This window comes from Rhinolophus sinicus, chromosome 5 (genome assembly GCF_057876585.1).
Source record: "Rhinolophus sinicus isolate RSI-liver-muscle chromosome 5, RSI-T2T, whole genome shotgun sequence".
Classification (NCBI taxonomy): domain Eukaryota; kingdom Metazoa; phylum Chordata; class Mammalia; order Chiroptera; family Rhinolophidae; genus Rhinolophus; species Rhinolophus sinicus.
Genome location: NC_142505.1, coordinates 98,108,843 through 98,253,021, shown reverse-complemented (window position 1 = coordinate 98,253,021; position 144,179 = coordinate 98,108,843). Strand labels below are relative to the sequence as shown.

The following is a 144,179-nucleotide window of genomic DNA, read 5'->3' as shown; positions in this document are numbered from 1 at the left end:
GCCACTCAATTTATGGTATTTTTTTGTAGCAGCTCTAGCTCAGACAGCGTTCTTCATAGTATTCCTTCATTACATTTTAATATCTGTAGAGGTTATAGAGCTATTCCCTCTATCATTCCTGATATTAGAACTTTATGCTTACTTGTTTTATTAGTCAGACTGGCTAGAGTTTTATCAATTTTATTAGTGTTTATAAAGAACCAGCTTTGGATTTTATTTATTTTCTCTATTGTTTTGGTTTCAATTTCTTTGATATCTGCTCACATCTTTATTTCCTTTTTATGCATGCTTTGGGTTTCCGTTGCTCTTCTTTTTCTAGATCTTTAAGGTATGAGCTTATATTAACGATTGGAGACCTTTACTCTTTTTTCAAATATATGCATTTAATGCTATAAATTTCTGTAACTTCTGGCTTCAGTGCATTCCACAAATTTTGATATACTTCATTTTCATTCAGTTCAAAATATATTTGAATTTATCTGGAGACTTCCTCTTTGGCCCAGTTATTATTTAGAACTGTGTTGTTTAATTTTCAAGCATATAGGGGTTTTCTAGATATCTTTCTGTTTTTGATTTTGAGTTAAATTCCTTTATGGTGACAAGATAAAGTTGGCATAATTTCATTTTTGGGTTAATTTGTAAATGTATCTTCTGTGGCCTATGATATATTCTATATTGGTGAATATTTCATATGCATATGGAAAGAATATGTAGTCTCATGTTGTTAGGTTGAGAGTTCTGTGTATGTCAGTTAGGTCAAAGTCATTGAAGGTTAAAGGTCCTAACTCTGATCCCAATTCTGATCACCAGCTAAAAGGTTCTGGAACCAATTCCAGGATTTATGGGGGTCAGGTTTTTCCTCACGCCCAGCAATTCTCCAGACACCAGCAGGATGTCCTGCTATTAAACTCAATTCTGACACTGTCTACCTGGAGGTAGCATCAGATCTGGGACGTTAAGGTCAGTTTTCAAAGTGTTTGGTTTTGGAATCATTTCTACAGATGCACAGCTGGTGTTTCATCTGTAGCTGTTCTTCTTCAACTTCTTATAAAACTTTCTCTTCTCCATAATTTCCTCATTTCAAAGCCTACCCTTCTTTTTCTCTGTCCAAAGGCAGGTTTTTAAATTCCTCATACTACTGTAAGTGTGTAAACATAGTCTTCTCCAGAGCAAATAAGTAAACCTGGTTGCTGCCACCAATGGAGCTTGGGGACTGTGTTCTGCCCCCAGGGCAGGCAGAATTGGAGAGAAAAGAGAGAACACCTAGCACTTTCTCTGTAGAAGAGCTTTCCTGTCCCAGACCTCTGCACAGAAAGAGATGGTGCTGACTGCACACTCCTTATACAGTCTCTGAAGCAGACTGCTCTGAGTCCAAGAAGGTAGATAGGAGAGTAAGAAGGAGAAAGGAAGCCACCGCTGTGTCAGTCTTTCTTCAAACCGGCAGCCATTATTTACTTTTCAGAGTCCTTGGATAATTGTTTTATGTACTTCATTTAGAGTTTTAAATTGTTATAAATGGAAGAGATAGGATGTTTATTCCATCTTAACCACACAAGACTCCCGCTGTATTGACACTTGAAAATATATTTTAAAAAGCAATCTTCTTCTCCTTGAAACTTGGAGAATTAATTCTACTAGAGAGATAAGCAGTGGCAGAGAATTCTTACCTCAGTTACCACATCTGTATGAAAACAAACAGACTTAATTCATCTCAAGGATCTTTTGATTCTTACATTATATTTCATATGAATGCTAACTGAAATGAAGGCTCACCACAGTTAGTTGTAAATACAAAATTAATTAAGGTGCCCCACATGGATTTCAAAGATACCCTTTTCGTTCACCACCTGCGTAGCCTTACCTCCCTAAACAGTTTGTCTTCGATATAACACGAATTGGACAGTTCGGTGTTCAATTCTGAAAAAGAGCGCCCAGTTCCATTATTTTCCAAATAAGAATGCCTATTTTCCTGTCAGAGAAACTACTTAACTCTGTTTTTCCCTCCGCTGTTGGGTCTTCCAGATGAGATTTTGTGGGGGATTGCCGGTTTTCAACACAGAAAACACCCCCTAGTAGTTTTTACATTGAAGGGAGCTGCGGGAGATTGGTGTCAATCTAGCATTTTATTAAGGAGACAGCGTATGTGAGTTGCTATGTAGCAGATGGGTATATTTGTAAGGCTCAATTCAATAGAACATTTTACAGTTTCCTTCAAGTGGTGAAAAAGTGCATTAAAAAAAAGCAAAAAACCGAACAATTGTTAAACCTAGTCTCTAAAAATAGCAAACCAGTTTGTCCTCCAAAAGCTTCCAGATGTTTTAATTGGAAAATCTTACTGAAAAATATTTTTTAGACAGCTTTTCTCCCTTGGAGTGTGATCTGCCCAATTGTTGTAAACTGGCACCTTCATGATTCTAAAAAGGAGATTAAGTTAAAACCGCAAGGAATAGAATACATTTTTTTAAGGAGAGTATGCTTTTTTTTTATAAAAGACTTTATTTTTTAAGAGTTTTAAGTTCACAGCAAAATTGAGTAAAAGGTCCATAGATTCCCCATATATGTGCTGCCCCCGCCCTCTTATGTTATCAACATCCCCATCAGAAGGCTACTTTTGTCACAATGGATGTCCTCATAGAGTTATCTCATAGATTTATCACCCAAAGTCTATAGTTGACATGAGGATTCACTCTTAGTGTTGTACATTCTATGGGTTTGGACAAATGCATAACAATATAGATCCTTCAGTACAGTGTCATACTGAGTATTTCCACTGTCCTAAAAATCTGTGCTCTGCCTAACCATCTCTCTCTCTCTCTATCCCCAATCCTTGGCAACCACTGATCTTTTTTACTGTGTCTATGGTTATGCCTTTTACAGAATACCGTATCGTTGGAATCAAATACTATGTAGGCTTTTCAGACTGGCTTCTTTTATTTAATAATATTCATGTCAGTTGCCTTCAAGTCTTTTCATGACTTGATAACTCATTTCCTTTTAGTGCTGAATAATATCCCATGGTCTGATGTGCCACAGTTTATTATCCATTCACCTACTGATGGACATCTTGGTGGCTTCCAGGTTTTGCAGTTATGAATAGAGCTGCTGTAAACATGTGTGTATAGGTTTTTTGTGGACATATGATGACATATGATGTGGGGCATTTTCTCATGAGCTTATATGCCTCTGCATGTTTTCTTTGGTGAGGTGTTTATTATTATCTTTGGTTACTTTTTCAATCGGATTGTTCATTTTCTTATTGTTGAGTGTTAAGAGTGTTTTGTATATTTTGGATGACAGTCCTTGATCAGCTATGTCTTTTGCAAATATTTTCTCCCAGTATCTGGCTTGTCTTCTCATTCTCTTGATGCCACACTGTTCTGATACTGTTGTGGTAAGTTTGCAATGAGGAATTTTGAGTCCTCCAACTTTATTTTCCTTTTTCAAACTGATGTAATGTGTGTGTGTGTGTGTGTGTGTGTGTGTGTGTGTGTGTGTTTAGAAGAGGGTGATTTCTTAAGGTGAAAATTGCAATTTTAATTATTTTAAAGTTACCACTAAAATATTGACTATTAAAAATGACTCGTTCAATTTTGAGTAGAGAAGGAGGCTTTCACATAAGGTAGAAAATAGGTAGGATAAGATATAGCATAAATTAAAATTAAAATTAAGATATTTGCCTGCTGAAGCTATTTACTTTGTTCTATATTTCTGCTAATATTATTGAAGTATTTATAAGATAATGTTAGCATGATAAAATAAAGCACTACTTAATATAACCTATGGAATTATTGATACTTGAGCTAATGTGTCTAATAAAATGCAGGTTGAAAACTGAAGTGAGAGGTGATTTTCTGTAAGAATTTACAAATAGAGTATTTTCTGAAATTCATCAGAAGCAAGTGAGAAAATAGGATAAAAAGAAGCAGATATCACATAACCTAGTTATTGTTTGGGGAACATTGTTTTTGTCTTGAAAAGCGTTTCTTTTAAGAATCATGCAAACCATTTATGAAATACATCTGCGTAATCATTGTTTTACAGGAAGTGCATGTCCTTTTTTTGTTTGTTTTTTGTTGTTCTTGTTGTTTTTGGAGGGACTTTTTCTACAACTCTTGGGAGCAAAGGAAGGGCTCATGTTTTAGGCTCAAAACTCAGCTCCACCCTGTGGCTGCAAACATGGGTAGAAAAGGGTCCAAGGATAAAGTGTCAGAAAAGCAAAAGATGCCAAATCAAAGAGAACCACCACTAGAAGTTTGAAAAACAGTTTAAGTCTAGCACTCTGCAAACCAGGATTGCAAAAAAAGTTCAATGTGGGTTTGAGGGAATGAACAATGGAGCTTGCAGATACTAAGGAGTACTCACATCTACATTTTAGAACTTCCCCCAGCCCCCAACCAGAGGGCTTTTTGCTTGTGAGTAGAAACTGAACCAATTCAGGCAATCATCCTAGAAGTAAGGCATCACTTTTAAATGTTACAGTTAATCAACCGAGCAATCTGTCATTCTGTATTAGAATACAATAATACAACACCCATATAAGTGTTCTACAACTTACCTCTGATTTTAAATCTTTAGCTCTCAGTTAACTCAGCTATAAAATGAGATCTTAAGAGTAGACTAACCTTATGTTTTAAGAAAAGTAAATAATATATCTCCGAAGATTTTAGTTTTTCATCTGAAATATAGGAAGCACTTGATAAATATTAGCTTTTATTTGTAGTCATACCACGTGCGTAGCTGTGTTCCAAGCAGAAGTGCTAGAATTAGGGGTAAGGGAGGAAATGCAAATGTATTTATTGATTCGTGAACCAATTAACTTAATTTCTGAGCAAGTTCTTACTCTCTTTTAGCCTGTGAAGATACACAACTAACTAAAATAAAGTTTCTACTAGCTGGAGGGTCCCAAGGTTTAGTTGGAGACAGGACAATATGAAGTAGAAAAGGGATAACCTTGCTGTCAGGGTGGAAAGCCTAACACCTGCCCTATAACATAGTCAATATTCAATAAAGCATTTAGCAGATGAATAAGCAAAGTAACATTTAATGAAGAATGCTAGACTAACACACCACACACACACACACACACACACACACACACTCTCACACACTTACACACACATGTCCAATAGCCCAAAAGGTATAGATAAGCAACAAAGGGATAACAGTAACAAGGTTTATCATGTTGAGTTAGGAGGTAATAAAAATGGGTCATTCAAGGTATGTGACTTGAATTATGTGTGAGGTGTTATGAAAATTATAAGAGATTACTGTGATCCTACAATCTCTCCCAAACTCTGCTAGCTATGAGGGGTATGAAGGTAAGTTAGACTGCAATCTCTGTCCTTAAGGTGCCTAGAGAGACAGATAGAAAAACAACAATTGGAAATACAGTGGGTCAGCCTGGTAATCCACGTGTCCATTTCTGTTTATCGCTTGTACTTATTCAATGCCTGGTCCACTGTACATGTTCAATAATCTTTGATGCATGAATACAGGAATGATGGTTTTATTGAAATCAAACAAACAACCACCAAAAAAAACCCCAAAAAACACACAAAGTGAGACATGTCTAACCCTGCCTGACAGAGTTAGGAAAGAACTCACAAAGGAGGTGACGTTTGGGTCTTAGTGGATCAGCAATGGCTCACTTACTTGGGACACAGAATGTGGAGTGGCGCTTGGTCAGCTTTGTGCTGGTTTGGGTTTTTTTTATTTTTTGTTTTTCTCTCAAACTGGGGGCTGAGTATGATAGGCCACTAAAGATTCTGGCCCCTGCATATCTTACTGAAGACAGGTTTCCACTTGTGTTCATTCTCCTTTGAGCTCCATCCTTGTGAAATCGTAGCATTGAAGACCTCTAGAATAATCACCTTCTTTACTGCTTATATTAAAGATCCGTTTATTGATTGTCTTGGTGCAGGACAGCGAGTCGCCTTTGTTTTCTTCTGTGACAGTCTTTCTCCCCGGTTAACCATAATTGAAGTTGTAAATTGTCATTTTGCCACCAGGAATAGGAGTTTAATCTCAGAGTTTATTAGGAATCAGCTCCTTGAGGCCTCAGGATGCATTGAACAGTAGGCAGGGAATCAATTATTCAGCCGCCATAGACCTGTGCTTCATAACTTGTCATCCAGCTGAGGCGTTATGGTTAGGAAGATTTGTGCTCAGGGATGATTCCAAATGCAGCCTTTTTCCTCAAGAAGATGACTTCAAAAGCTGCCCCTTTCTCAAAGAATATCTTCCTGGTTTAGATGTTTAATCCACCGTTCAGTTGTCCCTGATTGATTTTCTCTGATGGTCATAATTGTTGACATGTTCAAACTCTAATTTCCTCATACTCTTACTGAGAAGCATGCACCGTAATTACAGAAGAAAGCTTGGGCACACAATATGCTTTCATTAACTGTGGTCACAAAAACTTTCTCTTCTCTGAACTATTAACAGGAGTACTCAAACAACTAATTAATTGTACTAGCATTAGACGCATATCAGGCTGTGCAATACCAGGTGTTCATGGTCTTTCTCCCCGTTGAGAAGAGTGGGGTGAAGTTGCTAGCTCAGAGGCACATAAGAACCCATATCTTGAAGACCTTTCACTGAACCCCAAAATAACTACCACACCAGGCTCACACCCCGTGCTGCACTCTCCAAATTTACACAACTTAGTTTTCATAGTTGCACAGATCTGGGCTGATTTTGTGTTTCTTGTTCTGTCTCTCTATGCTTAGCTTTTCTAGCCTTTGCATTTAGTTAGAAAATCCTCATGCATCCAGAGAACTCGTGTTACTGATTTCGACCAAGGAAGATAAACTGGGTCCTGCATAATCTTGATATGTCTGGGAGCATCTGAATATCCTGCCTATTTCTAAAATCCTAAAACTATTGGTTGGCAGTTGCCTATAAGGTGAGTTAATTGGTAGTGACTTTTTAACTGTGGGAGAAATAGTGAGAGTGATTGCCCAAGACAAGTGGCAAAAAAGGGTTTAGAGGAGGCAGAGTATCCAAACGAAGGAAAACCTTTTCATTTAATGAAATTAAAAAAAAAAAAATTTATCTGTAATTTGTATTTTTAATCAAATTTTAATTATTTTAGGAATATAAAGTGCTTTGGGCCGGTAATTGAGAGTACTTTAAGATGATGGTAATGATGATCCAAACAGTAAAATCTCTGGTTTGATTTAACGTTTCTTATTTCCTTCCTTCTTCCCCTCCTTCCTTCTTTCCTTTCTCTTTTCCTTTCTTTCTTGTTTCTTTCCTTCCTCTCTTCCTTCCTTCCTTCCTTTTTAAATCCTGGAGGTGTACGATATTTCAAACACTGTATGGAAAAGTGGAGAAAAATAGAATCTTAAAAATTTTCCGCTCAGGGGTAAAACAACCCTGAATATCTTAAAAGTTCTTCATGGTAAAACTACTACTATGTGTAATATCATTGTTGATGTATCTGCTGATAATTTGTTCCTTTAGAAACACGGATTACATTCATCATTTCTTTAATTTTCTTAACTAAACTTCCCCCCTCCCTTTACTTATATAGTACAAGCAATTTATTTGTGTCTTCTCAGTATATGTTTCTGAGCTTCTAACTTATTTGTTTCGTATCCAATGGCAAATCTAAAAAATACCTGGAATATATATTGTGCTAAGAATAATTGAAAACTTACATTTATATTTTTTTTTTAGCATGGAGTAAGAAATTAAGGAGACTCCTCAATTATCTTAGAAACTCCATTTGCAGCTAGATAAGATCAGTTAATTTGGTATACCCTTATGTGGAGTTATCTTCTTTATAGGAAAATTATCCAAAATTTGAAAACAAAAACATTGATTATGTGACTTCAGTGCGATGCTATATTGTTTTCTAATAAGCCCATCTGAGTGATACCCGATGCTCTCAGAAAGTGTAATTTTGGCTAATGATTAGAGCTTGGATGTCTACAGCCTTCCTAAGGTAGCCATTAACTTGTAGAAACTGGCATCAAATGATGTTTTTATCCTGTCCAATAGAGATGATAGTCCAAAGATTGTGGTTTATTGTTTATAGGATAGCAGTCATTTTCTAATACAACAGTCTTATTTTAGCACTCCTTTTCCATATGTATATATGGCTTATATATACACATATATACAGAGGGTGCCAAAAAATTGTATACACATTTTCAGAGAGGAAGAAGCTGTATTAAAATTGTAATACTCAATATATACCGATGACAAAAGATGAATACAAGTCATGTGTATACATTTTTTTGGCACCTCCATTATACACATAATATATATGTCATTTTCTCAAATCCTTTCCACAAAAATCTTTTATAGTCTGCCAATTCTCTCATTCAAGACTCAAATGCATCTTTGGTGCATGCTTACTCTCTATTTGTACGAAAGTTGTGTTTAACCACTTGAAAATCATCCTTTCCTATTTAATTCTTCAAACATTCTTGTTGAGTACACAAATATTTTTTCCGAAGAATATAACCAGTGCATGTAAGACAATATCTGCATGTTTATAATCTCCCATCTACTTGGAGAAGCTATGATAGAGGGGTTAAGTATGATTTTTTAAAAAAGTATCTTTGGATATGAGTTTAGTATATTGAGGAGTCTGTTCATTCAGAACTTTGGTCTTATTTACGTAATTTAGATCAAAATTCTCCTGCTTCTAGATCACCTAGAGCCAGACAACAGTATTATTACATATTTATACCAGGCACCTGTGTATAGTAGATATTTTGCAAACATTTGTTTTTGTGTTGTTTTGTTTTAATTATGAGGTAGTGGTAAAAGTAACTACAACATTCCTTTTCTGTGATCTCTCAAAAGAAACTTTGTTTTAATTGAGTGAACAGTTTCTTTCCCTGTTAAAATCTGCCATGTTACAAATTAGAAACAAATTACTGAATGCTCCCCTAATTGGAAGGGCAGGTAAGGCCCAGGCCTATGGGACTGGCTGAGTCTAAGGTGTTGGGGACACACAAATCACTTCTTTGTTTTGTCTCCCTGTAACTACCAAAGCCACCTTGTTAAGTCAGTTGAATTATGAGGAAAGCGAGCTCATTTATCATCATTACATTTTCTGTGGAGAGGATCTGTTGATAGGCCCTTTCCTGTCTAAGCTAACTCAATCTCTGTTGTAAACACAGGGTCCCTATTTACAGATCCTATATTGTGAGGGTGGGGCATCAACTAAACAAACACAAGCAAGCCATAGCAGCATAGTCAAGGACAGGAAAATTATGAAGCGAAGTGAATAGTTGAGAGAAAAATATTGCCACTTCCAGTTATTTGAGGAGTGGAGGGTTTTAACTTCCATACCTGTGCTTCTGTTCGTTTTCAGCATTTTCTTTACTCATTACTTGGGAGTCTTTTAATTTTAAGTTGCAATCATCTACCTCAAAGCAGTTTAAACTGAAGAAAGGGAATCTGTGTGCCCATTGAACAGACAGTCCAAAAGGAAATTCACTAGACACACCTACATTACTGAATTCAGTATCAACAGAGTTCTCTCTTTGTCTCTTAGCTCTGCTTTTTCTGTTCTTATTTCTCTTCAAGGACATTCTTTTCATATGTAATTAATGTGACTACAGATCGCCACAAGCCTCCATCATCCTTATAGTTCTTGATCTGAAAAAGATACCGTCTTTACTGATAGCTGTGGCAAAAATTTCAGAAAACTCTACTTGATCCAGTATGAGACATACAGCCATCCTATAAACTAGAATTGTGTCCAGAGGGCTGGAGTTCATTGGTAATAGAAATGTGCACCTCACCCAAACCATGCCTATGGAGGATAAAGTGCTAGAAAGCAGTTCATGCAGACTGTGGTGAATGCCATCAAAGAGCTTCCAATAGGAATTTAAATTTCAGAGGCTATAATACTAAATCTGGCTAAGGCAACTTTCAAAGGTATTTTAGAAGAGATGGCATTTCCTTGTTTAAAATATATAAATATTTATCTGTAGGTCTATATGTCTGTGTGGTACACACACACACACACACACACACACACGGTCAGACAATTAAGTTCGCGAACTTGTTGCAACAATGTTGCTAAGCCTTTTTGATATCAGAGGGATTATTCATTATGAATTTGTACCAACTGGACAAACAGTTAACCAAGTTTACTATTTGGAAGTGCTGAAAAGCCTGCGTGAAAAAACACAACCTGAACTTTTCGCCAACAATTCATGGCTCTTGCATCACAACAATGTACCAGCTCACAGGGCACTGTCTGTGAGGGAGTTTTTAGCCAGTAAACAAATAACTGTATTGGAACACCCTCCCTACTCACCTGACCTGGCCCCCAGTGACTTCTTTCTTTACCCGAAGATAAAGGAAATATTGAAAGGAAGACATTTTGATGACATTCAGGACATCAAGGAGAATACAATGACAGCTCTGATGGCCATTCCAGAAAGAGTTCCAAAATTGATTTGAAGCGTGGACTAGGCGCTGGCGTCAGTGCATAGCTTCCCAAGGAGAGTACTTTGACAGTGACCGTAGTGATATTCAGCAATGAGGTAGATAGCACTTTATCTAGGATGAGTTCGCAAACTTAATTGTCAGACCTCTTGTGTTTATATATATATATATTTGCTCCGAAAAATCTGTAAGACTTTCACCACATTCTGTGGAGACTAGAGATGTACTTGTGCCTTTCTAGGAAGAGTTCAAGGCATGAGGCAAGGTTCCAAGGGAAATCTAAGGGGTTGAAGAAAAGAAAGGACGACCAGAGAAGAAACTCAATCATGTCCATCTGAACAGGCCCTACATGGACGGAAATGATAGAAACAGCTGTTGTTTACACTCTTGGACTCTGCATACAGGGCTTCCTCTCACATATGCAATACCTGTGTGGGATTTCAAAAAGGCATTTATCTGTCTCCTCGGTACATATGGATTAGAAAAAGGCACCTCCTCTTGGTTCATACAGGTCCATGAAATACAGGTTGGCCAGGAGTGTGGGACCTGAATTTCATCCCTCATTCAAAACTTTTGCCATGCAAGTGACAAATCTGTACAAGTTTGTGTGAGTGTGTCTGGTAAATAAACTACTGTCTTTTTGTGCTAATGATCTAACCCTGTTTACCCTCCTAGATGTCACAGGCATAACTGAAGGGTTTTGTGTAGTAGAGTTTAATCGTAATTACCCAGGTAGAGATCTGGCCTTTGCTCTAGGTAACTGGGATGTAACCAAAGACCTCCTTGGCTTCCATTTCTCTGTGGTTGTTTTTCGTTTCTGCATACCCTACATTCTTTCAATTCTTCGTCTCAGGTGCCACCTGCTCTCCTGAAAATGAAATGTGGCATTTACCATTTATATTTGCTGTGCTCAGCAGTGTCCTGGAAAACAAATAAACAATGACAGCTCCACTCCACACTATCTCTGGGTTTCACACTTCTGTTTCCCTTTGCAAATTGGGAGAAAATTCAGAATTCTGTTGAGAAAAGTTGTTGATGGACAGTGCTGCTTCCATTTTCTGACTTTTAGAAGACTCTTGAAGTACCTCTCTCTTGAGCAACAACAAAAGAATTCCAAATGCAAAGTAAGGCAACCACACAGTTCCCTAGAGAGAAAAGGGAATATTATTATGCCTACTCTATCATCATTATCATCACCAAATAGTGTTTGCTAAACTTCCGGGAGCAGGAGGCAAGAAGGTGGCTAAATTGGCATATTTTCCTCCTCCCAAGAGCTTGCAGTTTAAATAAAAACAGCATCAAACACAAACGTATACAAGGTCAGGCTGAGACCAACACTAATACTTGAACATACTCATTAAAATAGAATAATGAGTACTCTTTAAAACTGAATAAGAAACGGAGGCAGCAAGATGTAATATAAAAATGTGCTAAACTCAGAGTCGGGCTTTGCAACATTCTGGGTGTATGGCTTTGGGCAAGTCACCTCCCCACCCCTCAGGTGACATGTTTGGAAAGATTTGAGGAAGGTAATTTGGGAAGGGGAACCAAACACAGACTGTGGAGTCAGAAAACCAGCCAATTTCTGTAAACATGACAAAGTGATTTAATCACTCTGGATTAATGTGTCCTCCTTTTAGAAAGAAAGACTCGGTTTCTCAAAATGAGGAAACAGAGGCTTAGGAAAGGCAGTTGGTTGTTCAGGCATCCTTTGATTGGAAGGAACAGAAGCCAAACAAATCTAAGGACATAAGGAAATCTTAAGGCGTAGAATTACAAAAAGTTAAGGGGAAACAGCAGTCAGCAGACTGCTCTTCCCGTGTCTTCTTCCCTGTGGCTGTATAATCATCTGGCTCATGCTTTTAAAAACCACTTTTATACACATTCAGCACAAAATGCTTATTGGAGCACCTACTATGTTCTGGGCAAAGTTACGTGTACTTGGGATCCCATGGTGTACATGAGTGTAGTGGAAGCCCTGACAGTTGGGATTTCTCTTTTTTGTAAAGCAAATGCCTGACTTAAGCTTTGATTGTATCCTCTTCAAAGGGGCATCCACTTAAAGTTGGCTATCTTGAACAAACACATTGCCAGCCATAAACCACCACCACCACCACCCCCCCCCCGTTTGTTTTTAAAGAGCCAGGCCATATACCACCACCCCCCGTTTGTTTTTAAGGCTTCCATTACTGAGCATTTGAGCCACTTGTTTTAGCTCTTCCAAAGCTTTAAATTCCCACGCTTACATTTTAAATTCACCATTAAAGAGTGAGCCCATGAACTCCTACGCCCCCACCCTTGACCCCAATAAAGGCAAAATCCCAGGCCTACATACTCATTTGTGCTTTCCCAGCCCCCACTCCCTCGCTGTCTGGCCCCAGGTGTGCCATGTAATTTCCAAGACCTGTAAGGAATAAAAAAAAAATAACTTTTTCTTCCAAAGTTTCATGATGGATTTTGCTGAAAGATGTCTTGCAGTCGTAATAAGAACCATGAACCCATGGGCTGGTCCAGCCACAACATTCGTTATCTACAGGCTGAGACAGGCACGAAAACAAGGAGCTATAAGGCTCCTCTTTTCATGGAGCTGCCATTCTAGGAAATGGGGAGAGATGGATGATAAATAAATAAACACAAAGAAAATATCAGATAAAACGGAGTGTCAAGCTGAGAATTGAAATGGGGTTATATTATAATAATGAGTTATTAGATTACTTCTTATATTCAAGAGGCAGAGACAATCCCTTTGCACATTTAATATTTAGGATAAGAGCTAAATATAGAAAGGGAGAAGTTAAAGATGCAGAACTAGAAAAGTCAATTGGAAATAAAATCCCTGCAATGAAGCAGAGTTCCTCCTTTCCACAAAGCAATAGCCTAGATGGCTCGTAGTTTTTCTGTCCCAGTTTTTTTTTTCCTTTCTTAAAATGTGTATACATTTTTTAGCACCCTCTGTATATATATGTTTATATATCAAATAATGTTTTATGTATATCAAATTTGAGATATATGTATCTCAAATTATATATATATGTGTGTGTGTATGTATATATACACACATTGTGTGTGTGTATGTGTGTTAGCACAGCTGCAACAACAGATACAATTTTCATGATGAATGTGGAAAGTCAATTCATTTAAATTCACACCTAGTACTTTTCAGGATGATCCAGTTCCAACTCATGTTCATGGTGCTGACAATAAGGCTTGCGGAGGTATTTAATCAGCAAAGACAGTATTAGATTCCTTAGAAGTATTTCATTATGATAAGACTATATGGTTTATGAAGATTTTCAATCATAATTATTTAAAGAAAGACACTTAGTTATCTCTTCAATACTCTTATAATCCAATTCCCACACTCCATTTATAAACCCTTCTAGAAAATTAAAATCTTACTGTAGATAATTTGAATGATGTGTTTACAAGTCTTTCCTCTTCCCTCAAATAAATGGTTCTGTGGTCTATGGATACACACACATATATGAATGTATAAATAAAGTGTGTCAGTAATCATTAACAGCATCAACTCTAGAGACCATCATATCTCAGCATAAATCCCAGCTCTATCATTTCCCTGCTATGTAAATCTGGGGAAATTACTTAAACTCTCTAAGCCTCACTGTCCTAAAACTGTTAAGAGTTGCTGGGAAAATCAAATAAAATACCTACATACAAGGCCCTAAGTGTCGTGCCTGACTCATGATAAGTAAACCCTGAATAGTTGTTGTTTTTATATATACTTTCCCTCTGGAAACACAGCTTGCTCACCTTGTCCATCTTATTCGTCTTATAAGAAGCCGGAAAGGAGTAATGAGGTTTCTGAAGCTTTTTTTTTTTTTTTCCAATATCATTTGTGGTGGTATCACTCTTCATTTTCTTCCTTCTTTATCATTTGAATCGTCTTCATCTCTCTGCCTGTAGTGCTAACAACTTTGGGTATTGGGCATAAAGAAAAAAAGTATGTGTGCGTGTGTTAACCATGTCTTTTACCTTCGGTATTCTGATGCGTTGACACCAAGGGCTTTGCTGACCCCGGAGAGAATGCCCCTTTCCAGGGTGAGCCAATTCTGAGAGATCGTACACAGCTCACTGAAGAGCTAGCTTTGGAAATGTCCACCAACTATCCGAAGCCCACGCCCTCAACCACATTTTCTAGGAGGCTCTCCCACTTTGTGCCGCTATCCATCTGCCTTAGCCACCCCAGCGCCAGGTACCAGGCGACTAAGGACAGTCCTTATGCCCTAGAGTCCCCTGAAGCTATTCAAACTAGCCAATGCCAAGCGTATTTACTCTGTCTGCCTCTTCCATGCCTTCCCATGGAAGCCAGTGTGCAGAGTCTTGCCCACATTTACCCCTTTTGCCTCTGCCTCCTGACCTGTGTGGCCAGGGTTTCCCTATGTGGTCCCCTGGGGTATGGCATCCCCATTCTCCTGGGATCTGTGAGTATAACAAACGCTATAATTTTAATAGCAGTCATCTCACCGTACCTAAATAACACTACACCCTATATTTTAAAACAATGAGTAATTCCAGTTAAGTAACAACTATAGCTGTCTCCTCCATTTCACTATAGGGAACCTTGAGATTAGGGACCATGCCTGCACCAGCCCATTAATGATCAGTAAATATTTATTAGATGAATACATTTATTGTACATCTAAAATGTACTGATGTATTTTTTATTTGGAGGACATCTTTGTATTTTTAAAGTTGAATGAATATACTTGTGTTGTGTGTAGGTCTCCTCACTTGTTTTCTAACAAGGATTTGTTTGGTTATTTAAATGTATAGAAACATGCTAATTGGATATACCAACGGGGGAAATATGTCCCAGAGTAAAAAGATCAGCCCTGAGACTCCAGAACTCTGCTAAAGTAGGCTCAAGAAAGGGTTCAAGGTTAGGTGTCCTTAACTTTTTGATTCAGGACAGAAAGTACATAATATTCTATCAGCTGCCTAATGCTGCCAGCAAACTTCCTAAGGCTTCTTTCTACTAAAGTGTATTTTTTCCCCAACAATTTGCATGCTATTAGAACACCTCTTTGGCAAGAGAGAGGGATTCCAGATGAATCCTTGGCTCAAGGAATGCAAAGAACTTAAGGAGAGGGTATAGATCGTGTGTCTTGGGAGGAGCAAACAGTATGGAAATAGCCTTCATACTAGTTTGGAGGAATAACCACAACAGGGGACCCTTTGGAATATTAGAGACTGCATCCACTATATCTTTCTATCTAGCATCTGCTCTGATAAGCTGAAAAATAATATAAAATGAACTCATTTTGCCCAGGTTGACTCTATTGCTTCTTTGAAGTGCTTTATTTAAAAATGTATACCCGATAAACATATGTTTATTACATGAATCTGTCTTTGGATGGGAGGGGGCCCAGAGTTTGCCATCCCCAAAATATACCTCTTTTAGATATTGATTATTTTAAGCTGGTTATTTCTAAGGAACAAAAGACTCAGGAAAAACCTTTGACCTTTCCCCTCACTGTCTAAAAGAATTAGACAGAGACCTGCCTCAGAAAGACAGCTATTATCATAGATAACTATACAGTGGTACCTCGGTTTTCTAACGTAATCCACAAGTTCTGAAATGTTCAGAAACAGCCGACAGCAAAGCCTCAGGGTATGGCGGAAGCCATGTGACATGTTCAACGTATGAGTCGTGTTCGAAAACCGAAGCATTTACTTCCGGCTTTACGGCATTCATAAACCAAAATGTTCATCAACGGAGACGTTCGAAAACCGAGGTACCACTGTACTTGAATGTAAACTAGGTGTGATAGACAGGGAGGACCCTAGCAAGGCTGGGATCAAAGTCCTTTCTGTGTCCCATTGTTAAAGATGGCCCAGCAAACATTTGTGTACCAAACACTTGCTTTCCCACCGCCATGAGAATTACCCCCCACGCTTTATAGTAGCAAACCCCTGTCCCCTGCCCCTCCTCCTTAGCTCCAGGTGGCTACTAAGCCTCAACTGCCCAATTGGTCCTCAGACCTCATGTTCGTATGGAACCACAGTATATACATATGTAATAAAATGTGGTATTTTCTCTTGTTAATCTTTCTCATACCAATTTGATTAGCTCAGCCAGAACTATGAGGGAAAAAAGAGGGAATTTTCCCCTCCCTCTCAGATGCATTTTTTTCTAGTAAAGGCAACTATAATACCTGATCCAGTCATCTTTTCTTGTTATGATATTGAAATGTTTCTGAAGAAGCCAAACGTATATTAAATATATATATGTATTAAATATGTATGTTTATTTATATACTTATATTAAATATGTATGATATATACTAAACATATAGTAAATGTATATTTTATATATATATATATTAAATATAAATATAAATACCAAAGATGCCAAAAAAAAAAGGTATACACATTTTAAGAGATGTTATCTATGCTCAAGCAGTAGTTCGCTGTAATCAAAAGTGTCTGGACACTGATGGTAACCACTCTGAGCACCTCTTGTAATTGCAGGAGTCAAACGTGACTTGTATTCATCCTTTGTTATAGGTATATATTGAGTATTACAATTTTAATACAGTTTTCCTTTCTTGAAATGTGTTTACAAGTCTTTCCTCTTGTAAACATTCCTCGTGTATACATTTTTTTGGCACACTGTGTGTGTGTGTGTGTGTGTGTGTGTGTGTGTGTGTTACATGAAGACATTTTTATAAAATGATATGCTTCATTTAAAATAAGATTCTTATATGGGGAAATATTGTGAAAGTCTCCGAATAGACCAACAAGATTTCTGAGTGTCCTATTATTCCTCTCCAGGTTAAATCTGCTTTTCATTTTTAAACTACTTTACAGGTCTGTCGGTTGTAGGAAACTGATAATTATGCAAAGACTTTTGTCCATTGCAATGTCAATTTTTTCCAAACTCAGTTGATGGAATCCCTATCAAGAATGACCAGTTTTGTCAATTCTGCATCAATTTAAGCCCATTTATTTCAGCATTCCTGATGGGCCAATAGAGTCGCCTTCCATTCACATTTTTCTTTGATAATCTAAGTAATATATTACCGGTTCTCTCCTTAATTAATTAGCTAAATACGAGCTTTGACATGTGTTTTTATATATCTATATGATTATACTCTTTTTTTGGAAAGTATATCTTTTTAACGCAAGTACTATAAAAAGGAAAACAAAACACACTTCCTAGGGAGGAGCTCAGGTAATTAACAAAAGTATGCAGGGTAGTACTCCTGTCTGTCTAAATGACTAAAGTGATGGAGCCACTCAGGAGTATTTCCTAGTACTAGATAGTGAAGCTTTTTCATTCTTCCAAGGGAAGTTAATTACTTCCTCAACAGTTTCTTTCTAAATGACTCCCTGGAGCTAATCCCCTACAGCTCACTTACAAGGCTGCAGCAGTTTCCTTGGTGCCCCTTGAATCACTTCCTTCCAACCATTTGAACAACTTCTACAATTACCTTGCATTTAGAGGATCCAATCTAAAAAGAGAATATACTGTAATGCATTGCTTTGTGCACAGCACCTTTATACTTCAGCAGGTAAGGCAGCAATTACCAAATCAATTCCCCCAGCATATTAGTTTTAGAGATACAACACAGTAGCTTTTGTCTCTACTTTTTTTATGGTGTTTTAAACTGCTGTTGTATTCCGCTCAATTGTGCTCATGAATTCCCTTGACGGTCATTAATGCTTTATGAAGTAGTGCATTATTTGTTCAATGAAATTCAAAATCTATCCTAAATAACTTCAAATCAGAGGTATCTGACTGCCTGGAATACTGACAAATATCCCTGTCATTAGCTGGTAAATGGGCAATTACCTAGATAGACACCTCTGAGCGGGATAAACTGTATTTCCCTAAAATAAAATGTGCTTTTTCCTTAAATGGACTCAAATAATTGAAAAAAAAAAATTAAAACTGATGAGGCTAAGAGGGAGAGGTAACGATGGCTGCTGGAATGCTATCCCAAATAATTCAATATATTTACTATATTCTGGTTGGAAGGTAGTGGGCTTTGACATTGGATAATCTTAGATTTAGTTGACGAATCCTCTACAAACTAGCTGATAAAAAAACTAGTGAGATAAAAACAAGTTTGTAATCAGTTTAAGCATTAGATTCTTCATCTGTAATGTTAACAATATTAAATTCATGAAGCTTTATGAGACTAAAGCTATATAAAGCATGAAAATGCTAGTGTTGACATATACTAAATGTACAATAAACACTGGCTCTTTTTATTTGATGTTTTAATTAAAAATTCACATCTTGTATTGAAGTCTGTGATTAGGTATCTCCACTGATTTCCAATGTCCAGTGTGATGCCTTGTACATAGTAGTAGAAAATTAATAGTATTTCTTGGCTGAATGAATGGCTTACTCTATTCTAGAATGTAGAATATACTTTTATTCCTGAGTATAAGAGGTCAAGCAGTGATGGTAAATGTCATTTAAAAAAAAGAAAAAGAGAGAAAATGATGTTACGGATACCAGGACCGGAAAGAACCCAGCGGCACTCAGAGTTAGGAGAGTCAGCTTTATTACACCGCAGGCTCAGCGGGATCCTTCCCAAAAGATTGAGCATGTTTTTATGGGTTGGGGACTTCCATGAGTTGGGGAAGGGGTAGGTGTCGTCTGGTGATTGGCTTGGGGTGTGGCTTGGAGGGGGCTATTCGGAAGTGGGCTGGGGCTTAGGCTGCGGACTTCTCTCTCTCTGCTCTGGCCACCGTTTTAGGTCAGTTCCACGTGGCAGGGCACCATTTTAGGTCAGTTTCTCCATCAATGAGACAAAGTACAGTAAGTTCTTACTTGATGTTGCAGATAGATTCTGTGACTTTGAGCAAAATAACATATAACAAAACCAAGTTTCCCATAAGCTAATTGATATAGATAAGAATTAAGTTCTTATGGCATCTCATTAACTTTATAACAAAACAACTTGAACAAAACATTATTTGAGGACCTGTACCAGTGTGAAAAGCAAACCAGTAGGTTCCTATTAGGGCTTAGGGTTGATTTTTCCAAATCATCATCTTAGGGTAATTTCATGTCAGAAAGAATTCTTTCAGAGAAAAGATACAAATGTGAGTAAGAAGTGGGCCAAAGAGAAAGGAAGAAGTGCAATACACAGCATTTCTATTTGGGGGGTGAAGCACTGAAATAGGAAATTACCAATTAAATAAATTATTATAGACTATAATTGGGGCAACCCTCATAAATACGAACTTACAAATAAGTTCGTTGGATAATTGAGTTCTACACATTAGAGCGGATGGAGTTCACAGTTACCTGAAAATCCTTCTTCTGCCTAATGAGTTTATCTAGTGGTTATCTTATGTTCCTATCCTGATCAGAACACATAAATAGGACTTTAAGTAGAGTGTTAACAAGTTAAATGGCAAAAAACACCAAACAAAAACAAAACAAAACAAAAAAAGCAAAGGGCTTTGATACAGAGGAATCAGAACTTTGTATCGTGGCAAAAAGTTAATAGAATAGCATAATAGAATAGCTTAAAGAAGAAAAGTCCCAGAATGATATGAGTATCTCTAAATGCTTGAGGTTCTTAATGAGTAAAATTGATTATATTTATTCAGTGAGACTCCTGAGAGGTAATGGAGAACTCTGGACACAATTTATGAACAAACAAATTAATTTCTAAGAGTGAACACTATTTCAGCACTGTAAGAATCTACCTGGGCTGAATGGGTTTATTCCCATCAGAGAGATTCCAGCAGAAGCTGGACCATCATATCTCAGGGATATTATAGTGTTGGAATGGATAACTTCTGAAGGTCCTTTCGACTCCAAACTTCTGTGTTCTGCAATTGCTCAGTTCCAGCCAGTGTTTTCAAATTTTCAGACTTCAGGTGGGTTCTGTATGCATCAGAAAATTCTGATAAATCATTACAGCCCAGAATTTCTTCTGCTTATTCAATGAAATAACTGAATATGTATTCCTGACATAAATTCCTCTCACTTGCTTAATTTTTCATGACCAAAATCAAATTAGGAGGAAGTTATTTGCCTATTACACTGTCTGGAACCTTGTTGAGAAATTCTCATCCTCCTGGGGTCCTTTCTGAATAGGGAAAATCTTACTCTAACATGAAAAAATGACTTTTCCTTTCTCATTCCACCCAGACCACAATGGTACTGTTCCTGTAATTATTATTGGTTATCCCAGAGAGATTCACTCAGCACATTTCCAAGCAGCATTTTCCCTTTTCCCCACATATGGAATTACTCCGTTTTTTATTTAGACACATTCCAGGCTACGTCCTAGAAACTACATAATTTCTGAGCTCTACCGTGTTTCCAAAAAAAAAATAAGACCGGGTCTTATACTATATTTCCTGAAAATAAGACTGGGTATGATACTAATTTTTGCTCCAAAAGACACTTTAGAGTTGATGGTCCAGCTACATCTTATTTTTGGGGAAACACAGTGTAAGAGAGAGCCCAGAGCCTAGCTATTTGAGGAAAATTAGTGTTAGACTCTTCAATTTTTTAAACTTTAGCTTCTTTCTCTGTAACATGGGATTAATTATCTTTGCCCTGCTTTCCTTAATGAACAGTTTCAATGCTTAAATAAGCCAGTGTATTTGAAAACTTCCTGTAAAGTATCAAGTATTGCTGAAATATAAAGGATGCCAAAGATGGTGATTGTTCAGACTATCAAATCAGTTCATGAATGGATTCTGTAGAGTATACATACAATAATACATCAAAGTTAAATAAGGTTATCATTCTTCTTACTTCTTTGGAGTTGGGCTTGTTAGGGGATTTACATTAGGAGAATACACTCAAATCCTAATTCTTATTCTCTATGATGTTGGGCAGATGCCTTCACCATTCTGAGCCTTAGTTTTCTTAACTGTAGTAAGAAGAGATTTGGTGTTTTCTTATAGAATTTTTGTAACAGTTAAGAAAGTCAGTAAGGTGAAAGCCGTTAGCACAGTGCCTAGAATATAATAAGCACTCAGAAAATAATTGTTAAACTTGAATCTGAGGTTTTAGCAGCAGTAGAGATAATTTGTAGCAGTAGTGGGCGTCAGTCCTTTAAAAACGCAATTTGTTCACTCTGTTAGCGATGAGAAAAGGCTTTTCTTCCCAGAGATCACTACGGTGCTCATGTTTCTGCTGGGGGTATTTTGTTTAGCTGATGAACGGTAAGGTGACTTCCTAGAAGCACAGTTAGCTCAGGGGGTACTTTGTTGTGTTAGCAGTTTCCAGAAAACGGGGGAGCTGTCTCTTCCACCTGGCTGCTTGAAGACAGAATACCATGAACTTATAAAGTGATAAGTCTCTTTTGTCCTTTACCTACTTGTAACCTTTTAATATACTTTGATTTCAGGGTGGCAGTGGGGTGCGAGGGGCGCAGCCTGGCAGCATCAGGCTCTGGAATGCAATGAGAAAGGGCCACTATAGCAATGAGAATCCTGGCGGGAAGTAAAACTACATCCTGTTCTAAGGGTGGAATGGGTGGCTGACCTCTGCTCTCTGCTTTGGAGTTTTGAAGAATATCACGGCCGAGCAGGGAGAGAATTTTCGGTGCTAATAATGTTGGCATTGTTATACCTTTGAGATGTGTTGGTCCTTTGGATTTCTTCTCTTTCTTTCATGGGGCAGGTAGCCAAACAAAGCAGCCTACTTGGTTCTCAGTTATATTTCCATTGCCCATGTCCAGGCCCTAGTAGAAATGGAATTTTTATTGAATGAATGAATAAATAAAATGGCAGTGGTTTGTCTCAAAGCAGATGCTGCAACAAGCACAAAACCTGTTTCAGATGGGCTCCAATAGCTACTGTTCACAGTTCAGTTCAGTATTACTGAGGAGAACTTCCTGTCAGATCTACTACAGAAGAAAAGCATGGAGTGTATGCAAAATATTTATTACAACCCACGGAAAGAGAAAAACCCTGAAGTATCAGAAGAAAAGATTTTTGTACAAAAACAAAAGGGGATTATAAACGATGTCTAATCTTTAAAATTACAGCAAGTGGATGTGAAATAGGGGAAATCTAAAATTAGAAAAACACATTTGAGGACTAGCACAATTACTAACTCACAAACGAACATAAAGTCAAGCAAGTATAGAATTAAAATATGTAAGATCCACAAGATAAGATAGTTGAAAAACATTAATAGATACAGGAGCTCCAGTTTTTATGTGTGAGGAGTACTTGATTTGGGGTGGGGGCAGTGTTGGAAAGAATGCACAGAGGAGAAGAAATACACAATGAAATAATAATATTAATAATAATTAATATTACCCTGAGAGGAAAATTTGACTATGCAGAGCAAAAATTTTACTGAGAAAAATTCAGATCTAGATATGTTATTTTAATTTTATTATAAGTTCAAGAATAAAGAAAATGTAACCTTTATATATCAACAAAGAAAAAAAGATATATATATAGTTTAAGAGCTCTCTCAAACTTTTCCTCTGTAGCATGAAACACCAGAAGGCTACGCAATGATGTTGGCAGATTTGAGGGAAAAGTTGTAACTCAAGAAGTCTCTACTAATTTAAGTTGTCATCTATATACAATTGTGTGTGTGTGTGTGTGTGTGTGTGTGTGTGTGTAAAGCCTGTGTGTGTTTATTTGAAGAAATCTTAGGGATAAACAAATAAACAAAAAAAAAAAACCTGTATCTGTTACACATCCTTTATGATGGAAATCACACGTGCATACACAGCTGTCTGAAAAATGAATGTAAAAATTCAAGATTAAATAAATGACAGTATAAAATAATTGATAATGCTCAGTGAAGCCAATTATTCAAAGTGTAATGTTATAAATCTGAGTCTTCTTCGGATAAAACAGTTTTAAATTCATGAGGGGAACGGAGGAAGCCTCATTTCAACTTCACGCTCAAGCCACCGTCTCCAACATTCAGAATCCCTGTGTTTAGTGGGTTAGAGAGTACTATTCTAAATCAATCAAGCAAAACTCGAATTCCTATTTGGGTATTCATCCTTGAATATCTCCTCTCCTAATTTAACAATCCTAGAAGGATTGTTACAGCAGAAGGATTGAGTGGTGGTCCCTTTCACCACAAGCTTTCAATTGATATGGGTGGGACTGTTCTCTTAGGGTCATCAGTAGTACACGGTGACTATTGAATCAAACCCCTCTCCATTTCATTTCCAATGTTAAGAAAGAATCACCAACTTGAAAACAATAGAGTTTTAAACTATGCATTTAAAAAATGTAACCTTCTCAGTTTCCCTACAACTCTGGGGGTCTTGCCATGAGAAAGGGCTCTTTTGGGGGACAGGAGACATTGAAAATGCTGTATTGACCCTGCTCTGGGAGCTCCCGGAAAAGAGACTTAGCCACAAGGGTACTATAGAGAAAACAGCTTTATGCTTTCATTTAAAAAGTAAGTGACTATGAAAAGGGTTTGTTCATTACATACTCCGTAACCAGGACCTTTGTTACAAAATTGAGCCCAACAATTTTTCCAAATCTTTTGCATTTGTGGTAACAGGATACCAGGCTACAGAGGGGAAGATTTCAGACTTCTTTTGTTGTGTAAAGAAATCCTGATTACTTTCAAAGAGCTTAGTAAATAGGGAGGGGTATACTAATTTCAGAATCCTGAGAAAGCAATTACTGCAAAGCTTTTAACAGAATTGCTTTTTTTGGGGAGAAGAGAGGGAAATGGTGAGGGAAAGGCAGAGAAAGAGGGAAAAGGAGGAGGAAGGTGTTGAGCAAATAATGACAAGTCCTGTTGGTAAAGATATATACATGTATATCGTTAATTTACTACCAGGCTATGCTTGGTCAAAATCCAAAGGAACATTTTAAAACTGGGTTTTATTTAACATTATGACAATCACAATTTACTATAACAGAATACACTAAAAAAAAAAAAAAAAAAAAAAAAGGGAATGGAGGATAATTGTACTTCATTTCATATAATTAATCTTGTTAGTTTTAAAGGCGATCCTGAGAATCTTCATAAGTCTTCTCATAAACAACGTTACAGCTTTCCAATATTTTTTCTAAGCATCTGCAAGATTTAATTACAGTTGAGCAATGCTACACTTATTAGCAAATAATGTTGATGCATCATGTGATATATTGAATAATTATGTTGATCTTCAACCTTTGAAATCCATAACGGCTTTTTGTGAGTTAATAAGGTGACTTTTGAAAAGCACCTAAGGATGGAATCTGGTTACCAGAACTACCTATGTGATTAGGGGGTGGAAATGTTTAGTTCTACCCCCTGACCTTCAAAGAGGAGAGAAGGTGGAGATTTGAGTTCAATCACCAATGGCTAGTGATTTAATCAGCCATGGCTTAGTAATGAAGCTCCATAATATCCCAAAAGGGCAGGGTTGGGAAAGCTTTTGGGTTGGTGAACACATGGAGATTGCACCTGGAGAAAGTATGCAAGTCCCCACCCTTTCCCCATACCTTACCCTATGCATATCTTCCATCTGGCTGTTCCTGAATCGCACACTTTTATAACAAAAAGGTATTCCATTAAGTAGTATGTTTCTCTGAGTTCTGCGAGTTGCTCTAGCAAATTAATTGAATTCCAGGAGAGGGTAGTGGGAACATCTGAGTTATAGCTGATTGGTCAGAAGTACAGGTAACAGCCTGGACTTGCACCTGGCATCTGAACTGGGGATCAGGAGAGGGGGGATACAGTCTTGTAAGATGGACCCTTTAATCTATGGAATCTGATGCTCTCTCTGGGTACATAGTGTCTAAATTGAGTATATCTCTCAGGCACTTAGCTGGCATCCAAAAATTGCTTGGTTGTGTGTGTGGGGGGAAATCTCCCTCCCACATTGGAATTTAGTGATCAAGACCTCAAAAGACTCCCCAAGAAAATAAAGAGAATACCTCTGCTCTAAGATAAGCTTTACTTGTTTTATCATGATAGAAAGAAGACAAGATATGGTAAAGATATAAGAACAGTAGTAGAACAGGATATGTAAAGAGAGGGGGCAAAATAAAAATCTGCTCTATAATAACAATAATTAAATTTTATTTTGTTTTTATTATACATCAGAGATAGTACACTGAACTCAGCTTATGGCCAGGACAGGAACTAATTACTCAGTGTGGGCAATGGGAAATGTTGGCCACTTTCTATTACAATAGCCACAATACCCATTGAAAGTCAGGTCCTATGGTTAGTATCTCCTAGAACCAAAGGGAGAGCATCTGACCTGTTTGTTGAAATCTGTAATTGGCCATTTAATGTGGGACTGGCACTATGTACCTTGAAATTGAACTAGGAACCAATGGATGAAGATCAAATTTAGAATCTCAGAGTTACCCACTAGAAAATTATTTCTGGCTGTAGTGCTAGTGCTTTTCTTGGCACCTATTGTTCAACCATTGGATGTCTGCATTTAAAATTGCCTGAATTTAGTCCTCAAACATAGGTTGTGAATATATAATATCTAGCAACAATACCAGCTGTGCTAGATCAGTTTTATAGAGCTATAAAACATTTCCTGGTGGTTAATTTTATTGGTTGGCGAGGTCAACAGTTTTTTTGCTCTGACATGATAATTCTACAGAAGAGGAGATTAAAATTGACTCAGTTCATCCAGTGACGTCCCTGGTAGTGATGAACAGGTCAGCTAAGATGCCTGTAATGTAGACTCAGGAGGATTAGAAAGGCATAATAGAACCCCCCTCACCACACACAAGCACACACATACACACGTGTGTGCACACACGCATAATTATTCAATAATTGCAATTCCTTCATAAAACTTTTTGTAAAGGATTTCGTAAGCAGTGTAGTACGGAAGGGTAGGAAATAATGACGTGGATGCATGTGAGTAGGTCCCCTTTTTGATGCGTGAACTTCACTGTGCTAGATAGCTTTGTTATGCCCTGCGTGCACATCATCTTTCCCTGTGGGCCCGCTCTCTGCCTCCCAAAGGCTGACTTTTGTGGATCCCTTGCTCTCTTCCATTGGCTTGACAACTAGAAAGAGAGAGAGAGAATCTATTCTCCTGGCTCTGTGGTTTCTCCTTGGCCTGGCTTCATCCTTTAACCAAAGGTCCAATCTCCAGGGGGCCATCTCCGCATGACTCTCTTTAAGAATATCTATACATGCTCTGTCCACTCACCCATCAGGGGTGGACATAGCCCTGGTGTTGACCTGGCCACATCTTGGTAAATAGTCCCTTTATTAAACTCCCTTGAGTTATCCTAATTGGAATGTGCCATCTGTTTCTTGATGGCACCCTGACTAATATGCACATGACCAGATCTCAAAAATTAGTAACACTATGCAGCTTCTGATGATTGAACAGCTTTGTTTGAATAATTCGGAAACTAATTGCTTGAAGTTCCTTCTATTTAATAAGTCACAGCTAGTACAGCAAGGCTATGCTGGAACTACTGGATTGCTTTCCCAGTGAGATGCAATGGGGATTATAAAACACCCCAACTCTCTATGAAATAATCTCTCAGATGCCCCATGACTTGTATAATTATCAAGTATTAAACATGCCTATGTTTAATGTGATGCCTATGTGTTGAGGGTTCAAGGCCAGTATCGTGAATATAGTCCATTGAGCTATTGTTGAAGTAAGAGCAAAAGTATAAAGGTTGAATGATTTATATCTATCTATCTATCTATATCTATATATCTATATCTATTTCTATATCTATATCTATATCTATATCATCTATATCTATATCTATATCTATATCTATATCTATATCTATATATATATTTTTTTATATATATATATAATTCGGTTACTGTTCCAAAAACTATACCAGGCTCCTAGATTTTTTCCTACATTAATATTTCACTGGGGACATATTTTATTTGCCAATCTCTACACAATGTATTAAAATGTATTTAATCCTTAGTGGAAGTTCTTTCAGCAGCTCAACAGTGCATTCTGGCATGCACTTGTAAAATCTCTTCCTATTATTTAATTCACTTCAGGTGACAGCAAAAAAGCATGTGTTCTAAGAACAATAATATTTTATCTTTAGATAATTTGTTTGAAGAAACAGCTTATTATTTGGACCTTGAAATCATGTCATGACATAGGTAAGTTCTTATGTACCTAAGGAATACTTTAAAAACACATTACTATATGAGTGCAATGAGAGAAAACATGAACATTGTGTAATACAACTGTGTAATACATTGATGAATGAATTATGAATTAAGATTATGGATGAAATATTTGAAGCAGCAGCTTCATAGCATCATGTAATTGGTCAGGTCACATAGGAACAGAGTGGGTGAATGAAATACCCTCTTCCATGAATGTTAGATGCCTCTTGAGTCTTCTACACTATAAACTGTGATAATTCCATGCCTCCTAAAAGTTTCCAGCTTTAAAAAAACTCCCTAGAAAAGACTTGCAATGTAAGTAGTGTTCTCTAAGACAATAGAATATAGTAATGCTATATTCATATTTACAAACATTTATTAAAGCCAAAGTAGGTATTGTATGATACCCATATAAAAAGATACTCCTGCTCTTAAAGTTAAATAATCATACCTGACTAGTCACAGCATTTTTATAAAAACTTTGTGAATGAATGAATAAAAATGCAAAGAAAGATCATCAATAACTAAAATGTAATAATCGAAGTATGGGCCTAGCATTACACATGTTTGTTTCATTTTTTTCCTTAGAACTTTAAGTAGGTAGTTTTATTTCAGTTTCACCAATAAGGAAGCTGGAATTAAAGAGGTTAATAACTCGATTCACGGCATAAAAATTGGGAGCCATAGTACCACGTTTTGAACTTGGAGCATTTGAGCTCAAAGCCTATGCATTTGACATGATCTTAACTGCCTCCAGAGTGCTAGAAAGGGACCTCATACAACTGAGAGGTCCTAATACCTATGCAAGCAATATAGACACATAATTGTTACCCAAAAGACAGATGCCCTGCTATTTAACGGTTTAGTCTAATAAGAGGTCAGGACTCAGAGATGTAAAAGCAAGAATAATGATGAAAACTAGCTAATTGCTTCTCACTATTTGACTATCTCCAGGATATTAGGTTCTCTGATGAGAATTCAGCTTAATCACAGTCATAAAAATAGAACTAATGACGATGATCAATGCTACCCCTGCCCCTCCAGCTAAGTGTAGCGTAGGAAATTGAGGTTTAAGGGAAGAAAGCTGACATTAATTTTAATGTGTCTTCACTTATCTTAGCAGAAATGTCTCTTCCTTTCATAATACAGAGTATGCAAGAAGCCGTCCTTGTGGGTGGTGCCCCAGTGCAATTAGAGTGGCAGTAGGATGGGAGATGAGTAGCAGTCAGCAAGAAAGTTTCTCTGCAGGGACCCAAGATGACACTACATAGCTGGAAAATCTGCAGCAGGGGTTGTGTTAAACTTTTTTTTTTCCGTCTTGTTTTGGTAAAATAGAATCATTTTAAATTAAATTTACTGTGGTAACATTGGTTAATAACATATATGTTTAAGATATACAATTCTATAATACATCTGTATACTACATTGTGTACTCACCACCCAAAGTCTACTTTCCTTCCATCACCATATATTTGACCCCTTTTACCCTCTTCATCCTCCCCCAGTCCTCCGTCCCCTCTGGTCTCCGCCATACTGTTGTCTGTGCATGAGTTTATTTGTTTGGTTGGTTTGTTGCTTTCTGTTTTAAATCCAGCATATGAGTGAAATCGTATGGTTCTTGTCCTTTTCCATCTGACTTATTTCCCTTATATGATACTCTCAACATCCATCCATGTTGTCACAAATGGCAGTATTTCATCTTTTTGTGGCTGCGTAGTATTCCATTGTACGAGTATATATGTACCACATCTTTATCCAATCATCCGTAGAAAGACACTTAGGTTGTCTTGGCTATTACGAATAATGCTGCAATGAACATAGGGGTGCATATATCTTTATGGATAAACATTTTGCTGAAAGCAAATGAGAAAATGAGCCCAAATGCCCTAAATATCCATGATGTCTGAGGCAGTCATGGGTACAACTGGCTAAGAAATGATTTAGAAATCTTTGGTTGGTTGCCCAGCAGCAGTTAAGGAACTGGAAATTATTGCTGAATTAGAAGAACGTTTGGTAGCTGCTGAAAAAAAAATTAGCACTAATAAGAACCGGCAATAAAAGCTAAATATATTTAGGAGGCATGCCTGCTGTCTGGGACTTACTCTTGCAATAAATATAAACATAGGATAGAGGAGATGTGGCAAAGAAATTGTAGAGAGGAAAACTGGGTCAGTAGTGTGGTTGATATAACTCGGTAATGATGACAGTAATATAAATGCTGATTTATTTTTATTAGAAACTTCTTTTTAAGTGCCAAATAAATACGTATTGATTATAATTTAAGTTAGTTGTTGCCATTAAATTTATCTGTTGAAAAAGTGTTAAGGTCAGTAATAACTAGATGTAAAGATACCCTCCTTCTTCCTGAAAAATAGCACAATAAATGATTTGTAGTTTTTTTAATGAATTTTTTTCAGGAGAATTAATTTAATAAATTTCCTGGAATCTGTCATCCTGTGAACTCTGCAAGGGACACGATAATTTTTCATTGGTCTCTCCTCAAAGCCTGATGCAATGTTCAGCACATAGTGCTGACAATGTTTATTTAATTATGAAGCATATGATTAAAATATCTGAGATATTACAAAACCAAGGATGGGTTGGGTAATTGTTTTTTTGACTTTTAGTGAACATGATTGCTTATGTCGTTAAGGACCCATCCATTAGCAGTGTCATAATATTCACGAATGGAATATGTTTCTTTCCCCCCACCTGTCACTCATAAATGGCTTACAAGGCGTTTAATTCTTCTGGATTCTGTTCTCAGATGGGTGTAGCTATTTCTCCTCTTCTTCCTCTTCCTCCTCCTCTATCTCCATCTCCTTTACATTAATTAAACCCCTACTGTTAACCGTGTTGTGCATTCTATTAATCTCTTTATTTCCATTACCCCCTTTTATTTTCAAACAACCACCCAAGCTAGAGTATATTGTATCTAAACATGTGATCAGGCAATCCATGTTTAGGAAAGTTAAGTACTAGTCTGTGGTAACAGCACTCACAAGTGGCAGATTAGACTGAAAACCTAATCTTTTAAAAAATTATTTAGTTATTATTTTTAGTTGATATTCAATATTATTTTATATTAGTTTCAGGTGTGCAGCATATTGGTTAGACATTTATATAATTTTTGTATGCAATGATCCCCTCAATTACTCCAGTCCCCAACTGGCACCATACAAAGCGGTTGCAATATTATTGACTATATTCTCCGCGCTGTACTTTACATCCTCATGACTACTTTGTAAGTACCAATTTGTACTTCTTAATTCCTTCACCTTTTCCACCCTTCTCCCAACACCCCTCCCCTCTGACAACCATCAGCTTGTTCTCTGTATCTATGAAGTCTGTTTCTGTTTTGTTTGCTCATTTATTTTGTTCTTTAGATTCTACATATATATGAGATCATATGATACTTGTCTTTTTCTGTCTAACATTTGTTAGTTAGCATGAGGCTCTGGGTCCATCCATGTTTTAGCAAATGGTAAGATTTCATTTTATTTTATGGCCGAGTAATATTCCATGTGTATACGTACCACATCTTCATCTATTCATCTATCGATGGGCACTTAAGTTGCTTCCATATCTTGGCTATTGTAAATAGTCCTGCGGTGAACATAAGGGTGCATATATCTTTTTGAATTAGTGCTTTGGATTTATGTGGATAAATACCCAAAAGTGGGATTATTGAGTCATAAGGTAGTTTTGTTTTTAATTTTTTGAAGAGCCTCCAAACTGTTTTCCATAGTGGCTTCAACAATTTGCAATCCTACCAACAGTGCATGAGGGTTCCCTTTTCTCCACATCCTTACCAATATTTGCTGTTTGTTGATTTATTGATGATGAGCATTCTGACAGGCATGAGGTGGTATCCCATTGTGGTTTTAATTTGCATTTCTCTGATGATTGGTGATGCTGAGCATCTTTTCAGATGTCTATTGGCCATCTGTATATCCTCTTTGGAGAAATATGTATGCAGGTCCTCTGCCCATTTTTTAATTGTATTGTATTGTTTGTTTGTTTGTTTGTTTTGAGTTGTATGAGTTCTTTATAAATTTTGGATATTAACCCCTATCAAATGTATCATTGGCAAATATCTTGTCCCATTCAGTAAACTGTCTTTCTGCTTTGTTTATGGTTTCCTTTGCTGTGAAAAACTTTTTAGTTTGATATAGTCCCATTTGTTTATGTTATAATGTTTATAATGTTTATTAAATCAGAAAAAAATATTGCTAAGAGCAATGTCACAGAGTTTACTGCCTGTGTTCTCTCCCAGGATTTTTATGGTTTCGGGTCTTACATTTAAGTTTTTAATCCATTTTGAGTTTATTCTTATACCTGGTGTAAGAAGATGGTCCAGTTTTATTTTTTTGCATGTATCTGTCCAATTTTCCCAGCACGATTTATTGACTAGACTACCTTTACCCCACTGTACATTATTTCTTCCTTTGTCATAGATTAAATGACCAACAGGCATGGGTTTATTTCTGGGTCCTCTGTGCTCTTGCACTGATCTATGTGTCTGTTTTTATGCCAGTACCATGCTGTTTTGATTATGACAGCCTTATCATATAGTTTGATATCAGGTAGCATGATACCTCCAACTTTGTTCTTCTTTCTCAAGATTGCTATGGCTATTTGGGGTCTTTTGTGGTTCCATGTAAATTTTAAGATTATTTGTTCTAGTTCTGTGAAAAATGCCATTGGTATTGTGAAAACTTAATCTTTGGTGATCAGCTCCATCATAGTCCATCATCACATTATTTATGCTATACTGCTTACTCTGTAGGTCTCCTTCACACAGTAATAGGCTTGGCTTTGGTTTCTCTCAAACTTCATTTGTTTGTATAAAAACTTCATAATTTGTGTATGTATTATTAATACTGCAACGCATCAACACTAATATTTACACAGTACCTACCATATTCTGAGCATTTATTTGTATTAACAATTTTAATCCTCCAATAACCCTATAGGTAGTTATTATCCTTATTTTATACATAAATATCATTATCCTTATTTTATATTATTATCCTCATTTTATCCAAAAATGTGTTCTGTATTCTTTTAAGTGATAGTCCTATGCCCAAAGAAGTTAAGTGGCAGAGCCAGAGTTAATACTAGAGTCTGACCCCAGAGTTTAAGTTCTTAAAAATTATATAATACTGCTCAATATTATCAAATTACTAAGTACTTCTCTTAAATAAATCATTATGCACACATTTATTTTTTTGAGTTTTATTCACTGTTATTTTAAATACTAGTTATATATTTCTCTAAAACTTCTTAAAGTAAAATATTTGTATTTGTTGATGAACATTTTTAAAAATGAGTATACTATCTAAAAATCAGCTCATGTAGAACTATTGGAACATGTACCACATTTTGGAGTCACTTGCTTAGTAGAAAACACTGGCTTTTGAATCACAAGACCTTTGTATTCTGGACCAAAAGCACTAGGGTATGTATTGTCCGCCTCCAATGATGCCTTTGGCAGATATCATCTAATTCTTTACTCATCTCTTTTCCGCTGAGTCCAGATCAAACAGGTGAGTTTTTCATAATTCATGATTCTGGGAATTTACCAGACATAGAAAATTGGTATAAAAGATGAAACATAAAACCATCCACATTTTAGATCCAACTCTGCTCTCAGTCACTGTGTTACTTTAGACTAGATTTCAAATTCTTATATGTGTCAGATTCTCCTGCTGTACAATGGTGTGTTTGGTCAGTTATTGTCATTTTGGGTCCAGAAAGGTCTTCTGTGTTCTTTTAAGTGATAGTCCTATGTGGCCACCGGAGAGGATGCAGGAAAGGCTCAGGAAAACAAAGTTTGTTGTACTAACAGGTCATAAAGAGATAGAATCACTGCATGCCAAGAGGTGGGTCACACAGGAGGGGAGAGAAGGGAGCCAGCTCAACCAATCAGGTGGAGAGCAGAGATCAAGGACCTGTGAGTAGCAAAGTGCCTTTATTAAGTTCGGAGTGGAGTACACAAGAAAAGGCACGAGGAGATTTCATTGGTATGTTTAGATGTTACGAAGTCAAGACGAAGAGAGGACAGGAAGAGAAACTTATGGCAGGGACCGACTCTATTGCACTTGTACACCTGATAACCTGGGCAGAGTGCTCACATCCTGCTTGTGGGATGTTGAGGCAGCAAAAAAAGAAAAGAAAAGAAATAATAACTTTAAAAATTTTATAAGATAAAGTTCATAATCCTACAACTTTGTTTCTCTGGCCCCTCACATATGCTTGTTTCCAAGTCTTGCCACAAATTCAGAGAAGAAACAGGAGGCCATATAAAATTATATCTGCACTCTACAATATTAAAAGTAGACTTCAGTACCCCACTTTCAATAGAAAGCAGAAGATTAATAGGAGACAGAAGATTTAAACAACATGATAGACAAAATAGGATCCAGCAGAAGATTAATAGGAGACAGAAGATTTAAACAACATGATAGACAAAATAGGCCTAACAGATGTATGCAGAACCCTTTAACAATAGCAGAATAAAAACTTTTTTGCGTGAACATGGAATATTCTCTGGTATAGACCACATGTTAGGCCATAAAATAAATCTTAACAAGTTTTAAAAGATTAAAATTATACAGAGTATCTTTCGGATCTTAATGGAATGAAAATGGAAATCAATAGCAGAAGAAAAACTGGAAAATCCGCAAATAATGAAAATTAAACAATATACACTTATAAAACCGTTGGGTCAAATAATAAATTACAAGGTAAATTAGAAAATATCTTGGGATAAACAAAAACAAAAATACCACTGCAACAGATGCAGTGGCAAATCGAAAATTTGTAGCTATAAATGCTACATTTAAAAAAAAATGTAGTAACTTTACATCTTGAAAGGGACTAAAAAGAATTGAACCCAAAGCTAGCAGAAAGAAGAAAACAAAGATTAGAGCAGAAATAAATAAAATAGAATGAAAAAGCAATAGAGGAAAATCAACAAACCCCGAGTTGGATATTTGCAAAGATCACAAAAATTGACAAACCTTTGCCTAGAGGAACTAAGAAAGAGAGAGAGAGAGAGAATTAACATAACTAAAATCAGAAATGAAAGAGGGGTGATTACTATTGATTTTACAGATATAAATGTTTATTATAAGAGAGTACTATGAAAAATTATATACCAACAAATTGGGCAACCTAGATGAAATGGACAAATTCCTACAAACACACAGACTACTAAGGCTAAATCATGAAGAAATAGAAAATCTAAACAGATCTATAACCAGTAAGTTGAATGAACCAGAAATCAAAAACCTCCCAACAAAGAAAAGTCCAGATGGCTTTGCAAGTAAATTCTACCAAACATTGAAAAAACTAATAACATCAATCCTCCTCAAACTCTTTCAAAAATTGGAAGGGGAAGGAACACTTCCAAACTCAGTTTATGAAGACAGCATTACCCTAAAACCAAAACCAGACCAGAAAGACACCCCCAGAAAACTATAGCTCAATATCCTCTATGAATGTGGATGCAAAAATCCTCAATAAAGTACTAGTGAAAAAAAAAATTAACAATATGCAGTATAGAAATACAACTGATTTTTGTGTGTTGTTTGTATCCTGCAGCTTTGTGGAATTCACTTAATAGTTCTTTTTTGTGGAATCTTTAGGGTTCCCCTCATGAACAATGGTGTTTCTGCAAACAGATATTTTACTTCTTCCTTTCCAATTTGAATGCCTTTTATTTCTTTTTCTTGTCTGATTTTTCCAGCTACGACTTCCAGTATTGTATTGAATATACGTGTATAATACACCATGACCAAGTGGAAGTTATTCCTGAAATGCAAGAATGTTTCAATATATGAAAATCAATCAAGATAAAACACCACATTAACAGATTGAAAAGAAAAAACACACGATTATCTCAATTGGTGCAGAAAAAGCATATGAAATAATTTGACACACTTTTATGATAAAAAGCACTCAACAAACTAGGAATAGAAGAAAACTCTTTCCACATAAAAAGACCATATATGAAAAGCCCACAGCTGGCATCATACTCAATGGCAAAAGATTTAAAGTTTTTTCTCTAAGCTCCAAAAAAGACAGGGCTGCCCCCTTTCACCACTTACATTTGACAGTATATATATATATATATATATATATATATATATATATATATATATATATATATAACATTTTTTTAAAAGTGTGACTTTTTGTTGACTCTACAGAAGCCAGGGTAGAGGGTGGGATGTGCTTTTCAAAATAAAAACAAACAAAACAGACTGAGAAAGTCTTGAACAGCCTGGGTGATTTTGAGCAGGAATGGAGATGCTCAGTTCTTCACTCCAACTCACCACGGTCAGGGATAAATTGTGTGTGAGTAGAGAGACCTGGAGCCTCCCAAGTTTTAACCCTTCTCTCTCACGCTGGCAAATACAAGCCACTCAGAAATGATTAAGGAAAGGAGAGTTGAAGAAGGACGGGTCAGAATACCTTGTGGATGGGGCATTTTAGAAGAGCTTTTAGACATACTCAGGTGAGAAGGCAGAGCGAAGTCATCTCTGGCTAACTCTTGTTAAGTTTTCAGGTATTGGTTACAATATTGACTACAACTCTAGGACACATGAACAATAAACTTACTTGCGTATGCCACTGAAGCTTTGTGACTGTTTGATATGTAGCCTGTAAAAGGAGATATACGTAGTGTGGACCTAGTCGTTCATCATGGACCCTTGGGTTTCTGATACTGTACATGAACCAGGCCTGCCTCTGAAAGTCATAAACATCGTTGATGTAATCCCATATATTACCCTTTCATAACAGCCTGAATTTTCTTTCAGAAAGCTTCCATAATTTATAATTACATATTTACTTGTCTGATTATAACTTCAGTGTCCATCTTTCCCCACTTGATTGTATGCTTGTTGAAGGTAGGAACCAGGCCTTGCAGACCTAGTACAATGGCAGGAAATACATTGAGCATTGATTCAAACATAGTTGTTAGTCACTAAATAGGGACTAAATCACCAGATTTCTGGCCTCAGTCCACTGATTGGGATAGAGAAATCATTTGGATTATTGGTGGTGTCTTTGCATTGTTGGCAATATTTATTTGCCTCTTAACCATCTAAATCAGTGGTTCCCATTTTGGAGCAATTTTGCCTCTCCCTACGAGGACTATTTTGCAATATTTGGGGACATTTTTGCTCTCACAAGTCAGGGCTGAGAGTGGCTCAACACCTGACAGAATCTCCCTGTGTATGTGCACATACACACTTGCACACATACACACCCTGCAATCCATACTGAATATACAGAACAGTCCAAAATGCAGAATGTGGAAAACAGTGGTTGTCACCTTTAGAAGTCACAGTGAGTATTACAAAATACAGATGAAAGAACTGCACAGTTGAAAGAACTGTACAGATGAAAGAACTGCACAGTTGTTTGCCCACCATATCAGTCCAGTGGTTGCCCTTATGTGGACACAGCCTCCCAGTGAGGGAAGGCTTTAAGTATACTTCAAGACGAAGCATTTAACACTATTTACCAAGTGTACAGTTAGTATGTAAATGCTATAAAGTCTAGTCATTTAGTTATAGGATGTATAGTAGTCATTTCAGCAGTTGTCATAGATCTCTGCTTGTTTACCCCGATAATCCCAGGGTAGTTATTACTGGTGCCTCTTTCCCTCTCCAAAGTGTCCGAATTTAGATAAAATGAGAGGTCATCCTAAGGAGGGCCAGTATGAAGGCACCAGAGGGCAAGGCACAGACACGTATAGAGAGGCAGTGTCGGTGGCCAAAGCCAGAAGAGAACTCAAGGAGTAGAGAAACTAGCAGAACAGACCATGGGACGGTCCGCCCTTCAGATCTCGGACCAACAACTTCCCCAAATTATGGGCCCCGCCCCCCAGCCCTTGAGTCAGCCTGGCGCGTGGTTCCTTCCTCACCATCATGTGATGTTTTATAGGACTCTTCGGCTGATGCTGATGCTTTGTCAGTTTTGAGAATCAGTGGGATAAATTCACAGACTGATTTGGACAAAATGCTTCTAACTAATTTGTTTTTAATATTTTGTAATGCTTTTGACTGTGGTCAAAAAGGACTCATTTCCCAGAAAATAGAGAAGTTCCAAGAAGAATGCCGGTTTTAAGGCTCAAAATTTTCCACAGTGCTATGACTCACCACACCTAAAAAATCTTCCCAGTTTCTTCCTCTTATTTAAAATAGGAGCTTTGTAGTCATTTTGAGAGTCAGCTGTGTGGCTTCGGAAGCCTGGGTTCTGGTGCGGACTCCATCAGGTACCTGCTATGAAGTGGTGGTTTCAATCTCTCTCTCTCTCTCTCCCCCCCCCCCCTCTGCTAACCTATTCTAAAATATCTTTAAGTTGTCTTTAAATGACTTTTGTTCACACCAAACATCCATGTGTTTCCATTTATATATACAATGGAAAGATTAATACTAGTTTTCCTCTCCCTTGGTTTTTCATGAAACCGAAATAACACCACATATGCAAAGTTGTTTATAAACTGTGAAGTGCTATGCAATCATAACATGGGAGGAGTAGTAGTGTGAGTCTTAGCTAGACTTTTCTTTAAATCCCAGAAAGTACAATTTTGCTTGATCAATCCATGTGTAATATTTGTGAGGAGACTTCAATGAAATAATACTTTCTATTTTGAATGTTTTCACATAACAGAGACAGAGAGAAAAACATATTGGAAAAAAAGGGGATATTCTTTTCTTATTTAATAAATTTAGTTTCCCCTCTGTAAAAACAGGAGCTAAAGCTTTTAACAAGTATTTAATCAGGGAAAAATGTCTGGTTTGTTTCTTCCTGGGTACAATATCAGTTTCCTTTCAAAACACCACTTGGGAAAGGCTATAATGAACAAATAAAGGACTGGAAATCCATCAAATCATATTTTTGGATTGCATGAATGTTAGTGAAACCATCCAAGAAAATGAAAACCGGTCTCTGTGGACTCTTAAATCCATCTCAGTTCCCACCAGGGACTTCATAGAGACACACTTAGCCACTGGGTATTGGGACATATACTTCAACAATACTAACTGAGGCAGAATAGAACCGTTCCTGGACCTGGCCAGGGGAAGATTAAGGAACAGTGAGTTACTGCCGGAGGCAAAGCTCTGATCCTGACTCCCCGCCCTCCCAGAAGTCAGCCCATCTATGATCATGTAAAAAAAATATGTTATCTAATTCCTCTAGCTTGCCATGTAGTTTTGGAAACCATAGCATCATTTCACCCACAGCGGATCAAACAACAAGTCCAGCTGAACGTGACCATGGCAGAAAGACCACACCATGGGAATCTGTGAAAAGTGTAGCTTCTGGAAAAATAGGCTTTTCATTTCCAAAGTGGGGTCGACAGAAAGTATGAAGCAGAAAAACTTTGACTTTTTTAAGGTTTTCTTGACAAAAAAGCTATTTCAGAAATCATCTCAACGCTGCTTTCTCAGGCATTCATCCACACCAGGCCGAAAATCTGTCAGAACTTGTCACTTTTATTTAAGCAAGACCCTGACGTACAGCAACTTTATTCTAATCATGCTCACATTCACGGTGACAGTTTCAGAATATCTTGTACGTCCCTTGTACGTGCTCAGATAGATAATTTATCATCAAATATTTCTCTTTTGGCAACTCTGATAGATTCTCCCCTTCTTTTAGCCCAACTTCTGGGGAGCAGAAAAAGCCTTTATTAAAAATATCACAGTTTTCCAGTTCTCTGTGGATATTGTGAGAAGACATATTATAGAAACAAACACAATTTATTTGTTACAGAGGGTAGAGGTGTGTTGAGTTGAAAAGCCAATGGAAAGTAGCATAAAGAGATGTAATACTCATAGGGAATCAAATACTGAACTTTTAAAATTTCTCTTTGAATCTAATTTTCTCAAGGGAATAGGTTACATTCACCCAGTTGGCTATGTTGGAGTTTACAAAACACCTTAAAGTGCAACTTCAAATGTTATATTAATAATGATATTTAAACTGACTCTTCTAACCATATTTAACACTCAACCTTAAAAAGACTAAAGGCCAGAGAAGCACATTACTGAATAATTTACTTAATTGATATTGAAAAACATTGTCACAATAACACTATTAGCATTTCTCATTTCTTGACTGTGTATTAGGGTTCAAGTCTTCTATTTGCTTTATATACATTATTTCATATAATCCTTGCATCCACCCTAGGTGACATTATTGTTTCTCTTTGCAGAGGAGTAGAATGAACCACAAAGCAGTCAAACATCTCATACAAGGTCATTTTAAAGAAAGGTCATTTCAGCAACATGGTCATCTATGAATTTTCTATGTAGACAATTGGATAGCTCCATAACTATTTTTGGAGTTGGGGGGCACAGACATGTACCTTGCTATGGGCTATAGGACTGATTGGGCAAGTGTTACAAATGGGCTTTGACTAGCAGCCCATTCACAAAGTCTCAATCTCAATTGACACTTTCAATAGTAGGGGAAGCTAAAATAGGTGATTCTCCACAAATGGCAACACCCTCTTTGCAGAGATGGTTGAAATCAGTCTTCTGGCTACATGTGTCCCTGGACTCTCTGCAGAGGTAAATTTAATTTGGTCACATAAGTGTCTAAAGAAAATAGTAAGCAGAGATGATTTGTTTTCACAAAATATCCATGCCCTCTCTTAATTTGTTAATAGGATACGGTCATGTAATGAGTTCTGATCAATCACTCTGAGAAGTGACTGGTGTGAATTTCAAGCCAAGCCAAATATAGAACTGGACATTGTTGAACAAACTGATGGAATTCTAATCAGGCCTGCAGTTTAGTTAGTAATATTCTACCAATGTGATTTTTATTTCAAATTTAAAACCGTGTATGCCTAATAATGTTAGAGTTTGTATCAGTAGCATTGGTGGTAGCAAAATGAGTATTTACCAAGTTCCATACATTGTGCCTAGTACAACATGAAAATTACATGTTTAAATTCTAACATTAATCTTATGAGGTAAGAACCTACTCAAACCTCTAGAAAAACCACCATTAGATTTGACTGATGTTCTCTGAGTTAATACAAACAGTGGAGTTACATAGTTTCTTCTGCTTTTATGCTTTCTAGAACTTTCTGGTTTAGATAAGATTCTGTTTCACTTTTCTCAGTTGTCAGAGAGTTAGATGACACAAATGTATAAATTTCCCTTTACTAAGTTCTATAAGATTAATAATAATTAGATTAATAATCCATAAATAATGACTTTTTTTTCTGTTTATGAGTGTGTACGAGACTTGGATTGATGGCTACAATCCTTTCTGTATAAGAAGACTGAGCTATAACTAAGACAGTGACATTTGGTTAAAGTTTGAAATGTGGGTTGACCATAACAATGAATAATAGCATAACAACATACTCTGCCATCTAAAAATGTACCTATGGAAGCTGAAGTTCCATGAAGATTTGTCCAGTTGTCTCAGTCATAATAAAGTGGGGGGAAAAAAAAAGATAAAAAAATTAGTTTTGTGACTTAGAATTATGTCCTGCTACATAGTCTTCACTTTTCGTCGGCATGTGGCCACTTTGAATTTGATGGCCTTATGAGTAAGGTCTCAGGAAGAGATAAGAAAAGGATCCTGAATATCCCCAGCATGCTTGCAAATGCAAGTTTCTCTGCCATGTTAATTGATTATTTTTAGACTTTTTAACCTTAGAAGTAACACACACTCAGCAAAGTATCATGGCATTCTCCATGTATATCGTGTTCTGCCAAATGTATAGATTGTGTTTTTGTGATAAAGAACCTAACTCTATTTTTGATGTGTGACTGCTGAGAGGTTTTGAACAGCTTTGGTTTCTGCCCCACATTTGGGAAATCTTGGGTGTTCTCTCTTTAGAGGCAGGGAGAGTTCTTCAAATCACACAATCCGTGGCCTGTGCCTGGTAACTCACATACTGTGGCCTCATCACCTAGTCACGATTAAGCCAATCTTTTCCTGCTTTCACTTTGGACCTATCCGTCCTCTCCTCAGAACTATTATGTGAGTAATGAAACTTTTCATGCCATCTTGGTGCAGGTGTCGCATTATCAGCCGCAATACCCAAACCAAATTTTTTTTTGGGGGGTGGTCCATCTTATCTCTGTGGAATAACAAGAACATCTTGTAGATTTCCTCCTATAAAATGGGGATAATAAAACCTCTTTTGAGACGTTATTAAGAAGTTGAGATAGGAAATCAGAAGAGACTAATGCATTGGCTGAAAGTCTCATTTCTTACTGCAAAGTGGCATGGACAAATTCAAAATCCCTTATAAAAGCATTTCAGATGATGCTTTCATAAAAATAAATTATAAAGATATCAGCGAAGAAAATTAAATATTTATAAAAAGATTAACATGAGAAAATTAACAGCAGTACATAGCAGGACTCAACAATTATAGAATATTCTTTGTTCTACTTTAATGCCGTAGAATAGAAGCATGGCAAGAATAACAGGTAAGTCTCCAAATTAGGTCTGCCTATCCATCACTGGGGAAGCATTAACATCAAACTAATTTTCAAAGTCTAGTGATTAATTTTGAACTTTTATTAAATGGAAATTATGTACGTAGTTTTCTGTTTTTCTAATAATTGAGTTAAGAATCTACATGAAAAACTCTCTTGATAAGAAAGGCACTATAATGAACTGAAGGAAAAATAATAGAACCAGATTCCACACAGCTGGAAAATTCAATCTGTATACCTCTTTCTTAACACCTTTGGGAAAATTGTCACTAGCAGCTAAAGTATGCAATATCTTTTAACAGTCATTTCTTTGGAAATCATGTACCAATGGTGCAAGATAGTTGAGTAAGTGAAGAAACTCACAACAATCCATTAAAAAAGTGGGCAGTGTAAACTGGGATTTTACAAGGAGAAATTTGTTAATTCCTACAAATTTAACCCAGTGGATTACCCTTTTACTGTGTAGTTTATAATGCTAGGCAATATAGTTCATTCATTATAGCTTGAAAAGCTAGGAAAACAGATGGTTAAGCCAGGAAACTATTAGAAAAATAGCAATATTCTAAGGTTTATTTCTCTAATTCAGTTAATATACTCTGGTTTAATTGTAACAGATATGTAAAATTATTGGATATATGGTTAAATTAAAAATAAAGAACATATATAATTTTACATAGCCTTTAAAACTTGTGTGGACATTATGTTATGTTACAATAGGCCAATAAATAAATTGATTGGAATAGAGACTTCTGGAAAATGACAGATAGATAGATAGATAGATAGATAGATAGATAGATAGATAGATAGATAAACTTATATGACAGAAGTAGTGTATACTTCAGTATGGTAAATAACTGATTAGTGAATAATTTTTGTTGGGTTAAGTCGTCAAACATATGAAATAAATTAGATCCTACCATAATCATATAAAAGTAAATTCAAACTGGAATAATTACATTAATATAAAAACAATTAAAATTACACAAATATTACAATAAAATATATAAATATAATTGTTAATCACTATTTAGCGAAGACTTTCTGACGGATAAGTACATAAACAACTACAGTGAATTAAAAAACTGTATGCCTTAGCAATCATAAAGTTTAAAAAACATTGGGTAGACTGAAAGATACAACATTAACACTCCGTTAACAAAGGCTAAATATGCAAACAACAAAATAAACAACTAAACATGAATAAGACTGAAAAATAAAAATTAAAAAAAAGAAGAAGAAAGGAAAGATGGGAAGAAAAATATACAGAAGATATGAATAGTCAATTCACAAAAGAAATTTGAATGTTTACAAACAAAAAATTTTGAACCTCATGAATGTAATGGAAAATGCAATTGAAAACAAAACAGCACAATTTCGCATCCAACACAGTAGAAAAAGTATTAAATGTTTCAAAGTAGTATGTATCAGCAGGAATATGAAAAACATTGTTCTCTCATATTCGTACTGATGGAGTCTAAATTGATGCAGCTACTTTGGAGAGAAATGTCAGTAAAAGAAAACTGCAAATAGGATGAAACTGACCACACAGCATTTCTTTCAAACTAAATACACTGCAGGTTCTCCTTTAATATTTTGAGTTGAAAAAAAAAATGTGTATATGTTCAGAGGATTTACAGAATCTCTGCAATCCATCCACTAACATTCTAGGGAGTCCATAAACTTCTGCACAAATGACCTGTGGTGTATAATTTCCCTGTCTGAAAACTAACAACATCAGGTAATGCATATCCTAGCAGAGCGCTTATAGGATACCGAGAACAATTTAGACATCCCCAAGACACGTACTTGTAGTGCAACAAATGTCGCTTTCTCTGTTACAATTTCACCCTTGGTAGAATTCTAGCTGAGAGGCAGATGACTGACTGCTCTAGACTGGTGTTTGTGTACCCTCAAAATTAATACTGTGTTGAAACCTAATCCTCAATGTGATAGTATTAGGAGATGGGACATTGAGGAGGTGACTAGGTCAGGAGGATGGAGCCCGCGTGAATGGGATGAATGCCTTTATAATGGCAGTTTCAGGGAGTATCCTAGCCCCTTCTGCCATGAGAGGATACAGTGAAAAGATGGCCAGCTATGAATCAGGAAGAAGGTCCTCAACAGACAATTCTGGCACCTTGGTCTTGGATTTCCCAGCCTCTAACACTATGAGAAATAAATTTTGGTATTTTATAAGACACCTAGTCTATGGTGTTTTGTTATAGCATCCCAACAGACTATAGTATTAACAGTATTGGTATTGATTTGGGTTGGCAAATTTGTTGATTGAAAGCATTCTAAAATGTTAATTAAAAATAAAAGCTAATCTGCGATATATATATATGATATATATATCATATATATATCATATATATATATCATATATATATATATACACACACACACACATATGTGTATATTCATACATATATATTTAATTCTGAAAATCATCCTAGGCAATTATCCCTTGCTAAACTCTATAAAACAAAAATAAACAAAAACACTTATTTCAGAAGCATAACTCTTTACCTCTATCCATTGGTGACATTTACAGATCTTCCTATTGCTCCCCATCATTTACTGGAAAGCTAAGCCTCTGACTTACAGCCCTGCTCCCTACCCTAAGTCCTAAAGAAGTTCCCAGTTTCATCAGCATCTATATGGATCACTCATAGCCTCAGTCCTTTGAACATTCACATTCTATCTTCACATCTTATCACATCTGCACCATTTTTTTTTACTCCTTCTTGAGTTATGATATTAACTCACCTACACACAGGACCCCCTTGCAATCAGTCTCCTTAAGAGTCTGGATCATTAGTGATACAGCTTATTTTCTTTATCTTCAACCTTTGCTTCTCTAGGACTCTTTCCCAACAGTACTTCAACCTGTGAAATTCTCTCCCATTGTTAAAAGATAAAAATTTTCCTTCACTTCTTTTAGAACCTGGAGTTATTGTTTTATCTCTCTTCTTTCCTTCAATGCCAACTGTCTAGAAGGAGTTATCCACAATTGCTGTCTCCTTTTTTTTTTTTTTAACCTTCCGTTTGTGCTTCAGACAACTGCAGTCTGACTTCTGCCACCTCCACTAAGCTGAAATTGTTATAGATAAAATCACCATTGACTTCTTTACTACTAAATTCAGTGGAGACTTCTCAATCCTAGTTTTAGTTACTCTTTGTGCAGAGTTTGATCTGTTCATTAACTTCTCCTTGCATTGCACTCTATTTTAGAGGAAATGGGGCGCTGCTGTGACACCACACCCTTCTGCTATGTCCTTCATAGCCTCCTTATTGGAATTTCCTTTTGTTTTCCTCAGTTACGTTTTCTCTCTCTCTCTCTCTGTCTCTCTCTCTCTCTCTGTCTCTCTCTCTCTCTGTCTCTCTCTCTCTCTGTCTCTCTCTCTCTCTCTCTCTCTCTCTCTCTCTCTCTCTCTCTCTCTCTCTCTCCCCCCTGCTCCCTCTTTCATTCTAAACACTTCCCCTTTGTCATCTTATCCATCTTCATGGATATTTTACATACTAATAATTGTGGATGAAAAAGAAAGCCCTGTCCATCATTTCTGAGCATCTGGGTTTACATGCCTTTGAAATAAACTAACCATCCTCAAGGGAACACATAATCTTGTTAACTATCCTTTAATCCAACCCCCACCTTGCTTTCTCCCACCTTCATGCAATCTTCCTTAAATCCCCTTCGTAATTCCAAATGCATAAATGAAACTGCAAAAAACGTTATTCTTGCGAGCATTTGAGATCTTGCTTCCCTGTACTTATTGTCAGTTGGCTCAAATAAAATCCTATAAAAATTCTTTATAGGCTTGGGCATTTCTTACATCAACATAATTTAGATTATATTTTCAGTCTGTCTCTCTCTCTTTGGTCCCAATCTAAGTATCCATGTATCTGCTGAGTATCACAACATGGGTGGTGATACTGATGGTAAATGTAAGCATCATGATAATGAGAAATAACTGTGGTCCAGCCTCTCTGCTTAACCCATTTTCATGTATTACCTCAACCTTATAAAATAGGTCCAAATATTGTCCCCATTTTAAGATGAGTAAACTGAGGTTTAGAAATATTTAAGAAGTTACTTAACACAGGCAACTAGAATCCAGATGCATTAATACCTACTTGCTTCCTAATCTCACAATGTTAACTATGTTTTATGCCACTTCTCATGATAACATGCAAGGGCTTCTCCACAAAAACTCAAATCTAACAGGTCCTAAACTGAAACCTTGCATTTGATTTACTAATGCAATGATTTTCCATTCTGAATCAATTTACAAAAGCAAGAAACTGGACTTTTACAGACCATATCTAATAAATCACTTCTACTTCCTTAAAAATACAGCCCTTTCTACCTATTCCCACTATTCAAAACACCATTAGCCCTCCCCTGAATCTTTGTAACTACCGTAATGTCTCTGCTTTCAGTCATGGCCGCTCCAATCCATTCTTCACAATGGAGTTTGAATGATTTGCTGAAGTCAAGTCTCATCATGTCATTTCCTTACTTACTTAAAGCCTGCCAATGCCATTCGACGGCCCTCAAGATAACGTCCAAACTCCTTACCAGGACGTACAAGGTCATTTGTGACCTGGCCTCTCTTAAATCTATCTATGGCTTTTTCTACCCAAACTACTCACTTCATTCTAAGCTCCAATCATTGGACAGACACTCTTTGTAGATCCCTGAACAGTCTGTGCTTTATTTCGGTTCTAAGGTTTAATTTCTTTTTTCTCTTGACAAAAAAATTGTATCTTTCTTCCCCTCTTCAGTGAGTTAGCTGTACCTCACCTTTCAAAGTTCAGCTTAGATGGAACTTCTTGTAAGCCTTCTCGTTCCCACCAAGATCCCCCTGCTCTCCCAGAGCACGTAGTCATTCCCTGATCATAGAATTCATCACCCTGCACCATCACTACCTATTTGCTCGCCTGACGCTGTCACTACGCTTTATGTCCCGTTAAGGGTAGGCATCATGACTTTATTTTAGTTTCATTTTCACCAGAAGCAGAGCCTGAGGGAAGGATTCAAGTGCAAGTAATTTTGAAGGTGATCTCAGAAACAATGGAGGCAGAGTGAGGAAGTGAGACAGGGAAGGGAAGGCAGTCAGTGAAAAGTACGAGTGAGGGCCCCCCTGAGTCCCAGTGTAAAATCTGTGCCTCAGAGTTACCCTACCCTAGAATTGAGATTAGCATATTCACACACTATCCTGGTTGCACTGAAAGTTATAGTTTTAGCGCTGGGTAATCTTTCAGTCCCAGACAATCCTGCATAGTTAATTACCCTACTACCAGCTCTTACCAGTTTTTTGTTAGGGCAGCTAAGGGGAGGACAGCTGACTGGAGGAGAGGGGATTGATTCTCTGACACTTCTATCCTGCTGTATAGACGGCAAAATTAACTGTAATGACACAAAAGCCCCCTGGTAAAAGAAATGCAGGAGCTGGCAGCTAAAGGTTAGTTAGGCTAGTTGTGTACACTAGATGTGGACGGTAGATATGGTTCATCACAGCATTTGCTACAGCCTTGTTTCCTGTTCTAGACCTAATGACTCATAGTGTGTGATATAGAGGAGATAATCAAACATATTTATTATAAACAAGTGATTTTTTTTCCAAAAAAGAAAGAAATTAGTTTCTGTGACTTGTTTAAAATTTTATCCTTGGTATGGAGCATCTTTCTAGCACTGTGTAAGCCTAATAAATATTTTGAATGAATGAATAATTGAATGAAGTTCTCATTGAATGACGGAAATGATCTTTAAGGTTCTTGTAAGCTGTGAGATTTTCTTATCTTAAAAAAAATCAATATGCACCTTCCATGGTGTCCTCTTGAAACATGGCACTTTATGATCTCTGTGTGGGCCCTGTGGAGAGCAAAGCACAGTATTTAATCATCCTTAACCAGTCCATCTCAGCAAAGAAGAATGTTGAAAATTTCTTTCATCAGCCTCACAGCAAAGAGTCTGTGACTAATTGGAGGAGGGCCACCATGACCCAGTTTGAGGGCCCTGTCACTTCAGAAACATTTAAAACCACACTGTGGGATGGTGGAACATAGATTGACTATTGCCACCTGAGCTCCGCTAAGAAGAGAAATGTAAAGTGAAGTCCAGTCTCCAGATCTATTATTCCAATGCTCCCCATGAACATTTTCTATATTAAAAAAAAAAAAAAAAAAAAAAATGGAATTGAAAGTGGAGGTGTGGGTGTGGGAGAGGCTGAATTTTCAAATAGCTTCCTGAAATGCCATCTGAAACAGGAAGCGCTTGCAGGAAAGGACAGTGGTGTCTTTAAACAACAGCAAAAAGTCAATGTGCTCTATTTATGGTTTTTAGAATATTTGACATTAAAAAAAAAAAAAACATTTTTTTTTATTAAATTAATTGTGTTTGTGTGTATGTACCACTGATTTCTGCTTTGCTGGTAGTGATTTTCTAGGTAGAATATCTTGTTCTCTGGGAAAGCTCTTTCATATACTGGCCATATACAATGTTCTTTAAAAATCCAGATTTTTATCATAGCATTTTTCTCATTTAACAACGTACCCTTTCTCTGATTGTTAATTCATGTGCACAGTTGAGGATTTTAGAAAACAGGTGATTTTTGAGAAAAACACCAGTAATCTCTAATGCTCCAAACAGCATAAATATCATTAGCATTTTTTTCTCATGTCTGTCTTTCTGCCTAGCTAGCTAGCTAGCTAGCTAGCGGTCTTTCTATTCATCTATCTATTTAATCTATCCACCAAATTTAGAAGTTGTCTTTACGGTTTTCTGATTTAAAATATACTAGATGGTATACTTAAAATTTACTTTTGGGAGCCCAGGGTTAGGATCCCAGAGAAGTTTCAGGGCATGATTTGCTTTGAACAGGAATGACTTTTGTAGCTCGTTTTCAGGTAGGTGGAAAAACTTGATTTTCATTGGAGAACTCTTTTGGAGAGCTGACTTTCAAAGCCACTGAGATCTCAGCACTCAACTAAAGGGCCATGTGACCCTGATCAGGGGAAACAAGCCCATGGGTACTGAGACTACAAATAGAGAAAACAGTGATTTCAGATCACCTGTCACAACAGCAATTGATTCTAATGTACTGAAGTCTCTATTGGCAAATGTATATAGCACACATCAAGGTAAACAGCACTAAGGATTTCCTCATTTGGTGATGGGTCATGATTCTCTTCAACTAAGAAATTAAGACTACCATATGGGTATAAATATATGTGTGTGTGTGTGTGTGTGTGTGTGTGTGTGTGTGTGTGTGTGTGTACACACACACATATATATGTATGTTTTCAAAATAATTGCATTATTCTGTTCATACATCTTGTATTTTCCAACTACTCGAATATTATTTTAATTTCTTCTACTTGCAATTGCAAAGTTAAAACCTGTGACCAACCAAAGAAATGCATTTTGTAAAGTGAACTGTTATAAACCTAAGTAAACATAGCAATGGGTCTACTGATATTCAACAAACTATATCCATTCTCTTCCTTCTTTTTCAAAGGCAGCATTAGTACTTGGGATATTTATGTGAAATTGCGTACATCGTTTATATAAGATATAAAAAAGATAAATCTGGGCTTAATGTTGTCCAAATGCCTCAGGAAATTCTGAGCCTGCTGTTTATTTTTACCCCCCCTGAGGTCAGTGTGCTGGTTAGTTGCAAAAACAGAGCTAGAATAAAATTGATTTGCTTTTCTATCAACATCCTTTATGTCGCCCCCCCATGGCTTCACAGCCAAAGTGTGTATTTGATTTTTATGGTAGATTGATAGTGTTTGTAGATAAATATAAAGGAATATAGAAAATATGTATGTGCAAATATAATCCTTTCAGTATTTTTAAATTTTTTTATTGAAAAAGAAATACAGTGGTGAAGCGGTAAAAAGTACAGTGATAAAATAATTTTCACAAAATGATCTACTCGTCCCTAGAATCTAGATCATGAATCCGTATCATCAATGTCCCAGAAGCCTCTCTTGTGCTCAGGAATCCTCTCCACCCCTCCTCCCTCCACCACTCCACACATACTCATAAGAATTCTCCTTACTTCTGCATCATAGGTTAGTTTTGATTCTTTTTGAATTTTATATAAGTTGAATCGTACAGATGTTCTATTTTGAGTTTGTCATTTTGCTCTCTGTTATAGATATGGATTCGTTCATATTGTTACTTGAAGTTGATCTGTTTGCTGTATGTAAATCCTACAGTGCAGAATATGCTATTGTGAGAATATACCACAGCTTTTTTTTTAATCCATTATGCAGTTGATAGGCATTTGAGTGGTTTCAAGATATAAACTTAAAAAACAGAGCACAGATGAGTAGTGTTGTAACCATTTTTATTTTGGGGAACATGTTGATGCTTTTAGGAGCGGAATCGCTGCGTCATTTGCGTATGTAGAGTTTATCTTTAGTAGATTCTTTCAACAGGTTTCCAAAGTATTGTGCAATTTACACTTCCACAACCAGAGTGTCAGCATGTGTGTTGCTGGCCAACACTTGAAATTTTCTCTTTTATTTTTTTTTAGAACCAGTTTTAGAAGTTGTGTAGTCACATGGTATTGGGGTTTTAATTTATACTCCAGTGATGACTGACTATATAAAACTATTTGGGTATCGTCATCCGTGAAGAGCCTGTTCACTTTTTGCTCATTTTTCTATTCAATCGTTGTTTTCTTACTGATACTGGATGAGTTCTTATAGAATTCTAATGTGTACTTTGTCACACATACAAATTGCAGCTAACTTCCAGCTCCTCTGTAGGTTGCTTTCTTAAATGTGTCTTTTGGAAAAAAAAGGTCTTAATTTTAATACAATCCAGTGTATATAAAATAGTTTTATGAATTATATAGCACAGCATTATAAAGGATAATTTGTTAGGGGAAAAAGAGAATAATCTGGGAATATGCAAAGATCTAAAATATCAATGTGTATGAAGTAAATTATATAAGAAGAATATGTATCAAAACATAGAGACACCTCTTTTTTGTTATGTACTTTTTTATTATTATAATTATCACTAAAACAGACATTTATTGCTTACCAGCTATGAGCAGCACACTGTGATTAAGCTTTATGTCATAAACAGCAGAACATTTTGAAAAAATTGTGGAGTATTTTATATTAAATATATCCGAGTAAATATAAACACTTAAATTATTGCAAGTGGTAATATGAAGGCTCATGTAAGTTTTCTAAAACTTTTATTTATTTTTAAGTGTGTTTTTCCAGGACCCATCAGCTCCAAGTCAAGTAGTTGTCTTCAATGTAGTTGTGGAGGGCGCAGCTCACTGGCCCATCTGGGGATGGAACCGGCAACCTTGCTGTTAAGAGCACTGCACTCTAACCAACTGAGCTAACCGGCAGCCCCACATGTAAATTTTAGTAACAAAAAATCAGATCACAGTATGGCAGAATTATTATGTTCAGAATTCTAGTTAGATTATTCCTAATATTAGTGGATTGATAGGAAAATGTAAATATCTGCATCCTTTCTCCCACGTGCTATTAACTCTAACTTGCTATTGGTCTTGCTCTTATTGTCAGTCACTCAGGAGACATAAAGTTGACCTACTTACTATATTTTACATAAAGTGTATTAGTCAAAATAGTCCCTTAAATGATGTAGAAGTTATACAGAATAACCATAAAATAATTATCTTTTGATTTTCCTGCATCTCATTAGGTATTAGAACATGATGTACACATAGAAAAACAAGAACACAGTACTCGTTTCATGAGGAAATTATAAATAATAACTAATTGATCAGAAAAAGTATTTCTAGTCTTGCCCTTTGTTGGACAGATTCTGCCTGGCAAAATCTAATTTAAATACATGTTTTTCTTAAATCCCCCCCCCAAATTAATTGAGTCTATTGGTTGTCATTCATGGATAATTAGTGAATAACAAACCTCAATATGTTTTCTGAAACTTCATTGTGTTTGTTAGTAGATACTGGTTTTGATGTTGGTCTTAACATCTGAAGATGACTTTTCATTTTGTTCATGTTAGTGTCTTTTTCTGAGGGAGGGGTTCTGGAAGGAGTGCTTTGGGAGATTATATATATATATATATATATATATTATATATGTGTGTAATATATATAATACATATGTATGTATTCTGAAAACCTGTTTTAAAAATCAAAACCATCATGAGTATTTTAAGTGAAAATTTTACAAATAATAATGAGTGGCATTTGTTTTACAGATTTTGTTTTGGAAACTCTCCATATCTCAAGTGTCCAATATGGTAAAGGACTTTGCTAGGCAATAAAGATTCAGAGGTGAAAACTGTAGCCACCACTTTTAAGGCGCTTACAGCTTTACAAGAAAGCTATAAGAAGTTTTACGAGACATTACGTATGTGCATGATACACATCATGGATTCAGTTTGCATATTTGGGGAAGGGTGAGGATTATGTGATCAGATCTTTGCTTCTGAATAATTCTCACTACCTCCTGAATTTCAAATTTGATACTTTTTTGCCATTGTATCTTATGTAGTGCATGTGTATTAGTTTGTATTGTAAAATGATTTCTTATCAAACATCAGTACACATTTGAAAGTCCCAGCTATTTTTTTTTCATTTAATTTTTACTTGAATAATCTTTAACAATTCTCCAGTGCCAAACTGGGGAAGTCAATGACTCAATATCAAACGACTTACAGAGCACTTCAAGATTCTCTGTTGCTTAGTTCCTAGGTGAAAATCAACATGCCTGAAAACCATTATGTGTTCAAAAGAAAGGCACATTGGCTATATAACCTCATATATATGCCAGAAAAGACTATGACAGAAAAACATATTCTACACTCTATTAGATACTGACAAAGAGTCTCTCCTTCACCAAACTTGAATCAGATTCCTCTGAGCCCTTTGCTCAACTACGCTCCACCTTTGGACAGCTGTGTTCATCTTTGCATTGCCCAGTTTCAACCAAAATCCTGTTTAATCAGTTTAGCAAAAATCCCCCTAGCCTCGATGTTTCCTCTTGTACTTTGTCATGCACAGACGCCTGCCATGCTCCTGTGCTATAAATCCTCATTTGTCCTGTATTTGTAGTTGAGCCCAATCCCTCTCCCCTACTGCAAAACCCCCAGTCCCTCTTGAATAAAATATTTCTTATTATCTCTTACAAGTGTCATGAGTAGTTATATTCCAGTGCTTTATTTGAGTGAAAAATATATCATCCTAGGGAAACCCTATGATCCACCACTTTCTAGGCTTTTCTGTTTATAAGATATAAATATATTAAAATTAATGGACGACTACCAGCTTAAGGAAACCTCCCCATGTATACAGTGTTGGGGGAGGTGTAAGGTATTTGTGATCACATCTTTACTTAGGCGTGAATAATTCTCACCACCTACCGAATTTCAAACTTAATACTTTTCTTTGGCATTTTATTGTAAACTCTGTCAGGACAAGTCCCGTATCAATAGTTTTTAACGACATCCCCAAAGCTTAGTGCAGTGCTTGGCATATGGTTGGTGCTCAATATAATTATTGAATTCAGTCACATCTTCATTACCTTACAAAGGCATCCAGCTGTTTGTTTGTTTTGTTTTGTTCTTAAAAGAAAGTGAAAGAGGAGAAAGAGTCACTAAAGGGTTAGAAAAGAAAAGGAACTAAATTTAAGGCAAATTGTCATACTTTTCTGTTCTACAGGGTTCAGATCTGTTTCTAATGAGGACGTAGTTCCTCCTGTGACTTCCAAGAGAGTGGAGGTTGTTCAGTGAGGGAGCCATAGTCTATTCTGGGGGATGCTGCGTTCAGAGTGTCTACTGAGCTGATCCGTTCTCCAAATGGTTCAGCTATAGTCACTGTAGGTTAAGTTGTGCCAATTAAGTTTTAATTGTCCCTATAGTCCTTTTGTTTATAGAAATGGGACTCTAGCTTTGCTATTTTTATTCTTGAAGCCGGTATAGAATTGTACCCTTGGGTTCCCACTGACTCAGAAGCCCTATCTCTTTTTAAACTGAGCAATAACCGATGAGAAATAGTGGCTCAGAAAGTCCACCCTTTGCTCTAGGCTGCTTTGGACTGCAAATCACTGACTGACTTGGCACCCTTGCTGGGGCTCGCCAGAGGGCCCTGGCTATTAACCCACATTAACTCCCGGACAGCAGTTTTCTGAAGGTATTTGCTTGACCATTATAAAGCCAACTGGAAAGTTGTTCCAGTATATTCCAATTGACACAGTATAAAATATATAGGTCTCTCTATTCCAGTGTAATTTCTTTTAAAGACTACTTTTTTCAAGGAATAGGAATCAATTAAAAAGACCTACGTTTTATCTGTATCATCAGAGAGTTATGATGGAAAGGGTCCAAATAAAGAGTCTCTGATGTGCGCTAAATGTGCTAATTTTGGGAGAAATTTTCTGGATAACGTCCATCTTTTACTCTAGATCTGTTCTTTACCTTTCCTTCCCATGCAGTATGTCCCATGAGGTTGACCTCTTTGGGCCACACTATCTGGCTCTTGTCCTCTACTTTCCATTTGGTTTGACCAATCGGATGCTTTGGGTAGGAGAAGAGAGAATCCTGGGTACTTATTCTCATCTGCCCTCTCTCCCTGCTCACTGTTTGGCAGTGGCTATATCATCTGTCCAAAGCCACAGCACTTGATGGGTGGCCCCTGTTCTACAGCCTTTCTTAGGCCCCCTCGCTGCTGTTGCTTCATGTACTTTCCAGATGAGATTGGGGAGGGAGGCAAAATAATGGCCCTTACAGATGTCCACATTCTAACCCCTATAATCTGTGAGTATGGCACCTTGTTTAGTAAAGCACACCTTGCAGATATGATTAAGTTAAAAATCTGGAGATGAGCAGATTCTCCTGGATCATGTAGGTGGACCCAATGTAGTCACAAGGGTCTTTATACGTGAGAGGCAAGAAGTCAGAGCTAGAGATGTGATGAAGGAACTGGGTTAGACTGATGCGATGCTGACTTTGAAGATGGAAGAGGATCCCTAGCCAAGGAATACAGGTCTCTAGTACCTGGAGAAAGCAAAGAGCAGATTCTACCTTAGCACCTCCAGAAGGAAGCCAGCTTAGAGGACACTTTCATTTTAGCGCGTGAGACTTCCAACTTTCAGATAGGATCATGCATTTTGCAGTTCAAAGTCATGAAGTTTGTGGTAATTTGGTACCATAGTAATAAGAAGTTGATTCAGATTATAATGGCTTTCCACTTTTGCTAGACCCATGGTACTTTTATTGGTGGTCCATAACCTTGCCCACATCTTTATAAATAACCCCTTCACTAAATTTTCTTCATTTATCCCTTTGAATGTACCATCTGATTTCTGCCAGGACTCTGTTAAATGCTCGTATTTTTTATTCAGCAAAGCCAGTTTTAGAGATTTGTTCTATGGAAAAAGTGGGAAATATGCATGGTGCCTGAGACATATACAAATATTCATTATATCATTATTTATAACAACAAAATTAAGAAATAATGGCAATTTTCAGCATAGGGACTGCTAAATAAATTATGGTACAACTGTATGATGTAATAGAATGCCAGAAAACGTTTGTTAATATGCACATTCACACATGCAGAATTGTTTGAAAAATCAGGCTACCAAACAGATCTGTCTATATTTATGCCTGTACCTCTATCTATCTACTTTTCTTTCTTTCTTTCTCTCTCTCTCTCTCTCTCTCTCCCTCCCTCCCTCCCTCCCTCCCTCCCTCCCTCCCTCCCTCCCTCCCTCCCTTCCTTCTTATCTATCTAAGTATACAATAAAAGAAAAAAATAAAAGAAAAAAAGGTAAATGATGCTTTTAGTGGTTAACTCTGGCTAGGGATGAAGGATAATATTTATTTCTTTGTGCTTTTTCAAATTTTAAATTTTTCTGCAAGGTTGTCATTAATAGTCATAAAGAAAGTTTTAAAGCTGTAATGGGACCTCTTCACATACAGTGGAATGCTTTGTATGACAAAATTTTTTTTTGGTTTCACCCACAGTTGGAATGATAATTCTTTTTTCTACCTGTAACTATTTCTGTTCAGCTCCGTTATAGTTACTTGTGTTCTTATCTGACTCCTCTGCCATATTATGGGTATTTTGGAGCATAGAATGCCCTAAAATATATTTTTTCCTGCATTTATAGAGCCCCATGTGAGACTTCCAATATGTGTTTACAGAAAGCTTTATGCTGAATTGAATTTATAGGTGCTTATCAAAACTTCTTTGATTAAAAACTTAGTTCCAGACCCATAAAAAATACAAGTAACAGAAGAAAAAAAAAACCTATGAGGCAAATTTATAAAACCAGGAGACAGAAGATAAACAACCTCATTTAAGGTGCAGATGAATAGTGAATTATTTATATCATATTCTTGCACAGAATTGTTCATCCAAAATTTGTGTCCTAAGAGGATTGCATGAACGTAAGTACTTAGTGGAGGTAAACACTAGGATGAAGATCCTCAAAAATCACATCAAGTCCTGGAAGAGATAAAAGAAAACAGCCCATTGTACTTTAGTCAAATGGGAAAGTTTTCATGGAACAGTAGAATCTTTAATTAGTGAGTGACTGTTCGGTGTGTTGAGCAGAGAAAGGCATTCTAAGAATATGGCACTCTTGTGGATAAGACTCAAGGAGAAGAGAGGACAAATGAGGGAAGAAAACTATGTGAACATATGACAGAGCTCAGGAGAGTCTGAATGTTAGATAGTGGTCAATAATATCATACAGCAGAGTGATAAAACTAAAATATAACAAAAAAGAAGGACCAAATATCTTCTTTTACATATGAGACACTGAGTCACCCAATATAGGAATATTTGGGAAAATCCCCAGATGTGACTTGATTTCTCTATCCCTGGCCCATTGACATTGGTTTTTTTTTTGTTTGTTTTTTGGGGGGTTTTCTTTGTTTTTATTTTTTTATGGGAAGAGTCCTCAATAACGATTGAAAATCCTCATTCATTTCATTAAGGATTTTGTAAACTTAGCTACAAAAGAATTTATTGGCTTAGTTATATTATAAAAAAAATACTGTATTAAAATGGAACTCCATATTTGTTGATAATGTTACTTATGTTTATTTAGCAATCCAGTTAGGCATTTCTATATTTTTAATATAGTGATTTCAATGATACAGTATTCCACTTGGAAATAGCCACTTATCACTACTTATCTCTATAATTTTCTTTATGTACATGCATTTTCCAAGTATGGTATGATGTCGATAAAGATGTTTATTGTACTGCAAAGTGGAAACATGTAGCAGTTCACTTCATAACTGATAATTATTCTTAAGCAAGGTAGACTATAATCCCTGCACCCTTTCTTTCATGACACTTCTTATCTGTGCTGAGGAAAATTACTAATATCCAATCATTCCTTAGCATTAACTTAGTTACTCCTCACAATAAAACTATGAGTTATGAACCATTATTATGCCCGTTTTTCAGATGAGGAAACTGAGGCAGAGAAAAGTTGGATAATAGGTGTCAACAGTGCAGGATTTGAACCTAGGTAATCTGGAGCAGAAGCCTCTGCTTTTTCATTTTTTTATACAAACAGTAATAAAGGAAAACTTTATAATCCCATATATTGCGGAAGAAAGTTACAAGTGGGTTTTATAATTGGTTTGTAATTTCTAACCTCAGAATAATAGTTCACCCTCACCATTTTTCTGATATAGTAGAAAAAATGAAACTATAGACTAATCATAGGAAACTCCAGGGTTGTCTAGTGCCCCAATCCCTGAGGGACAAAGGCCAGCTGTGGGTCTGCAATTTTTCAAATGATTGGAGATCTCTTCTTTCTAACAGAATTCTGAAAGCAGTGGGTAACATTAGATATTGACTGGTTATTATATTAAATAGAGAATTAAAAATGCAAAACCCATCCACTTATCTCTGTGGCTAGGTATTCTAAAATTTCTGTCTCATTGCAATTAAAATAATCAAAGTGAGATCAAGATCAGAGAAAGTAGGCATCTTCAAGTTTGGCAGATCCTAAAGCATTAACAAAATGGTAAAGTCCAAATTTTACTTCCAAACCCTGAAACACTGTGAAGTTCAATAGAAAGAGCAATGCTCAGAGGACTCTTCCAGGTTTGCCATCAACTATCTGTGTGACCTTTGGAAACTCAACTAGCATTAAAATTGTGTGTGTGTGTATCCGTGCTGTTGGTGTACGTCATTCTCCCTTTTTCCTACACGTTTCACAAACATCCATAGTGACAAAGCAAAGAGATCACAATTTTTGACATAATCCCCAAAGACTGTTTCATTTGATTAACTTGAGCTTCAACCCAGGCAAAAATTGTTGCTACTTGTCAGAATAAGATTGAAACTTAAAGAAAAGGGATGTAGGCCATACAATGAATATCCACTCAGCTAGATATAGACAGCAGACAAGACCTAGGTGAAGACTGTTTCTTTTACATGACTGAAAGGTGGGAAACACGTGTTTAAATTGGATGCAGGACGCTGTGAAGGGCCAAGAGAATGACAGGCAGAGGACGGTTAGGGCAGCTGTGTTTGTAAATGATTAAGCTATTTTAATCTTTTGAGAATTTCAGAGGACTTCAAGAAAATATGGCACAGTTTCTGGAGCATGGCTCCCTATGTTTATCAATTTTAGGGGTGTAAAGAAGGGTTCTTTGGCCTTAGAAACAACGAATCTAATGTGTGAGATTTTTTTCAACAGTAGACTTGGATGTTCAGTCTATAGTTTAAAGAAAGTCTGACGTGCAAATACTCTGTGAAAATGAAATGCCATGACTAGCACTGGATTCTGAGGAGACCTGATTGAGGGAGGTGGATGGCAGCAGAGCCCTGAATGCACCAGAGCCCTGAAGGCACTAGAATTGAGGGAGGGAGCCTTTGACCATTTGTTGAGGGTCACTACATAAGATAGCATTATTATACCTAATGTATAGCTGGCAAATGGAGGCTTATTAAGGCTGAATTGAAAATTGTCCAGCAACTGGTAAATGAGGCTTTGGGACCCCGACTGTGTCTGACACCAATGTCTATATTCGTAACCACGCTACACGTTTTGAGATACAGAAGGCTTGAGCTTAATGATTTCATGGCATTTCTGCCTCTGTCTCCACTCCACACCCCAAATGTGTCTATGAATTCTTTTTAAGTGAGGAGCATCACGATGCAAACCATGATCAACACTGCTCACACTTAAAGCTCACGTGAAGGAAAGCAGATTGGGGAATGAGACAGGAAAGAAGTCACAATCATTAAGACAAACAAGTCCAGCCAGACCACTGGCATGCCACCATGGGTTAGAATGCAGCGTTTTTATTGTAAAAGTCCACATAGTAGGCAATTCCCTTTGCGAAAAGGTTTTCAAATACGTAGACAGGGAGCAGCTGATAATTAAGAATTAGATTATACATAATATATATTCATATTGTCAATACTATGCACACATTGGAAAGCTAGCTTTTTGGAGTATCCCCACTATAGAATACATTTCAGGTTGACAATAATAACATGTTTCTTACCATTGAAAATTTGCCAACAACTCTCCCAAAGAGGCAACACTGAATATGTTAACAACTCAAAACAAGAAAATAATTCATTCTATTTACATGTGTTTGAGGTTATATACTAGAGCACTGGTATATTAAAGGTTTGTCAAATTGGCAGCTAAATGTGTTTCAAGATTCATCCAGATGACTTGATGATAACTTTATATAGATTTATATTAACAAAGCCACTCTTGCTTCTACTCTTCTTAGGTTATCGATAAAGTTTTACCAGCTGTGATTGAATTCTGACGTAGAGTCATGATTGCCATAAAGAACTGACCAAGGGTGCTATTTTAGAGAAATAAGAATTCAGGATGAGCACATGAAGAGGTAGCCCAACTCATTATGTTTTGAAGTCTGAGACGCCTGCTTCATGTGTTTAGAATGTGGTATAATGCGGCTACAGTCACAGGCTCGAGCCTCTTAGTAAGTCATTATTTTTTTATTTCAGTTTTTAAATTTAATCTTCAGTGCAATTGTTTTCTTTTCACAGAGCATAGGATATTCTGAACACTAGACAAGTGTGAATCTTGCTTATGCCTGTCATATGTCCTCAAGCGCATTTGTGGAGTGTCGAGGCTGACTCATCCCCAAACCTAGAAAAATAATACACAAACTCTAATTATTCCCGAGTAGACTCATTTTTGTATACAAATGTAGGACATAAATATCATTTTGAAGGGAGCATGGGCATTGGCTAAAGTTGGTTTTTGATAAGGAATCTAAATTGCCTAAGTTCTTTAGATCCTTCTGTTTATTTCTACAAGATCAAGTATCACGTGACCAAGCCTAAGGGAAAAGATGAATCGCTGGTTCCAGACCAGCACAGAGTGAGTCACCAGAAGCCTGGGGGGGGGGGGGGGCACTTCACTTCAAACCAGAGTTATTGAGCATCAAGTATGTGCTAGACACTACCCAAGGTGCTGAGGACCCAAAGAGGGAATGACGAGGCTTCTGTCCACAAGGCACTCATGACCATTAGAAGCAGGTATTGAAATGGGGAGTAAGTTCTATTAAGATCTATCATCCTAAAAAGAAGAAAAATAGTGGCAAGCACATATAGTGACTTTATACTTTATGAAATTGGGCATATTTAGAGGTGGCAAATGTCGAATATTCAGTCTGTATTTTTTAATGTGTCATACAAGGGGGAAAAAAATAAGCTGTTTCAATTTTCATGCATAAAGGAGGTGGTTGTGAAAATTCTTCCATCCAATTCCAAACCCAAACCTTTATAATTACATTCATGATTCTTTTGTAACCCAAAGACACAGAATAAAAGATGGTGCTATGATGTTAACTCCAGTCCATTGATTTTGGCTCTAAAGAGATGCATGCATTAAACTTGAAGCATTCTATGTTATTGAAATATTTACAACATTGTACACGTGATACGGAGGAAATTTTCTCCCTATCTTGGGATGGAAATGTAATAGATATCTTGTCTAGGTTCTTATATTGAAAATGAGGTATGATTTGTCTCAAATGAGGGAGATACTCTGTTGGGATCAAATTTATCACAATTTGACTCCAAATGAACATATGGTATAGTTTTGGACCTTTTGCATCTAATTGTATTTTGAATTGAGTAAAGACACCACTGCTGTAAATAGCCATAGCTTTTACTATTGCAATTGCTGTAGCTGGAAAATATCTTATTTGATTTCAGTGTTCTTGCTCTAATTTCACTTTGCCTTGCAGGTTTGCAACACAGAAACATTATAGTTCAAATTACACTTACCAAAGAAGAGTTGGGCACAAACAATGACATGAACACAGTTTACCAGGTTAGAACATAGAAACAGATTCAGATCATTATAAACCACACACGAGATTATTTAAGCGGACTTAGAAAGGACATGTTCTTTCTATGAGATTTAGTGAATAAGACCCATATCAATAAAACCCATATCTCTTTACAGGTAAAGGTAGGAGACCCAATAAACCAGATTGAACAAACAGAAGGCGGTGGGGAAGAAGATCCGTGCATAGGAGTCCATTTTGGCAATACGGATATGTATCCTCCCATGTCGCCAAGCTCCTGTTCGGCAGTCTTCAAAACAGCAGAAAAAACTGGCACAGTCCTTGCCATCCAGACACTCATACCCGTATTCTTCATCTCTCTCTTGAAGGTGCGTGGCATTGTTCATTTGAATGGTTGCCGATCTTGGGCGGATATCAATAGTAGGGGCCTGAGACAAGGGTAGGGAAAAGGAGGGATCAGAGTTAATTATACTTGACAAATCCTAGACTATTTCTCCACAATGTTACCAATGTGAATGATGAATCTGAAAATGAGTACTCAGGAAATTGCTATGACATTGTGATCTACAATGGTAAAATTGAACTTAGAAGGATAGCACATTTGCAGATTTCAAATTTTGAGCTTAAGCAGTGCAGCTGAAAATAATACCATGAAGCTAATAGCTAGAGCAAGAAGATTAAACACCGAAAGAACTCAAAGTTTAAAGATTTAAATCAAACAACTACATGGAATCTTGTTCTGGTAAAGATTAGATGTGAAATTGGTTACATGAAGGTATTTAATGGTGTTGCATGTGAGTAGAACAAAGAAATCAAAACGCATCAATTTTGAAATCAAATTTTGTGTCATGCTTGCCTATAGGCATATAGTAAATTCCATTATACTATCCAAATGTATTAAATGCTTTTAATATAAAATGTTAAAATGTAAATAAACATAGACGTTTCCTTAGTTTATATAGCACAATGGTATCTAGAAGCTTTAGAATATCAGCAGTGTTTACATGTGAGTGAAAATTCAGAAAAAAAATGTTACTACCTTTCAAACTTTTTTTTGCATTTGAGAAGAAACTTGTACCAATTTACTGAATGCTAATCTAATTTTCACCTTCAGACCAATTATAAAATTGCTATAAGACTCAATGGTCTGTCTATTTAATGTAATGTGCATGACATATAGTTTTGGGATAATATAAATACAAATCCTAGTGTCTCTGAATCAGCTATGACAATTCAACTGGGAATAAAAATCTTCTAATATTGTATGATAGAGCCAAAAGGCTTCTGGATCACCCTAGAAGGAAGGGATGGGTGTTTCAACTTAAAGCATTTCAAAAGGAGTATTATTTTTACAGAACTGACTGGTAGATTTTAGATAAATGGAGGTTATTAAATTTACTTATCTAAAAGCCATCATATTTTGAATTAGGTTTTACAGAACTAAATTTTAAGGGCATGTGTGGTATATATGGTATACGGAAGATGTGGGTAGTGAAATTGGGTTCCATTTTTATCTGAGGAGAGGGTAAATTTTAGCTTTGATGTTTAAAGAGGCTGTCTCTTTACTAATGGCATCTCATAGAGCTTATAGCTTTATAGCTTCCTACCAGGTCAAAACCTGTGAATTAGTGTAGGGTTGCTGAATCAATTCTAGAAATATATCAGAACTTGCTTCATCTTAACTGTGTCATCTCTAGTAGAATGCTTAAATATCTATCCATTAAAACAAACAAATAAAACACCATGTAAGCATTAATACTTAAATTCAGCAGTTGCATGCAGTGAATTTCCATTCCAAAAACTTTATACCTTGAAGGAAAACATCCGAAGAAGCTTTGGGTTTGTAGACAGAAAAGAGAATTGCATTTTTTAATTAAAATAAGGGAAAAAATTTAAAAAAAGAGAGAGACAAAATAAGATAAATTAAAAATACATTTTGAAAACATAGTAAGTGAAATGAACTGAAATTAGAAACACAAAAGTACTGAACTTGGAACAAAGTACATGCCTGAAGTTGGAAAAGGGAATTTGGTGATTGCTAGTGAAATCTTCAGTAAATTAATTCACAGTTATCTAATTGCAAAAGCCAGTGTTGTTCATTTGTGAGGACTCTTCCTGTATTTCCTGATTTCTCTGTATAGAAATACTGTGACTCTATTTTCTAATTATCATCAAGAAAACCTTAATAGGTGAATCTAGACATAATGAACCAAAGGCCATGTTAAATGGGAAAACGAAAATTCAGACTCTCATTTACACCTTAGGTTCTTGCTTGTTCTGATAAATCATCTAATTGGCTTAAAAGGGGGAAATGCATGAAATTCTCAGGTCATTTTGTTTTCTCAGTTTCTTTAATCCCATTTCTTCCTCCTGTCTTCTTCTGTCATCTTCAAGACCCTGCATTAAAGAATTCAAGAGTTTCTATTTCTGAAATCCACTCTGCAGTGACGTAGCTATTAAGAGAGGGATAAAGGGCTTTTTCCAGAGGACTCTTCAGACTTGTTTGAAAGCCAGTATTCATACCCTTGTTACTGCTGCCAGGTGATAATGCTGAGTATCAATAGAACCATCTTCTTGGAGGAACATGTAATGGAAAGTGAAGGAGGGGGAGAAAACTAAACACAACACAATAAGGAAACTAAAGGATAGAAAAAATGCAAAGGCAGAGAAAGGCAGAACAGACAGAAAAGGAAAATACTGCACAAAGCATAGTGGATATTTGGGAAATTTAAGATAAGCAGTTATTTTGTATTAATCATTAAGACTAACGATGCTTCTTTCTCTTCCTGTTATAAATTCTTATATTCAAATAAACATGCCATTTATGGAATTTCGCTGGGATTCCTGGAGATCCATCAGTTTACAAGCTAGAATCATCTAGATCCCTCCATTATAATTCAGGCCCCCCAAGTCTATGGGTCAGATAGCTAGCCACTATCATAGCCCTCATGGCCCTTAAGCAGGAGACTGGAACGGCTATACGTTGGGTGGATTTCTTTGCCCCTGTCTTAGAAGGGAATGGACCTTAACCTTTCTGGAGCCTTCTCTGAGCTAGACACTATGTTTAGGATGGTGAATGGGTAGCTACATGCTCTCTTCAACATTAACAATAAATAACAATTGCTTTCAACATTCAAATTTGTGCTTCATCGTCTCTCTTTAAAGTTTGGTGGCAAGGTGACGTCATCCTCCCTGTTTCCAAATCACTGAAATCAATCCCAGTTGCTAACTGTGTAAATCTTCAACGCCTACCATCCTCAGCAGCTGTTAGTGGTAAAGACTCACGTAAGGTGCTATGTAACGCTTTGTACCTCTGTCACCACATTTATTTCTCACAACAGCCCCATGAGATACGTGTTTTTTGCAGTACTCATTTTATATATGAGAAAATGATGACATGGGGAGGATAAATAAGTTGCCCAAGCGATAGATGAACCATTTCTTTTGAAACAAAAAAATACATTTTGAGTGTGAAACCAGTACAAGTCCTCTGGGGGCAGCACACACACACACACACACACACATGCACGCACACATATACATATACACATACACACACAATTATTTGCAAAAGTGTGTTGATTTGACATTTCAAGAATCTTGTGACTTCCTAGTGGAAAGCTTTGGATGAAATTTTTAACTCAAAATATCAATAATTTAACAATATTATAATAAAGGGGCAGAAAGATGAAAATCACTGAAACCTAGACTAACAGCAACTAGAAAATGGATGCATTTCTCAGCAATGGTTGCACTCCCCATGAGGTGAATAGAGTAAGAGCCTGACTAAGTGAATCAGGTGTCTCTTCAGTAACGAAAATCCGCATAACCTGGTCAAAGTCACACGTTCATTTTTCATCTTGGAACCCAAAGGTATTGAGGCTTAACCTACAGATAGGCTAAGCAAGACTAACCCAAAACAAAAGCATGTGGTCTTTCTGCAAAATAAAATTATATATATATTTATTTAAAAAATTATATATATATTTATAAAAATATTATATATATATTTATAAAAAAAATTATATATATATATATATATATATATATAAATGGTCTCCATGGAAAATGATACATACAGGGTTTTTCTTCTTTTTGTCTTTGTCCTTGCTTGGTTTCCGGTTGCTGACAAAATAATGCAGGGTTCCATACTCCACCAAAGCAGAGAAGACAAATATGAAGCAGACAGACACAAAGAGATCCATTGCTGTGACGTAGGAAACCTTGGGGAGTGACTTCCGGGCGATGGTGCTGAGGGTAGTCATTGTCAGGACAGTGGTGATACCTGCAGAGAGGCACAGTGAAATGGATCATGTGACCAAATCAGCAAGCAACTGAGTCACGGCTGGGACTAAACTTTTTGTGTGACTTGAGACGCAACCTCATAATAGGAAAGGAAGCGTGATTGGAATTCATTCACTACACCCACAGACCACAGTTTATGGCCTCACAATTGTTATTTAGCCTTGCAGCACCTCTGCTTCCCTAACTCTAAAAGATGTGATAATTTTTATAATCATTGCAACCACTTCTCCATGCTGTTGTTGTGAAAAGTAGAAAAGGCCTGGGGACTGTATAGGACATGCTTGACTTGTAGTTGGTCATCAGCAAGTAGGAGCACATACCTGCAATTTGTTTGGGGGTCTCTCCCTCACTCCTCATTCCTCATGCCTCAGTTCACTTACCTCGATCTCTTCTCCCATCATGGCCATTTGCCAGTGAGCACTCATTTAATCAGTGCTTGAAAGAAGCTATCAGAGTGACTCTACGAGGGATTTTGACCATCAGGAGTTTGGACTTTAAGAAATGGCTTTGAACTCTTTCCCTTAAAATATTTGTGGGGTGGATAAACTGGAATGCACCAATCCCTATGTTCTATCCATTCATAAGTATATACATTATTTGAATAATCATTGAGCTACCAGCTATGTGCCAGGAACCATACTAGGATTGAAAAAGACATTTACATGCTAATGTGAGAGACAGTCATAGCATCTAATGCAATACATTCTGCTCACAGTGACAATTAATCCTCCTAAAGTAATAGGCTCAACATAGTTTTGGTTTGATTTAGCATGTAGCTTTAGACAAGTTATTATAATTGTTGAATTGGACTTCTAACGTAAAGTACTACATATAACAACAACAACAAAAAAATCAAAATAACTATTTTGAAACAGATGGGAGACTAAATTAGGTTTGGAAGAGGACAGATATATAAATGATGTCCCATCCCGCCTCCCCCCCCCCCCCCCCCCAGTAATCACTTTTGTCTTCAGTTTTAGGAGCCTGGTACAGGTCATTTTGTCAGAGGTCTTATGTAAAAATATGAGATAAATATCACCATATACAATAGATTCAGCAAACTGTAAATAATCTTAAAAGTGTGGGGATGGGTTCCCAAAATTTCACAGGTAATTGTTTTTTCCCCAAATAATCTTTTTAGTGACCTTTCTATAAAAAGCAAATTAATATGTACATATGGCTTCAAATGTCATCGTGATAATTGTGTATGTTGGAATGAATTAATGGCCAGTGGTATGCTGATAAATGTGTAACAGTTGACTCTAGAAAAAAATGAAGGCTGTGATGTTTAGCACTTGCCAGTTTCCATGGTGTTACTACTTTCACTTTGGCTCGTGTCAGTCTGCCAATGTGACATTTCTAGACAAATCTTTGGAAAAGGATAAACGATCAGCTCTCATGAGCTGGCGAGAGCAGCTTTATCACATAACTGCCCAGAGAGCAAAACAAAGAAAAAAAATCTGTTGACATTAGAGGCTTTTTTGTTGTTGTTGTTCTTGTTAACTTAAATATATTAACACAATTTACTAAAAAAACAAAAACAAAAACAGCCTATTGAGGTAATTAAGGAAAATAGAGTTAGGAAACTCTGAACACTGTTTTTTTTGTTTGTTTGTTTTTTAATATGCTAGTTTTCTTGAAAATGAAGCAAATGCCATTTTAATGTAATTTTTGACTGCATTACAAACAAATCAGTTTAGAAAGCAGAATAAAGATGACTTGCATTGGGTACTTACCTGGGGACACTACAACACAGAGAAACGTGTCTCACCTAAAGAAGTTCTGGCTGGAACTGCATCCTTGTTGATCCAGAAAGACACCCAGGATAGAACAACAATGAGTGTGCAGGGGATGTAGGTCTGGATGGTGAAGTACCCCATTCTTCTGCTCAGGTCAAAGTAGACGGACATGACCACGTAATCTCCTGGAACAGAACAAAGATAATATCATGCAACCCCCTTCTCAGAAATGCGAAAGCATTTGAAAAAAAAGCGTATATTCGACGTTCATATTCACACATTTAAATTGAGAGTTCTAGATGGGTAGGTTCGACACTATCTTCCACCCACTTGGGTTAAAAACAAAAATTTTAAAAAAGGCAAAATCCAACCTAAACTGAAGTCTGATCCTTTTAAAGGCAACGTGACTACTAGATAGAAGGAAACATTTGTCAGCATAGGGATCATATTTTCTTTTTTTAGGTGATTTTTGACGGTGCCTTTTCTGCCTACTTAATATACGCAATATAAATGTCTTTGTTTGGTGGGAAGTGAGGGGAACAGTCTTTGTCCTGGGTGTTTCTCTTCCTTACAATGAATCCTAAGATTTGAAACACTCACCGTGTCCTCAGGTCCTGTCTCCATACAAACCAGAGAGAAGACGATCCTGATGCTAATAAATGACTAGTTTTCTCAGTTTATAATGAAAATCCTATGCGAAGACATTTTTTTTCCTCTTGTTTTTATTGAATCATATGGTTTTTCCTTCATAGCAGTTATTTCAATTTGTAATTTCTCATTCATGTGGTTATTTTGTAATATGTCTCCCCTATTAGACTTCATCTGCGTGAGTCCACAAACGGTGCCTCTTTTAGACCATAATTGCACTACCAGTAATCAACACCCTGCTTGATTCTAAATAGGTATTCAGTGACATTAGTTGAATAAGCAATCAAATGAATGAATACATTTATAAATTTAAAAATAAAGAAAAAAGACCAAAGAAAGCAAGAAGCTATGTTCTAGAATATATGTGAAAAAACAGAGTTTATGTAAATAATTCAGAGAGTAGAGTAATAAAAGAATCAAAGAATAACCATATAGCTATGCATGAGAACAATGTAATGTGACACAATTTGAAGTGTCTTTTTTTTTTTTTTTTTAAATAATCAGGATCCATGTGTTGCTTTTAAAATTCCATGTCCTTCATTTTATGTGATTCCAAGTAAAATTTTAGGGAATTTAAAGTTTGAATTTAGAAAATATGCTATGGAGACATATCCCAGTTACTATGTATTTATGTTTTCTTTATCCTCTTAGAAAATATCGATTTCAAAGACTTTATCTGCTCTTGCAATATGAGGTGGACACATGAGAGACCAGTTTTCCAATATTGCTTCTTTTTTCTTTACTAAATTACAATTTGTCCTAAAGGCATGGAGAATGAAATCCCAATCATGCGTTTCATTTTATTTCTTTGGCTTCATGCCCATGTTTCTCAATTTACTTGGCTGATTTAGATCTGATTTGAAAATAAGATACTTTAGAAGCCTCACGCAGAGATTGACTTAGCAGGATGAGTTATTCCTACTCAGTCCAGTTCTTCCTCCCACTCCCGAGCTTTACCCCACACCCTTCCAAGCTATTGAGACAGAAAACCACCATTGGCTCCTCTTTGAGGGAGTCAAGACTCTCCTTGGCAGTATTTCCTAAATGAGGTTAGGAGTACCTCCTAACACTGCCCTTTGGTGGATTAATGGACTATTACTTGTCTGAGTCAGACCTGGGATAAGGCAGTGACAATGACCCAGACACTAGTCACTGGAGAATTTAGCTTTCACTGGAACATCAGTTCCCTCTCAGAGATCAATAAGCAGAAGTTATTTAGGGATTATCCCGTAAAACTTAAACGTATGAATTTCTCATTTATGATAACTAGATTTTGATTAGTTCCCTGATGTTATGCTTCTTTGTGTGGATTTATCTGGACTTCAGCTATTTAAAGTCAAAGCATTTTATAAATTAGTTTGGTCCCTGCTTTTGTTCTAATTTAGAATATAATATACACCAGCTATGATTGTGGAGTAAAGATATTTGATTTGAAATGATCCATATAAATGTCCACCCCATCCACCCCATTTCTTTTATCTGAATACCAGAGGTAAATGCAAGCTAGGAGAAAACTAAGAAAGAGGTTTTCTTTTAAAATAAGAATACTCAGGGGGTCCTTTTTCTGTCTATTTTCCAAGTCCCTTAGAGTTTTGTGCATATTTTAAACGTGTTAAATGAAACTTTACAAAGTATAGTATTTTAAATCTACACAGTTTTGGTGTCTTCTTTTTACTCTTCATCATGTAAATGACTGAGGATCTGCACGTTGGCATCAATGATCTGACTCTCTTAAAGGTGAACTTGAATTTCACCTCAAGTTAACAAGATAAATATCTTGATTCCGTTCTCCTCTTCCCTTTAGGTGAGAATCTAAACTCCCCTTGCCTATTTACCTATGGATTTCTATGTTAAGGTAATAGTTTCTGAGCATCCTCCATCTTCGCTAGGAGCTCCAAAGCTTTTCTAGCACTAGATTACAGATGCAAACTTGGGAACAGGCCATTTAAGAGCAAAGCAGCTTCGCAGTGACAACCTGATGTCTGTCTTTTCTCTATGGCCACGTTACTTTTCATATTTTTAAAAACTGTTGGGCGGAGGAGCCTGTAAAATCAAATCCCGTGAAGGTGCCGCATCAGTGATTCTCCAAGCCCAAAGGTTTAAATGTCAACCCTGTCAAGGATGGTTGTTTCAGCCCCTTCACATTTATTCTATTGACTTATTCTAACATAAATAGCTAAAATTGTAGCATTTTGTAAATTAGTCTGGTCCCTGCTTTTGTCCTGATTTAGACTATACTAGACCCAGGCTTTGATTGAGGAGAGAAGACATATAATTTGAATAACACTCATAAATGTCCATTCTTTCTTTATTTTTTGTAAGCTTCTTGTATCTAGTTTCAGGAGAAGACCATCAATATCAGTGAACAATGAGCTCCAGTTATTCTTTCTTTAGTGTAATTAAATCACATGAAAGCTTTAAAATTCAGATTTATTAGAGTGTGGAGGCTCTTATTTCATTGATGAGATTATCTCCCCTTAAAAACTTAAATATGCCAGGATAGAGAAGTCTTCCCCTCTATTGAACATCTGAAGTAATAAAAATAATTATTCGCCAGTAATGTGGCCCTACTATATGTAGACATTGGGCTGAATGGTTTGCATATGTTATCTCTAAACATCCTAATGACTTTGTCAGGGTGGGGAGAAGCTAAGACTTCACTTTGTTCCTCTCTTATGATTCTTACTCCACTTGAATATAATGAATAGAGTATATGTTTTTCTCTAGGTTAACTCTGAAAGCATAATTAGAGTATTGTGTTAGGAAACGTAGAGATGAAGACCTGTGGAACCTCACAACTGATTCTGAATTAAATGGATTAAATGGAAACAAGGTTACTTCCTCTCTGACTACAAATCAGATAAACAGAGTGATCTGCTGAGACAGTGCACTCCATCTGCCTTTATCACTGCTGATTCAACTGTTGAATCTGAGGCAGAACCCATTGTGACTGCAGGCAGGCAGAGTAGTCCATTGGTTGCATTTTCATTTATGGAAATTTTCTGAAATTAGACCTGTGCCTTACCTAATACACAAAAATAAATCTAAGAGTGACCAATGATCCAAATTTAAGTGTGAATATAAATACTACACAAGGAAAAAATATTGGAAAACACTTTTATAATATAGAGTGTGGACAAGGCTTTGTCAAGCTCACATAAAACATGGAAGCTACAAAGGAAAAAAATCGCAGGTTTATCATCTAAAACTTAGAACATCTATATCATAAATATTGTGTTGTAAATAATTTTAAAAGGCAAAATACCACGCTTGAATAAAGTACTTCCAAAATAAATAAGAAGTCAAAGGCTAATATCATGGATACGTAAAGAATTCTCATTAATGATTGAGGAAAGAAACCCACCTTTTAAACTAGGCTAAAAAATATGGGCCATTCATGGATACTAAACATATGAAAAGAATCTCAACTTCAGTAGGCATCAGAGAAATCCAAAGTGCAATAATAATAGTTTGTTATTAGCCTATCAAATAGGTGTGTGTGGGGGAATAAACATAATTTTCAGTCCTGACAAGATGTGGACGAAAAGCAGAACTACATACTCTTGGTAAGGGTGCACGCTGGTGTGGACTTTTCAGAAAATAATCTGGAAGTATATAAAAACACATTTTACTCCTAGATATCTGGAATAAACACCGCAGAGGGGGGAAATAAGGTTTTTAAAAATATTGTCTTTGAGTTGGCATCAAGCTTTCCTCAAGGTTTGTTATGTGCCCAGAAGAAGGAATAGAACACCAAGTCTTTGGACAGAATCCCAGTCCCTGAAACTGGGAGTCTAGAACCTTGTGGGGGAGACAAGACTGCAGTGTTTAATCAGTTGCTAACTTGTATGCATGCCACCCCCATATCACCGCCTAGCATTCCTGGTGGTGGTTCAGGCTGTCATTAACTATTCTGGAACTACGTCAACATTCTTCCAGTGATGTCAAGAGAGGGGAAAATGAAGCCAAAACTGTAATCCTTGGCCTCAAAGAGTCCTTAGGCTAAGAAAGACATGGATATAGCATCACTAACCAGTGGCACATGGGCTCTCATAAAACACACACATGCTCATGTAGCTTTCATACAATGATTAGATGACATTTCTGGCAAGCACATTTCTGGAAGTTCTGATGAAATGATGGCAGTCTTCACCAAACTTAGAAATCTGTGCTCCTCTACAAAGAAAGTGCAAACTCCTTAGCCTGGCATGCAAGGCTGTCTGTAATTTGAATTTTATCTAGATCTTTCTCTCATTACCCAGGTGCTCTAAACCTTAGATAAAGTAAATTAAATATTTTCATTTCATGCTTCCATAGTTTTTCTGTCTTTTATTCTTCCTGGCATCATATCTCTCCCAGGTCCCTCACTCCTCTCCCCACTCCTTTTGTGACCACCTGCTCCCAGCACCACACTATCACACACACTTATTCTATAGTGTGACTAGACTGTGCTAAGATGGTAGCTATCTTAAAAGTTAAAATGAAATAACTTAAATATAAATAATACTTAAAATGAAATAATTCTCCGTTGATCAAGCTGCATTTCAAGTGTTCAGTAAATACATGTGGTGAGTGACTACTCTGTGTTGTTAGTACAGATTATAGAAAAGTTACTTCATCGTGGAAAGCTCAGTCGGGCAATGATGGTCTAAATTAATCTTTCTAGGGTGACTTTCTGCTCATTCCCTTCAAGTTCTTCGGTATAAAAATCAATACTGCTTCACACATGATTCTAGTCCAGTCTGCCCTGATCCATACTGGACCGTCCCAGCCGTGTCTCATACCACTTATAATCTCCCCATTTGATCTCCACCCAACTGGATTTACTTTCTTCTCTCCCAAGGGATCTTGATCACTGTTTCGTTTTCATTTGCCATATATTACCTCAGATTTCTGAAATACTCTCTGCTGCTCTAATCATGTCACACACATATACACACCTCAAACCCTTCCATAATTGCCCATTGATATCAGGACACTAAAATTCTTTAGCTTTTCCTATAAAACTTTATATGTTCTTTTCTCTGACTGCATCTCCAGCCACATCTTACATAGTATTTCTTCACACTCCAACTGGGGCTCTTAGAGTTCTTTCTCTGCCCTGGTCACGTCCTGCCTTAGGATCTTTTCACATGCTGATGCCCTTAGCTCAAAGTCTAATATCCTCATTTTTACTTTATTAACTATGTTATTTCTTAGATATCAATTAGTTGATCCCATCATCTGAGAAGCCCTTATTAGATCCAATGTCCTCAGTAAGCACTCACAGCGCCTAAGACTATCATAAAGCTGGCCATAATGGAAGGTATATAATTGTTGTGAATATTGGATTACACTCTAGATTATAATTAGCCTACTTTGCTCACTGATTTTACTCTCGGCACCTAGTACGCTGTCTGATATATAGAAGGAGTTCAACAGTTATTTGTTAAATGAATAAATAACTTAGCTCAGAAGGCCATGAAGAAAACCCTGGGTGAACTGTACACCAAAAGCATTTAAGACCAAGGTGGAGATCAACATGGGCTTTTAAACTATTCAACTTTTACTTTAGAAAGTATTGCTTCTGGAACTATTTTTACTGGATACCTTGCTGAACTCTGGCAATGTGAATATAAGGTCACAGTGAGCTGTTAGCAATCTTAACTGCTTGCCAAGAAGAAAACAGAGAAGAGAAAGCAGCTACATCAGAGTGACAGTGTTATGCTTATTAAAGAATTGATTGGTGATTTCAGCTTCTCAGCCAGATCCAATTAGTGAGAGAAGAGAACAAAGGGCTTGGCTGCTGAAACAGAACCATCGAGGTCTTTCAGGTCAAGTCTAATACATGTGTTTTCATCTCAAAACTGTACCATTTTTATTTCATCTGTTGATTGTTTAAGCTCATATGTTGAAAAAGAATAAGATAGCAATTGGGGAAAATTTGACGAAAAATAAAAAGTATAATTTAACATTTTTTTCCAGGCTAAATTTATCTTTTAAAGACTCCCTCTGACATGTCCACTGAAGAAAGAGAGCATAGAATTGTGGTGACAAAAAGGGCTGCTTCAAGTTCCATTCCCTAGAAGCAGAGCTGGATTCCACAATTCTTGCAAGGATTGCTGGGTCATAAGGTAGTTCTATTTTTCATTTTTTGAGTAATTTACATACTGTTTTCCATTGTGGCTGCACCAATTTGCTGTCCCACCAACAGTGCACAAGGGTTCCCTTTTCTCCACGTCCTCACCAACACTTGTTTGTTGATTTAGTAATGATAGCCATTCTGAGAGGGGTGAGATGCTATCTCATTGTGGTTTTTATTTTCATTTCTCTGAAGATTAGTCATGTTGAGCAGAGGTTTCTGGATTTTGAGCTATGACCATTAAATAGCGTTTCTCTCTTCCTGATTTTGGAACCATTTATGAGACACATTCATAAATTCAACAGATAGAGTTCAAATATCATATTTATTGCTAGTAGTATTGGTTTGGAAGATAAGTCTGTAGTCACAGATGGGATTCTGACTCTTTCTCATCCACATCTAACCTTTGATATTAACAATCAGAAGGACAGGTAAATGTTCAAGCCAACATACTTGCTTAGAATAGCTGGCTGCCACTTATTGAGTACCTAAAGGAGAGACTGAATGAGACAAACTTGTAGATTAACTTCTAAAAATTAATCCATGCCTTGACTCAAGAGAGCTTACCAAATGCATAACAGATACGAGAAATTATCAGATCCATCCAATAAGAAAACACCTAAGTGGACAAGTGTCCCAATTTTGCCAACCAAATAACACAGAATGAATAAAGGAGGAGGAAGTCAGAGTGGAATCTTGTCTTTGTAATACTTCTAAAGGCTGGAAACTCCTCTTTAATGTGTCAGGAAAATATAAGGCAAGAGGGACTGTTGGCTGCCCATGGCAAAAGATTCCATGTTCCGGGGAATCTTTACCGACCTACGGAACATGCTTTTCCTATTGGGAAAGCTTGCTTTCTGCAGGTCACAAATAGGATTTCTATTCATTTCTTCTGTGAACTGCAGTCTCATCATTTCTATGCCAGAATGGCAAAATATACAACATATTGACTCCTGCCCTGTGGCCTTGGGATTACAACTCTGACAACTCAGTTTGAATCTCTTATTCCAAGGAGCATAAAATGCTTCCTCAGCTAGCACTTACCTATGGTTGACTGGAGGTAAATGACTACCATCTTCCCTAGGATTTCTCAGATTTCCACTGACACTTCTATTACACCAGTCGAATTTTCTTATTGAAGTGGACAGAAACAGATGGAACTATATTATTGTATGTGCTCCTTGCTAGTATTTCTGTTCTGAGCTGTTGCAAATATTTCCAGTAAACAACTTAGAGCCATGAGAGCTAAGAATGGAATATGAATTGACATTTTAAAATTTCTTCTGAAATGGGACTTCCGAGAGAGGTAAATTAGGAGATCTGCTGCTATCACAATAATGCTCTAAGCCAGGAGTCACCACACATAAAAGGATATTTTGTTGCCTTTGACTACCAAGCCATGCTGCTATGTAGTCTGTACTTCAGAGTGCAAGTTGAACAGAAAATAGATTATTTTTCTGACAAAAATCTGTGAACTATATTAAAATGATATTAATAATGTTCATGGATACACTGATGTTCATATAAACAAGAAGACTGACTGCTTTACTGTTATTCCTGACTGTTACAGGTAACCCGTTAACAAAGGCTAAAATATACTAAGCTTATCTACTAATGTCATGAAGCTGTTTTGCAAAGCAACTGTCCTTAGGAAGCTGCAAGTACCACCTCATTTATACATTGTCTCTGAAAGATTGCAAAACACTTTCCCTACCATTAGCAAATGTGATTTTGATTTTCACAACAGCCTTAGCAATAGGTATGATACCCTATTTTACTGGAAGAATTTAAATAACTTATCCAAGTCTTCCCACCTTGTTAATGTCACTGGTTCTTGAATCCTAGGACTGGATCCTGTATAATTTCTGCAACCATGAAGTACTCTGCACTTATATAAAAACATCTTTTAGTATCTAGTCAGATGTTTGTGGGAGTTAGATTTAATTATGCTGGGAAATTGCATTCCCTTTGGGTGGATCAAAGTGGAAAATACATTCATTTGTATCTTCAACTTTAGATTTCTGAGCCAGAGTTGTTTTATTTATATAAATCCCTGGTGAATTTATTAGCTGTGTTGTTGGAATTTGATGATGGAATCAAAATAATGAATTGTATTACAAAAGGCCACATTGAGGTAAGAATCTGTGGTGGTTTTTTCAGAGGGCAAGGAAGGCAGAGAAGCTAGTAACTAATACAGAATTTTTTTTTTTTTCAGTAAAGGAGTGCAGAGAACTGATATATTAATAAATACCTAGGTTCACTCTGTGAACCTAGAGAAACCACTAGTCTCTGGATGCAAATATTAAGCTTCCTTTTGTCTAAAGCTATTCTCTAAGAGAAAAACTCTAGTTTGTTGAGTCAGACAGGCTGGTGTTCCAGACAAATGAGTTTCCATCCTCCTTAAAGTAGTAAGGCTATTATATAAGGTTCAAGAAGAAATGGGAGGATTTTTTTTTTTCAATCAGGGATCCCAGTTACCCAAATCAGCCTTCTATATTAACCACGTTCAGTAATTACTTAACTTTCCACTGTTTTGCTTCATGTCTATGATCCTAAATACTGGCTCAAAATGAACAGGCTGTTTAACTCCAGGAGCAGCACTGGTTTGGGAGGCAGGGGTCTTGGGTCGGCCCCTAGATAGCTTGTCTCCTAAGATAAAATACTCGCCTTTTTTGATGAATCTCAACCGCTTAATCTTTTAGAGGATAGAATTGGTTAATATGGATAAATTCTAAGACTCTTTTTAACTTTAGTTCTCTTTTGAATGTTTAGTAACATTTCTCCTATGCTTAAATGCAACAGAATGGTATTAATTACATTACAAAGATTACACTACTTTGTAGTAATTGATCTTAATGGAACTTTCACTATGAGTCAGGAATTATAGCAAGCACATTATCTGCATTAACTCTTTTTGTGTTCACAATAGTCCTATGAGGTGAATTCTAGTAAGGAAGTTGCGACTCAGAGAGTTAAGAAACATTCTCCAAATCACACAGCCAGTTAGTGACAGGACGAGCATTTTTGAACCCAGCCAATCTGACAGCACAGTCCTAGCCGTGGACGTTATTAATATCCACTCCTTCCCATGACCTTCTCTGAACTCATGCACCCATTCGCCAGGTGGTATAAGGGTTGGCTGCTAACAGCCCACTTTTATGGAAAGTTGCCTTTGGCCTAAATGGAACCGTCTTAACTAGGTGATTAAGGCTGCCCCACGTCAGCCTACAGAGTATGAACAATGGCTGCTCTTGCCTCAAGATGGTGCAGTTTGTTCCAGAACCTCCTGGAAGCTCTCCTCCTTTGGTTGAAGTAAATCGTGCTTAGATTTTTCTGCTGCCCTTTCCTGTTTCCTTCATCCCCCATTTCTAACAGCCAAATGCAAAAAAAAACAAAACAAGAAAACAACAAAATAAAACCTTGAGGAAAGTTTGATGCCAATTGAAAGGCAATATTTTTAAAATAAATTTTTTTCCCCTGTAGTGCTCATTCCAGATATCTAGGAGTAAAATATGGTTTTTTTTTTATATACTTCCAGATTATTTTCTGAAAATTTTACATAGCTAGGACTGTGGTGTCAGATTGGCTGGGTTCAAAAATGCTTGTCCTGTCACTACCTGGCTGTGTGATTTGGAGAATGTTTAGTGTATATCCCTACCAAGAGTGTGTAGTTCTGTTCTTTGTGCACATCTTGTCAGGACTGAAATTTACCTTATGACCCAGCAATCCCACTTCTGGGTATCTAAACAAAGAAATCCAAAACACTAATTTGACAAGATATATGCACCCCTTGTTCACTGAAGAACTATTTATAATAGCCAAGATATGGAAGCAACCTAAGTATCCATCAAGAGATGAATGGGTAAAGAATATGTGATACATTTACACAATGGCATATTACTCAACCATAAAAAAGAATGAAATCTTACCATTTGCAAGAACAAGGATGGACCCAGAGGGTATTATGCTAAGTGAAATAAGTCAGATTGAGAAAGACAAATATCTTATGATCTCACTTAAATGTGGAATCTAAAGAACAAAATAAATGAATAAACAAAACAGGTATAGACTGTTAAGATACAGAGAACAAACTGATAGTTACTAAATCAGAAGAGGTTTAGGGGATGGGTGAAAAGGTGAAAGGATCACGAAGTACAAATTGATATTCCCAAAGTAGTCTCAGGGATATAAAATACTTATGGGGAATATAGTCAATATTATTGTAAAAACAATGCGTAGTGTCAGATGGGTATTAGACTTATTGGGGAATCACTTCATAAATTATATAAATACCTAACCACTACGCTGTACACCTGAAACTAATATAAAATAATATTGAATGTCAACTATAATTAAATATATATATATCTATATAGTCATGGGTAAAGTACAGCATAGGGAATATAGTCAGTGGTATTGTAATAGCTATGTACAGTGTCAGATGGGTGGTAAACTTGTTGGAGTTATCACTTTGTTAGGGGTGTAAATGTCTGATTACTACATTGTTTTATACACCTGAAACTAATACTAAAAGAAAAAGACAGAAACCTCTTCTGGAGACATAAGCATGTTAGTCGGAAGGAACATGTTATTTTCTTGTTGTTTTTCACTCTTTCGATGGGCCTGGCATAACTTTGTGTTTGAAGCCAGATCTGGTTAATCTAACCCAGGCATTGACATTTTCTTAAAGAAAAGACTTTACAGAGCTTGAGAAACCAATGTTACTGGAATACCAAGCTTTCTAAAATGGCTTTAAAAGCAGCTGGAAAAAGAACGTTTAAATTCAGTAAACTGCAGGCAATGGTTGCAAAAGGTCAGATCACAAAATGTTCCTGAGATGTGAAATCACTCCTGGGGATACTCTGCAAAATTATAGGCTTAGAAACTTAGCCTCACTTGCTCTATGCCCAAGCACTCAATTTTAAGTATTTTTGTTGTTGTCTTTCCCTGCTAGAATTCTCTCACCCAGGAAGTTTTGCATTTTGTGATACTCAAGGTAATTTTTAAGATGTCTGTCAAAAATCATTATCATTATAAAAAATATTTATAAATTACATCATACTGCATAGAGTTGGTTCTAAAAAAGCTCATCTTCTCTGAATAAAGAAAACTTTGTTTGTTGATGAGGAAAGCACTGGACTCAAGTCAGCAGACCTGGGTTCTGATTTGTACCTGGCTGTGATCTTGTATGATCTTGGGTAAATTCCTTTTCCTTCCTGGGTCTCTCTCTTTCTTTTTCGTTTCTTTGTTATATGATTGAATTAATTCAATGAGATAATAGATCTTGAGAAAAGCAGGCAACCACATCCATTTTCTTATTACATTTGACATTCAAATCTCAAGGCTCTGTTGGTTTTCAATGTATATGTCAAAGCATGAATTCCGGTATCAACCTGTTTGCCCCCTGGAGTGTTGCGTCTCCTGTCATTTTATAAAGGACGGCCTAGATCAGGGGGTTGATGCCCAGTATTCTCTGTCCACAGGGAAGATGAGGATTGTGTTTTTGAGCAAAATGGGGCTCTGGGAGCAACTGCTTTGAAAAAAGGATCATGTGAGCCAATGTTTGTGGTATCTGCCTCATGTCTGGCTTCTGCTATTGCAGGATTGATATGGGAGATTATCAAAAGCCCTCTAAATCCTTTTTTTTTTTTTTTTTTGAGTTGGCACTTGCTTTATTTTCACAGATGGTGTTCCATATCTAATCAGCATCAAGAACAATGGTGTAATGCTTTGCTCATCAAAACTGAAACTGTCCTTGGATAAATTATATAGGGAGTTTACAGTGTTTTTATCGCTGAATTAGAATTTGGATTTTGATCCTAGGTGTCAGAGATGAAAGAATTTAGAGATCAGTCCCGTTTCTTTGTTTTATAAGTAAGAAAGTAGAGTTCTGAGGAGTTTGCCAAAGGTCATGGTTCACACCATAGAGCCTGTACCAGAAGCTAGGTCTCTCAGTTTTCCCCTGAGTGCTTTATTATTTTCATTAATACTGTCATTTAAATAACTAACTATGAGTTGTAAAGTGGAACTGTGGTTTTATGCATTAAAGATTTAGATTTTCTCTCTCCTTTCCCATGCTTGAGTTCCTGAATAAACTTCAAAGTTAACCGACCCTTGCTATGGAGTAACTGTTCTTATGATTTGCAATGAATAAGATAGAAAATCATGATAATTCTTAATTTTAAAGAGCTATGTTATTTGCTAAAGTAGTACTGTTCTCTCAGACTTGAGGCAACCACTCCTTAGCCAGTTGATCAAGGGAGATTTCTCAAGGAGGATTTAACATCGGCGTCAATGAAATTGTACTTACTTGGAATCTGATGTTTAACAGTGAGCAAATTGAAGTCCCTTTCTTCCCCTCTATAGTGTTCCTTTCAGGGGAAAAACAAAAATCTCTTTTCAAAGAGTTTCTATAGGATGTGCCCTTTGTAGAATTTATTGACATTAATATATAGCTCCATCACCTCAACCAATTTCTTAGCAACATATTGGATTTGGTGACATAGTGGTACTAATGGGAAAACTGTAAAAACTGGCTTGCAAGTTATAGGATGTTGTAGAATTGAATATGGCTGCACATAATGCAATATATAGATGATGTATTAGAGAATTGTACACTTGAAATCTACATAATTTTACTAACCAATGTCACCCCAACAAATTTAATAAATTTAAAAAATATATATGTATATATATATATATATATATATATATATATATATATATATGTATATATATGTGTATATATACACATACATATATATATGGCTGCTTTAAGTTAAATATTAGTATCTTTAATTTTTTTCAGTGATAGGGAAGATATTCTTGGTAATGTTTTTCGACTTGTGTTCTGAAAAAGGAGAGTATCCTTTTTTCCTGTTACCCATGTGTTAGCTTTGATGGACAGTCTGAAGTCTACCCTGATGACAAATTCACCAAGCTCACATGTAGCTCATCTTTTATAAAGCAGCAAAGAAAATTCTAGCAACAAAAACATTCCCTACAAACTCTCATTGCTCTCTGTATAGTTTAGCCATTGTTCTTACTAAGAAAAGACACCGATACATAAATAATAGAATATAAACAGACTCTTTTTGTTCTTAGTTCTAAAATTATTCCTTTAATCACTATCATTTTAGAATAAATAAAGTATATATTACTAGGAAAAGAGCGTATCGTTTAGACTATTTAGAATTATAGGGAATTTCAAAAATCACCTAATCAATGACACCTAGCTGTAATTGAAACTCAGAAAATTAAAATTATATACCTATAATTAATTAATATCAGATAATAAAATGTAACATTCCAGTAGCTTGGTTCTTAATTTGGAATTTTCTCTTAGTAATTTTCCATTAAAAGCATTGTACAGATGTTTTTGGTTCATGTCATTGAAATAATAACACAATTGTAGAAATATGCAATTTTTAATATCAACTTGCTCAATTCTTTCATCTTAGAACTGAGGAAACTGAGTCCTAGGAGGGGTTTCTCCCTCCCGAACCCCCGTCCTAGAGAGCTGGAAGCTATCAGTGTCTTCTGTCATCGGTCACCATGTGTCGTGTGGCGTAAGGGGGAGAGTAGGAGAGAGAGAGGAGCTGGGCACTGGGGACAATTGATTATCTGCCTGCTGAGAACTGAGCTTGGAGCAGCAGCATTTTTTGCAAGTGCTGATGTTTCCTTCTCACACGTCATGAGGAGGGGAGACGGAGCAGTTTCCAGCATTGTTCCTTGAAGAGCTGTGACATGGTATTATGTAAAACAAACCCAGACAAGGGAAGGGATGCCAACAAACAGTCTCACCACACTTAGTCAACTGTCCTCCAGGGAGACACTGACAGTGTCTCTCCGCCTCCAGGAGTAAAAGAGTGCCACTTGCTGAATGTAGGCTGAATGACCCAGATGAAAATCTGAGCTGAAATCAATACACCTCCTCACTGTATCTCAGCCAAGGATGAGAACTTGGGATAGCTCAATAGAAGAGATACTAGGCTTGGCAAGTAGCCACATTCTTTAATCGCCAGGAAAGGAAGAGCATTCTGGAAACTGGACGGGCGGTTAGAAGGAAATAAGATTTTCCCATTTTCTGCTTCATTCTGAGAATCCAAGCAAAAGTATGATAAAGGCTGCATTTATTTCTCATGTTTCCCATTTCTCTGCTCTTCCTCTCGATGCTCTGTCCTGTGTGATGCTCTGTCCTGTGTTTTCCAGCCTGACTAACTTCCCACAAGGCCTCCGCCTGTCCTGCTTGCCCAGAGTAACTCTGTGCTTTGATCATGTTCATGCAATGCAAACAGTGGGGGCTGTGGGGTCAGATCTGGATCTGCACCCTAACTCTAGTCCTTATGGGACATGTAACTCTACATGAGTTACTTAACCGCATGGAACATCAGTTACTTCATATCTACACTCAGCTGCCTTCTGTGTCACGATCCCTCCCTTCTGGTTTAAGAACCGTGGTTAACCCCTGATTTTCTCGTGCTTGTTCCCTACTCCCAGCCATACTGAACTTCTTGCTGTCCCTGAGACAATCCAGCCATCCTCTTGCTTTAGTAACTGAGGTAATTAACGCGTAGTGTCTAGAAATATGGGGATCCTAACTTTCCAGAATGGCGTGTAGGTTCCCAACAAACCTGTGTGTCAGGACGTCAAGTGTAGCTGCTGAGCATGTTTGCACTGAGGCCGCTTCAGGGCTCATGTTACCCACAGTCTGGGTGGGAAATGGCTCGGTCACTGGAACCCAGACACCCATGGATTATTTTAGGCCTTCATAACACAATTTAAAATGATGTGTAAAAGCAGACACTCACGACAGAAAAGATACATATGAGGAGACAGGAAGATAATGTTGAACAACCAGAGGGTTAAAAAGGATTCCAGCACCAAACATAGTTGGCCAAAAGATTCAACTGGAAGCAAACAGATATAAGTTCTAGAAAGTAAGAGAGAGAGAGAGAGAGAGAAGAAGAAGGAAAAAAAAAATACAGGCAATAGATTTCTCTAGTTGTTTTTCTGCCAGAAAGTGCAAGCCTATGACATCTCAGGATACAGAATATTTATCCCAAGGTCGTATCTTTTCTGATTTCATTATTTGAACTGTTGTACACAGATGTGGTACAGTAAAAAAAAAAAAAAAAAAAAATAGCATGATCCAAGCTGAGATATCTTGTCTTGTGTGCTATTTTTCATATGCTTAAGTGCAAATATACACACTTGTCCCTCCATCGCAAAACAGAGAACCATGTAACGTACCTATGTAAAGACTGTTCTTATGTTTAAGAAATGCCTTTTCTAGGTGACTTGTAAGATCTCTTGAGATATTTTGCACAGCAGTATTTCAGTTTTATTTCATTGCTGTTGCAAATATTTAAGAGGAGCTAGGAATGAAAGACTGGATCTCTAGCCCCAAATCGAGATTAGAGCTAACCAGAGTTAAAGCCCGTATACACACAGAGGTACGCGATAAACCAGAGAAGGGAGTACCAAGCCTATTCCAGCAATTGTGAATGTTGAATTTAAGGGGTCCAGCAGAGTTTATAAATAGCCAGTTGGATAAACAATTTCATACCTCTAAGTTCATATTTATCTTGGCTTTACCATTTACGTTGTCACTGACACCCACAGAAGTTATCTATAGATAGTTCAGCAAACAGTTTAGTTTTCTCAGGGCTAGTACCTTCCACTTGTGCTGTGTATGAGGGTGCTGCCAAATGCATGTTGATTTTTCTCATCTGCAGATATTTTCCTACCAAAAGAATGCGGTTCTAGAATGGGTTGAAGATAGTCTCCTGTTACATAAACTGCAAAATGGCAAGCACTGTATTTTGCCTTCTACATTATTCATTCAATCCCAGTAAACTTGAATTACTTATCCATTACTTATCCATATTATGTGTTCATTTTATAGATGCAGAAATGTCCATTTAAAACAGATAACATGAATACGTCACTAAACTAGTTAATTGTGGGTTTGTGATTTAAACTTCAATTTGTCCAGCTCCTGAGCCATGTTTTCCCCATGTTTGAAGAACCAGGGCCTTTTGGAAGTTAATGAGTCTAAGGAAACAAAACAATGTCTACTTAGATGTTTACCTTTGAAACATTTGAAGCTTTATAATATTATTTGACTATAGAGACCACTATGTCACCACACACCTTTTAATAACTTTTGTCAGATGTTACAGTAAGAAAAAACTACATTTTTTGTTACATTCCTGCCATTTCTAAAACGAGAACAAAAGCCCTTACTATTCCTTGTTCTCTGTGGATTAATTTTCTGAAGAAGGTTAATTCACTTTCATTTCCCAAGAGCTGTTCCAAGACTGCTGCTTAGAAAGCCCCGGGTGGGGGTGGGGAGAACCATCAATGATAAGAAAGGTAGAGATAAGTATGCTAGGGAACTGAAAAGTGTATCAGATAAAATAAAAGGGACTTCAAATGATACCCCTGGAAGTAGGAATACGGAATGCATTACATAATGTCATATGGGAAGAAATTTGATGGGGTGAGACTTAGTCAGTAATGCAAGAGGTAATGAAAAAGCCGGCTTAGCCTTCACATTTGCGGCAGCCCTTCTCAAAGGATTATGCCTAAGAGTCACCTCGGGGTCCTGTTTAGATGCTGATTCTAAGGCCATACTTCTGGAGATTCTAATTCTACAGATTGGGGTGTGGTCTGGAAATCTACATTTTGAATAAGGAACAGAAGTGATGCTGAAATACTCATAACATATTTTGAGAACTCATGCTCTAAAAAAAAATCAAAGGGATAGGGGACCAGGTAACAAAGCTTTGGAATGGATCAACAGCTGAGTGATTCCAATACTTCCTCTTTTTATTTCAAAGCCCTTTTCATTATTGTAAAGGGGGAAAAATCAATTGTCTTTATAAGTCATTTTAATGAGTGACATGAGTGGACAACACAATCATCTGGATCAATTGCAGAGATTTAAGTAAAGACATAAAATCCTTTATCCTCCACCTCTTGGGGATTGATGTGTTTCTGAAGCCATTTAAAAAAACAAAAAGTTTAAAATAGTAACACTACGCATATGGAAAATACATGAATATTCATACTGCATAGAATAAAGTCTATAACAAACTCCTGTCTTTTCAGGTCAGTTTTCTCTGCCAAATGAGTTGAGACCAAGTCATGTTATTTTTACAACAATGAAATGCAAACTTTAGTTTTTAAATTAATGCCAATACTTGAGATTTCATAATATGGAGAAGACATGAGGGACTTTTAATAGTTATAGTTTAGGGAACACTTAATATTTGCCTGGCATTGTATTCAGTTTTATATATGGTTTGTTGTTATTTTCACGATAGTCCTATGAAAAAAAAATGTCATATTGCACCCAATTTAAAGGTGAGGAAACTGAGGCCCAGAGGGTTAAAGTGATTTGTTCAAGGACAGCGAGTTCATGGCAGAGCCAGGCTAAGAACACGGCTGACCTCACTCTGTGACTGTATCTGCGCTGCACTGCCTTTGCTCAAATATCCTCTCATTCACAACCAAACTAAGAAAAATGTGCTTCAATGGCAATGTGACTACAAGTTTAAAATCTCTTGTCATTAATTCCGAAGCGTTTTACCAGTTGTTACGCACTCATATAGTCCTTCGAGCAGTACACACATACTTGCCTTCTCCTCTCTTTCAGAACCGTGGTGGAAAACCACTCATCCATCCCTTCCAAGTTAAGCAGGGCCACGTGATTGCCCCGTCCCATAATCCAGATGGTGATAACAATCATCTGCTTAAATATTCACACTTAAATATTCAACTTCTGCTTCATTTTAATCAATGCCAGTTTCTTTTAATTCTGAATTAGTCAAAATTACTTCAAAGCATGTAAGTACATATTTGGTCAGATTTTAAAATAAACGTATGTATTAGTGTACTTGTGTGTGTGTGTAGGGGTGCACTTTATAAAGTCGGCCAAATAGTTCAAGCTCTAGGCTAGTGGAATAAGGAAAGATATATTTTAAACTCATTCAATTCCACAAATTCTGTTATGCTTCTTTTTGTAATTTGAAGTTAAGAACTTTTTAAAACCTGACTTTTGCCTTCGGTAACACTAAGACATGGCAAAGCTAGTGAAAGCTTCAATTTATCTATGCATGTATGCATACTCTCTACGTGACTCTTTTCCTTCAGCCCTTCCACATTTTACAGGCATAGGCATTCAACTGCCAAACTGCGATCTTTCAGCAAAAACAGAAATTGATAGTCTCACTCTCTGTTGAAGGCCAACAATTGCGAGAAGTACAAGCCCAGAACTCTGAAACATGTTCTGAGATATGCCTATAAACCTTACATTACATGAGACAACAGTCCCTTGCTCTCACGGGGACACGCCGGTCTTCTTTCTGCTCTGTCTGCATCTCTGGCAAACCTAACTTTTCCAATTTTCAAAATTCAGGCAAATGCTTCTGAATCCACAATTCTTTCTTTTAGCTATCTTCCTTCAATTCTGCAACAGATATTTATGGAGCATCTACCAGGTCCTATGCTAGCTGCTAGGGAGATTTACGGTGAAGTTATGTCCTTTCGTGGCACTTTATCTTAGTGCCATCTTAGAAAGGAGAGGCCCTCTCATCAAATACAGAGAGCTTGTGGGTAGGTCAGTTAATTTTAAGTGATCCTTTATCGTGGTAATAAATATGATTTATACACTGTTTTAAAATTCATGTTAATTTAAACACCTTGAAAATATATCTTTTATCCACCATTATAAGAAATAGGTTCAAGGCTCCTTTTCTTTGAACAAGACTCTGCCCACTTCTTATCACAGTGTCACCTTTCATACTTAAATGACATCTAACTTCATCCACTTGAAAAAATATCAAGGGTGAAATTGTTTTAATATTTTGTAATAATTTACAATTAGCCCACACCTAAATATATGATTTTGGGTAATATTTAATACATCATTCAAATAATTCAACATTTATAAACAGATCTGGGCAGAAATTCAACTGACTCTGGGTAAATGTTAAATTCAACAGAATGATATAAATGTACTAGAGTAACCCATGAGTCTCAAGTGTTCAAACTGCCATGGACATCAGTCAGTACTTTCCACAGAGGTAATGGAAAAGGTAGCTGTGTACACTAGTTTGAAGTGAATTAAATAAGGAGGGTAAAAAGTGCTTCTACAGTTTTATAATTACTTGAATAAATAACTAAAATACTCCTTAAGTTTCTTGAAAGTGAGATCCATGCTTCATATAACTTTTAACCTAATATCCCTTGTTACAATGTTTTATTTATCATATATGCTTAGGGAATACAAAATGAATAATGAACAAAGTTACTAACTGAAGAATGAAAGCAATGTTGGGTTAATGAAAGCAATGTTGGATTTCCTACCAAGTTTTAATGGGAATTCTTCATATAAACTGGCGAGTTTCCTTGCATAATGGTGTATAAATGATCCTCTAGAGTTATACAGTGCTTTGCAATTACAAAGCCATTTTCACATCTTTTAATCTCATTTAATATAAAGATTTTCTATGGTTGGCTAAATAGAATATTCCGATCCTTATTTATAGGCATGGAAAGTAGCTCAGAAATTTGCCCAAGTCCGTGCAGCTTGCAGACGTGGCACCAGAGCACGGGGTATCTGAATCCTCACCCAGAATTCTCCCAAGTCTGCCTCTTAGGCTAGGAAGAAACATTATTCAAAGAAAAGCTACAGTGTTGGAATACTGACAGCAACTCCCTAGCTTCACCATTGTACAGAGAGAACCCTGGTAGGTATAGTGTCATGTTAGATGAGAAATTTCAATCCTAGAGTGGTGGGTCTCAAGGAGAGCTCATGTCCCTCCTTGACCGTGATCTGTTCTCTTAGGCCACAGAGAGGACTCCTGAGGGACGATGGGTGGATTGAAAGATTGGCTATAATGTCAAATGACTATCCTATCTAGAGCTACAGACAGATCAGATTTGTCTGGATGCAAAGCTCATGCCTGGTACTTTCATGGACCACAAATTGAATGTAAAGAAGAGGAGAAGGCAAGTAGAAACCATACAGCATCTCACTCAGCATTAGGCTGGCACAGCTGTGGCAACATCACGTTAGTGGACATTTTAGCAAAGACTTCCCCAGCGAACTCCAGTGCTCAGAGTGCTGGGCTGGCAGTTGGTCTCTGCAGACACCTCTCTCCCACCAACTTCTGTCTGGGTGGCACTTGGCATTGCAGGCCTGGAGGCAGCATCCCCACTGCCAGGAAGACGGGTGGGTGGAGATAGGCAACTGGGTAAAATAAGCCCCTGGAACAGTCACAATGAAGAACTACAATAGCTCTTCAACTGGATAATGACTGGACCCAATACTTTCAAATTATATTCCAAGGGTATACTAAGGTATTTAAGAATTGGAGATATTTTTAGGAGAATGGTTTCTTCGTTCAGGAAAAGGAAAAGAAAAAATGAGGATTACATGCTATTGAAGCATATATGCCTTAATGTGCTCTGCTGTGGTGAAGTGTATGGATTTTTGTGTGTGATGTTTCATTAGGCTTGTCACATAGAGATCCATGTGAAAATTATTTAAAATTCAGTTAGATACACCTCATTGTTATTCCATTGGACTGTGGACAAGACCCAGATCCAATGTATCGCCTTGAGACCTATTAATGGTGCTTGAAATATAGGAGGCCCTGAATAAATAACCGAATGAAGTGAACTCAGCTGACCCCAAAGAGAGGCGCTAACGAGAGCGGTTGGCCACTCTCGGTAGAGTGTAGTAAGTAGCATCGCACAAATGCATACAGGCAGACTTTGCAGTCTGAACTAAGTTTGAATCTTGGCTCTTCGCCTTAGGTGAGTTACTTATCCATTCTGAGCCTCTAGTTTTTCATTTGTGAAATGGCCATGTTGATACCTACTGCCTGGGGTAATTGAGAGAATTAAATAATATTAGTACTTATATCAATCGCAAAAAATGTTTTTCTTTAGATTTTTTTTTTAACAAAGTGAGGTACATTATTTTTAATAACAATGAGAATCCTAAGCCAGTTAAAAGAAAACAATGAAGAAACCAGTATGTTTTCTATCCAGGAGGTTTTAAGTGGGTTTACCCAGTAATTTGCATGAATCCCTAACCTATATTGAGTTTATGACTATTGTAAGAGTTGGTGAAATGCAACAGTAAATAAGCGTGCCTGTCAGATGACCTTTAAAATTTTTCTTTTCATTAGTTAACACATGGTAAGGGAACAAGATTGAGAAACTAAAGCACATGTCTCTGGCAAAAACTAATAATATTTTGGTGCGTGCCTCCTAGGCATGTTAGTGTCAGTTTACAGTGGTTTTAAAGAAATGTTTAACTGCAGGATTGTTTTTTCCCCTTTATTTTCATTCCCTGTCTCTCACCAAAGGCATCTCATAAGGAATCCTACAGAGCAGAATGTTTAAGAGCCTGGGATTTGTGGCTGGTTCCATCTGATTCCAAATGCTCTATTTCTCTTACTGGATGTGAGGGCTTGGGCTAGGTACCTAATTTCCTTGAGTTACAGTTTTCTTATCTCTGAAAGGAGGGTAGTAATCTATCTACTTGGAGGTTTATGGGGATTAAAGGAGATACTGTGTAGAAATTGCCATGGGCAATTTGTTACATATAGTATGTTTTCAAGAAATACATCCTGTCATTAACTATTACAACATGGGATAACTGTGATGTGTTAAAATAGACAACAATTATCCTGAGAGAAAGGTCCAACAAGGCTATCGGTTTTCAAGAAGAAAGAAGCATTTGCTTCTCTCGGGCCCAACCAGAACAGAGACCAGCACTTATGCAGAGTTTTATCATTTTCCTTGGATCCTGACTAGGGGCAGGAGGTTGTCTGAATGTATTAAAAGGAGAGGATGATTGTCTTAAAATTTGTCTCTAAAATGCTACATGAATTCTAATTTCATAATGTTTTCTCTCCTAAATTCCTCATCTAAAGTTTAACGTTTGATTCCCAGAAAAGTTAAAGGACTGAATTTAGCCTGCTCAGCGCTCACAAACCCTTAGCAATTTCAAAACTGTCAAATACGATGTGTCCCCTATTGGCTTTAAAAGATGAAAATGTATTAATCCTAGGAGGGCATCCAAATTCCATTCCTCTGTCTTCCTCTGAGTATAACTTTCTTCATCTTTTCCTTTCCACATTTAGGTTTAAGTTTTTAATAGCAGTCCCCCCGCCCCAAGAGTATTAAAAAAAAAAAAGGAATTTTGACTTTTGTCTTGTTTTAATAACACCCTGGCTTGTTATCAGTCTGTTATCCTCATTAAGTGCTGATGACAAATCTGATCACAAGAACCCAAGAGTGAGAATCAGGCACCTGAGTCACACTCCCAGACTTCCTCCTTCTGGCGCTGTGATAAATGATATTTGTGTATGTGTGTCTCAGTTTCCTTACTGGCACAAAGATACTTCCTAAGTCTTAACTCCAAAGCATGACTTTAGAACTTCAAATCTACAGAGAGCCTCATAGATAATTATTAAAGCAATGACGGTGATGCCTTGCGTATGTGGTTTGGTCACAACATGTTATAAAGCATTTTCACAGCCACTGTCTCGTTTGGCTCTCTCCACACCTCTCTGAGAAAAGATACCTGCTACTGTCATATATCCCTTCTCATGAGAAACCGAACAGCAAAGGGATAAAATACCTTGATCAAGCTAATGTGGCAAGTGAGGGGAAGGCCTGAGAATGGAACCTGGGTGTTAGGACTCTTACTAAAATGTGTCTTGCACCACTCCATGATATATGCTAATTAATGTATTTATAAACACTATTAAAAATGCTAAGCCGCGTGCAATGTATTCCCCAGAAAGCATTGAATGCCAAGATCTAGCAAATACAGAAGTAGACATAGGTTTTTGTCTTAACTCACTCATTCTTTTCCTCTTTATTCTATTTTATCTCAATATCTGAAACAAGAGAGAGGACCTGCCAAAGTAAGCTTCTGAGTTACAGAACTTAACAGGGAGGTGTGGAAAAGGTCTGCTGGAATGAGATCTAAAAAAACAATGATTAGGTGCTTCATTGACTGTGAAACTCCCTGGGAAACCTTAGGCAAGCCATTTCACTTCTTTTGATTTCATTTTTGTAATCTTGGACAGAAGGGAACGTGACTTGGCAAGTCCAAGGTCTCTTTGACTTGTACGGTTTTGTCTTTATTATGTAACTATGGCATACAGTATGGTTAGTAGAGTGGTACGGAAAATAATGAACTCCTATGATGCATCTAGCAAGTGTGTGTGTGTGTGTGTGTGTGTGTGTGTGTGTGTGTGTGAGAGAGAGAGACAGAGAGACAGAGAGACAGAGAGACAGAGAGACAGAGAGACAGAGAGAGACAGACAGAGCGCACAACTCCAAGTTAGTCATATCAATCAACAAGCCAACTTAATATTTCTTTCCCAAATCCTCGAGCACTTTTCTTCCAAAGCCATTTTACAAGACACCTATTAAAAGAACACTCCCACGCACACCTCTGCCCTTTTTGGGCACAGTTCAGCTTTTTTCCCCTTCGTTACTCCAAATGGAAGGTTACAAAGCAAGCAGGAGTAGATCACTGCATTAGTCACTACCTTCTATACACTTTTTATAAATTATAAATCCCTTTTTTCAGCATCATTAAATATGCCTAGAATTTTCATGCTGAAACATTTTCTTTCTTTTTTTCCCCCCAAGGGTTAGAGAAAAGGATGAGAAAGAGGGAAAGATACAATTATATTATGATCACGTTGTCATCTATTTCCAAAGCTGCTCACAATTTCTTAAGCATTTTCAAATACTTACCTTATTTAAGTCTCGTAGAAACCCTGGCAGGGCAATTATAATTCTTCTATTTGGCAGATAAGCGAGGTGAGGTCTGATAGATTAAGTGACTTGCCCAGGTGTGTACACCTATTAATAAGTTTAGCTAAGACTTTAAGGACAGATCTTCTCACTGCTAGCCCAGTATCCTCTCCTTACAAATTTTATTAAAAGTGATGTTTTACTAATACAGTACCCATATACTTTTATCCAGAGTGTTCCTTTCAGTCATAGATAATACTTCTAGTAATAGGAACCATTTTAACTAGCCTTGTTCAAGACACTCTTTTTACTTCCTTATTCATATCTTTATTAAAAAGAAACGGGGCGTATGAGGTTACTGACAATTACCAGCTCTCTGGATATTGCCATCAACTTGAATAACAAAACATATTAGGTTGTTAAAGTGTGCAAGTGACTTGAGGGGCCTTGGAAAACATCTGTTCTTCATCTTTATTACATATCACACACACGCGCGCGCGCACACACCACACCCTATTCATGTGAATAGACTTTTTCCTTAATAAAAAAGAAATCACTACTTTCTGCAAATATACTGTGGCCCACTTTGAGACTACACGTTCAAATCTTGGCTCTGTCACTTACGAGCTATGTGATCATGGAAATAAAAATAAGATCTACCTTCTAAAGTTGTTGTAGGTTTGCAAGAATCTTTGAAAGTGCTTAGCACAGTTCCTGACATAGTACATGCAATGCCCAGTAAAAGCTGATTTTTAACACCACCATCATCATCATCAATCTGTGTATAGATTAATAGTGGTGGATTTCTAGGACCAAAAATCTCCTAGTACTCACTTATTCAGTGTTAGCCAATGTAACGGAAGTTCCTCTTTCTATTAGATGAGTCTTAGGTAGTGACCAAGGAACAACGGTTTGGGGACAGAGATTCTTGTTAATTAGTTCTTGTTCTGCTAATAACTGGCCACAAGAAAATGTGTTAAAACTATTGGTAATACTACACTTTATGTACTTCATCTATAACACAGAGAAACAGAATTAATTTTTAGAATTTTTCATAGAGGGAAGGGTTAAAATTACAGCTCATTATTAAGATTAAATAAAACATTTAAGTTGTACTTGAAACTGCTCTATTTATACTCTTTTTCTTACACAGGATTAGTAGAGATATTAAGGACTTCTTTTTTTTCTTTCTTTTTTTTTCTTTCTTTCTTTCTTTCTTTTTTTTTTTTTTTTGTAACAGCAATCAAGACAGCCTGACCTTTTTATTATTTTGTGGCCTTTCTTTATTAAATCATGTTCAATTACTTCCTCCTACTGACAAGAGGGTGATTCTGGTTTATTGTTTCTTAGAAGTTACCACTGCCTAATATCTGTAAAATTGAATTTAGTACAGGACTAATATTTATGGACTTGGTTCTTGTTGTAATTAATAAAGCTGTCCCAGCAGTACAGCAGGGAAAATCTTTCACGTTTATAAAATATGACAGTTCCCATCACCCTACAATCATTATCATATTAATATCGTTTCTTCTCACTGGCTCTTTTTGAAGCCAATTTCACATAGATATGAACTCATGGCTCTAGGTCATTGACAAAATGAAGAAGGCTTGACCCCAAACAGTCTCTTTTCAAGAAGCTAATTCTCAGAGTTAGACAAATTTTTATGCCGAGAGTCTCTTTTCTTGGAGAGTAAGTCATTCCTTTTCTTTGCTGGGAGTGACTTATCCTGACACTTGCTTCCTTGGCCAGGTACGCAGGTCATGTATAGCACAAAGTATTAAACTAATAGTGAATTTTGGTTATGATTTGGAGTTCAGAATATTTGCTATCTCTTTCTTACCTCCAGAGTCCTTCCCTGGTGGCCCTTTTATAAAGCAAAACATGCATCCCACCCATGGACGTTGGGTTTCCCCATGTGAGCCACGTGACTCATGCCTATCAAGCCAGAAACCTTAAAAATCATTTTATTCTTTTATTGTTTCCCCCTTTGGCCATGAGAATGGCAAGCCACAGAATGAAAAAGCATAGAGGGAAGGACAATACATGCAATATGAGGTTTTTAACTTATTTTAATTTTAAACCTCTGAGATTTGAGAGCTATTTGCTGCCATAGCATAGTCTAGCTTAAACTGACCAATACAGTCTGATTCTGCCACACTTGTATGCAATTGGCTTCAGATAGAGGATGGATGGATAGATAGATAGATAGATAGATAGATAGATAGATAGATAGATGCCCTAACAATAAAGAGAAAACAAATTACACACTAGATAAAGAAAAATGGCCGAAGACAAGCCTTTCTACAAACATGAATTCAGAAATAGCCCTGGCGTTCATCATCACTGGATTAGAAAATCAGTCTGTTAGTCAGGAAACACGGTGTCTGTTTAGTAACATACTCTGATTTTGAACAAGGTCCTTACCGTCTCTGGACATATTTCTACAAAATCAGTTGTGCGTGATAATCTCACCTGGCAAATGAGTATCACATTACAGAATTACTGTGAAAAGTGAAGGAGATGATACTGAGATTACATATGTATGTGTGTATATATGTGTGTGTGTGTGTGTGTGTGTGTGTGTGTGTGTGTGTATGTATATATATATGGCTTACAAATGCTAGCACATCATATTCTAATTATTGTAGAGGTGGTAGTATCAGTCCTATTTTAATGGACTGCCAATTCACATCACTGTATACATCAACCAAATTTATATAACTAAGGTGTTCAGAGTAAAATAATTAAGGTCATACTATGCACTTATGTGCAAGTAGCTATTTGAGGATATTGAGTGTCTGTTCTTTCTCCTCTCAGAAAGCCGTGCCATAACCATTGTCCTGTCTCCACCCTGCCTCAATTTCTCATTCACAGGAAATTCAGTGAGCATCCACCCTCGCTCCTCACAGCCAAAGTGAACCTGTTTTTTCTGTGCCAAGTTCATTTTTTCAGACCTTAACTAACTTACCAACCATCTCTATGGCAATTCCCTCGGCATCTTGCCCTCACAGTTGCCGCCAAAGTTTTCTATACATGATGGATAAAGTGGATATGTTAATTTTTGAGTTTATAGAATAAGAAAATGAGAAAAATTTTGTTAGGAACTCTTGGGGACATGGAAAACCTAAATATCCACTTCACCACAAGTGGCTTTATGACAGAGCTGCTAAATATCAGGAAATACAGCACAGCGTTTTAGGGGTAAAAAGTACCTTCAATTTCAGTCTAGTCTGATTTTTTATTTTGAGATGAAGACATTGAAAGCTAAAAGAGAAAATGACTTGCTCAAGGTAGCACAACCACAAAGGAACTCTTAAATAGGAATCATAGTTTTTTGCTCTATATCCAGCTGTCTCATTTCATCAAAAAACATAAATAAATAAATAAAAATTAAATAAAAGAACAGGCTTTATTGCAGAACATAAACTGTATTCATCTTCAGAAAAGTACAACAGAAAAAGGTGTTAATTGGCTATGCAAGACTGCTATATCAGGTATGTGAAGGAAAATTGCAACAAAGCTTTTAGCTGCTTAGTGTGACCTGAAAAGAAAGAAAAATACAAAGAAGACTAGGTGATCCGATATCCGTATATGAAACTTCAGAGTTTTATGTTTAAAGTCCGTCTTCCGTGAATGTGGATCACAGAGATAAACTGAATGAAGCTAAAATTGATTTCAACTGTATATACTAAATAATTATGATAAACAAAACCCAATTGTAGAATTTAAAAAGCAAGTGAGACCAAGGTTGACCAGGTTCTGGAATTTCTCTGTAACTGACTTTCCTCAGGCAAACATTGGTTGAGTAATAGTTTTCACATTCCCTTCTTAGAGTGTTGCTTTGTGATAGACATCCCTTTTACCTATTAAAGGTAAGAGATACTCATTTCCACAGGCACATATGTGTCTCATTATCTTTCATTTTCCCTGATTTGAAATAGAGATAGAGAGGCCCATGATTTTTTTCAAAACGAGGAAACAGTAACTGAAGAAGAAAGACATATAGTCTTAAAAATACAACACGGAGTAGTAGGGACTTTGGTAAACTGGAGATTGTGCCTCATCTATGGGGACACGTGAGAATTCAGCTCTACCCAATCATTTTCAACGTAAAGGAAGACCTAGGTGTTGAAGGTAGAAAGATGCTTAAGATTTTCATATGAAATTTCTGTTTTTCAACGTTGACTACAATAAATAAAATTTAATGATTTCCTTGCCTAATGACCCATGCTCTAGGCTGGAGTTATATAATTGGTTATCAATTTATAACCACTGACTTTATCTCTTCAGAGTAAGCTCTCTATAAGCAAAGTGACAATTCAGCTTGATCTTCAAGATTTAGCCCTAACGTTTTATTTTTCTATCAATCTAATTTAACTCTCAGTCACTGATCCTGGTAACAAGAAATCAACTAAGAAAATGTAATCATTAGGTGGTTACAATTGGTGTCCGTCATCACAGTATCTCTTTAGCAAGCAGCTATTACACAGCTCATGAATTACACACTTTTATACCACATAGCTCTTCACCACTTACCAGTGAACAAGGGCAACAGTGATGAAAATCAAAGTGCATGGTGCTGTGCATTATATGAGTACAACTATTCCAGTAAACACAGTTGTTTAAATTGGAGGTTTCATATTATCAGCAATGTCACTTATTGTACTTCAGTATTCATAAATAAAGGTACATCGCTGATAGAGAAACACGTGTGGGCAAAGCATTTAGGTTTGTGGTGGGGGTGGGAGAAAAACTGTAATTAAAAAAAGGGTTAGTTTTTAATATTTCTTTTCGTCATTATTCTGAAAGGCGATTTATATTAATAGCAAAGAGTAGTTAATGTGGTGGTGGATATATTGGAAGACAAATGTGAAAAATTAGACATTTATGATGTGGTTTATATGTTAAATGTAAAACACTGTCAGTTTCTTGAACAGCAGAGACACCCATATATAAAAGTAAATAAAAAGTAATACACTAAGTCAGGTTTAACGTATTTATAAATTCTCTTTCCCTTGGGCTTTTCTGCCCTTCTTGAATGGATGAGTTGGTTTGCTAAATGAAATAGCTTATAGGAGTGGCAAGTGAGAATGGTAGATAAACTCTGGTCAACCCTAGCTTGTAGCCCCAGAAAATTCTTGTCTGGGCTATTATGCACTGTAGTGTGCTGTGATCCTTATAATATCCTTCTTTTAAAGAAAAGAAAGATAACTTAAAACACACACACACACACACACACACACATTATTTTCCTTATTGCTATTTGTTGCTCATTTCAGTCTCTGACATGCTTAAATTTGCTTATCAGCAATGATGAAGAACATAACTTTCTGAAAATGTAAAAATAAAATGAAGAAATTATTCAGTTGTACCAAATAGAGTGAAAGGAACCTTCAATGAGCTTGAGTATACAGACTGTGGGTTCAGGGTCCATCATCTCAGTCACATTTCTGTGTTTTTAAAAATTAATGTTTTGCATTGATTTGGGGCAGCAGCTGGACAGGACAGCTCTGTTAGTTGTGTCAGTGACAATGATGAACATGTCTTAAATGTAGCAAAACAGGATTTTCAAATGACGTAGGAAACACCAAAAACTTGGATAAAAATTAATATTATTTTGACCTGGTTGGTTTTGGTAGACTGCCAAAATAACATATTGATCCTCAGAATTACTGTAAATAGTAGTTATGCAAACCTTTTATTATGTTTTCTTGCTGATGAGATTTTTATGCAAGGAACAAATTCATACAAATAGACTGGATCCAACAGTTTCTTAATTAATGCCAGATTTGGATTATAACCCACCCGTAGGTCCACTTAGCAAATGAATAGTACTGTGTTTCCCCCAAAATAAGACCTAGCCAGACAATCAGCTCTAATGTATCTTTTGGAGCAAAAATTAATATAAGACCCGGTCTTATTTTACTACAATATTATCTCATAAGTATTATCTCATAAGCAGTAAATATATTTCTGAAAAATGCAAGGATATCATTGCTAAATTGTTTCTCACTTGATATTATTGCTATGTATAAGTATAATTGCTAAATTGTTTCTCACTTGATATTATTGCTATGTATAAGTATAATTGCTAAATTGTTTCTCACTTGATATTATTGCTATGTATAAATATAATTGCTATTCCTACAGGTTAACATTTTGTTGATGCATGTATATGGCTATCACATTAAGTGCTATTAATTCACTTCATTGCCTCTGTAAAATGACCTATTATTAAGCTTAGGGATACCTTCTAATTAATTCATCTCTTTATCTAATATGTTTCAGAGAGACAGTAGGATAATAATTTGGGATCTATATAAATAACTGCTTTATTGAGCATCCTTGAACAAATTACTTAGCCCCTCTAAGTTGCTTCATCTGTCAAATGGAAAGACAGTATCTTTCTCAGAGGTTTGTTGTGAGAAATACAATGATATGCAGGTTACAGAGATGCTAGAAAGTCATAAAACCTGTTGCCACTTCCTAGCACACAAATGAGCTATACTTCCCAGCCCCATTTTATCTCCCTGGAAACATGCAACTAGCTCTTGCCAATGGAATGTATGTAGAAATGAAATGTGTCACCTTGACACCAAACAATTTTCCTTCGATTTCATATGACTTTATGTAACCTCTTTCTACCTCTCCCCATTATGTGTCAGAGCCACCTTGAAATTTAAAATTTCAATGTGAGGTTTTTAAATGCAATATATGAATGTCGCAGTATTGCAACTGAAAGAAAATAACAACTAAAAATTTTGGTTTATGTATATATAATATATATACTATATATACTATATATAGTATATATATACTATATATAATATATATGTGTATATGTATACATATATACATATATATGTATATATACATATATATGTATATATGTGTATATATACATATGTAGTGGCACATCACTAATAAAAAAATAGATAATTAGATGGAGTGGGTCATTATCCCTAAATTAAAAACCTAAAGGGCTTTTTACATTTGACTTGCTTTAAAAACATGTCATAAACTTAATGAAGGAAAACACTAATTTATGAAGAAAGTTACTCCTGCATTAGGACATCTATTCTATATCAGAGGTTATGGATATCTCTAAGGACAAGAACTTGAAAGAAACATCTAGTCAAATGATTTATTTTATAAATAAGAAACTTTCATCCCAATGGCTTCCCCATGGCTGTTCGTGGCCCAGCTCTCTTTACATTAACTTATATATTTTTTTCTCTGCTGAAACCAAAGTTAAATTGTATGAATTGAGGCTTAAAAAAATAAAAATCTATTACTGCGCAGTCTTCCACCGATTTATTTTAAGATCTTATGTTTCTTCAAGTAATTTGAAAAGTTTATTATTGACTGAAATGGGCTCACAACTTACTGTGACTCAAAAGTGATGACAAACGGTAGGACTGACACTGCAGGTGTTTATTTCTCTCTTATCATTTGGGTTTCTAAAATTTTGTTGTTTTTTTCAACCTCTTCAGTGAAAAAATTACTGTTAACTTGTATCTTTTTATTTTATTTTATTTTTTGTTTCCTCAAAATAGTTCACCTCAATGATGAGTAAAAGTCGTCTTTGTTAAAATACAACCTAGAAGATGGGAGTTTTTTTTTTTTTTTTCCTTTTTCTATTTGGCGAATTATTTGACTAGTACATATACACTGCGATAGGCAGATAAGGTTGGATTTGCGCTTGGTATTTAATAAGGAAACTAGGGCACAAAGACCGGAAGTGGATGTAACCTACCCAGAAAACTTGGGGAAGATAAATGGCAGGGTGGGAGAATGGTGGGCAAGATTTAAAGATATAGGGTGGATCATACATATTTTGGAAATCAAGTAATGAACTGGACTTCATCCATGGAGCAGGCTTTTCTAAAACCATGGTCTGCATGTCACTATTAGAAAGTAAGATGAAGTTAGTAGTACGTGGACTTTTGATTTTAATATTTATGCATTTCTTGTAATGGAAATCAGGAAAATATAACTAGAACATAGAATCTAAGCCAAAAAGATGTTCAAGATAAAAAGAAAGTAAATAATAGTTAATGTACATGTGTTTCCCAAAAAAAAAGAAAAAAATGAAGATATTTCATGAAACACGAATGTGTTTCCATTGCTAAAGACAATGTGGAAGCTTTAATGGTATTTTATATAGGAAGGATGGGATATATTGTTTTTAATACAGAATGATGGCATTTAGACCCCAAGAATGTAAGTTCCCCTCATTTGCCCACATTTCAGAATGAGAACATGAAGTAACGAAGTTCTGTTTGATACTAAAAGTCATGTAGATAATTTAATGACCTGGCAATGGGAACATCACCAGAAAGAACAGAGGCTTCTACTTTAGAATAAACACTGAGTAATGGAGAATATATTTAATAGAATTATGCAGTGCTTATTAAACTGAGGGAAAATGTACAGTTTTATCAATATAATTGTCACAAGTAATCAATTCTAAAACTACCTACTAATTAACAATTCTAAGTAAGCCACCATGCTAATAGCATCACAGATACAAAGATGATTGTAAGAAGCCTTCTGTTGTGAAGTTTCTGATTAATTGGTCTGAAGAGTCAGAAAAGGAGGAATAAAATTACTGCAACAAAAGTCAGAAATTGTATTTTCATAAGGTGGTTGAGAATGCTGCGAGGGGAATTAATGAAATAATAATGAATAATAATAATAATAATAATAATCATACCTTCCATTACTTTCTATGTGCCAGGTAATTTTAAGTGATTTTAATGGAGTATCTTACATAATACTCAAAGCAACTCTGCAATATCGGTGCTATTGAGCTTAGATGTATTAAATAATTTATATAAGCCAGTATTCAAATGTGAGCTGCCTGGCATCAAGAGTGCACATTCTTAAAAACTGTTTGAAGTTATTTTGGTGGTAAGGTCAGTAAAGGCCTCCTTCAGGAAGTGTTGCTTATTTAAGCCTAAAAGTCATCACAGAAAGTGGGGATGAGTGCAGAAGCTATTCAAAAAAGAAAGGAGACCGAGATTCAATGCGCGTAAGGGATTGGCTGGTTATATTCAGGAAAATGTAACAGATTAGTTCTATCACAAGTGGGAAATTATAGAAAACAAAGCTGGAAAGTTTCTGGGACCCAGGGGCTTACATATTAGGAACAATAACTTGTGCTCAGTTGAACCTACTGAATTCTTGAGACATGATGGGAGTTGTGCTTCTTCAGGAAGACACATTGGCCACCGTGGAAATAACCTAGTGTAGTGATTAGAGGCCTGAGTCTGTGAGCGAGCCACTTGAATTTATATGCCAGCTCTTGTAACTGATCCCTGAAAGTACATAAATGAACCTCTAGAAGTCTCAGTTTCCTCATCCAACATGATACCCTCGGTATAGATGATAGTAAGTATGACTATGGTTATGAGCATGAAAGTAGGTCATTTCTGTAATGTGTTTACTATGGGGCATGTAGTTGGTGCTCAGTAAGTGCTAGCTTTTATGATTAATGGGTAAAGGACAGATTGTGTAAGCGAGAAGCTGACAGCAGGGACGTGACTTAATGGGCTACCAACACAATCCAGATGACAACAGACAAAATCGTGAACTAGGACAGTGATGATGGCAACTGAAAAGAGGACAGTTACACAAGATATTTCAGAGGCATAAGTGCCTTCATGATTCATTAAATGTGGGAGGCAGAGACGTGACTTTTGAGTGTTCATGCCAGGCTCCCTGGGATAATGATGGTGCTATTACCAGATATAGAACAATTAGGGAGACATGATGGTTTGGAGGAGAAATCATGGATCCAGAATCTGTTTGGATGTATTGACTATGGATGAAAAGTATTCTTCAAGTTTTGTCAGTCTGCCACCGGGGCAATGTTTTTCTCAAGTGTGATACTGATCCAGCTGGTGGTAAGGAGATGACTCAGATGGTGGATGCAAGGGTTATCAAAGAGCATTGAATTCCACGGTAGGAAGTTCTTTCCTGTGGAATACTCCCTCCATCCTTCTGTTTACATCAGGGGAATGTTTTACTTGGGTGCTGGCTGTACTTCCCTCTTTCTCTAATACCTCTCTTTCTCTCTTTTTCAATATACTCGGAGTCTGGGGAACATAATATATGCACTTAAACTTTAAGAACATTTGTTCTTTATGATATTTTTATATACACTTCCACTTATGTCTAATACTTCTGATATTTCAGTTATGGTCCTAACATGAAATTTTCTTTAAAAAAATCATTTAACTAAGTACAATTTAAAGAAATTTAAATTCACTTACTATAAGTCTAAGAGAAAAACCACACTGTAATAATGGCTAAGATTCAAAAGCACTATAAATTTTATCTTCTTATAGTGTCCCAAGAAAGTTGTTAATATAACTTCTTTGTAGATATTAACTCGTTATGGAGCTATGCTTGATGATAAGAATGGCATCAGAAATCAAACAAAAGACAATGCAGAAACTTCCATTCACTAGAAACCATCACAAGAACCATACTGCCTCTTAGTATTGATGTTAAGTTTCAGTTCAGCCCTTCTCTTTACAGAGGCAATTGAAATAGTACTGTACACAAAACACAAACCAGCAAGAGCAGGGAGTGGACAGGAAAACCAATGTGAAGGTTAGCTACCATATTAAAATTCACAAGGAGTTGATGCCATCAATTAAATGATGCTACTCAATATCAAATCTGATATCAATGCACATTTGCTTTGATTTCCCTAGGAAGATTAATAGCTTTGTGGCGTCGTGGTAATTTTTCTTGCCATGCTTTATGTAAGTAGCTCATTTTTTTTCCTGTAAGTATCTCTTAATAGACAGTTAATTCTCTAGATCATTCTCAATAGGAGACATTGGGAAGGGGATGGTTTTAGGCCCCATGATGTAAAGCCAACCCTTCCCGCACCACAATTTTGTTTTAATGCTATTCTGGGCTCAAATGACTAAACAAAAGATCGGCTAGTCATGAATTTGTAGGTTCTGTTTTAGGGTGCTAGAGTAATTATAGAAATTTGAACAACAAGTTAATGTCTAATTTCTCATTCTGGAAGCATGCAGACTTGGAGATGGTTTTTACACATGTTCTACCTTTCACAGGTGGAAGACTTCAGTTCTAAGGCAATCCTGAATCTTTTCTGGCACCAAATGAAAGACCATTCTAGTACTTAATAGTCAGGATTTCCAGTGAATAAGGGAGCAGGCTACTTTTCAAAAATATATTTTAGCATTTCTTTGACCTTTTTTCAGATTCTTTTTGCAAAATAAAAGAGTCTTTAGGAGAAATGCGCAAATGCCTAAAATGATGTTAGGGCCAGATAGCACTTTGACTTAGAGGATGGTGATTATGAAGGTAGAATATTAGGTTTCCATCTTTGTTTAGGTCTTAAATTTGCTTCTCTCTGTACAAAAGATGAAGGCCTTATTCCAAATTAGTCAATACAAAAATATGTCTTATAAATTCCAGGGGGAAATAAATCAGGAATGTGTGAGTAAAGCCACAGAAAACAGCTTGACTCATGGAAAAACACGTCTTAATAGATGTCAAGCTGAGAACACAATGTTTGTAGTTGAAATTGGGACATATTTAAATTCATGTAATTTAAAAAGGAGTAACTAGAGTAATATATTCATCATTGCAAAAGGTTCACACTGTCCATTCATGAAACAGATCTAGTCTGGAAATATGTTTAACTTGCCCCAAATGTTGTTGGGTTGTTGTTGTTTCCCAATAAATTAATACCATTACAATCATGATTTTTAATGTAAAAATGTAGATTTTTAACTTCTCTTGAAAAATCTGAAATCCTGACCATACTAGGTATCAATGCGCACTTGGTGATGATAATTTATATTAATAAAGCTACTATTTATTGATGTTCACTAAGTGCCAGATACCATTCTAAGCATTTTATTTTATTTTATTTTTCCCTATACACTGTATGCCTATAATGCCGATCTTTTTGTCCACGTTGGTTATCTGAGAAAGCTGATCCCCTGAGAGATTCAGTAATTTTCTCAATATCTACAGCTGGTAACTGATGGAGTTGGGATTTGAACCCAGGCCTGTGGATACCAAAGTGCAGTCCCTTATCTAGTGATGGAGTCAGTTCAAATATTAAGTTACTGACTGAACAGAGAATTAGTCCATATCCACTACAGTCACTTTTCTGCATTTGTGGAAAGTTTATTTTTTCTGTGGGATTACTTTAAATGCTTCTGTTTCAATATATTATGAAACACATTTCCTAAAAGAAACATTATACCTAATAAATATTTTCTTATTTTTAAATAATTGCTACTGATTTTTGCTTAAAGAAATTAAGCAAATAATTTACTAATCCAATTAGAATCCAATTTGCTTCAATTTGATAGCATCCATTTATGTTTATCTATTATACTAGAATACCAATTATAATTTTCTCTAGCAAATTGAAACACATTATTTAATTTTCTGAATATCATTTGTAGACAGGCATTGAAAAACCTTCTGAATCATATATACCAGAATTTTAATTCTGGAAGAGTCACTCAAACTTCTTTTCAAGGGCATCTTACCAGAAGTTGTCTTCACTACTTCAGTGGTATTTCTCAAGCCAACAAATGAAAATTGATAAAGCCTCCAAGATCTGGTGTCACCCACTTCGACAGAACTGCGTTTCCATTGATAGACAATTTCTTCACGTGGATAGCCATCTGCCATGAGATGGAAAGCACTTATTATATGTATTCATTTATCACCTTCCAGGAATAAGACTCTGAGGAAGGTACTGAGAGAGAGTTATGACTTAGTGAGGATCCTGGACTAAAGAGCATCATAGCAGAGAAGATAAATACAATGATATCACATCTTAACTGGAAGTTAGATTTAAAAATCATGAGGTCAGAATTACCATTGAAAGTCACTAAGTTGTGTAGATGGTGTACTATATACATGGTTTCATATATAATATATGCACACTTTATAGATTGGGGTAAGATATAAAAAGTGGCTGGTATATAATAAATAGTACATATGTAAGACATTGTTTCATGGTGAAGGGGAGTCAACCAGGGCAAGATTTTTGAGAGTCATGCAGAAACAGAAAATATTGGGAGAAGAGCAGACTCAAATTCCTCACCAGAGCATGCACTTGGAGTGGGAGATGATTGAAAAAATAACCTCAACTATTTACATTATTCTTTCTACTTTCTCAATTTGTTGGGACTTCATTTTAATATACACAGAAATCTACAATGAAAAGCAGTAAGTAGAAATGCCAAGGGGAGATACCAATGAGCCCTATGTAGATTCTGAAGGGACAATCTTGTCAGCCAAAAGAACAGAAAGAGGTCGATGATGCAGTGATTAGCAGGACAATTCCTAGCCCTGATACCCTGGACAGGTGTCTGAATTATTTTTTCTAAATTATTTTTTTCTTTATTGGTATGATGTTAGTACTTCATGAAATCGATGGTCAATGTATATTTAATGGATAAACATTAAGTAAACTGTAGAACAAACTCAAGTAAAAGATAGATAGATAGATAGATAGATAGATAGATAGATAGATACTTTAAAAAAAACAAGAAATCATCTCAAATGTGTGTCTACCAATGATGCTATATAAAGATAAGTCTTGATTATGAAGGCTGATTGATTACTTAGTATAAAATCCCTTATATTTTCCCCATTTCTTTGATGTTGATCCAACTCTTTTTCTACTATGTGTTTATAAATTAAGAAAGAAAAGAAAAAGCTGGATCCCCAGATTGCTATGGGGTAGGGGTGTGTGGGGGGGCAGGTTGTGGTAGAAACTAAGGAAAAGAATAATGATATTAGGGAACTTCCCATGGAAAATGTATTGGGGGGATTTAATTTTTTTTAATAGAAATAAGTAATATTAAATTGTGTTTGGGTTCAGAAGACAGTTGTCAGTCAGATGTCACAGAAGTCACCTGTTTTTAAGCTTTAGTGACTCAGGAGAAGAATGTTCCCAGTTGGAAAATTAAAAGAAAGTAAGTCCAGTTTCCTAAAGCTTGAGGAAGCTTTCACTTAAAAACTATTCCATTCTTGGATGAAGTAAAACATGTGAATAGTCTTTACAATATAAACTTTTCTAAATATATATGCTATACAGTGATATTGTTCCTCTAATTCCCTCTGGAATTGATGTAATGATGAAAAAATGTTTGCTTCTGTCATCATTGTTTTTTTTTTTCTTCTTTTAAGTATGGTTATGATTTAGTTGGCTCTTAGGAGTCATCCTTACTTCTTGAATGGGAAATTGTATTTATAAAAATAAAAACTTAAAGTTCACAATCAGTTTGTGATATTCTGCCTGATCTGCACAGTTAGCAGACCAAAAATAAGGAGGAGGTGAGCAACCTGACATGTTTGCTGAACAAGTAGTGAGACAAACATCTGGGGGAAATCAGGCTTGTTTTTGATTCAGACAGGAAATATTTGTGAAGGTTACTAAATCTTATTCTTATCGTAATTTTTGTTAGGGCCATCATGGATCTTTTTACTTTATTATCTGATGATAAGAATAAAAGTAATAGAGCTCTTTATTGAATTTTGTGTGTGAAGTAGCGTACCAAGCATTTTGCATATATCATATCAACAAAACAATATTGTGGTGAGACAGGTCTTTTAATCTCTGCTGGATAACTGGGAATGAGCACTCACTGAGAAATTTAGTAATTTGCTCAAACCTATACTGATGGAGTTGGGATTTGAACTAGACCCATACAACATCCCAAATCAGTCTTTTAGTCACTGGTGGATAACTAGTTCCAGATATTGCTACAACTCCAGGAGGAAGAGGAGGTAATTTTCAGTTTTGTTATCTTTAACAGTTATACCCAAACTGGAATGAGCAAACGGCACTGTTGGATCTCTGTGCATCCCGAAAGGTAAGGGAGAAAATAAGTAGCAAATACGCTGCTTCTCTTTTCTCCTGGGCCCATGGGGGGGGGGGGGGGGGGTAAAATCCACCATTACTCCTTTCTACTTAGTCCCCACTTGGCTCTACAATTCTTCTCAACAAAGGGCTCCAGGCAACCACTGTCAATTTAAGAGTTTACACCTCAGTGAAACTTATTTATAATTCCTGATAAATTAGGTCCCTTTTTGCAAGAATCATTCTACTAGGGACAAGCTGGTGTTATGATCAAAGAAACTGTCAACATCTTTAAAATCAACAACACTGCTTAATGCCATTTTTCATTTTCTGTGAATCTCCCAATTAATTGACATTGCAATTAGATGATTGGTGAGAGGGGATACAAAACATAGAATGAGAGTTACTTACAACTGGAGAACTCCAAGGGGCAGGAGTGTTCATCCATTGGGAAATTGTGCAACTGTAATTGGCACTCAGCATCGATAGTCAGCCTAAATAGAAAGACATGAAATGGAAATAGAAAGATTTCAGACAGTTTTAAAAATGTACCTTAACACAATTTCTAATGACCATTCTTCTTTATTTCTGGATAGTATATCTCACATTCTTATTGATAACACAAGGTGATTCTCACTGAAGAAATCCACCAAGTCCAGGAGAAAATTGTTTTAAGACTTATTGTAGTCCATTTATTTTAACAGACTAAACAGTAGGTTCTCATTGACCTCAAATCCATTTATCTAAAAGTTATGATCACATAATTATTTTGGCAAAGTAATTGCACACATGAGATTGCTCAGTGAATATGTTTAACTTTCTTAATAGAACAAACTGTTTTAAGAACTTAAACTCATTTACTGTTTGCATGTAAATGAATGTTGGTAATTCTCAGATCTTATCTGCTAATTAAAGCAGAACTTCTGTTTGTAAGTACTTGTTAGCTATTAGCTTTAAATTACTGTATGTGAATTGAAAAACACCTGTTTCACAATGGAGTATTATGCACTCTTATAATGGAACACTATGAAGCAATTAAATAGGATGTAATAGAATAGAAAAATATCTAATGGCAAACAAAAAATGTTAAATACACATACACAGACATACTAGAAAAATATTTGCCAATGAGTCTAAGATACTTTACGTCTGGAGTGCTTATTAGACATACAGGTTTTCTGGATCTCAGTGTGGGCTGAGACTCTATAAGGGAGAAAATTTAAAGGAGTTCCAGATGTTTTGTCCACCTCTGGAGAAGTTTGAATATTCTAAAATTGTACTGGTGATGAGTTGGTGATTTTTAAAATTTGGTATTTGTTAGCCATATGTCTTAGAATTATATCAATCTTGAAGTCATAAAGTTATTTTATGGACATTTGTTTATTTTAAAATATTTCACAATTTGGCATAATATTTAATTGGGTAGATTTTATTTTTCTATGGTATAATAGAGTAATTACTGATCTTAAAATATAACTAATAATCCTTAAGCTGTTAATTGTTTACATCATACTGGTAAGGTGAATTATTTTCTCATTTAGTAAGTTTTTTTTTATGGCTTGATTATACTTGAACTCGCAAAAAGTCACAAAGCTAGTGGCACAGTTAAGTTCTGAACCCAAGATTATCTGTCTCCAAAGCTAGAGGTTTTAATCATTGCTACTTAATAATTACATACACTTCCAAAGAAAAGATTAGTTTTATTCATAAGTGAAATTATAATTAAATTCAATATTTTTGGTATTTCTCCAAATTAATCTGGAATTATTAAAATTGAAAATAATATATGTTGATTGCAGAAACAAAGATAAATACGTGCATACATATCTATATGTACACACACATTCATAACTCCTTATAGATAAGAACAAGAATCAAATCATCTCAATATAGATTGGCAACTCATTCAAACTTTAATTGAATTTTTTGAGTGACATTTGAGGTGGTTTTCATAATTAAATATTGTGTAGTGATTCTGCAAATTGATAGAAGTGAAAACATGACTATAATGTTATGAGAATAAGGGGACTTGAGATAGTCTGACTGACTTAACATTTCAGAAGCCGCACTGAGCTCTGATTTACCAGACAAACTTTGATTTCCACTAAATTCTAATTTCAGTCATACCTTATCTCTGGTTTAATAAGACCCATGATGAATTCAAAATATATGCAGTGAATTTCTTTTATAATTGTTGCCATTTTTCCTAGCAACATATGTAACTCTGTTCAACTGATATAAAGTTTTGTAGCCATTTTAAAATATTTTATTTTATATACTGGATATTACACAAGGCCTAAAATATGTCACAAGAGCATGTAACATGAATTAGTTCCAGGATACTAAGATGTAGAAGAATCATATTCATATATTTTACTAAAAAATACGCAAATAAATATCTGCTGTGCTTCCTATATATCAGGCTTTATGTGAAGCACTTATATATGACCCAATTTAGTCCTTATAACAACTCTGTAAGATAAGAGTCGTTGTCTGTATTTTATAGAAATTAAACAAATGAAAGATAAGAGTTTGCTCAGTTGGAGGGTGGAGGTGTGTCGTGAGGATGGTGGTGCCTTCTTTCCCAGTAATCTCCATCAGTTCCCACCTAATTCCTGGAAATAAAAATGTAACCAAGTGAAAACATCAAGCTTACAACTTACTATACAAATAAAGTTTTGAGATATGTCTTCTGGCACCAAGATCCCTGCTACCAGATAGCTGACCCCAAGCCCTGTATGTAGAAATTCTGGAGATTTATCCTAATATATACAGATAGTATAATATAAAGCTAAGAATTATAGCCAGATTTGTCTGATTTTTAAGCCTCTGTATGTATCTTTTATGTTGTTTAATAATATAATCTCACCAATGAGAAACTTCAGCATAAAAATATTTAAGTAAATGCATGTAAGTATGAATTGCTAAGATAAGGACAGAAAGGAATTTAAGTAGAAAACCTTCCAAATGTTACTTAATATTTAAGTTCAGGAAAAAGAAAATGGTTCAAAACTTTCCCAAACAATGTCTATTTCCAAAATAGCCAATAAATTAAGTCAAACAGCCTATCAATGTAGTGGGGAGTGGGTATTGGGAGGTGGAATTGACTCTAGTTACTTGCCATTGTGCAACTAAAAAGAGAAAGACATACAGGAGACTGCTGCATCAAAAATTCTCCTTTTGCAATGGTTTCCTTGGAAACAGAGGCATTTCCAAGCTAACAAATGGTGGTCCCAAAGATGACTAACTGTGTTTCAGCTTCCACATTTAAAGTAGCAGAATACACACACAAATCTAAGATTGATGCAAAGATCAGGCAATCTTACAAAAGCAAGGAAACTTTCATGTCCTTGTGAGAAAACAGAGTTTTCACATTAGTCATAGAAAATAAATTCTACCTATGATTAGTCCTTTGAAAAAACTCATTGATAACAGAAAGAAAAACAAATTTTGTAGGGTCACATACTATTTTGATTAGACATGCCAACCCTGATATAGGCTTGACCTTTCTTTCTCTTGTCGTGAGAGAGTGTGGTTGATGTTTGTTTTATTCCCAGCTGTTACTCCTTTTTCCCCCCAAAAGAATACCTTAAGGTATAGAGCACTCGACCATCATTCCAAATTCTGAGCATCCTATTGGGTGTGGTTATCCAGTGTGCATCAGCCTTTTTTGAATTTCTGAAGAAAGTGTCTGGAATCCAGATTTTCCCCACCATGTTGCTATTCAATCGGAGAACTTTAATTGTACTGTTAAATTTCAGACGTCTGTCATACCATGTTTGGGCAAAAAATATGTCAATTGTATATTCCTGTTTTAAAGAAAAAGATGAAATAGAACATTTTTAATAGATAGCATTATACTGTAGAGCATTTGGTCGTATTTATCATTTTTGTTCTCATTGCCAATATGAAGCAAAACTACTTTGGCTTTGAAGAGTGAAAAAGAAAGCAAAAACTTTGCTAACAAGACTCATCTTTTGTAGATGAGTTGATATTTTTATGACAAAACAGACCAGTCTAAATGAATTCTGGCAGAAGATCATAGCCCTGATACAATTGTTTGCATTTGGTATGTATAGAGCAGAGCTTCTCATATTATTCTGAGCTAGCTAATTCTTTATTGTGGGGGCTGTCATATATTTTAAGATGCTTAGTAGCATTCCTAGCCTCTACCAACTGCATACAATTAGCACAAATACCAACCCCACCCTCCAAGTTGTGACAATTAAAAAATACCTCTAGACGTTGCTCAACGTCTTAAGGAAAACAATCACCCAGTTTCAGAACCACTGCTCTAGAATGAAAGTCCACAAATTTCAAAACAGTCCTAAACTGGACCTCTGGACGCTCTGATACCTCATAATAAAATGGGGACCCTAAAGAACCTATCTTGTTAGGTAGTATGCAGACAGAAAAAAGTAATATACGTAAAGTGCTTTGCACTATGTATGTCAAATAGTAAACACTAATACAGTGTATAAGGTAACCTTAAAAAAAAGAACTATTATAGTTGTCTTTTTCTCTAAACAAGAGGAAATGAACCAATTCAACATAATTTTTAATATTGTGCTAATCTCTATCACAAAATATAGTCTCATAGTGTTATGATGACAAACTACTCTGTAATGATCACGCTCAAGTATATATCACTAAAGTGACAAGTGATCAGTTTTAATCAAAGAGAAGTGTGATGTGAATTCAGACCATTAGGCCTGGAGTCAGAACACCCGAGTTCTAGTTTCACTAAGATTTATCTATTATTTAGCATTATTTTGTAACTTGATTTTAATTATGCCTATAAATGAGAAAATTAAAGGGAAAAAAAAAAAACTCAAGTGTTAGAATATGAGAGCTGGGGGAAAGGAGTCATCCACATTTCCTAATCCAGTCTCTTTAACCCACCGCCGTTTCATGATGAAGAACACAGAAAGACGGGAAGACTGTTTATTTGCCCAAGAATACACAGCCTGTCAGGATCAGACTGTAATGTTATTTCTTTGCCTAAGTTGTATTTGTCTATGTTATTTCCTTGCACCTCTGGCTGTCATGTCTCATTGTAATTGACTATATTTCCACGGGGGTAAGCCATGCCATTTTGGTCACCATTTAGTTCCACATTTGCAGTCTACAATTTATGAGGAGGGAACCTATCTTATGAAATTATGTGTCAACTAATTAGTGATGTGCCAGTAAATGGAATAATTAAATAATTTCTGATACACACTTTGACAAAACACCCACACACAAATAAATAAATAAATAAATAAATAAATATATAAATATATAAATAAATAAATAAATGATAGAAGCTTAAAGATTCTTTAAACAAGCGTTTCCTAGACTGTGATCCTTGGACAGTAGTTCTGGGGACTCGTATTCCTGAAATTAAACGTTCTATACTTAAATAAAATACATATTTAGCTTCTTCAGCTCAGAAATTTGCAGTGCGCATCAGAATGCTAAATAATCTGAGAATTTTAGTTGCAAAGAAGCAACATGTTGGCATTTGTTTAACATTTAAACATGCAATCTTATCTGCATGGACTATGCAGGTGGACTTTTATATTTTTTCATCACCCCAAGTGAGAGCAATTTAAGTTTCTCATTTCTCTGACTCAACATTGAGTGTTCTTATTGCTAGCTTGGTAAGCACTATTTTAAAGTTTTAGTCTTATGTTGTTACGTTATGTTATGTCATGTCATGTCATATTATGTTGTGTTATGTTACGTTATATGTTCTACTCTGCTCTCCAATCCAATTTCTTATTTGAGATTTGGATAGAAAGTGTTATGCAAGAAACAGTTACATTTATTAATATTATATCTCACCACTATTTCCTCTGAGAAACATTTCTGATTTGAGGCAAACTATGCCCTCTTCACACCATCAACATTCTAAAATGTAGTGAAGCACTATATTTTCTTTTGTAATAAGCAGTACTTACCAAGTAAGCAATTATCATTGAATTTTAGAAGTACAGCATTTTACACCAATTAATTTTATGCAAATAATCACATTTAGTTCTCGTATCAAAGCATTAAAAATTATCTTCATATTGCAAGAGAGGATAAAAGGATCTGAAACATTCTCTCTCCCTTCTGAATTTTTTCGTTGGCATATTTCTGGCTATTTTCATCATACCACATATCCTCTCTAATACGTTAATAAAATAGACTATTAGGAAACTAATATACTTACCATATTAATAGCATTCACTGGACCAATGCTATTCACATACATGTCTGTGTGAATTAATGTTGGTTTCACTGTAAAGAGAACCATAGAGATATGTGCATATGGAGAAGCACCATATTATAATATTTTAATCTTTGTTATTCTAGATACAGATTTATTTTGCTGCATTAGAAGTGACTTATTTACAACTAATTTGGTTCCAGTGACCAATGTGCTACATTTAAATAACTTTCTTTTCAAAGAAATAGCTCCATTTAAGCATGTCAACCCAGTAACGAAGCATAGTAGAGTTTTAAAACTAGTTATCCCTTCAAGACTATATAAAAATGAACACCTAAGAAAAAAACTCAGATTTTCTTCCTCCTTCTCTCAAATATCCTGAACTTTACCATTTTTCCTTCAAGCTTTTATATCTACTTGGGTATTATAACCAAACTTGACCCATCTAGGAAAAAACAAGCAATTTAGTGACCTAGAGAAAATATGCTTTAGAAACATGAAGTAGATATAAAGAGCAACAAGTATTATGAATTGTTTTTGAACCATTGCACCTGTTGATTCCACCTGTGATCACTTTATCCTCATATACCTCTAGCCTACACAAAATCAATCTTCCTCAGTGACTGAATGGATTCTGTGACTCATCAAATAATATGAGGCAACCATATGGAAACCCAATACGTACCTATTTGTCAAAGAGGACTGATGTTAAAAATCATGTAGGATTACACCCATGACCAAATGCCTGTGCTCCATTTTCATTTAACATTTAATGAACAAGGATTCATAACATTGTTCTGGGCTTCAATTCAACAAGAACATGTGTCTCATCTTTATCCACTGTCCTTGCACATGCCATGCTCCGATTCTCTGTGGTGGATTGAATTCTTCACTTTTCCTGGCATCTACACGCTTGCTGTCACCTCAGTGAGGCAACTTCTCTGCCTCTGAGCTGTGGGCTTGGCCATCTGAATTGCTTTGGCCAATAATATATGGACAAAAGTGAGTGTGCGAGTTTTAATCCCAAGCATGAAGCCTTATGAGCTTCTACTTTCTCTTTTGCTCTTTGCTGTTATCCTGAGGAGACTTACTCTTAGCTAGTCTGCTGGTTCCGGGAGAAGAATGAGAGTACAGCTTCTCTAAATGAGCAGCCCCATCCTGACTTACATTAAGTAAGACCACCCCCAGCCAAGTGCTGTGTAAATGCCTATTTTATTATATGCAACTGAGGTGAGATTTTGTGGTTATTTATATAGCACTAGATAACCAGTATATCCTTTCTTTACCATTATTTGCTTGTTTGTTTTTGATGTTACTTCATAAAGAAGTTGTCACTTTTCTTTTACAGCCTTTGGGGATATCTAGGAAAGTTTGAGTTTCTAGGGCTCAAGTCTCACTTGAAAAATCGTCTTTATTCGTTTCTTTATCTTTCTTCACTTACCAATGCCCCGCCCTCCCCAAGGATGGAATGCTACTTATACATTCTTTATTTTTACAATATGTAATGAAAGTGTCATTGAAATGGTTCTGCTTATTTAAATATGCTCATGTTTTCCTTTAATGTGGGGGTCATGTTTATGACGTTCTATCTACACCGCACTGTAGAACACTGTAACTTACCTCCTATATCAGGTCGAAGTTTATTGTCATAGCCTTCCAGGAGGTTGTTTAAGATAACAGTGACATCACCCTCAGGAACTTTTGGTGTCAAGACCCATGTTTTGTTGGAAGCATAATCTTCGTAGTCATCATCAGATTTTTGGCTAGTGAGGCTAAGAAAACAAAAATATTGATCAAGAAATATATAGACTAGATTCAAGTTAACTCTTACTCCCAGACCACTGGAGGGAAAAGAGAAGTTAAACCAGATTACAGGAATGGATTAAAATGAGTTACAGTGAAAATTCTCCCCTGAGCGTTAGTCTAATACTTAAACTGCACAGATGTGCATTAGAATTTACAGAAGTGTCCTCTCCAGTTGTTCAGGATGCCTTGCCCTCCCGTCTAGAAGTATACCATGCTTTGCCAGTTATTTGGCCTTTTTCATAGTCGATATTCTTCTCGCTCACATGCCCAGCTTCACGAAGGACATATAAAATAACGATTTTTTGTGCAAGTGATACTTAAATGATCATAACGTAGTCCATGAATTCAGGCATAATGTCTACTTCTTTTTCCTTTGAGAAGTTCACTTGCTCCAACCTATTAATGAAAGTGAGAGACTGATAATTAGATTCGCTCCCACACACTGCCAGATGAGCCTCTCCTCCCTCACTTGAACTACTAAGGAGAGCTCTGTCTTGCTGCCTTTTCTTCCCGCAGGGTGTGTGCATGTGTATTTTTTTCCCCCTCACTTGCACTGAAGGCAAGGGTGGTTCATTTATCTTTGATTGTTAAGAACCTGGTACTATGAAGTAAAATGTAGTGGTAGGCTTTAAACCACTCTTTACTCCAGCAAAAGTTCCTCAGCTGGAAACGCGTTCTATTGGTTGGTGTACTACAATGATAGAAGTGAAAGTACCTATTTTCAGTGATCAGAAAGCCACATGATGTCCTGTGCTTCAGTTTTCTATGCCCAAACCTGTCGGAAAACCCCCACATTTGGGCTGGAAGCTAAGGCTCACTTTGGAAGGATGTCGGGCTGCCTGTAGCATGTCTCTCCCCTGCCCTAATTCCATGCCCTACCCCCACACAAGATAATTACATTTTCCAGATCTAGAGGTCATGCAAAGCCTTGCAAAAGCTGCCATTTTCATCAGCATTTAGCGAATACTGGTTATTTCTGTGGTGTATAGTGAAAACAAATGACAAATGCAAAATATAAAATTTCCCATCCCCATCCCCATCTTCAGTTTATTTTCCTAAATATATGGCATAGAATGGATCTTGTCAGAAATAAAATCACTGCCACATTGCCCTAAATGAATTTATATATATTTCATATTTCTAAAATATATATATTTCTCAAACCATATTTATCACTTTAGTTCAGTCATACTCAGTCATATATCTCACTATTTTTTATATATGTAGCTTGAAGATAGATAGATAGATAGATAGATAGATAGATAGATAGATAGATAGATAGTTGATAGATAGAGAGATGATACCGTGTTTCCCCGAAAATAAGACCAGGTCTTATATTAAGTTTTGCTCCAAAAGATGCATTAGGGCTTATGTTCAGGGGATGTCATCCTGAAAAATCATGCTGGGGCTTGTTTTCCAGTTAGGTCTTATTTTTGGGGAAACACAGTAGATAGATAGATAGATAGATAGATAGATAGATAGATAGATAGATAGATAAGATAGATAGATAGATAAAATACATAGACAGATGATTAAATATGGCAGAAGAAAGCTGATTAAGTGATTAATCTGGTTTGAAAATGAATAAGGGAGATGAAGAGTAATCACTTACATGAATCAACTTAGTAAGCAAGTAATCCCTTTTTATATTGCTTTAAAGCTTTATGAAAAGGAAACATTATATAAACTGAGCCATACATGTGCATAAAAACTAACATAGCCAGTGTCTTACATGTTGCGCTTTAGTTAGCATAGGAACTTGAAACAGCATGGGAATTTCATAGCTTACCCATAGAGGGTACGATGGTTGGACAAAGCTTCAGTGAGCCCTCAAGGAGAAAGGCCTCAGGATAGCCAGAGACCAGTTCTCTGCTAGAGAAATTCCTCTTGCTCCTCAATGCATCATTGCTCCAGAGCACGGTGAACTCTGCCTAATAGAAGGACTCTAATCCCGTGATCTAAAGCTTACTAGTTTAAGAAGAAAAAGCAATGAAAAACACTCTCAAACTAAGAGCTTTTCAAATCCTGTTAATAAATCATTGAGAAAAGAATGTGTTTGGCCCATTGGATATTACGGTAATGGAATTTCACTACTGTTTAATTTGTTAAAAGGGCCTTTTCACACACACACACACACACACACACACACACACACACACACACACACACAAAGAAACACAAAAAAAAACCTTCCTGTTCGCTCCCCTTTCTTTCTCTCTCTCCCCCCCACTCCTTCCCCTCTTTACTCTTTCTTTCTCTCTCTCCCTCTCTCTCTCTACAGAAATATGCACCCTGTTAAAATTTCTTCAAGGGATGTTGATATATATTGTAGTTTGTTTATAGTGCTTCCTCATACTAACAAAGAAATGATCCAAGCCTGATGGTGCTGTATTACGGTCATTACTGTTATTTGGTGAACTATGAGGATAAGTACATTAAATGAAAAAATAAGGGACTTGCTTAGAAGGATTGCTATTTTCCAGAATTGTACCAATAATTCTCTTAGCATCATCACATATTGGATGCCAGAACGATAATCAAATTGATTGTTTCATATAAAAGTGTCAAGGACAGATTTTTTTTCATACTTCAGGATGAGTCCTTAGCCACAGAGAGGTAAAAAGGAATAGAGAAATTAAGAGCATATACTTGGGAGTTAGAAATTACCAGGTCTGATTTCTGCATTTACATCTTCTTGCCTTTGTCACTGCTTTATAACCTTGGGCATGTTATTTAAACCTGCTAAACTTCTAAGTCCTCGTTTTAAAATAAGGTTAACACTAGTATTCATACTGCATTTTTGTGTAAGGTAAAGGTATTACTTATTAAGTGCCTAGCATAGTGCCTGACAAATAGTATTGAAAAAAGGTTTATTATAATTAATGATAAAAAGTGACCACTGCTAGATATATTATACTTCCAAACATGTAACTAAAACCTGATTCTATAGATGATTTTCCAGGTTTGTATCTAATATGGGTTGAGAATAACTAAAACACAGATGTTTTCCAGGAATAAAAATAATGAGCCCCTATATTATAAGTAAATGAAGTTTTTATTCTCTAGAGTTTTCCCACTGGGGTTTAAATTAATAGGGAGACTACATCAGCTGGGATTGTTTCCAGATTTGTCTTTTAAAAAGAATTTCTCTAATTCAATGAAGGCTGTTTCTTTCTCTAGAAATCTTTGGCGTCAAGAACATCCACATTTATAAATGAACAGTCCAGAGATAATGAAGTCTGACCATTAAATAAGGCATTCTGTACAATCATGAACTGCATGAGAATGCCAGGGTAGAAACCGATTGGTAAAGAGTCAAGAAAATCGATTTAACAGTTGAGTGAACTAAGAGCAAGTGCACTTCCAACTTCCAGCTCAAGGCACCTATCTGAATAAACAGCCTTTAAAAGTGATTACTCCTTCTTGGGTCCTTTAGTTTAAAAAGATAATCTTAAAAAGGGAAAGAACTGAAATGAAAATAACTCTTAAATGTACTTATCATAATGGTCACAGTTTTTGTCGTCTGAGTGCTAATTTCTGAAATACAGTGCCAGAAAATGTTGAGTTTTCAGCTTTGAAAGCTTTCAGAAAATAGGAAGCATCAGACTGAGAACTTTGGACTTAGCAAAATGATCATCTCCTGGGAAATTGCTAGAAATGCAGACCCTTAGGCCCTATCCGAATTCCTGAATGAGAATCACTAATAAGATCAGGTAATTCATATGTATATTAAAATTTGAGAATCTGTCATCAAATGTTTAAACCAATGGTGCTTACTCGGTGCCTGTGTGTGTTGTGGGGCTGAACTCTTTTAAATATACAGATTCCCAGTTTCCTACTTTAGATCTCCTGATTCTGAATCTCCATGTTGTCAGTTAGATTCTTATTTTTTATTTTCATCTTTACAGTTTTATGCATGATTTAAATTTATGCACAAACACAAACACGTAATGAGTTCATGTTTATAATCTGAAAAATAGTTGACTCTATTTAGTAAAAAAGTGACATAACACAAAACAAATACTGGATAGACATAGTGTAATGAGAGATTGCTCTCAATAATGTAGAAGATTCTAAATATTTGAATTTTGGTACATATTCTGGATATTTGCCATTGAAGAGTAATCATGCAGTTTATGGAATTTTACATTTTAATCCAGGTATTTTCAATTTGATTCCCATACATTCAGGAAAGCTCTAAGTTTTGTGCGTGTGGGGGGGAAATCTAGTCATTTTACTCTCCCCGGGTTGTACAACCACAAACATTTGGATGAGATACAAAACATGTCATTCAGGTATCTTCAAATCCATTGGTGTTTGGCATCATTAAGACCGAGTCTACACTTTTCTTTTTCCGGCATAGGTAGGTAAATAGTTGAGTAAACAAAAACTCATTTATTTTTATACTTGAAATATTTTTAATAACTAGGGTGACTTTCTTTCAAAACATTAGTTTCATTAATATTTTGTTGGTATAAGTTATGGCCTACTTTTGTTTTATAGGTGTAATGAGTCAAATGTAGAGTTTTACATGTCAAAGTAAACCTCCAAGGCATATGTGTCAGCAAAATTAAACCTTATGAACATTTTTATTGAATATTCCTGTGCATTGGATCTTCTGCTGCTAATATTACCTGTATTGTGAATCTCCACTGTGTAGCATGAAATCTCTTCCTTCCTTTTACTACATTCACAGGGATCCCCTGCTACCCTACATTCTCATCAGGCTGTAAAACTCAGTGGGAATCTCATACTCCTTAAGCATCAATAACAGAAGAATACGTTGTTCCTTACGTTATCATGTACCTGAGAGTTTGTTGAGTTCCAGAAACCTGGCCAAACTCCAGTAAATACCTTTGCATGTATTATTCTTGCTGCCTGCAATCTTTTCTTCTCTCCATCTCCTCAAACAGTATTTGTCATAGCTTATTCCTTTGACCTTTCAATTTTCAACACAAATATCACCTTCGTATAGAGGCCATCTTTTACTGTTTATCTACCTTTGTCACCCACCCCCACCTTTATATGTTCTAACCAATCCCTTAATTGTTCCTTAGCATTGTCATATTGTGTATTTATTGGTTTTCTTAGTATCTGTCTCCATTGCTAGACTAAATACCATGAGTGCATGGTTAAGTAAGATTTGCAAAGATTCATTTTTTTTGTTGTTGTTATTAACTAGTTTTCCTCAGATAGATACTAAAACCAACAATGACTGCTGATAAATATTCACTATATTCTAGTGAAGTCCTTGCAAGACTTCATGTGCATTTTCCCACTTATTCCTTAAAACACTGATATTCCTATAATTATCCCCATTTTACAGATGAAGTAAAAACAATGGTGTTTACCGATAGTCACTTCAGTTTTCCAAAACCAAATGTTACAGGCATTGGGACCAAAGAATCTGCCACCATCCATTCATCAAAAAATAGGGCCATCTAAAATAAATGCTTGCTCAAGTTCATTTTCCCTTAGGACAATAAATTCGTTTATGTCTTAGCTCAATAAAAGTATAGCACCTTCAGCACAAAGTTAATAACACTCAAATTTCATAAGCTGACCATTGTAGATACAGATGATTTAATCTCCCCCACACTGTGGAATAAAAGCAAAGCTCAAAATTTAACTTCATGGATGTGATAAACTGCCTCGCTTAAATAATTTCTTGGCTTGGAAAGCAGTGCACGCTGCAGGGGTAAGGGACGCACATAAGCTAGTTCATGTCACAGAATGTCCTCCAGCCACTGCAAAAGGTGGACTTTGCTAGAAAGTGTAGGAGCAGCTATAATACATGAGTAGATAGCCTCAAAGAGCATAGGGGTCTCAGCTTCTGATCATGGGAGAAAACTCCCTCTGTCCTGTCCAGGAGGACCGGGAGCTCTAGAAGGACATTGTGGTGTCGTCCAGTGAACAGGAGCGTTAGGGCACCGGGTGCTCTTTCATACAGGGTCCCTAGTGGCCGAGGGGATGCTGTACCTCCCAGGAAGGACATGTAAGGGATCGGCACAGAACCCGTTGGGAGGGGTGTTCTGTGCACAGGTGTGTACAGAGGAGTGTGTATGTGCAAAGAGGATAGAGTGAAGGCAGAGAAGTAAATCCCTAAGTATTGATTCGCACAGTGAATTGCCCTGCTTGTAGTGACTTCCTTAGCTCACACCTAGTTCAATTTTTTGGTATTAGGTTAACAGCTGTTGAGAAGTGTGTTTGACCGAGTCAATTATCAGAACTATATCTCCCAATATGTAAAACACAAGCTGTTTATTTTATTAGCAATCACCAATGACCTATATCAAATAAATATGTGGGCTTTCATTAGCTAAGATGAATTTTATTGCAAGTATCAGAACATTCAAGCTAAGTTGAGAGGTACTGGAATATATAATTATAAAGCCGAAGATAGAATAAGCTTCCTGATGCTTTGATTCAACTTCCCAACTATCTATTTAAAAACTCAGATTTTTTTTTCAGTTACAGTTGACAATAAATATTAATTTATATCAGTTTTAGGTGTGCAGCATAGTGGTGAGACATTGTATAATTTATAAAGTTATCACCCAGTAAGTCTAGTAACCACCTGGCACCATACATACTTATTACAGTATTATTAACTATATTCCTTATGCTGTACTTTACATCCCCATGACTATGTTGTAACTATCAATTTGTACTTTTTAATCCCTTCACATTTTTCCCATCCCCAACCCCCTGCCATCTGACAACCATCTGTGTATTCTCTGTATGTATAAGTCTGTTTCTGATGTATTCATTTATTTTGTTCTTTAGAGTCCACATATAAGTTAAATCATACAGTATTTGTCTTTCTCTGTCTCACTTAATTCTTAAAACACTGGTATTCCTATTATAATCCCCATTTTGCAGATGAAGGAAAACAGTGATATTTATCAGTAGTCACATCAGTTTGCCAAATCCAAGTGTTTAACCCTATGCGGCAAGGCTATGTGAAGCAGGAATTGGGGTGAAAGATTCTGCTGCTGTACATTCATTAAAAAATAAGACAATCCAAAATAAATGATTGCTCAAGTTCATTTCCCTTTAGGACAATAAATTAGTTTATGCCTGAGCTCAATAAGAAGATGTGGTACATATATACAATGGAATATTACTCGGCCATAAAAAAGAACGAAATCTTACCATTTGTGACAACATGGATGGACCCAAAGGGTCTCATGCTAAGGGAAAAAACTCAGAATTTTTTTTCTATCCCACCTTTCTATCATCCATGCTCAGCTTCAACCCAAGATGGCCTGACCGTGTGGTCACAAGATGCTGGCAACAATTCCTTACCTCTATGCTTCCTTATTTACATGCATGAACACGAGATAAACTCTTCCAGAAGTTCTCTCAAAAAGATGAGATGTCTACTTTTTTAAAAGCCCCCAGAAAGTCTCATTTTGCCTGTCATTAGCCCAACTACATATGAATTCATACATATGAAACCAATATCTATGACTACAGAATGGGACTCTATTCATTATTTTAGCCTAGCTATGTCCCACCACTAGTATCAAAGATGGAATCAGCTTTCCAAAAAGCACGTGGGCTTCACAGATACCAAATGAAAACTGGGACAATTGAGAAAGTGAGGAGAGAAAACGCGGAGAAGACAATCACAACACTCACTGGGGGCAAGAGGCATAAACAGGAAAAAAACGTAAACGTCAGGTCATATATTAATACTAGGATAACCGCTGAAGTCCATTTTCTCCGGTTTGGCTCCCTTATCGTAGTTCTGTTTGCATTGCTTGTTTGTTTAACTTTTCTTAAATAAAACTGGGAGAATGTGGAGCTGAGACTCATACGCTGCTGGAGGGACATTTTGGCATTATCTGCTAATGACGAGAACCCATGTATGCTGGAAGCCAGAAAGGACATCCCTAGATTTTTATTTCAAAGAGATATACATGCATATGTCTACTCAAAAACACGTACAACAGTGTTCATAGTTGCATTATTGGTACTAGACATGAATAGAACCCAAATCAACATGAGAATGGATAGATAAAATATGAGAAATTCATGTAAGGAGATATTATGTACTACAAATTAGTGAACTAAAGCTATGTGCTGCAAAATGAATCTGAAAAATAAAAATTGGAGCAAAAGATGCTACACATACACACACACACACACACACACAGTATGTTTCCGTTTATATAAAATTTAATAACAGGCAAAATTTAACTGTGGAACTCAAAGTCAGAACAATGGTCTTGAGAGAAGAGAAAGGTAAGCTGAGAGGCAAATGAGGATGTTTTCTGGGGTGTTGTCAATATTTTATTTCCAGACATGGTTGGTAGTTACATGGGTTTTTATTTCTATTTGTGATCATTCATTGAGCCATGTTTTATGTACTTTTCGTACATTTTACCTCACAATAACAACAAAAAAGCATTGAGAAAATTAGCCTTAGGTATGAGAGTTAAAAGCAGAGCATTAAGTCACTAAGGACAAAAATGATTCCGTCTTCAACAGTGTCATTTTCCAAAACTTTACGAGTGTCTGGCACTTGACAAGACACCAGATGAATATGTTTCAAAATATTGAATGAATTGATGACAGTAGGGGCTATTTTTATAGATTTCATGTTTATGAAAATTAACTAGGTAAAACTCACTCTCTATAAATGTGCATTTATATATAACAGTTGTGGCTAATTAAAATGAGCTGCCTCTATTATATACATCACATGATTGCTATCAGTATTGATGTCCCATTAAGATCACCCCATGTTAGTGTTTCCCAAAGCTTAGGACACCTTCCCCTGGTATCCAAGACAATTGTGAAGTTCACACAGGCATAGCATTAAAAGACATGGAAACATATAATTAGACGTTTTTTCCCTTTTCAATATTTTTCAGCACATCCAGTTATATTAAGGACAATGCCTTATGTTATTTGTAATTTGTCTTTAACCACGTTTTCAATTTACTAATCTATTTTCTAAGGAGAGCAGCATGAAGCCCAGCAATTCTGGTGGCTATAATATGTCATTAAAACCTGATAATATAGTTTTTGTTTTACTGTATTTACTCTGTAGAAAAGGGAAACTAATTTTCCGGATCTTATTATGTTTATTAAGTGTATTAAATAAAATAATTACATTTAAAGATATGGATTTCATGAAAACGATTATGTTAAAAAATAACCAGGTGTCATTTAGATGTGACAAAAACCATAAAGGTTTGGGAAACAATGCCTTATACATTTCGATTTCTTGACCCTTCAGTTAATCAGCATGTTTTTTATTGTGCAAGGCACAGTAACAGATAGAAAGAAGTGCAAGGCACAATGCTGATATCAAAACACCTCTCATCTATTTGAGGAGACAAATACCTGAACAGCTCGAAGAATGCAATCTCAACTTCTGTGGTAATAATAGTATTTTTCTCTAGAACATAAAAGCTTTTGGGGGAACTAATAATACTTTTGGTTCCCTCTTCTGGAAAAATAGAAGGTAATACACGTAAAGGTAATACATATAAACATGAAAAATTGTTCACTTATTTACAAGGAGGCCACAGGTGGAGGTGAAGAGAATTATGTGTACTTTCTCATGGTCTATGAAAGAAAGGTTAAACTATCCCCAATTTAAAATAATGTAAAGGTCACTGAGAGCAAGTGGATGAAAATAAAGGCTGATTCTATTGCAGGCAGCATCTACATATCTGCAGATATATACTAAAGTGTATCAAATTCAAATATATTCAAAATGTGTTGAAAATGAGTATCTTGGGTATATGTTTAATCTTATACAAAATCCCCAAATTGTTCTTCATTTTTTAAATTCTCATTGGCAATGTATGAAAGTTCCAATTCCTCCACATCCTTGCCAACACTTGGTCTTGCCAGTATTGTTTTTATTTTACTCATTTTGATAGGTACATAGTGGTATCATGTTGTGGTTTTAATTTGCGCTTACCTAATGGCTAATAATGTTGAACCTCTTTTAATCTGCTTAACTAACCTCTGTAACGTAGATGAATCTCAAAGGCACTATGCAGAGTGAACTATATGATTCTACTTGCATGACATTCTTGAAAAGAAAAAAAGAAAAACTACACTGATAAATAACACACCACTTGTTGCCAGGAGATAGTGGGGGAGGAGGGTGTGACAACAAATGGGTGGCAGAAATGGGGAGAGAGAGCACTGCTCCATTCTTGATTTGGGATACTGTATTTCAAAAATTCCCATGTGTGTTTAAATTCACACAATGGCACACCAATAAAGGTCAGTCTTGCTATATGCAAACTTAAAAATAAAACAAAAACAAAGCTAGCATTCCGAAAAATAAATCACTGTTTTTTTCAAAATATTCATTGATGTGAGACTTTTGTGAAATTTCTTGATAACTAAAGTACGAGGTAATTGAGTCTAAAAATTTAAAAATCTCCTGGTGAGAAAGAAGATGTTCTTAATGAAAGGGTACTCTGGTTTCTTTTTAATTTAGTACATAGATTTTTGTATCTCTTTCAGGCTTTAGATGATCTTGCTATATACACAAGATTAAACTCGATAACATATTTTATATTTAAGTGTACTTTCGTTAATGCTCTCTATGAGAAACTGTTAAACTTTTTAAATGAATCATTCAAATAACTGCCCACAAATCATATTTAGTAATTTGGAATTTAAGGATCTTCTTTGCCATTTCTTAGATGCAAAATATTTATCTTAAACAAAACAAAACAAAACAAAAAACACTATATGTGTTTAAACACATTAGTTAAATATAGTGCAGTCATTTTATAATGATGCCATAAAATGAGTATTATTTTTGAAATAATTGACGTAATAGATGAATCAATAACTAATCATTGATCCTGCTATGATTTTGTAGCAAAATGTAGAGCAACAATATGCAACTCTTAAGGAAGCTAAAAGTCAACAATTAGGTTAATTGCCAAGCAACTGAAAATAGATAGGTAAATTGTAACCCTCACCATTTCCCAAACACAGAGGCACACTTCTCTTCCTTAAGAATAAAACCACTGGTATTATTATATGAAGTATTTTCGTAAATCACACAGATTCATACTCCTTTCACGGTTCCTGCACCTACTGTTATTCATGATGAAAAAGGTTCTTCCCTTCAGTTTTTTCATGGCTGAATTTTTTTCATCCTCCTGTAGTCTCAACTTCTTATCCATTACTCAAGATTGACCTTTCCTGACCATCCTATGTAAAGTAAATGTTTTCTTCATAGCACCACACTTTTTACTTCTTTCTTCAACATTTGTCATATTTTGAAATTTTTTTGTTTACTGTCTGCTTGTCCCCAGACCACAAGTTCTAAGAGGATTAAGAAGATGCCCATTTTTTCTCACCTTTTTATCTCCAACCCCGAGTACAGTGCAAAACAAGTATTAGGAACTCAATAAATATTTATTTATGGCAGGAAGACAGGAACCAAGAAGGAACAAACTTGTCCTCCTTCCATTTCTTTTTTAGTCTACATTTAACATCACAATTTAGAGCTCAACAAGAGAGAAATGATATCCATGTTAGGTTATTTCAAGGAGAAAAAGGACAGAATCGTGAGGACTCATGGGTTTAAAAAACGGTTGAGTGTAAAATGTCTGTCTGGTTACACAATTTCCTTAAATCTGAGGCAATAAATGAAATGAATCAGTTTAAAGGTAGAACATTGTCAGTAAGTAAAGATATAAAATATGGTTATAATATGTAAATGTGCTATTATATTATGCTATTATACTATTATAACATTATATGTAATATAGTGTTATGTTTTTAAAAGCACATCTTTATTCTAGAATGTAAGTTCCACAAAAGCAAGGACTGTGTTTGCTTTCTTCAGTGTTACAGCTTCAGCATCTGGCATAGTGCCAAGAATATAGTAGGCAGGAATTAAACAAAATGTGATTCACAAAATGAATAGGAATTAAGAAGGGCACCATTCAGATCTCCAGTCTTCTGCTTTATGTGCATGTGATTTTTTTTTTTTTTAATATCAGTTTCATTGATACTTAAGCACCTTTTAAGAATCTGCTTGGCAGTTTACTTAGAATCTGAAATCAAGGAGAATAAAATTGAACGACAAAATCTCTCCCTCCTCACGTGACTTTCTACAGAGTTTAATTTGATGCTCATTCATCACAGGAATTGATCTGCAAAATACAAATTGCAGCAGATCTATAAAAATGACCTTGGAAACTCTGTTTATGGCCTGGGGACCACAAGGGTACCTGGAAAATCATAGTCAACTGTGATGGATATTTCAAGGTGTTTTTAAATGTCAACATGTCCTTGGTTTTATTGCACCGAGTTGACTTTATTTGCTTTTTATTATGTAAAAGATTTTGGGTGAGGTCACATGTGATACGACTGGGAAAAAGAAACTTTTTTAATCTAGGCAGAGTCAATTTTTTTATTGAATAGTTTTTCATGCTTTCAAAAATAATTAGCTTACTTAAGTATCAATTCTCTATGACCTCTCCTTTTAACCATGACACAGAAGAGTGATAATAAAACTACCTCTCCAATCCTAAAAACATCTCTCAGAGGAAAATGCCGTATTAAAGACTAAAAGTTTCAAAAGAAAATGGGAGAGAGGGAATAGGCTCTGAAAATGGTGCATGGAAAGGAGGTAGGAAAATAAGACCAGTGTTTAAAGGAATCTAATGGAATATACAGTATGGCAGTTCACTTGTGTCTGATGGAGGGGCCGGAGCTGATGCTGGAGAGGTTGTCCGGGAGCAGATCATGAAGGACCATATTGAGTGATCATATGCCCAGTTTGCCTGGGAAAGTTCCAGTTGGCACCTGTGGTCCTGACCTAATTATTAATAATTGTGCCCTCATTCACTATAAAAATGTCTCCATTTTCCACAATAAATATATGGCTGTATTGCCTACAACTCTAGGTAAGACAATTAGATCTTATGGGCAGAAGGGAGTTATCACAAAGCTTTAATATAACAACATAACATAAACACATTTATGTTTTAAGAAGTCATTCTGAACTGAAACTGTCTTTATTTATAGATGACAATATTGTATGTAAAAAACATAATCTACAAAAAAGATTAGAATAATTACTAGAACTAATATCACAGAATATAAAATTAATATACAAAATAAATTACTTTTCTATATAATAATGATAAGCATTTGGAAAATAAATTTTAAAATATATATTTTAAAATAGAATAAGACATACAACATAATTAAGAATAAACTTAAGATACCTACACTGAAATATACAGTAAGGTAGTGAGAAGCATTAAAGGAAACCAGAATAGATGGAGAGATAAACCATGTTTATGGATTGAAAGACTTAAGACTTTCAAAATGTCAGTACTTTCTAAATTGATCTATATATTCAACACCAATTCAATAAAGATGCAACGGGACATTTTTATTTTTATTTAGTATAAATTGGCAACTTTTATAAAATATAGAAGGATATGAAAGATTTTAAATAGACAAATTAGTCTTGCAAAAGAACATATATGAATTTGTTTCATATTTATTACCTAATTTCAAGGTTTATGATGAAGCTATAATGGTCCCAGTCATATAGTGCTTACATAAGCATAGACAAGTAGACCCATGGAATGGAATACAAATTTCAGAAATAGACATATGTGCTAATAACATTTTGACAAAGTGACTGAGGAATGTCAATGGAAAAAGGTAAATCGTTTCAAAAAATGGGGCTAAAGCAATTGGATAAATGCATGAGGAAATGAATATCAGTTTATAACATTAATTTAAAAAATGTGAGATGGATCATAGAACTAAATGAAAAAGCTTCTTAAAAATACATGAAAATATCTTTCTGAACTTATGGGAGGCAAAAATATCTTAGAGAGGATAGAAAAAAAGCACTAACCATAATGGAAAACATGGCAAACTTTACTTTATAATTAAATGTTTTGCGTCTGTCTATCTATCTATCCATCCATCCATCCATATAACCAAACCAAAAAACTGTAAAAAAAAAATGTTTTCACTCCATATACCTGACAAAGGATATTTAGTTAAAACTCATAAAATACTTCTACAAGTCAATAATAAATAAAACATAATAAAGCGAAACCAGAAGACCTAGAGTTTTTAATTAAATATCTAAAAGTTGCAGATTTCTGTGTTTGTACATGTGGATAGTATGTACACCTTGCTTTTAGAATGATGATTATTTGAAAGGAACTAGATGAAGGGGGATACTTGAATAAAGTAGATAAAATAGATTTTAAAAAGCAGTTAGTAATTTATTAACATACAATTACTAGCGTCCATACTCTCATCCATACAAAGATTATAATGTATCAATATTAAAAATCACTGAGGCACTAAAATCTCATTCTGTACTTTTTAATAAACCCTACACCAACCATTTTGCACTTAATTCAAAAAAGCTCCAAAATTTTCACTATATTTCTTTATCTTATTATATCCAGGTTTTCATGCCTTAATATTTGTGAAATTAATTGAAGCTGACCACTGGTATGTATATTTAAGGAGGTCTTTTTTATTCACTATCTCACTGTATTTGACTACTTATACTGGATTGACAAAGACTCAGAGAATATGAACATGAGTCAGTTGCAAGTGACGGTGGGGAAATAGACCATTTTTATGCAAAAAAAAACTATAGCATAGGCTGTAAGTGAAGAAAAAAATGCATCAATTGGCTATTGACTTGTAAATCTGGTCTATGTTAAAATAGAGTCATATTTTAACATAACCATGTTGCTTTATTTAATTTGGTCGTTTATTATATAGCTAATTTTTTTAATATTAAAGAAAAATAGTTTTCAGAACATTAAAAAAAATGTCTTCTTCAAACTTTTCTTCCTCAAAAAAATGCCATTCATTTTCAAGTGAAAACCTCCCCAATTGAAGGCAACAAATCCAGCAAAAATTATTATGACCAAGAAAAGAAAATTGGAATATTAAAACTAACCAAATAGATAATCGTAGATTAGTTTTAGCTGATTTGTTGATCTCAGTTTTTCTGCCCTATGCTTTCACCATGCTAGAGAGCTATTATAATCTCTCATGTGACTTTTTTGTATAGCATTTACCTGAGTTAAAATGTAATACTTTTGTGTGCACCTCTTTGATAATTGCTACCCCATGAGATTTCTAACTTCATGATGGCAGACATAGTGGCTTCTGCTGCCCCATAATTATATATTCAGTTCCTAGCACTGACCTAGCTGAAATACTATATATACCAAGGTACCTTTTGTATCTAGAGTTGTTTTCCTCAATTATGTATTTCAAATGTGTTTTCAAAAGACATTTATAAGAAGGGACTGATAACCTGCCAAAAAGAATATAAATAAGAGTCGGTCATTTATTCCTTCCTCCTAAGATTATATTGACAAGTTATATTCAGTTTGTTTGGCCCATTTCATTTAAATATATCCAAATAAATTACAGAACTCAGTATATATTTGTCTCATTACATAAACGTTGGTTCTACAACTAAACTTGAGCTCATGGCAGGGTTTCACTGATTACAAAGGATCTTAAAAAGCATTCCTTTTTCTCCCCACGGTAATGTTATTTGTATTCATATGGTTTTCTTTATGAATGGGTGGAGAGTGTAATATCAGTGCTACTTATTTAGCATTTACATGGCACTTTATCTACAGAGTTATACAATGAGTTTTATAATGATACAGAATTATTACCATATTTTGCACTCATAATACTATAGGGATTGATATGATTTGAAGTTAAATTTCATTTTTACCCTAATGTGTAACTTAAAAGAAGCTTTTTATTTCCTTTTAAAGGGTATTTTATTCCCTAGAATAAGAAAGAAATGAATAGTAAATAACCCTCCCAGTAAAGCAAACTGAAGAGGCCTTTTACATCTCGAAACAATCCAATTATTTTCTTACCTTTAGAAAGAAAAAGGGTGACTATACTTTTCATTTTGCACTAAGGGTGTCTAAGGATAGATAGCCTTAGACAGATTAACAGGAGAAAAGCAAACATAAATTTAATAACATGTATACCTCCTGCATACACGAAGATACTCAGGAAAACTGAGTAACTCCCGAGAAGGGCCCCAGCCACCACCTTAAATACCATCTCCAGCTACAGAGAAAAGATGTTAGGGGTAAGGGGATAAGGGGAGCGCAGCTTGGGAGGTTATCAGGCAAAGCACAATGAACTGAAGATATGGTTATTATGCAGATTTAAATCCCTGCCTTCTCCACTGATATGTTTCTAGATTTAATCATCCTTCCCTTCCTGAAACAGGGAGGGAAATATGAAAGGATAACTTCTACTGGTTTTCAGATCTTCTCTTGTGTCTGCTGGTTCTTAAAAGTGACCAGCCATAATCTTTATGCCAAAGAAGCATATTTTGTGAGGGCAAATTCTGCTCCCCTTCAAAAGTATCTGTCATTCCAGTAAAACCTACTTGTACTTAAATTGTGGAAAGACTGTCTTGGAATGCCAAGGAAATCGTGACAGTGAGAGGTAGAAATGACTTCTTAATATATTATTTACAGCAAAGATAACGGCACTAATGTCAGTCTTAAGTCCATTTCAATTTGAGCAGAAATTGTTGCACAAAGCATTTTTTAAAATGTGTAGAACAGGGACCTCTATGACTAAATATTCTGTAATTTAATTATTTCAAGATTACCTATTCTAAACTGGGTATCAGAGATCAGAGACATTTATGTAACTAGTTATATACATTAAAAGCCAATTTTTTAATTCCTGCCTACAATCCAGATGTTTTGTCTAGAAGATGGTGGGCAACTGAATTCTGGGAAATACTTGGTGATATGTATTTCTTTTCTTTTTTTTTCACGTAGATATTTGCATCAGGGTAGACTTTGAAATGTTATGTGTACAATTTAGCAATTAAATATGCTGAAAAATATTTATTTCTAGATAATACCAGGTGGAACATAGGGAAAAAAAGGAAATAACCAGCTTATTTGTAGAGATTAATTCTGTAAAGAAATAGGTTTATAGTTAAGAATAAAAATATCCCTCTATATGCATGGTCATAGCCTGTTAAAGTTAAACACTAAAAAAATTAGTTATGGGATTAAAAAAAAGTTTAGCAGCTCATAAGAAAAGTCATTTGAAATATTTTTGTTTGGGCAACAGTTAAGAACAGAATATATTTGCAAATCTTTAGCTCAATTTTGTTTTTAAAAATCAAGTGCTAGCATTTCAGAGTAAGGCTTAGATTATCAACTTTAATCCAATTCACTTCTACTCAGTCTATCCTTGAAAAATAATTCTTTCTACATATACTATAAAATCTTAATTTTATTCTAAGAACAAAATAAAACGTCTTATAGGACTTATTCCTATTTACTCTAAATAAATTTTTGTTGTTTCCCAGTTTCTTTTTCTTAAGGTATTTTTACTCTGAGATGAAATTTAGTTACATCAAAAGAGTTCATAAAATTAGGAAATTTATTTTAAGACCTATATGTATGAATATTTGTACATGGAGTGTATATAGTTTATAAATAAGACTACGTACTCATTCATGCATACCTTTAATGACAGAGGTCTCTGTTTATTTTTCAACCAATGTTTTCTCCTAAGGTAGGTTTATTAAAATTCTTTATAGCTACTCTCCACCCTTTATGGTTTGTGTGACACACTCAATGATTTACATACAAAATAAAAATTCTGTAGGTGACTCGTTCTGCTTCATTGAATAAAAATATCAATAATCAAAGCATTTATAAACATTAAGAATGATGAATAATCTTTTGGAAATTAGCAATGCATATACCACTTCTCTTTGTGTGCAATCTAGGGTACTTGTTGAAAATGAATATTCCTGGGCTCTACCCCAGACAATGAATGATTCTGAATCTTTCAGTGTCTGATCCAGGAATCTCCATTTTAACAAGTTCTCCAGGTGATGCTTATGTGTACAAAATATGGGACAGTTTACATGATTTTGAGTTTCAGAAATTAACTATTTCACATATAACAAGAGATATTAGCTCTTAATATCTTTGTATTCCTCCCTGTTTTACTTTTGTGTAAACACCTAATGAATTTAGTCAATTTAATGAGAGGGAAAAACTTTATTCTTGGGAGTTATATAAATAAAAAAGTCAATTAAATTTCTTTGAAATTTCCCCTCAACTTTCCAGGTGGTTCTGCTGACACTATTTACCCAAAAGGCCTCTTTCAAATTGTCTTGTAGCATCCCACGTTTTTCCAGTCACTTATGGTCCTTCTTTAGAATCAGCTTCAGATCAAAGCTTCTATTTAGATCTAGCCTTATTCAGCCATTCAAATGGCTTTTTTTATGGGATTGCAGCAAACTGAAACTCGGATCACATTCTCTGCACCAAACTGCAATGACTCGATTCTCTAGCATTACTGAGAAAATGTGAAAAAGCCTCTTATTGGAGAGTTTAAGTGACACATCACTCCCCTTATTTAGAGCTATTTGAAATGCTCATCTAGACTACTATGCTAAGAATGGGAAACTAAAATGTACCTCTAGTTTTAATTTTGTATGATATTGGAAAGGAAAATGTGGGACCGTTGTGAAAAATAAGACATCTTAAATATGATACTACTATGAATAATAATAAAAGTACACATTTTTCGTTAAAATAAGATCATTATAGATAAAATGCATAAGAATGCTCTCATCTACTTAGTTATAAAATCGTTTACTAAGATGGATGTGAGCAGGACCAAAAAACGTATTTCCGTATTTCTTGTCTAGATTTTAATCCACAGGTTTCATAAATGGTAGGAATATGAGCATAATAATCTCTGTCCATGAGCAACTATTAATATTAATTCTCTAATTTCTGAAACAAATTAAGAGCTGCACACATTAGGCAGAAAAATATGCGTGCAAACTTTGAATAGAAAATTGTATTTCCAGGATTCCACTAAAACGTACTTCCTCATAAACCATCTCTAGTAAAAGGCCCTCTCCTCTTCTGAGAAAGCTACTTAATCTTACACTCTACATGAAAATGCCCTAAATTTTTATGGTAAAGGAGGAAAGTGTGAAAAGTACTGGAAGAATTCAGCAGACCCTCTCTCTGCTTAGAAACTCCAAAGAGAAGCTTCCACTCCTTATTTTGCCTTGGTCTCTTTATCAGTGATCTTCATCCACTATTACCTCCCCTAGAGAATGACGGATCAGAGACGTTAACTAGATATTTTTAATAAAATACAGTCACAGTTTAACCCCCATCACTTTTATCTCGCTTTGTTACAACTACTACATGAGAGTGTCAATTCCACAAAAACCTTAGAGCAATGGCTTAATATATTCTACAGCTAGTTTTTCTTTCTTTTTTTTTTTTTAGGGGGGGGGTGAAATTTAGAATTACCCTAAACATAGGGCCTTATTTCAAAATGACAGTATAGGAGAGTGCAAGTAATGTAAATAGCGGACCTCTATCCTGCCTCTGTCCTCGCTGGAAATCCTGAGGTATGTGTGTTGTGTGGGGGGAGCTATTTAGGTGGGCAGATAAATGGTAAACTATATGTAGTTCCATTGATATTCCTTTGATACTTTTGGTGCAAGAAAGTTCAAGAAAATTTAGGTGCAAACACTTCAGAGTATACACCTGCTCGGGGTTTGGGGGACCCCATCCTCAACCCCTTCCCATCTTTTCTATTCAGTGCAGCAAGGCTCTAGGGCATCAATACATACTTCCCAATTTTGGCATCACATTCCCCTGGTTCAGCATATTTTTCAACACTGCAGCAAGGCCAGCTCTATTCCAGACATATATTCCTCCACGTATTTATAAACTAGGTTCTCTAGCCCATGCCCAAAAGTCCCTCTCCAATCTCCAGAAGAGGGTAGGGACAATCAGAGCAGGGTCCCCTGATGTCATTACTGTTCCTTGGCTCCGCCGGCCTTCTGTCTGCACTACATGGATGTCCTGTGTAAATTTAGAGATGTCCTCTGGTTAGACAAGCCTTTTTGCATTTGGCCCTAAGCAGGATTGCTGTCCCTGGTGCTGAACTATGTTTGCCCATCAGAGAGACTGCTGCTAGGTCAATGGGGCTGGATAGAAAACCTGGCTGATTGATCTTAAGAATGCGGAAGAGCAGGAGCAAGCAATACTTTGATGTACACGAACAGAACCCAGAACCCCTCCCCCGCCAAAAAAAAAATCCGCACATCTCCCGGGTTTGTGCCAGTGCCTCATTTGCAGTTTTCTCCTCCAGACCCCCACCCAAAACAGCTCCAACATGGCCTCAAACGCCTGCATTTATCACCACAGCCCACCTAGACATCACTGTGCAGCAATATCAAAATGCTACTCCCCAGAAACAAAGTCTTTATGACGCTAGCTTTTCCACTTTAAAGCAAAACAAATAAATCCAATAAATTAGCAAATAAATGAAAGTGACCTTCCTCTTTCCTTCCTCCCCACATATTCACATCCCCCTAAATTACAAAGCCCCAAATCCTAGAAGAGTGTTTTAAATCTGGGTGGTCTCCGTAGTGCCACATCCCCACCCCTTCCCCCTCCTCTCCGGAACAAAACGAAGCCGAAAACAGCACATCTTACCCTGGGTAGAGCGATAGCAAGAGCAGGATCCACACCGTCATTTTCTGTGAAAATACAGGAGTCGAGTAGACTGAGCTTCCTGTGCTCCATATATTTGGCGAACTCATCGCCTTTTTTTTTTTTCCTCCTCTCGCCTCTTGGTTGCAGAAGAATCCCTCCCCTTTGTATTATTATTATGCTTATGATCTGATGGTGGCTCCCCCCACCTGCCTCTAGTAGGTCCCGTCACTGGGGAGATGTATTGCTATCAGCTTCGGAAATTAATATTCAGGGGGCAGAAATAAGATCAGCACAAATGCTTGCAGATACCATCAAAGCGTCAGCTCAAGGAGCGGCTTCCAAGTCTGGGGGAATAATATAACTGAGGCAGGGGGAGGGTACAGAGAGACACACACAGAGGCAAATAAGGGAGAAAGGCGGGCGCACTAGTACACATACTCGTGCCCCTCACACTCACACACACTCTCCCGGGTCCATCGTGGTGGCTTTGTTTGCTTGCTTTATTTTGATTTTTTTTAGAGGGAGCAGAGGTGTGTGTGTGTGTGTGTGTGTGTGTGTGTGTGTAAAAGAAAAATCACAAGAATCTCTGCGTGATCAACTATCACGCAGATTAACGATGAGGTCAAAGTGGAAGAGAGGCACGGCTGCAGCATGAATTAACACATGCGTGGTGTCTTTCCATCGCTCTTTAACCCTTCACTGCACACACAAGTGTGCAAGGACTGGCTTTCGAGGAGACAAGAAATGTTTTAGCAAGCCCATAAACTATATTACCAATGACAGAAGGTATGTCTCCTCAGATCTGCCAAGAATCCTTATTTAAAACTGCAGTCTCGGAAATCATGATTACATGGGGCGGAGGGGAGGGGGAGCAGAGAGTGGGAGAGGCATGTGTGTTTCTCTGTAAATCATCCCATTTGAAGGCAGATTTGATGGATTTTCAATTTGACTGAAGGGAAAAGAAACATGATAGAATTAAAGGACATGGAGAAGTCCTATGCTCCCCAGGATTCACGCCTCCCTTTTCTGCTCTCCATCCCAGTGAAAATGTAGACACAGACTACTTGAAGGCTAAAAAACCGAATTATATGAAGATAGCTGCCTGAGTATAGACTATAGACCACAAAATAGAAGGATGCTTTTTGAAGGGAAGTTGGACAAAAAGAGGGGATCAAGAGAACATTTTACAATATAAAGGGATTTCTATTTGCTGTGTAGTATTGACATTTTTATGTTGTTGTTCTGCTTCGTGACAATCCTGAAAATTTCTGGGATGAATTGGTGTGAGCATGCTTCCTTCTTGCCTAGAATGTTTCCATGGATACTGATGCATGGGAGATATCTCGCTCTGCCAACCTGGTTCATCCACCACAGAGGAAACCCCATTCACCAATCAGGGAGAAGAACGTGGAGGAGAGTTTCAAGGTCTAGTTGAGACCATAGCAAAGATATTCAGGTAGAGGTTCAGGTGAAGAGAACCAACTGGACCCCTTCTGGAACATAGCAATAGGTCATATCAAAGCCAGTGCCTTTTCTATAAGAACTGAGTCTCACAGGTAGGGAACATGAATAAGGAGTCCAGGAGACATAGGGATAGAACATAAGATGTTTGGGGTCCACACTCTATCTCCAACCCTAAAATATACTCAAGGATAGTAGAGAGAATTACTTGCTGCTTCTGGTAATGACGTAGGGTGAGGAGACACACTCTGACTAGGAAGGAAAAAGGGCCTGACACACCTGGAAACCTGCATGCTTTTGGAACTCTACCTTCGTTATTTTATGGCTTAGGAAAAAGTCCAGTTAAAACTTGCAGTCAACTGACTTCTTTCTGTTGTGACTGAATAGGAGGCCGACCAAATGTAAACCCCCTTTTTTGTAATTTTTCTTGTTCTGTGCTGCACTGTGAGGAACTTTGGCCTCTCTTATATTTACAATTTTTTTTACAAAAAAAAAACAACAAAAAAAAACCAAACACCCCAAAAACCTCAGTTGTTTACAGCTGTGTAATTGTTTTTAGTGAAGCTGTTCGGTCATATTTTTGTAAGCTAAAGTTTACATACTCCGATGCTTACGAAAACCAGACAAGTGAGATAAATGAAAGAAATGGGCTGGTTGTCAATCAGTGAAGTGGTGGAAACCACACACACTGGACTGACCGTATGTACCCTATTTGAATGTGTTGCCTCTGTTCTGTTTTAGTCAAAGTTTCTAGAAGAAATGGAAAGAAAATTATGAGAAATGTCCTAATTTTTAAAACACAGAGGAGGCCAAGGCAAACAGAGATGCAGGCCGTTTGGTTGCAAATATTGTTTCCTACCATGTAAAAAAATCTGTGACAATTGTGTCTTCTATCATCTAGAACATTTACAATTTTCCAAAGTAAGCCTTTTTTTCTGGCATTTAGTGACAAACATTGAAACTGTGAGAATGAATACTATCATATTCAGAAAGTAATAATTCATATACTGATCCCTTATCCGTTATCATAATGATTCCTGTGGGTTATAATCCGTTTCAATAATGGAATACCTCCCATAATATTAAGAGAATCCATAAAGGAAATTTTACTAGTGATAGTATCTGAGTACAATTTCAACTGTGCTACTCCTGGCTGGTAAGCTTCGGTTTGCCCCTTGTGGATTTTTCCCACCTGGTGGCTGCTCTCTGCAAAAAGTAATTTAATATATTTTCTAAGACTTAGCAACACATATTCACTGTTACTTGTAAGAGACCTAATCTAGTAATTTCTTATGTAATCATCTTTTATTTATTCTTACCCATTTTAAAAAAAGATGTGTTTGTAACACATTTAAATACCAGTATTTGATAAAGATGATGTTTACATTTTCATTGTGAATAATATATATTTATACTAAAATTTCTAAAATATGAAAAAGTTGAAAAAAAAAAAACAACTACCACTTATATTCTTTCATCCAAACAAGCCATTGTCAATACATTGGAGAATTGTTTAGCAGGTTATTTTTCTCAGAAAAAAAGTTTTAGTTTTAATTTGACACTGTATTGCTATTATTATTGTTGTTGTTATTACAATACCCAGAAGTGAATTATGAGGTCAAAACTTTCACTAGTTTGGTTGTTGATACCAGATCTCTTATCATTTGGGAAATTAAAATAATATTACTTAGGTTCTGGTTTGACAGTTATCAAGGAAGCTAACCATTCTGCAGATAACAATTATAATTGATGGACAGAACATTAAATAACTATGTGAAGTACTAAAGAGTTACCAAAAGTACGCAGAGTGTTAAAGATTTGATCATAGAAAAAGAAAACTGAATTGAATGAGATCTAATATTATGTGGATTTTCCCATGAGGACACTTAAAGGATGAGCAACATTTTCCCTGTTTGCCTGGAACTTACCTGATTTTAGCATGAAAAGTCCCACATCCTAGGAAAAGCCTCAATCCCATAAATGCAGGATGGCTAGAAGTAGCAGAAGGGAACATCTCATTGATTTGAGGTTTTATAGGAGAATGTGGTGCTTGCTGCCAGAGCAGCTGAAATTGAGAGTGAAATCATAGAAACAAAGGAACAACAAAGAGGTAAGATACCATATTCATATGCAAACTTCCTTCAAATGTTTGTTTTTGAGTGGAAAGAGAGAAAAAGACCAAGAAGCCTCAGAAGAAAGCAACAACTGAAAGACTGAAAAAGCTGAACCAGTATTTCAGCTGCCACTCACTGAAGGAGATACTGAATTTGGAATTTGAATCCCATCAAGTTGGAGTCCTGATAAGCACTTCAGACTCTCCTTTAAAACCCTAGGAGGACCATGAAACCCTTCTCTGTTTTAGAACTAAGGATTTGCTGTACGCCTAAGGGCAAAACTGAAACTAACCTGAAAACAGTATAAAACGAATCCTGCACAAGATTAAGGTGATTTGTCAATGATTTAACTCCTTTTAGAACAAAAATCAACTTTCAGAGGAGTATTAAAAATCAGAATGTTGATAATTGTGAGATATCTGATACATGGTAAAAAAAATTATGAGATATACAAAGTGCAGCATATAGGACACATATTAAAAAATAACAGTTAATATAAATGAATAAAACCTGAGATGCAATTACCAAATAAAGACTTTCCATTAATTGTTTTAAATAATTCAAGAGCTTAAAGGAAAAAATGGTCATGATGTTTATGTGGTCAATATGTGTACAGTAGGGAGTCTCCACAGAGAAATGAAAACTATTTTCAAAAAAACAAAACAGAAAATTCCAGAACTAAAAATTTGAATGCCTGAAAGGCAAAATTTGTGCATGGGCTTTAATAGCAGATTGGCAATTGTAGAATAGCAGTAGCAAAAGATCAGTAAACTTGAAGACAAATTAACAAAAATTATCCAATGTAAAAATCATGCGGGAAAATATTGAAAAAAATTAAAAGCTACCGGAAACAGTGACACAATATTAAGCCTCCTGATAAAGTAGTGTATAAAGAAGAAACATATTTAAAGTAAAATAATATTCCATATTTTTTACCAACTTTTGGAAAAATTTTGAAACTCAGTGGACCCCACACAGAATAAACACAATGGAAACTTTATAGTTATATCCAAGAAACTCAGTGGACCCCACACAGAATAAACACAATGAAAACTTTATAGTCACACATCTGAAAACTAAAGATGAAATGAAAATTTTGAAAGCATACAGAGAAAAATGAAACATTATAATTGCTAGAAGCTAATATTGCAATGATGGTTGACTTATTAAAACAATTGGTGCCAGAAAACAGTGGATGACATCTTTAAAGAGCTGGGGAAAAAAAAGGTACACATAGAATTCTATATCCAGTAAATAGTCTTCAAAAATGAAAGCAAAGACATTTTTAAATAAATGAAGACTGAGAGAATTTCTCACCAGCAGGGCTGAGATAAAAATAATACTAAACAAAATTCTTCAGGCTGCTGGAAAGTGATACCAGATGGAAACCCAGATCTACAATGAGTGAAGAGCGCTGAAAATGGTTAATATGTGAGAAAACAAAATATATAAGTGTATGTGTGTGTGTGTGTGTGTGTAATTTTTATTCCTTTAGAAGACACCTACTTTTTAAATGCAAAAATTATGACTGTACTTTGGAATATAGAACACATATATGTATTAAATATATGTCAATAATAGCCCAAAGAATTCCAGAGTTGGAGTTAAATAAAATTACACTGTTGCATTTTTTTGTGCATTTTATTAAATGATATAACAGCAACTGTAAATAGAGTTTGATCAGTTAAAGTTGAATATAGCAAGTCTTAAAGCACCACTAAAAATCATATACAATGTATAACTAAAAATCATTACAGAAATTAAAATCAAATAGTAAAAACCATTCCATAAATGCAAACAAAAGCAGAAAATACAGAACTGAAGGGGAAAATAATGGGACAAACAGGACACAGATAGCAAAGTGGTGACTGAAAGAAGACACAAATGGAAGAATAATAATAGAACTAACAATGGAACCTCAAGAGAAATAGAAACAAAAACTGACAGAACAGGAGAAATAGACAAATCCACAATCATAGTTGAAGATATTAAAATTTCTCTGACTTAACATTTGTAGAATGTTATACTCAATAATTGCAAAGTGCAAAATGTACATTCCTATTAACTGTTCTTTAACTAAGCCTCAAGACATTTCAGAATTTTGAAAACTTTCAGTGTTTATTCCCTGACCACAACATAATTTAATCAGAAATCAATAATATAGAATAGATAAAAAAAAATCCCCCAAATTTTGAAAATTAAACAATATAGTTCTAAATAATATGTGGATCAAAGACATAACCACATGGAAAGTTGTAAATGTTTCAAAACAAACAGGAAAGGAAATACAGCATATTAAAATTTGTTTTGTGGAGCTAAAGCAGTACTTACAGGAAAATGTGTAACTAAGTACCTTGAAAAGAAGAAAGGTTAAAATCAACGAGCTAAGTTTCTGGCTTTAGAAGCTAGAAAAAAAGAATAAATTAAAGAGTCCTACATATATATGTTCATTTGACTTTCAATAAAGGTGAGTCATTTCAAAGGGGAAAGATTACTGTTTTAAACTAATGATGTTGGAACAAATGGGTAAATTATTTCTAAAGCCAACCTTTGCCTCTTATTTCATATGACATGTAAAAGCTAAAATTATGAATTTTAAGAAGGAAACAGAATATCTTCAGGACATTGTGGTACGCAAAACTTTCTTAGAAAAGGCATAAAAAGTATTAGGGATAAAATATAACATTAATAAATTGGACTTTATAAAAGTCAAAAACTTCTATTAATCAAAAACCTCTACTAAAAAAATGAAAAGGCAAGTCACATGCAGAGAAAACAATATTCACAATGAAAGTATCAAACAAATGTCTTATATCCAGTATACACAAAGAAATCCAACATCTTAATCATGAAAATGCAAACAACTCAATAAAAGTGGTCAAAATACTTGAACAGACTATGAAAAAAGTTATATGTGTATCTAATAAGCACAAGTTTCTCATCATTAGCATTCACTAAATAAATGTGAATTAAAACTATGATGATATCTTTTTATATGCATTAGAATGTCTAAAATGAACACAACTGAAAATACCAAATTTTTTTGAGGGTATAGAATAAAATTCATACGTTTTCTGGTGAGAACGTAGAATGGGACAACTATTTGCAAGATGTTTTAGCAGTTTCTTACGATGTTAAACATTCACTTACCATATGACCAGCTGGTTCTACTTTAAGATAATTATCAAAGAAAAAGAAAAATATATACCCCCAAGAGAGTCCTGTACAGAATTCTGTAGAAGATTTATTCAAATTTGAAACAATCTAAACATCATCAATGGGAAAGTGGATAATCAAATTTCAGGGTATATTTAGAAAATGGAAAAACATATTATTCAACAATAATCTTATAAATAATTTATTCTTATAGATATATACATACATATAAATATGTAATATACAAATACATAAATGCACACTTTCAACAACTTGGTTGAATCTCAAAAAATATTATGGTAAGCAAAAGAAGCTAGGCAAAAAAGCCAGTACACACTGCATGGTGATACCATTTATATGATTGTCAAGGGCAGCAAAATAAATCTATGTGATTAAAATCAGAACAGTGGTTGCCTGTGATGGTTGAGGCACAAGAGACATTTCTGGGATGAATTAAATATTCTGTATGTTGATTAGGAAAGTTATTACACAGTCTTATACACTGAAAAAACTCATGACATTATATACTTATAGTATGAACATTTCACTGTATATTAATTTTACCTTAATAAAAATTCTATTGATAAATATCCTCATCGATAAGCATAATCTGTGACAGCCACAGTGCTGTGACAGGTCTTACTGGTTCCTCATTAAAAATCTACAGAACAGGTGCTATTAAAAGCAAGGTTTTATACGTGGGAAGTTTAAAGTTTAGGGAGGTTAAATTACTTGCTTAAAATAATCTAGAGTGTTCGTTATATAGTACATGGCAGAGCAGATTTTAAACCCAGGCAATGTGATATAAGAAACTGAACTCTTAAGCATGGTTGTAAATAGTTTCTCAATAACATGATTGTGGTGATAAATAACATAGTTATTAACTTACTCCCTTAATCATCAGCTATACTAAAACTTCAGAGGAGACATGATGTAAAACAAGAGCATATGGACCTGAGTCAGAAATCTTGGTTTTGTCATGAACTCTGTGCCTTTGGAGAAATTACTACATTTCTCTAGGTCTTATTTTCTCATCAATACAATGATGGATGAAACAGGTGACCATGGATCTTTTCAGTTCTAGCCTTCAGGGACCTATAATTCAAATAGCATTTCCTTGGGAGTGAGGTGGGAAAAGTTATCTGTAGCTCTTTCAAATAAGTTAGCTCCTTTAATTAGAGCATGACATTAAAACAGGTCAATATCCATGTTATTACACATTAAAATAAACTGAAGAAAAGTTTGGCTTAGTTATCTCCATCTCTTATATTGCAAGGGCGAGTCAAAGTACCTCATTGCTCAGGATCCTAGGTGAGTGAGAGTTAGAGGGGGGTCTCCATGCTTGAATTGGGAGTGGCCTTAGGATTTGGTTTGTCCAATAGAATGTACAGCTGTGTGAGTTCTGAAGTCGGGACCTCAAAGGGCATCTCCACTTCCATCTTCATTCTCTTGTCATGCTCCTGCCATCGTGAAAGAGCATCAGTTCTCCAAGACAATAGGGCTTTTACTTGCTTATCCTGTGCACTTTCCCCAGCACCTAGAAGGGGGCCTGGCACTTAATATGTTCGCTGAATATTTGACTCTTATAAAACATCTTCCAGAGAACATTGGGTTAGTTCACATTTGCAATAACAGTGTATGGGTCCCATGTTGGCCATTCTTCCGAAATCACTGAATATAGTTGTTTTCTTTTTTTTTTTTAATGTCAAAACTAAGGTCTGAAAATCGCATTCTCAATATTTACTCATATAGCAGATGATATAAGAACTTGATTAATGCTGTGAACTATCTTGTAATAATTTTCAGTTGTTCTAGGCAGTCGTGACATGGTGAAGCAGACTTTTCCCAGCCTAATGTGTCTCGTTGCTAATGATGTGCCTCTCAGGGACTTTCTTTTAGACTTTGGAGTCACAGGAGTGTCATTTCGTGTGACGATGTTAGTGGATGGGACTGGTAGGACAGACAGGCCTGGAACTGTTATAGTATAAATCCCCTCCCTCTACTGACTTCAGAATCCCTTCAAGCACCCATAAAAGAGGATTTTAAACTGCAGGGCAATATAAAGACAAATGAAAATGACAGCAAATGCTTATAGAGATCATTTATGATATTCCTGGAAAATATT

The 144,179-nt window shown here is 36.0% G+C and overlaps 1 protein-coding gene across 4 annotated transcripts; it reads right to left on the bottom strand.

Moving 5' to 3' along the window:
* Positions 1-59,259: 59,259 nt before the first annotated feature.
* GABRG2 (gamma-aminobutyric acid type A receptor subunit gamma2) lies at positions 59,260-135,888 on the bottom strand. 4 transcript variants are annotated; one of them, XM_088798766.1, is made up of 11 exons: positions 135,324-135,885; positions 114,586-114,737; positions 112,969-113,036; positions 110,358-110,578; positions 107,181-107,263; positions 104,443-104,580; positions 67,353-67,505; positions 65,356-65,561; positions 63,086-63,109; positions 61,619-61,704; positions 59,260-60,108 (listed from the first exon to the last, which is right to left on the bottom strand). In XM_088798766.1, the coding sequence occupies exons 1-11, from the start codon at positions 135,428-135,430 to the stop codon at positions 60,066-60,068; spliced, it is 1,281 nt and encodes a 426-aa protein (XP_088654892.1). In that variant the 5' UTR covers positions 135,431-135,885; the 3' UTR covers positions 59,260-60,065. The 4 variants fall into 4 exon arrangements, with proteins under 4 accessions (XP_088654892.1, XP_088654893.1, XP_019596350.1 ...); XM_088798767.1 differs by lacking the exon at positions 63,086-63,109 and having other exon boundaries at positions 135,324-135,888; XM_019740791.3 differs by having other exon boundaries at positions 59,260-61,704.
* Between the last annotated feature and the right edge of the window lie 8,291 nt (positions 135,889-144,179).

Excerpts from the sequence above, each read along its gene's own strand:
- GABRG2 (XM_019740791.3), bottom strand. The coding sequence starts at position 135,430 with ATGAGTTCGCCAAATATATGGAGCACAGGAAGCTCAGTCTACTCGACT. Across the intron at positions 114,738-135,323 it reads TTGCTATCGCTCTACCCAGG|CCTCACTAGCCAAAAATCTG; the intron begins GTAAGATGTGCT and ends TTGTTTTCTTAG. Across the intron at positions 61,705-63,085 it reads TTCGGATGTTTTCCTTCAAG|GCCCCTACTATTGATATCCG; the intron begins GTATAAAGTTTT and ends CCCTTGTCTCAG.